This window comes from Lepus europaeus, chromosome 6, assembly GCF_033115175.1.
Source record: "Lepus europaeus isolate LE1 chromosome 6, mLepTim1.pri, whole genome shotgun sequence".
Lineage (NCBI taxonomy): Eukaryota > Metazoa > Chordata > Mammalia > Lagomorpha > Leporidae > Lepus > Lepus europaeus.
Genome location: NC_084832.1, coordinates 98,074,244 through 98,218,422, shown reverse-complemented (window position 1 = coordinate 98,218,422; position 144,179 = coordinate 98,074,244). Strand labels below are relative to the sequence as shown.

Here is a 144,179-nt window from a genome sequence, read left to right as displayed (position 1 = left end):
TTCGTCCTCTGATCCTAACCAGCCTCAGCCTTCTGTCTCCCAAGGGTACCTGACTGTCTGTTTCCATTGTTGTGCTCACAAGCTGTCATTCCTCCCTTCTCCACAGGGAGGCAGTGGAACACTTTCTGGAGGCCCTGAACATGCAGAGGAAAAGCCGAGGCCCTCGAGGTGAAGGGGGTGCCATGTCCGAGAACATCTGGAGCACCCTGCGTTTGGCGTTGTCCATGTTGGGCCAGAGTGACGCCTACGGGGCGGCTGATGCCCGGGACCTGCCTGCCCTCCTAGCTATGTTTGGCCTGCCCCAGTGACAGTGGGATGGGCTGCCCTGTGAGTGTCTGTTGGAGGGGTCCCCACTCGGGATGTGACTCCCTCCCCCCAAATGGGCCTGCCGAGGGGGTGGGCTGATGATCACTGGTGGGACAGCCTCTCAGGAGCTGCCTCAGAGCAGGGGTGCAGAGTCCACGTGCAGTTCCTGCGTAATCGTGGGAAAAGGAACTGTGTTGTCTCTGAGTCCCTTGGTGATTCAAGGACTGCGCGTTCAGCCCCAGGTCTCTCTCTGCTCACCGTGCCCTCTCCTGGTGCTGCTTTTTGGGTAGGACCCGATGGCTGTCACCAGCCGCCGTGTCTGTGGGGTCCACCACATTTGTCGTGTCTGTCTTTTCCCCCGCTTTGTTGGAAGTTGGTAACAGTCCAGCCTGCCTGGGCAGTTGTATGTGGGCAGTTCTTCATCGTGCATCTCTGACGTTGACTCCAGGATGGGATGTTAGCAGCTGGCGGAGGAGAGTGGAGTTGTGTTAGGGGCGCACAGGGTTCTCTCATTCTTGGACCTCATGGCTGTGAGCTAGATCGCCCGATAGGATGCTGATGCAGTAATGCTAGGGGAGTTCTCGTGGGGCCCTCTGGAGCTGCTGGGTCAGTTGCTACAGAGAGCGTTTGGGTGTGGGATAGGAGGAAGGCTCATTTTTGGGACGAGCCTATAGGGGACTGATGGGATCAGATCAGGGACTCCGTCCTGGAGCCTTTGGTGGGAGGACAGCGAGTGGGACGAGGAGCGTGGTGACTGCAGCAGTCCCGCTTAGGAGGAACTGTCAGTAGGAGTCAGGCCAACTCTTCTAGAAAGTGGGTTCAGAAATTGTAATCTTGCCAAATTCCTAGCAGAGAGGGGGTTCAGTATTACCATAAGCCTTTGCTATACTTCTTGAAATATTTCCAGGGAGAGAGGGTTGACAAGCCCCCTCCCCTCATGTTACCTCCACAAGGTGAAGATGGAGGGAAGCCGAGGTAGCCTGGATTCTTGTCACCCGGCCCTGCGTGGGGAGACGCATGACCGCTGGCAGTGACTGCGAAGCCTCCTGCTGCCTTGTCTTCAGTAGCTAATGATCAGATATTTTTTTTTAAACTACCATGGGCCCCAGGTTTCATCTGAAATTTATTTTTCTTTGTATGAATATGTGTAAATGATTTAAAAATAAAACTGTAAAATATTTGTATGAAGAATAAATGGAACTAATGTGGATATGAATTCTGCTGCTGAGGTTGGTGGTGGGAGGTGGGTTGGTCTTCATCTTTCCAGTTCTCATTGGCATGTTGATTACCCATCCATCTACCCAGCAATTATGGAGCACCTAACGTGTGCGGGTGCGACGGGTAAGACGGACAAGGACACTGTGCTCCTGGAGCCTCGGGCTTGGCAGGAGACACAGATGTTTGCGGATGGTGAAGTTTTACACTTGAGTTCCCCCTGCGAAGGAGACTCCACAGAGCTGTCTAATCATTGGGTTGTTTTCTCTTACGAATTAGGAATTACGTGGCTTGGTTTTGATAGTTTGTTTCCAGTGTTCAGGCTTCTAAAGGTTTCACTGGGCTTTGCCTGTCTTGTCAGGAATTATATAAAAAGCCTTCGCGACATGGACATCTATTCCAAGGAAAACATTTAAACTGCAAGCAAATATTTATGTGTTTATCAATATGAATATTTTGGAGATAGATGTCCATGGCCACATCAGAATAGGAAAAAAAGAAAACTCAGAGAACTGGGTCAGCAAATTATCCAGAGAGTGGATAAAATAGCTACTGATGTTTAGGGGACACTTCCCAGTGACGGTAGATGCTAACTTCAATGAGGGGAAAAGGTTGGCAAACTGCTTGCAAACCAAGTGTTGAAAAGGCAGTAGGAGTATTCCTGGATAGTAAGCGTGTGACAGTTAGGTGTGAATTTCCTCTGTCCTAATTCTGGGTAATTTCCGAGTTTTCGTAGCGCACGTGCAGTGGTTTTGTGGCGGCCGTGATCCCAGGGCAGCGGGGTCCCGGGCTCCGCAGAGTGTTGGAGCATGGCCGCAGGCCTGGGAGTGAGGCAGCAGGCACAGGGCGCGGGCTCCACGCCACACATACAAGGGGCGAAGTCTGGCTGAGTAAGTGGCTTATGAGGGGCCGGCGTGGTGGGTAAATCTGCCTGCAGTGCCAGCGTCCCAGATGGGCGCCGGTTCAAGCTGCTCCACTTCTGATCCAAGTCCATGCTAATGGCCTGGGAAGAGCATCACATTGGAAGAGACTAAGTCCTTAGGCCCCTGTACCCACATGGGAGACCTGAATGAAGCTCCTGGCTCCTGGCCCAGCCCAGCTCCAATGTTGGGACCATTTGGGGGAGTGAACCAGTAGATGGAAGCTGTCTCACTCTGTAACTTTCAAGTAAATAAATAAATCTTAAAAAAAAAAAAAACAAAAAGGGGCGGAGCGTGTTAACATGTTGGCCTGAAGCGCTGGCATCCCATATGGGCGCAGTTCAAGGGCTGCTGCACTTCGATCCAGCTCTCTGCTATGGCCTGGGAAAGCAGTAGAAGATGGCCCAAGTCCTTGGGCCCCTGCACCCACGTGGGAGACCCAGAGGAAGCTCTTAGCTCCTGGCTTCGCGTTGCGGCCAGTTGGGTAATGAACCATCGGATGGAAGACTCCTCCCTGCTTCCCTCCCTCCCTCCCTCCCTCCCTCCCTCTCTCTCTCTCTCTCTCTCTCTCTCTCTCGCCCGCCCGCCCTCCCTCCCTCCCTCCTTCCCTCCCTCTGCCTTTCCTCTCCTGTGTAACTCTGACTTTCAAATAAATAAATAAATAAATCTTTAAAAAAAAATGCTTAAGAACCGAATTTATACCTGGTTTAAGGCACAGCTCTGGGTTTATATGCTTCACCTGCTCTTGGTAGCATGAAAGTGCCCAGGAAGTTGCTTTTTTTGCACAAGCAGTGCCTGGTACATATTTGGAACCCAACTCAGATTCAGCCAATGTTTATTTTTTATTCTTAGAGTTTTATTTTTTAAAGATTTACTTACTTGAGAAGTAGAGTTACAGAGAGATCTTCATAAATGGTTCACTCCCCAAATGGTCACAATGGTTGGAGCTGGGCTGATTTGAAGCCAGGAGTTTCTTCCTGGTCTCCCATGCAGGTGCAGGGGTCCAAGGACTTGGGCCATCTAATCCTTTCCAGGTCATAGCAGGGAGCTAGATCGGAAGAGGAGCAGCCAGGACTAGAACCAGTGCCCATTTGGGATGCCAGCACTGGAGGCAGAGGCTTAGCCCACTAGGCCACAGTGCCAGCTCCTCAGCCAATGTTTATGAAGCCCCAGCTGTTTCCCAAGCATTTCCAGACACCAGGGGTGCACGTCACAAGGCAAGCAGAGTGCCCTGCTCTCTTGGCTTACCTGCTAGTTGGGGAAGAGAATGCATAAGCCAGAAGTGTTCTGTTACGAATGCTATGAAGAAATGGAAAGAAATGGAAGGCTGTGTGTGCTGGAGAGGAAGGAAGGGGCTGGGCCTTTTTCAGGAGGTGACCTGCATGACTGGAGCTGGCCACGAGGAGTTGTGCAGGAGAGCTGTCCATGTGCCTGGGGAGCAAGTGCAGAGGCTCTGAGCTGAGATCCTAAGAGCCCTGTGTGCCCCAAGAGAAGAGGCCACAGTGGGGACAGGGCAAGAGAAGCAACAGGCCTGAGCCCTCCCCTCCCAGCCTCGCTCTTGCGGAAGTGGGCTGCGCTCGCTGCCTCCCGTCAAGGCCATTCCGTTCACGTTTCATGGTATTGTCACTGAGGCTGCCTAGCCGAGGTCTCTGATGACACCACTTGCCGCCAAAGCCAACAGACACATTCATTCCTGATCTTGACCTAACGAGATTTGAACTTGGGGCAGCTTTGCCGCACGGGGTTGGGCAGGTTGTGTGTGTGTGATGGGGGGAGGGGTTGCTGCTACCATAGTCTAGGGGAGTGATGCTGTGCAGTGCACGGCCTGTGTGACTACCCTGGCCCTGCAGGGATGGCCACTGTCTTAAACCTTTGCTCCAACCGGGGATGTTGGCGTCACAGGTGCCAGCGTAACTCGCTGTGCCACAGCGCTGGCCCTGACATGTTCGTTCTGAAGGTTCTGCTTGGTCCTTTGTGTGTCTCCCATTTAAAAAAAGATTTATTTATTTGAAAGGCAGAATTACAGAGATTGAGGGAGAAAGAACGAGATCTTCATCTGCTGGTTTGCTCTCCAAATGGCTGCAATGGCTGAGGCTGAGTTGGGCTGAAGCTAGAAGACCGGGACTCTTTCTGGGTCTCTCTCATTGGAGCAGGGGCCCAAGCACTTGCGCCCTCTCCTGCCCCTTTCCCAGGCCCGTTAGCCGGGAGCTGGATTGGAAGTGAAGCAGCCGGGACTTGAACCTTTGCTCCAACCGGGGATGTTGGCGACACAGGTGCCAGCTTAACTTGCTGTGCCACAGCGCCGGCCCTGATGTGTTCGCTCTGAAGGTTCTGCTTGGTCCTTTGTGTGTCTCGATGTGGATGCTCCTTGGACTGTTCTCATCGCTCCTTTCCTTGCCCCGCGGGGTCCTTCTGCAGCTTCGTCCTTGCCCGTGGCCATGACTCCCTTTTGCGTGCTGCTGACACTGCAGGCCCTGGATCCCTGGCCCACTTACTATATTCTGCCCTCTCCATGTGCTTGTTCCCCTGGGTGCCGAGCAAAATCACAGTAGCAATTTCCTTCCAAAAACCCAGTCCTCATTTGTGTACTGTTGGAGATACAAGGAAACAGCCAGGGGGTCTGGATTCCTGTCCTGGTTCTTTTTTTTTCCCAAAAGTTTATTTATTTGAAAGTCAGTTATGCAGAGAGAGAGAGAGAGATAGACAGACAGGTCTTCCATCCGCTGGTTCACTCCCCAGTTGGCCCCAACGGCTGGAGCTGCACCACTCAGGAGCCAGGAGCCACCCCCGGGTCTCTCCCACGTGGGTGCAGGGGCCCAGTGACTTAGGCCATCCTCCCAGCAGCCGGAGGACAGCCAGCAGGACCTCCCGGGGAGTGCCACGCTCTCCTGGAGGAGGAGAACCACGTGTGGCACCTGGTGCCGGCGGAGGAGGTGGACGAGGGCAAGCGCGGCAGCGTGAAGAGGGAGCGCACCAAGGCCATCACCGGGATCTACCTGATGCGGCTGCCATCCGTGAAGGGCACGCTGCAGCAGTTCGTGGACAACTTCTTCCAGAGCGTGCTGGCGCCCCGGCATGCGGTACCCACTGTGGTCAAGTGCTTCTTCGACTTCCTGGACGAGCAGGCGGAGAAGCACATCAAGGACGAGGACCATCCACATCTGGAAGACCAACAGCTTGCCACTCCGCTTTTGGGTGAACATCCTCAAGAACTCGCACTTCATCTTTGATGTGCACGTCCACGAGGTGGTGGACGCCTCGCTGTCGGTCATCGCGCGGACCTTCATGGACGCCTGCACACGCACAGAGCACAAGCTGAGCCGCGACTCCCAGCAGCAAGCTGCTCTACACCGAGGAAATCACCTACAAGAAGATGGTGGATTACTGCAAGGGGATCCGGCAGATGGTGCAGGTCAGCGACCAGGACGTGAACACACACCAGGCGGAGATCTGCCGGTCCTGCACGGACTCGCTGAACACCCTTGTGGCGCTGCACCAGCTCTACCAGTACACGCACACGTACTACGATGAGATCATCAGCGCCTTGGAGGAGGGCGCCGCGGGCTCTCCCTACCGTAGACCTAGCATCTGCCCGAGCAATACGGCGCCGGAGCCTGTACCAGCCCCCCACCCACGGAGCCAGCACGGGGTCTCCGTGTGAAGCCTGAGTGATTCGCAAACGTGCCTTACGCCGTGTCGGGCCCCTGGGGCAGTTGGGCCTCCGCCTCCCCTCGCACCAGCAGCCGCCTCTGATACCCGGAGCCTGGCCTCTAGGTGGGATCTGAGTCCCTGCAGCCCTGTGATGAGCGCCCAGACGTGTCTGCCCACTGTCCACGGACAGGAGGAGACACGGAGGACAAGCGGTAGGATGCCTTCCTGACCTCACCCTGCCTCCCCAGGGGGCACTCATGTTTGCTGGGCCCCACCTCCAAGGTCACGCTGGACGTCAGACGTCAGGGCCAGGCAGCCAGGAGGAGCCCAGCCGACCTGTCAGGCTGCCCTGGAGGCCCCACCTGCACCTGGGGTGTGGGAGTAGCTCCACTAGGACCACCCACCCACCCCTTTTTTGTAAATCTTGTTCATTGTAAATCAAATAGAGCTGTCTTTTTATAAAAAAAAAATTATTTGAAGGAGTTACACAGAGAGGAGAGGCAGAGAAAGAGAGAGGTCTTCCGTCTGCTGGTTCACTCCCCAATTGGCCCCAATGGCTGGAGTTGCGCTGATCAGGATCCAGGAGCCTGCCCCGGGTCTCCCACATGGGTGCAGGGTCCCAGTGACTTAGGCCATCCTCCACTGCTTTCCCAGGCCACAGCAGAGATCTGGATTGGAAGTGGAGCAGCCGGGAGTCTAACTGGCGACATACGGGATGTCGGCACTGCAGGCGGCGGCTTTACCCACTAAGCCACAGCATAGAAGAACCTGTCCTGCTTCTTAAAGCACCCAGTCCTGCAGGGTGCGCCTCTCCCGCTGGCTCACACAGTTCCTCTGCTCAGTCTTTGGTGGTATTTTGTTTAGGGGTGCATCATCTCTTGGGTTACTCTGACAGTGTGGTTTATTTCTCATCTGATCTCCGCCCCCCCCTTGCTGAAGCCTGTGTTTTAGACCTGGCTTGCTGCCATGTGCCTCCCTCCGGCTTCTCACAGCGGTGTGTGACCTACACGACCGGAAGGCTGGTCGGTGAACTGAATGCATACTGGAGATGAGGGGTGAAGCATCAAAATGCCAAAGGAGCTGGGCTATGTGTGCAGATATATTTACGTAAAAGACCTTTTATGCTCTGTGGCACAGTAGGTTAAGTCTCTGCCTTATGGCACCAGCATCCCATAGGGACACTGGTTCAAGTCCTGGCTACTCCATTTCCAATCCAGCTCCCTGCTAATGTGCCTTGGAAAGCATCAGAAGATGGCCCAAGTGCTTGGGCCTCTGCACCAGTGTGGGAGACTCGAAAGAAGCTTCTTTCTTCTGGCTTTGGATCGGCTCAGCTCTGGCCGTTGCAGTCATTTGGGGAGTTGAACCAGTGGATGGAAGACCTCGCTCCCTGTCTCTCCCTCTCTCAGTAACCCTGTCAAATAAATACATAAGTCTTAAATAAATAAATCTTAAATACAGAAATCCTTCAAAAAAAGATTATTTATTTGACAGGCAGAGTTTACAGCAGAGAGAGGGAGAGACAGATCCTCCATCTGCTGGTTCACTCCCCAAATGGTCACAATGGCTGGAGCTGGGTCAGTCAGGAGCCAGGAGCTTCTTCCGTCTCCCATGTGGGTGCAGAGGCTCAAGCACTTGGGCTGTCTGCTGCTGCTTTCCCGGGCCATTAGCAGGGAGCTGGATGGAAACTGGAGCAGCCGGGACTCCAACTGGTGCTCATATGGGATGCTGCAGGTAATGGCTTTACCCATTATGCCATGGCGCTGACCCCCAAGATAATGTTTTGAACTCTGATCTAGTTAGCGAAAATGAACTGCAATTCTTGGTCCCTGTGCCTTCCTCTCCCAAGGCAAAGGTACAGGACAAGGAAGAGCCTGGTGGAGGAGGGCACACTCAAAGACACGCTTCCTTCAGGGCAAAGCCAAGGAATGAGCCAGAAACCTGTTGATCCAGCCTTAGCCTGGCAGGGAGTCCTGGCAGCTGTGCAGGTGCCGTGCAGGGGAGCTGCGGAACTGCAGGCTTAGTGAAGGGACCTGAAAGCTGGCGTCCGTGGAGAGCGGGATGAGGCTCCACAAGACACTGGTGCTTGCACTGGTCCAAAGTGCAGGCAACCGAAGTGAAAACAGGTGGGACTGCAGCAAACTTGCAGCTCTGTACAGTAAAGGAAGCAAATCAGTACGGTGAGGAGACGTCCAACACAATGAGACAAAGTATTTGAAAGCCACTTATTTTACAAAGGATAAATATTGAGAATATGTTAGGAACTCAAAAAACTGAACAACAACAACAACAAAAACAAAACAGACAAGCAATCCAGTTAAAAAAGATGGGTAAAAGACAATTGTCAAAGAATTACAAATGGTCAACAAATATATGAAAAAGTAATATCACTGTCAGGGAAATGAAAATAAAAACTGTAATTGATATAACCTCACCGCTGTTAGTGACTGTCACAAAACATAGTAACAGATCCACTTACACACTGCTGGTGGGAATGTGAGTTAGTGCCATCTCTGTGGAAAACTGTGGAGAAATAATTCTTTAAAAACTAGAAATAGATTTGACGTATGATCCAGCAACCTCACTACTGGGTATAAACCCAAAAGTCTTGGACACACTGTGTGGAGGAGCTACCTGCACCTCCATGCTCACAGCAGCCAAGCTATGTAACCAACCAAGGTGTCCATCTGATGAATGGGTAGAGAAAAGGTGGGATAGAAATAGACACGATGGAATATTATTCCGTCATAGAAGAGTGAAATTCCGTCACGTGCAGGGAAACGGATGGACCACAGGGCATCACGTGAAGTCAGGCACGGAAAGGCAGTGTGTGTCCTCCCTCGTGTGGAGGCTGAAAAAGCAAAATCTCAAAATGAACACAGTGGTAATTAGTAAGGGCTGGGAGTTTGAATAAAAATATAGGGGAAGTTAGGTGTAGTTTATAGATTATCACAAATATACAAGATGCCAGTAGTGGGAAGCTGGCTGTGGGGTAGAGAGAGCTTTGAACAACTCATGGTTTTTGTTTTGTAGATTTAAAACTTGTGAAATAAGTTACACACAGCAGCACGGTGGGGTAGATGGGGCTGATCGTGACTGCTCTGAAGAGGCCACAGACTTGTGGACATGCTGCCTCTGGTGCCCGGGGCACTGTACGTGTGTTCATTTACACAGGCTGGGAAGGCGGACTCGGCTGTGGCCCTTGGCCAGTTGATAGGAGAATGGGGTGGTGGTGTGTGTGGCTTGTGGTGCCGTGGGTTCCTGGAATTCTGGTTTGAGTCCTGCCACCTCTACTTCTGATCCGGTTTTCTGATAATGTACCCTGGCATCCCGGAAGGCAGCAAATGAGGCAGCGTGGGTCCCTGCCATCCACGCGGAAGACCCGGCTGGAGTTCCTGGCAACTGGCTTCAGCCTGGCCCAGGCCTGGCTGTTGAGGGCACCGAGGGTGTGCACCAGTGGGTGGATGTGCCTGCTCCGTCTCGCTCCCTGCCTACCTCCCTCTCTTTCTCTCTCATGCTCTGCCCTTCAAGTAGATAAAAACAAACACTAAAAGAAGCAAACTGCAGTGCACGCACGCGCACACACACACACACAAGCATTCTCAAGGAATCCTGGGACACAGGACACTCCAGAATGAATAAACATGCTTCCCTAATAAAAATGCAGTAAGTAAACAGAAAAAGGGGATGATCACTACTGGGAGCCAAATTAATGATCTGAAAAAAAATCAAGCAAAAGCTATAGAAATGTAAAACAAAATAACAGTGAGGGAAAAATACAAGTCTAGTACGCCTCTCACACAAAGCATTCCCACAGAGCACACAAGCAAGGCAATGAAATGGAAACCGGAAAACGCTCCTGAACTCAAGGCTTCACGGCAAAGCTTTGCCAAGTCCCCAACGAGCCCAGTTAGAAACAGTGACCCTGGCACCGGTCGGAGTGGCGGATTCTGGAACAGCAGGGGCTGATGGAGGCACTTCACCACCACGGCAAGGTGGGCGTCGTGCCTGTGGGTGGCAAGGCTGGGGCGGGGGGACCTTGACCGTGAGAAACTTCCGTGGTGGTCGATAGACCGTGGCATCCCTGAGAGTGGGAAAGGCTGATGGCAGGCGCTCCACCGTGACGCCATAGCCCCACTCCAGGTCCCGGGCCACCATCCGATGCAGGGGAGGCTAGGTGTCTCTGAAAGGAACACTGTGGTGACGACACAAGCATATTCAACACACGCTCTCCAAATGTTCCAGAGCAGCCCTGTACTAAGGACCAGGGAGGAGCCGGGTCTTTTTTGGGGGGGAAGACTTATTTATTTACTTGAAAGTCAGAGTTACAAAGAGAGAAGGAGAGGCAGAGAGAGAGAGAGAGGTCTTCCATCCGCTGGTTCACTCCCCAATTAGCCGCAATAGCTGGAGCTGCGCTGATCCAAAGCCAGGAGCCAGGAGCTTCCTCTGGGTCTCCCAAGCGCGTGCAGGGGCCCAAGCACTTGGGCCATCCTCTACTGCTTTCCCAGGCCATAGCAGAGAGCTGGATCGGAAGTGGAGCAGCTGGGACTCGAACCGGTGCCCATATGGGATGCTGGCAATGCAGGCGGCGGCTTTATCCGCTACACCACAGCACTGGCCCTGTGGTTGCTTCTTGAAACACTTCGCCTTCTCTGAAGAATTCAACCAATTATTATTACTAAAGGTGCCACCCCCTGTCAGCTTCCCTACTCCCTATCGGTTATAAATTATAACAAAGCCCTTTTTTAAAAAATATGTATTTGTTTATTTGAAAATCAGAGTTACACAGAGAGAGAAGGAAAGGCAGAGAGTGAGAGAGGTCTTCCATCCACTGGTTCACTCTCCAAATGGCCGCAATGGTTGGAGCTGTGCCTATCTGAAGCCAGGAGCTCCTTCCGGGTCTCCCAAGCAGGTGCAGGGGCCCAAGGAGTTGGCCCATTTTCTACTGCCTTCCCAGGCCATAGCAGAGAGCTGGATCGGAAGAGGAGCAGCCAAGACTAGAACCAGAGCCCATATGGGATGCCGGCGCCGCAGGTGGTGGCTTTACCTGTTACGCCACAGTGCCGGCCCCAGCAAAGCCCTTTTTATTCATGGTTGAAAATTATTTATTATGTAACATCTGATACATGTCAGGAAGACATTTAATTTACTATGTAACTTAGAAGGCATGGTAATGAGATTAGTTCCTCTCACGGGTAGAATATTATCCATAACACTGAAACTGTGTGCTTCCTCTTGGATTTGTCTCCCCTTTTTTCCCTAGAAGTCACCACAATCCTGCTTTTCATAAAACACTGTTGATCACATGTGTATGCCTCCCTAAACGGTAGTGTCTTCAATTTTGAGTCATCTAAAACTGGTGTCATTCTGTTTTCTGGAGTTTGCTTCTATATATTTAATATTATATATATTTTTAAAGATTTATTTATTTTTTTGAAAGGCAGAGTTACAGAGAGGCAGAGGCAGAGGCAGCAAGAGGTCTTCCATCCACTGGTTCACTCCCCAAATGCAACAGCCGGAGCTGCACTGATCTGAAGCCAGGAGCCAGGAGCTTCTTCCGGGTCTCCCACATGGGTGCAGGCACCCAAGGACTTGGGCCATCTTCTACTGCTTTCCCAGGCCATAGCAGAGAGCTGGATTGGAAGTGGAGCAGCAGGGACTCAAACCAGCACCCATCTGGGATGCCAGCACTGCAGGCAGCGGTTTTACTTGCTATGCCACAGTGCTGGTCCCTTAACGTTATATTTCTTTTTCTTTTTCTTTCTTTTTTTTTTTTTGGACAGGCAGAATGGATAGAGAGAGAGAGAGAGACAGAGAGAAAGGTCTTCCTTTTTGCCGTTGGTTCACCCTCTAATGGCCGCTGCGGCCGGCGCATCGCGCTGATCCGAAGCCAGGAGCCAGGTGCTTCTCCTGGTCTCCCACGCGGGTGCAGGGCCCAAGGACTTGGGCCATCCTCCACTGCCTTCCCGGGCCATAGCAGAGAGCTGGCCTGGAAGAGGGGCAACCAGGATAGAATCCAGCGCCCCAACCGGGACTAGAACCCGGTGTGCCGGCGCCGCAAGGCAGAGGATTAACCTGTTAAGCCACAGTGCTGGCCCTTAATATTATATTTCAAAGACTGTTATCTTGATGTACAGTTGCTGCTCATAAATAAACCACACCTTGTCCATTTTTCTGTTGATTGCCACTTAAGTTGTTTCCACTATTGGTTATAATTAACATATCATTGCTATGAATATTCTTGTAGGGGTCTCCTGGGACACATATGCAAGAGATTTTTGTGTATATACCAAGGGTAGAATTGTTTCGGATGTTTGATTTGCAAGGTTTGTTGAACCATTTCCAAAGTGAGTGCCACAATTTCCATTTTCACAATGTCTCTGTGCCTCTCAAATAAATAAACAGAAATTTAAAAAAGTGTATCATGTTGGGGCCAGAGCCATGGCGCAGTAGGTTAATCCTCTGTCTGCGGTGCTGGCATCCCATGTGGGTGCAGGTTCTAGTCCCAGTTGCTCCTCTTCCCGTCCAGCTCTCTGCTATGGCCTGCGGAAGTAGTAGAAGATGACACACACGCTTGGGCCTCTGTACCCACGTGGGAGACCCAGAAGAAGCTCCAGGCTCCTGGCTTTGGATCGGTCTAGCTCTGGCTGTTGCGACCATTTCGGGAGTGAACCAACAGAAGGAAGACCTTTCTCTCTGTCTGTCCCTCTCACTGTCTGTAACTCTACCTCTCAAATAAATAAATAAAAAAAATCTTTTAAAAAAAGGCTTTAAAAATTGTGTCATGTTGCAAAAACTTTGAAACCTATGCATAGTTTTTTCATAATATATATTCTCTATGAAGTTTTTGAAGACCTTCTGTATGCAATGGTTTAAGGAATTTTTTGTGCTAAAATAATGCCATTCTTTTATTTAAAAAAGATTTATTTATTTATTTGAAAGGGAGAGAGAGGGAGAAGGAATTTTTCATTGACTAGTTCATTCCCCAAATGGCCACAATGATAGGCTGGGCCAGGATGAAGCCAGGAGGCTGGGTCTCCTCCTGGGTCTCCCAGGAGGGTGGCAGAGGCCCAGGTAGTGGGCCTCGTCCGCGCTGTCCCAGGCGCATGAGCAGGGAGCCGGATCGGAAGCAGAGCAGCGGTGCTAGAACTGGTGTTCCAAAGTGGGATGGCAGTGTTGGGGGAGGAAGTTCAGCTCACTGCACCGTAATGCTGGTCCCCAGAGTCATCTTCTAATTTCATTTTTCATGAACTTCTTGCAGCACCCTAGTATTCTTCCCTGGTTTGTTCACTTTGAGTTACAATGTTTTAGGCTCTCAAGTAGGAAGAACAAACCCTCCCTTGTTCAAACCACAGAGGGAATATTCAAGTTTGGACATCCTACACATAGCACAGCGGCCTCGTTTGTCAAAGGAAGTTGCCGAATCAGGGGAAAACAAAGCCCACTCACAATCTCAGGGTGAAACACGCAAACAGCTTGTCCTAGGTTTCCAGAAAGCTACGCGTTCATTCTACTCACTCAGGCAACAAGTCCTTTTATCTCCAGAAAGGGCTGCCCCCTCGGGTTGTCTCTTTCTCCAAGCTCTTACCCCGTAGATGATGAGCGTTCTGGAGACCCCTTTCCCTGATTCTTGCAGAATGATTTAATCTAAAATGTCCCAAAGAAAGGAACTCTTGGTCTCAAGTTTAGTTACTGTATCCTAACTTAAATCAATTTTCAAATAAAGAAACACTCATTCCAAAAGCAAAGAGCTTAATTCACATGTTAAAAGTTTGGCCACATAGGCTTCATCAATTAAAAAAATTCTTATAAGTCTTCTACTAACAACATCTGGCAGCTGCTACGAGGTGGCAAAAATGACCACTGCCACTACTATTACGTAATTGTAGTCGCAGCTCTCTTATTTTTTGATGATTCTCCAAATGAAGACTCCTAAATTGCTTGGAAGCAAGCAGTCTCCAACACTCACGCGGACGCGCACGACTAGAGCTCCCTCTTCTGGACCTATTTGGAATTTCATCACCCACCTTCTAATCCTTAATTCCATCGCTGAGCTCAAGACTATTTTAAATTTTATTTTAAAGTTTTTTATTTATATATTTAAAAGGCAAGTGACAGTAAGAAAGAAAGGAAGGAGAAATATACATGTATATATGTGTAAACATACATACATGTATATACATACTCATACATACATACACACATCACCCTGATCTCCAACATGGGTGGCAGGAATTCACATAGTTGGGCCATTACCTGCTGCCTCCCAGGTGCATTTTGAGGAAGCTGGATGAGAAGTGGAGGAAGGTGGCCGGCTTCACTTCTTCTTCTTTTTTTAAATTTTATTTATTTGAAAGGCAGAGTTACAGAGAGAGGTAGAGACAGAGAGAGAGGCCTTCCATCTGCTGGTTCACTCTCCAGATGGCCGCAACAGGGAGAGCTGCACTGATCCGAAGGCAGGAGCCAGGAGCTTACTCTGGGTCTCCAACATGGGTGCAGCGGCCCAAGGACTGGGGCCATCTTCTACTGCTTTCCCAGGCTATAACAGAGAGCTGGATTGGAAGAGGAGCAGCTGGGGCTAGATCCGGCACCCATATGGGATGCTGGCACTTCAGGCCAGGGCGTTAACCCACTGTGCCACAGCGCCAGCCCCGGCTGCTCCACTTCTGATCCAGCTCTCTACTATGGCCTAGGAAAGCAGTGGAAGATGGCCCAAGTCCTTGGGCCCCTGCACCTGCTTGGGAGACCCAATAGAAGCTTCTGGCTTGGCTCAGCTCTAGCTGTGGCGGCCATCTGGGGAGTGAACCAGCAGATGGAAGACCTCTCTCTGCCTCTACCTCTCTGTAACTATGCCTTTCAAAAAAAATAAATAAATCTTTAAAAACAGTGGAGGAAGGACTTGATCGCAGGTGCTCTGAAATGGGATGTGGACATGCCAAGCTGTGGCTTAATCTGATGGGCCACAATGCCCGCCTCAGCTGGGTCTCCCACATGCGTGGTGGGAACCCAGGGACTTGGGCCACCACCGGTGTCTTCCCGGGATGTGAATTAGCAGGAAACTGAAACAGAGAGGAGCCGGGATTCAAACCCAGACACTCTGATTCGGGATGTGGGGGAGGGAAGGACATTCCGATTGATGTCTTAACTACTAAACACCCGCCCGCAGCGCATAATTTTTTAGATTAAGTGAGATAAGCAACCTTAATGTCTTGGAATAAATGATCCACCAGTAGAAGAAACACGCAGAAACTCCCGTAAGAGGAAGAAAGCAGCTGTAGTACTGTGGACCAACAGCAGGTGGCGCCAAATGACCTTAGTAGGAACCAACAGATTGGCTGTTCTCTGCCTTGTCACCTTCTGCTCTCTTCCCCAACCATCCAAGAGGGGGCAGGGTTTTGGATTTGGAGTGGTGTTTAGTCCTGTAGACGCAGGAGTCAAATTGCCCATTTTACGAATGCCATAATTGCTGACTGGGTGATCCTACATGAATTACTTAACTTGATGTTCCTCTTTGTAGACTAGAAATATTAACAAGTCTATCTTCTAGGATTGTTAAACTTAGACAAAATCCCAATATCACAAGGACTAATTCCTGGTACGTTACAAGTTTTCCAAGTGTTGGCTATTACTTTCTTTCTTTTTCTTTTTTGACAGGTAGAGTTATAGACAGCAAGAGAGAGACAGAGAGAAAGGTCTTCCTTCCGTTGGTTCGCCCCCCAAATGGCCACTATGGCTGGAGCTACGCCGATCTGAAGCCAGGAGCCAGGTACTTCTTCCTGGTCTCCCATGCGGGTGCAGGGGCCCAAGCACTTGGGCCATTCTCCACTGCCCTCCTGGGCCACAACAGAGAGCTGGACTGGAAGAGGAGCAGCCAGGACTAGAACCCAGTGCCCATATGGGATGCCAGCGCCACAGGTGGAGGATTAACCAAGTGAGCCACAGCGCCGGCCCTGGCTATTACTTTCTGAAACACATTTCCGCCTCTATGTTTTAACATCTCCAATGTCATCTAATCCTGTTACATTTTTTTAAAAAGATATATTTATTTTATTTTTTTGAGATTTTAAAAATGATATATTTATTTATTTGAAAGGCAGAGTTACAGAGAGGGGGAGAGAGACAGAGAGATCTTCCATCCACTGGTTCACTCCCCAATGGCAGCAATGGCTGGGGCTGGGCAAGGCTGAAGCCAGGAACTAGGAGCTTCTTCCAGGTCTCCCATGTGGGTGCAGGGGCCCAAGCACCTGGGCCATCCTCTGCTGCTTTTCCAGGTGCATTAGCAGGGAGCTGGATTGGATGTGAAGCAGCTGGGACTTGAACCAGTGCCCATAGAGGATGCTGGCATCACAGCCCGAGGCTTAACCTGCTATGCTACAATGCCGGCCCCGATCCTGTTACATTTCCACCCTCTTCTAGTCCACATCCAGGCTCCGTGGGAAGCTGCCTATGACCATTTGACTGGAAAAACAATTTCAGCTTTTATTTAAATATGGTAAGTCCAACCGAAGGGGGATGAACACAGCAGTGTCACGGAATCCCTTGGGGGCAATCCTTAAGGGCAGTGGGGAATAAACACCTTTGTAATGGCCAGAGTTCTGAACAGTGCATTTGAGTTGCCCACTTTGCCTAGCAGGAGATACGGCCGGGGGTTACGGGTCTATACTGATTCGTGAGTAGTGAGTGGGTAACGGTTTGGGTGCTCAGCGACTCAGCAATAACCAGGTGCAGGCATTGACAAGGAATCAGAAAAGAGGCACGTGCACGCACCTTTTGTCCAGGGCGTAGGTGTGGAGATAGCTGTGTCCTACGTGGACACTTAGCACATGTCCCCCACGGTAGAGGTGGCGCTCGAAAACCAGCTCGATAGGACGACCTCCTCTGTGAGCCCCAGTCAGCTGCTCCCCGGGGTGCTTCACTGCTGCTCCGTGGTTTGTGGGCCGCTGGCCGCTCCCTCGTCAGGGCTGGTGTGGATACAGTGTCGGTAAGTACAGTTGCGGAGCCCACAGCTTCATGCTCAATGTTACAGGCTGATTATGTGAGATCGCTTTTGATGTGATTATCTTTCCCCCGGAATCGGTACTTAGTCTAGATATAGATTTGTCATCCTTGCATGCAATACTTCTGTTGGCACTGTCATTCTTGGATTTATTGAATTCTTTTTTTTTGTTTTGAAAGATTTTATTTATTTACTTGAGAGAGAGAGAGAGAGAGAGAGAGAGAGAGAGAGAGAGAGAGAGAGAGAGAGTTAAGGACAACGAGAGGAGAGACAGAGAGAAAGGTCTTTGATCTTCTGCTTCAAATGGCCGTATGGCTGGAGCTGTGCCTATCCGAAGCCAGGAGCCAGGAACTTCCTCCGGGTCTCCCATGCGGGGGCAGGGGCCCAACCATTTGGGCCATCTCCCACTTCTTTCCCAGGCCACAGCAGAGAGCTGGATCAGAAGAGGAGCAGCCGGGACTCGAACCGGTGCCCATATGAGTTGCCAGCACTGCAGGTGGAGAATTAACCTACTGAGCCACAGTGCCAGCCATTTATTCAATTCTTATTCACCACGATGGTGTCCCACGCAAAGCTGGGTCTGCACCAGAAACTTACAGTGTGGCAAAAAGAAATCAGGCAGTGTGCACACACGGATTGTATACATCAATCTTACCATGTATCATTTTATCACATGAAAGTAGCCAGCCTGGTGGAATTGTGAAATGGTTTACTGTAAACCCAATTACAGCTTCAGCTGAATGAAGGCCTGTGAGGAGTCAGGGCTGTGTCTGAGGGTATCTGAACAAGTTCACAGAAAAATTGATATAAAAGATGTTTATCATGGTGTGAAAACTTTTGAAATTCATGCATATGAGGATTCTTCCAAAAATTCATGGTAAATGTGGAAAAATAATGGGTAGATTTCAAAAGCTTTTGGGAACCAAAATAAATCTTTTATATCAAACTTCAGAAAAAGGTTTGCGGGGATGGCGCCGTGGCTCACTTGGTTAATCCTCCACCTGCAACGCCGGCATCCCATATGGGCACTGGGTTCTAGTCCCGGTTGCTCCTCTTCCAGTCCAGCTCTCTGCTGTGGCCCGGGAAGGCAGTGGAGGATGGCCCAAGTGCTTGGGCCCCTGCACCCACATGGGAGACCAGGAGGAAGCACCAGGCTCCTGGCTTCGGACTGGCGCAGCACCGGCCGTAGCGGCCATTTGGGGAGTGAACCAACGGAAGGAAGACCTTTCTCTCTGTCTCTCTCTTGCTGTCTATAACTCTATCTGTCAAATAAATTAAAAAAAAAAAAGAAAGTAAAAGGTTTGCTTATTGTAAAGCAGAGTGACTGAGATACAGGGGAGAGAGACGGATCTGCCACCTGCTGTCTCTCTCCCCAGATGCCACAGAAGCCATGGGTAGGCCAGGCTGGAACCAGGAACATCATCAGGTTCCCCTTCCACATTCTCACCAATCTTGTGATTTTGCCTTTTTGTTACTAACCGTTCTAACAGGAGTGAGGTGATGTCTCATTGTGCTTTTAATCTGCATTTCCCTGGTCATTAGAGGTGTTGAAGGTTTTTTCATATTCTGTGTCTTCTTTTGAGAAATGTCTATTCAAACACTCTGTCTCTGCCTTTAAAATAAAATGCAAAAAAAAAAAAACCAGATAAATTTATTTTGGTGATGAAGCTGGTGCTGTGGTGCAGTGGGTTAAACAGTGCTGGCATCCCATATGGGCGCCAGTTCGAGTCTCGGCTGCTCCTCTTCCGGTCCAGCTCCCTGCTATAGCCTTAGAAAGCAGTGGAAGAGGTCTCAAGTCCTTGGGCCCCTGCACCTGTGTGGGAGACTGGGAAGAAGCTCCTGGCTCCTGGCTTCAGATCAACTCAGCTTTAGCTGCAGCCATTTGAGGAGTGAACCAGCAGATGGAAGACCTCTCTCTCTCTCTCTCCCCCTCTCTCTAACTCTCTCTCTCAAAGAAGTAAATAAAAAAATCTTTAAAAAGTTTTATTTTGGTGAAAACAATTAGCTGTGCATAATTTTTTATAAGTATTTTTCATGAACTTTTTGGAGATTCCTTGTATATACAGATTTTAAAATTATTTTTGCACCAAAATTAACTTATTTTTAAACTCTATTTACCTCAAACAGTTTGAAGTATGCAAATATGTGTACAACATACATTGTGTCCAGTATGAGACCCTCCAAAACAGCTCATAAAAGGCAGGCTGGATGCAATAGCAAGAGGATTTTATTACCAGCTGGCTGCGGCTCTTACCAGCACATATGACACAGCGCAGTGCAGGGGCGAGAAGCCCTGTCCCTCCCCTCCCAGCATTTTTATACACTCGAGTAAACACGTACATACGTCACTACACACATAGGCGAGTTCCTTATTCCTTATATGGCAGTTACCTAAATTTGTGCATTTTATTGATGCATTTGAGCAATTTAGGGGCTAGGTGTCACACAGGAAGGTGGAAGAATCTGAATTCCAGGAGTAGTTTCACTCCTGTACCTTTAGGCCTGTCTTTTCTGGCTTAAAATAAGGCCTGTCATGGAGGAATGGTGGTTCTCACAACAGGTCCTAAAAGCTCCTAGGACCAAAATTTAGCTTGACTTTAATATGTTGCCCCATATTTCATATCACTTAATCTTAACATACTACACATTGTTAAGTCTTAATTCCAAATGTACTTAATCTAAGCAAATTTAGGGTTTGAATTAATTACTTATAACTGAACTCCACACATAGGCATATAAAATATGTATGTACATATACTGTAAATTAAGATAAAATATCTAAGTTCTAATGTATAATGTTTGGAGACTTTTTAAGAATTTTAAAATTGACCAATTTAAAAAATGTTTATTTATTTTCATCAGTTAGAAAGTTAGAGAGAGACAGAGAGAGATGGTGAGAGAGAGAGAGAGGGAGAGAGAGAGATCTGCTGGTTCACTCCCTAAATGCCCCATATTTGCAAGGCATTGGTATGGACTATAGAAATAGAAAATGGCAAAGAGGAAAGACCTATTCTTTGGTCCTTCGAGTTTATAATCTAGGAAACACTAAGCAAATAGCAGCGAGATGGGGAGAAATACACAGGGCTGTGCACGTAACTGCAGACAGGAGTGCATTTCTGAATCCTAGCGGCCAGGGGCAGCCTGCAGGAGTGATACAAAAAGAGCAATTGGAGCATCTCAGACACGGTGGGACGTAGGGTGCCTCACACGTGAGTATCTCAGACGCGGTGGGTGTAGGGTCCTCACACGCGAGCGTCTCAGACCTGGTGGGGCGCAGGGTGCCTCACACGTGAGTATCAGACACGGTGGGGTGTAGGGCGCCTCACACATGAGTGGATGAGTTCTCAAAGAAGAAAAATCCCAGAAGCCTAGAAGGAGAGTAAGAGACGATAAGCGATGACTGGTGAGTCAGGAGCGCTGGAGCACTGGGGGTTTTACTGCGAAGGGAGGACAGTGAGGAGTGAAAGGAGAAACTGTTCTAAGTTAGGAGACTTTGCGGACAGAAAGTCTGCTTTTTTCTTTTATCTTATGGAGATATTCACTAAGGAGATGAACTTGGTAGTATAATTTTAAAAAAAGATTTATTTATTTACTTAAAAGAGCTAGAGTGAGAGAGAGATGGGGGAGGGAGGGAGGGAGAGAGAGAGAGAATGAATGAATGAAAGAGAAAGAAAGAGAGAGAGAGAGAAAGAGAGAAAGAGAGAGAGAGAGAGAGAGAGAAAGAAGAAAGAAAGAAAGAAAGAAAGAAAGAAAGAAAGAAAGAAAGAAAGAAAGAAAGAAAGAAAGAATCTTCCATCCACTGGTTCGCTCCCCAAATGGCCACAACAGACAGAGCTGAGCCAGGCTGAAGCCAGGAGCCAGGAGCTTCCTCCGGGTCTCCCCTGTGGGTTCAGGGCCCAAGCACTTGGGCCATATTCTGCTGCTTTCCCAGGCCATTAGCAGGGAGCCGGGTGGGAAGTGGGGTAGCCGGGACTGGCTGGGAAGGACCCTGTGCAGTGCAGCTGGGTACTGTCATGTGCACTGTCATGATGCCGGTCTGGAAGATGCAGGGAGGGCCCGCATGTGGCCTCCTCCCAGGAGTAATCTGTGCGCACAGAATTTACCTGAGCGGGCCGCCGTGCAGGAGGTGCTGGAGGAACGAGCAGACAGGAAGGGCCTCAGAGCAGCCGGCTGCGCAGGTCCGAGGGCGCTGTTCGCTCACAGATAGGTTTTGGAAGCAAAGTTATAACACACGCACCCGTTAAAGACAAAATGATGCCTGGGAGTCGTGGACAGCTACTCCGAGAGCCGCGCGGAGAGGCGTGGCCTGATTCTCACCAGCCGCGGTCCGGAGAGCAACTTTGAATTCGCTGTGGCCATGGTGGAGGAGCTGAGCGGCCAGCAGGTGGCGGGTCAGGTGAAGGCTCTGCTTGTGCTTAAAGATGGGAGCAGAGGAGTTTGACTTGAGTGAGGGAGGGAGGCCGGTCACCTCCCATCCTCAGGTGCTCACTCTGAACACAAGCTGCCTGGGCTGTGCTGAGAAGCAGCCACCTGCGGGTTGTGTCTACATTCCTTCTCTTTTCTTTCTTTCTTTCTTTCTTTCTTTCTTTCTTTCTTTCTTTCTTTCTTTCTTTCTTTCTTTCTTTCTTTCTAAGATTTATTTATATCGCTTCTCGGCCTTGTGGCTAGGATCAAGTGTAAAGATTTATTTATTTTATTTGAAAGTCAGAGCTACACAGAGAGAGGAGAGGCAGAGAGAGAAAGAGAGGTCTTCCATCCACTGGTTCACTCCCCAGATGCACAGCCCTGAGCTGTGCTGATCCGAAGCCAGGAGCCAGGAGCTTCTTCTGAGTCTCCCACGTGGGTGCAGGGGCCCAAGGACTTGGACCATCCTCCACTGCTTTCCCAGTCCACAGCAGAGAGCTGGATCGGAAGTGGAGCAGCTGGGACTTGAACTGGCGCCCATATGGGATGCTGGCAACTGCAGGCGGAAGCTTTACCTGCTACGCCACAGCGCCGGCCCCTTCTGTACATTTCTGAACTTTGCACAGAAACAGGATGCTTCTGACTGGTGGTGATTTAATCATGTAGTTAGGGAACCTTCACCTTTATCACCTTCATAGCCTCTCATTGTACCAGCTGGGTTCAAAGACCCCAGAAGGGGCCCTAGGACTGAATTCACAAGCACTTGTGGTTTTGAAAACTTTGCAAGAGTCAGCTATTTAAAAATGTTTATTTACTTATTTTCGTTTCCATGAAAGTCAAAATGACACATACACACACACACACCCACTCACACACACACACACAGAGAGAGAGAGTACAAGCTAGCTCCCATCTGCTGGCTCATTCCCCAAATGCCTGCAAGGGCCAGGGCTGGGCAGGCTGAGTTTAGCCAGGAGCCCAGGACCCCTCCTGGTCTTCTGTATGGGCTGGGGGGCCTGAGCACTTGAGCAATCCTCTGCTAACTCTCAGCATGCATTTGCTGGAAGCTGATGGGAAGTGGAGGTGCCACAAGCCAGTACTTTTTTTTTTTTTTTTTAAGATTTATTTATTTATTTGAAAGCCAGAGTTACAGAGAGGCAGAGGCAGAGGCAGAGAGAGAGATATCTTCTATCTATTGGGTTCTCTTCCCAAATGGCCACAACTGCTGGAGCTGGTCCGATCCGAAGCCAGGAGCCAGGAGCTTCTTCTGGGTCTCCCACGTGGGTACAGGGGCCCAAGGACTTGGGCCATCTTCTGCTTTTCCAGCATCCCATGTGGGCACTGGCTCAAGTCCTGGCTGTGATTCTTCCAATCCAGCTCTCTGCTATGGACTGGAAAAGCAGTTGAAGATGGCCCAGGTCCTTAGGCCCCTGCACCTGCATGGGAGACCAGGAAGAAGCTCCTGGCTTTGGCCTGACCCAGCCCTAGTCATTGTGACCATCTGGGGAGTGAGCCAGCAGATGGAAGACCTCTCTCTCTGTCCCTCTGGCTCTGCCTCTCTGTAACTCTGCCTTTCAAAGACATAAATAAATCTTTAAAAACAAAGAAAAAGAAAAAAGAAGGGAACTACTGAGGAAAAAATTTTCCTAATATAGAAGATTCCATCTTCTTTTTAAGTTTTGTTTCTCTTTATATCATTCAGAACAGGATAGGAACAAGTTAACCCATCCAGCTCCGTAGCTCTCACACACGCAGCTTATTTATCACGATACTATCCTGCTGTGGGCTGTGGGATCCAGGGGGCTGAGTCTCCACCACCTTGTAGATGTCCCACCTTGTAGATGTAGGGCAGGAGGAAAGGGAGCAGAGGAGAATCATGCTTGCATTCCTCTGCCTCCACCTGCAAGTAACACAGGAGACAGCCACGTGCGTTTCATTGGTCAGAACAAGTGTTTGAAGAAAAGGAAAATAAATATTTGATGAGAGTTACCATCAATGCCACATCCTCCAATGCACTCGTGCAGAAACTGAATGTGGTCTGAACCACATCCAGTTTACGTCTTCGCCTTTTACTGGAAGGGTCTCTAACTCCTCTCCTCTGCTGAGTCCATGCCAAGGGCGATCACTGAGATGCTGTGTCTCCTTTGCCCCTACCTCACATGACCCTGTAATCATTAACAACAGGGTGATGTTCATCCTTTGCTCATGCATTCATTTCTTTACCCAATGTTTATTAAGCTCTTACCATGTGCTATGGCTTTACTTGGCCCTGTAGACAATTCTAGCTCTCAAGAAACTCTTCCTTTGGAGACAGTGAATGGGTTGGTGCAGGGAGGGGTCGGGAGGGACCATCCAGAGGTGACATCTCTGTGCATTTACAAACCTGGGGAGATTGGGGAATTTATTTTTCTAGAGTGTACCTAGCACTCAGATATGCATAAATGCAGCGTTCTCACCTTGCTCACTAAGAATGAGCATTTGTGGGGCTGGCGTCGTGGCTTAGTGAGCTAAGCCGTGGTCTGTGATGCGGGGATCCCATATGGGCTCTGGTTTGTGTCCCGGGTGCTCCATTTCTGATCCAGATCCCTGCTAATGTGCCTGGGAAAGCAGTGGAGGATGGCCCAAATGCCAAGTGGGAGACCTGGGTGGAGCTCCTGGCTTCTGGATTCAGACAGGCCCAGCCCTGGCTGTTGTGGCCCTTTGAGGGAGTGAACCAGCAGATCTCTCTCTCTCTCTCTCTCTCTCTCTCTCTCTGTAACTTTGCCTTTCAGATAACTAAATAAATCTTTTTTTTTTTAAATAAGAAGCATTTGTATGGTTAGAAGTTTACACCATGGTCAGCTGTCAGATTCTCTTATTGAGCATGTCTTTTCCAAGTTATCTCAAGTTCAGCATGATAAAGATGGAATTGAAGTTTGTTTGGTGCAAAAATTCTGAAACTCATGCATGGATTTTCTTTTTTCTTTTTTTAAAGTAGGTTGTTTTTCTGTTTTTTCTTTTTAATTTTTTTAATTGACAGAGTTACAGATAGTGAGAGAGAGAGACAGAAAGGTCTTCCTTCCGATGGTTCACTCCCCAAATGGCTGCCACGGCCAGTGCTGCGCCAATCTGAAGCCAGGAGCCAGGTGCTTCTCCTGGTCTCCCATGAGGGTGCAGGGGCCCAAGCACTTAGGCCATCCTCCGCTGCCCTCCCGGGCCACAGCAGAGAGCTGGCCTGGAAGAGGAGCAGCTGGGACTAGAACCCAGCACCCATATGGGATGCCGGCACCGAAGGTGAAGGATTAACCAAGTGAGCCACGGTGCTGGCCCCTCTTTTTTTTTTTTTAAGATTGATTTTATTTATTTGAAAGACAGAGTCACAGAGAGAGGTAAAGACAGAGAGAGAGGTCTTCTACCCGCTGCTTCACTCCCCAGATAGGCGCAATGGCCAGAGCTGCGCCAAAGCCAGGAGCCAGGAGCTTCTTTCAGGTCTCACACGTGGGTGCAGGGGCCCAAGGACGTGGTCCATCTTCTACTGCTTTCCCAGGCCATAGCAGAGAGCTGGATTGGAAGAGGAGCAGCTGGGACCAGAACTGGCACCCATAGGGGATACTGGCACTTCAGGCCAGAGCTTTAGCCCACTGTGCCACAGCACTGGCCCCATGTGTGGCTTTTTCATGGTACACATTTCCATGAACTTTTTGAAGGCCCTTTTTGTTTAACTAATTCTAGGTTCAGTCTCCTAATGGGGGGAGAGTTTCCTCTTTGTCCTCTCAAAGATGGTGCCTGCAGCTAGTTTTTTTTTTTAAGATTTTATTTATTTATCTGAAAGGCAGAGTTACAGAGAGGCAGAGAGAGAGAGAGGGCAGGGGGAGAGGTCCTCCATCTGCTGGTTCACTCCCCAGATGGCCACAAAGGCCAGAGCTGTGCCCATCCGAAGCCAGGAGCCAGGAGCTCCTTCCGGGTCTCCCACACAGGTGTAGGGACTTAAGCGCTTGGGCCATCTTCCACTGCTTTCCTAGGCCAGAGCAGAGAGCTGGATTGGAAGTGGAGCAGCCGGGACATGAACCGGTGCCCATGTGGAATGCTGGTGCCACAGGCGGAGGCTTAGCCTAATATACCACAGCTCTGGCCCCGATATTAATCCATTACTGAGGAAGCTAACTCTGCAGAGGTTCTTGGGCAGATACTTCACCTGGGGCCTTGCATGAAGAGCGTGCTTTGTGCCCAAGCTGGGGGATGGAGCAGAAATGACCTCTCTCTCTGTGCTGTGCTGCGTGCGCCCCTGAGGCTGTCACATTGCCTCGCTTTTTCAGACTTCCTGTAGCCTACTCTGATATTTGCACATCTGGTGGATTAGTTGTTTGTGTCACTTGTACTAAGTGGCTTTCATGGTAAAAGGATTGTTCCTGCACCTGTGTGTGCGGATGTCAGTTTGATAGGCTACGTTGGCTCTGCTTCCGGTTGGATGCTGTGATATGTTTTACTGTATCTTTTTCCACAGTAACAGTGGGGCCATGGGATGCTCCTCTAAGCCCTTGTTGGGGTGTGGTGGTCTTGATAGCAACCTGTGGGGGAAGAGTTTGGAGTTGTGGGCACCAGCCCTCCGTTCACTGTAGCTGGGATTGTGAAGCACTGGCCTGGAGTCCTGGACGGGTCAGACAAATGACTGCATTTGCAGGGACACGGTCAGGGTCATGGTAGCACTGGCTCAAAGTAGGGCATGGATGTGCGAATCCCTGGAGAGCCATCTCCAGGCTTTTATGTAGTGTTTTGGAACCCACCTACCTTTTTGTCCTCCTAGTAGAGAATCACCATTTCATTGTTATGCTGCCTGGAGTTGGAGGAGGAATAGAGCAAGCAGTGTTGCGACTGTCTATACTACAATGTTAATTCACACTCGGAGCCCACATCCTGCCAAGACCAGTGCAGCATGGGGTGGGGCCGCAGTCTGTTTTGCTGTGGGCTGTCTGCTGCTGAGGTCAACTTGCAGCCCGAGGCTGCTGCAACAAACCGTAGGTGATGCTGTCTGTGGCTTAAGTCCAGCTGCCTGGCTCTTCACCTGGGAGATGGGCAGGTTTAGAGGGCCCATCCACACACAGTGGCCTGGAGATAGGCACCATTGTTACCTGACCAGTGATGATTTTACCTGATCCAAGCTCACTTTAGTGCCTACTCTCTGTGGTGGAGTCTCGCTCCTCGCTGTCTGCCCACAGCTGGGGGAAGGCTGGTGAAGGCGGAATCTCATGCTGCCACTCAGCTGTTGCATCCAGGTTTTCCTGTTACAGGAGCCTACTTTGACTTCTGCCAGCCTATGAAACACTCATCTGCCCTGCCAGAGTACAGGTCTCCAGATGGTGCTGGGGGCAGGTCTAGAGGCCCTCTCTTTGAGTAGTGGCCTGGGGATGGGGTCTCTGGTCTTTCTGGTGCTGTGTCTAACCACAGGGAAACTTGCCCTGAGCTCCTAGCCAAAGCCCTGAGCTCACTTTCCTGCCCTATACCCCTGAAATTGCATTCTTACTCCTTTCGGTCTGCCTGAAGCTGGGGGAGAGGTGCTAGAAGCTGGGTGGTGGCTATGTAGGCTGACACTAAGCTGGGTTACATCTGAGTCTCACAGTCCCTAGGCCCTGCACAATCATAGCATGCATCTCATGTCTCTGCAATGCTGGCGTTGATTTAAGATGAAACAAAGCCATCCTATCAGGTGCAGGTCCTTGCCTGACACTGGGGCAGATCTAGAGGTTGCCTCTGTGCCTGGAGATGGAGACCTTCATGGTCTTCATCTAGTTCAGGGTCTTGTTATGGTAGGCCCGGTACTGAGTATCAATCAAGGCGAAGTCTCAAGGTCATTTTCCCTCTCTACTCTGGAGGCTTGCTCTGATGTCTGGAGCTTAGGGGAGGGATGGTGACTGTATTTCCTTGGCCACCTGGCTAAGGAGGTTCCACAGCTTCAGTTCTTAAGTTTTAGCCTTGAGCCAGAGGCCATGGAGCCCTGTCCTACTGTAGCATTCACTGTAAGTAGACTGGTACTGATTTTCAAGTCTAAGATTCAACTTTATTCCCTCTCCCACTCTAAGCGGGAGGCATCTCTCCCCGTGCTGTGCTACATGGAGTGCTTTCTTTCTGGCCTTATTTAATGCACATTTCCTTCTTATTCTAAAACTAGGTACTGTGGCCTCTCAGCCATCTTCCTTGACTCTGAAGGTGACTTAGTGCATAAGTGGTTGTTCAGCTCTACCATTTGGGGCAAGTCAGATTGAGCATGACCCAAATTGTACATCTCCTCCCTCTCTTATTCCCACTCTTATATTTAACAGAGATCACTTTTCAGTTAAATTTAAACATCTAAGAATAATTGTATGTTAATTACAGAGTTCAACCAATAGTATCAAGTAGGACAAAAAAAAAAAAAAACTAAAAGGGATACAGGGGATTCCAATTCAATCCCATCAAGGTGGCATGGACCAATGCCATCTCACTAGTCCAAGTGATCAATTTCAGTTCACAATTGATCATAATGATAGGACTAAGAGTCAAAGGGATCACATAAACAAGACCAGTGTCTGCTAATACTAACTGATAGAATTAAAAAGGGAGAGAACGATCCAACTTGGGAAGCGAGATACACAGCAGACTCATAGAATGGCAGATGTCCTAAACAGCACTCTGGCCTCAGAATCAGCCCTTAAGGCATTCAGATCTGGCTGAAAAGCCCATGAGAGCATTTTAGGAATGGAAAGCCAAGACACTCTGGCAAAAAAAAACAAAAAACAAAACAAAAACCAAATGAAATATCTCTGTGAGTGAGATCCCGGTGGAAAGAACGGGCCATCAAAGAAGGAGGTACTTTTCTCTGAAGGGAGGAGAGAACTTCCACTTTGACTATGACCTTGTCTAAATAAGATCAGAGTCTGCAAACTCAAAAGGCTTCCATAGCCTTGGCAACTCATGACGAGAACCTAGGGAGATTACTGATGCCATAAACAAGAGTGTCAATTTGTTAAGTCAACAACAGGAGTCACTGTGCACTTACTCATCATGTAGGATCTCTGTCCTTAATGTGTTGTTCAGTGTGAATTAATGCTGTAACTAGTACTCAAACAGTATTTTACACTTTGTGTTTCTGTGTGGGTGCAAACTGATGAAATCTTTACTTAATATATACTAAACTGATCTTCTGTATATAAAGAGAATTGAAAATGAATCTTGATGTGAATGGAAGGGGAGAGGGAGTGGGAGATGGGAGGGTCACGGGTGGGAGGCAAGTTAAGGGGGGGGGAAGCCATTGTAAGTACAGCCATAAGCTGTACTTTGGAAATTTATATTTATTAAATAAAAGTTAAAAAAGGTGTTGTTCAAATTGACATTTCGGGTGGTGATGCTGGGGCATCTTACTCAGCTGCCATCCTTCCCTACTCTTGTGTCTTACATTTATCCAGCCTCATCATCTTGCTTTTATTTATGGGAGGAGGTTTAAGCTATTTAATTTTGGGTGGGTGTTTGGCAGAGTGGTTATGATGCTGCTTGGAATGGCTGCATTCCATGTTGGAGTACTTGAGTCCTGGCTCTGCTTCTGATTCCACCTTCCTGCTAATGCAGACCTTGGGGGAAGCAGGTGAGGCCTCAAGTGTCTGAGTCCCCACCATCCACGTGGGAGACCCAGCTGACTTTGTTCTGGCCCAGCACCAGCTGTTAAGGGCATTTTGGGAGTGAACCAGCAGGTGCAAGATCTCTTTCTGTCCCTATCTATTTCTTTCAAGTAAAAATTTTAAAAACTCTTTAAATTTAATGCAATTGTCAGTATGGTTGACTAACTTGCTATTTATCCTATGTTTTCTTTGTTTCTATTTTCATCATTAATTTTTTAATGTTATATTTTATTAACTCTATTGGTTTATTAACTATATCTCTTTCTATAGTTTACCATATGGCTAATAATATTTAAGGGCATCCATACATTCAAATGATATTGTATCACTTAACATGAAATGTAAGACCTTATAACAGTATACTTCCATTTCTTGTCACTGGTTCTATTGGTGTCATGCATTTTATTTATAAATATAAGACTTATAGGATAATAGTAATATAATCATCTAATTAGCTTATGTGCCTCTTACTGAAACACACTACAGTACTTTAAACATCTTTACTTGGTGTATTATTTTAGAATCAATACAAAAGATCTATAATGTTAAAGTTTGAGTATATTGTGGGACTCCTTGAATAAGTGAAGAAGTGTACATTTGTTCAACCTTACTGAATATTTTAATTGTTTTTGTATTTTAAAACTACTTGAATAATTTCTTGATTCAAACTTGGTATGATTAGAAACTAAATCTGATGGTGTTCAAAGAATTTCAGGTCCTTCACAGTTTGACAAAGGTAAGTAAGTTTCTGAGAAGGTATAAATCCAGCCTCTGTTTTTTACTAAATGGTTTACATAAAAATAAGTATTTTATATATTACAATATATGACTGTTATTTTTATTTCAATGATTCTTTTAACAATGATAAAAAGCTTTAAAACATTAATTCCCAAATTATTCAGCTATAATAGTCTCTGTAGCTTTAGAGCAATCCAAATTTTCATCTGAAGGTTTTCTGTAACATTTTTGTTTAGTGCAGGTCAGGTGGCCTCATATTCCATCATCTCCAATGTATATAGAAACATTACTTTCATTCAATATTGAAGAGCACTTACACATGTGACTGACTTTTAGGTGCCCCTCTCCCCACTTCTGTACTTTCAATGTTATTCCATTGTCATATGACTAGCATTACCTCTGCTAAGAAGTCAGCAGTAATTCTTGTCTTTGCTTTCCACTATGTAATGTGTTATTTTTTTTCTCTATTTTTAAGATATATTTTTTGTTGGGGCCGGCTTTGTGGCATTACAGGTTAAACTTCCACCTGCAATGCCAGCATTCCATGTGGGTGCTGATTTGAATCCCAACTGCTCCATTTCTGATCCAGCTCCCTGCAAATGTGCTTGTGAAGGCAGTGGATGATGACCCAAGGCCTTGGGTCCTTCATCCATGTAGGAAACCTGTATGAAGCTCCTGGCTTTGGTCTGGCCCAGTCTCAGCTGTTGTAGCCATTTGGAGAATGAACCAGCAGATAGAGGATCTCTCTGCCTCTCCCTCTCTCTCTGTAACTGCCCATCAAATAAACAAAAAATAAATTAAAAAAATATTTTGTGGTTAATTTTCAGTAATTACATTATTAAGTGCCCTGCAGTGATTTTATTTATATTCATCTTATTTGGTGCTTATTTAATATCTTGCATCTGTGAGCTTATGGCTTTCATTAAATTTGGAAAATTTTATCCACTACTTCAAAATATTTTATCCTTCTTTTATTCTGAAACTCCAAATAAGCATCATAGTTAATGTGGTTTTGTATTATTTCACATGTCACTTAGTTTCTATTTATGTTTTTCTTCCTTTTTTCCTCTCTGTGCTTAAATTTAAATAGCCTCTGTTGCTATGCGTTTACCTCATATTTCTCTGATTATGCAGTGTTTAATCTCTTGTTAAACTATTCCAGATAATTATGCTTATATTTTCTTTCTTTTTTTCTCTCTTTCAATTTAGTCTATGTTTCTATGTGATCACATCACAATTCTTTAATTATATACACTGTCTAATATCTTGTTAAATTAATTCAGATAATTTTTCATTCTAGATATTGCATTTTTTTAATTTTAGAACTTCTATTTCATTTTCTCTTCTAAAGTGTTTCCTTGAAATCTTTGAGCACACTTATATTTGTATTTTAAAGACCTTGTCTGATAATTCAACCCTATCTGTAATTTCTGGATCTGTTCCTGATGATTGCTCTCTTTCTCTTAATGATCACATTTTTTCCTTTATGGAATGTCCAATAATTTTCTGGTTGCATGCTGAACATTTTTGAATCATTATATCGTTGCTGTATTTGTATTTTTTCAGAGTTTTGAAGTTTTGCTTGGCAGACGCTGCACTGCTTCATAGCATCCTCATCCTTTCAAAGCTTGCAAGCCCGTTAGGCTGAACCAGAATTACATTACTGTTACTGTTATGTTTGCATCGCTGTCACAATCCCAACTAAGCACTGCCCCTGTTGAGCTGCAAGACTTTGAGAGATCTTCCTGTGCTTTCTTTTTTTAATATGAAAAATAATATATTTAACAGAAAACATGACAAAATTTATTAAAGTACAGATTCTGTTGGAAATATTGATTTTCAAAGAAACAGCTTTGAACCCACTGCCCTAATTTAGATTTTCTTCAGGTAATTAAAATCAGAATGTTGATTTTACTGTTGAAAGATACATTAATTCTTGGAACTCAGAATGAGGTTTGACAATCTAATGTCTACACAAATGGCTGAATATATAAAGTACCAAATATGAATACTAGTGTAGCAAGGAAACTAAATTGGCAGAAACATTTATTCAACCAGTGGTAATAATTACAACCACCATTTCATATTTTTTACACACAAAGAATGAGAAAATATTGTAAGACTTTACAGCACATAACTGATTTCAATCCTAACTCCGTACTATTATACTTCTTTCTTCTTCAGTATTAGTGGACCCACATCATCTCCTGTCAATTCATTGTGTTTATTATGTGAGCCATCACAGGCAGGAAACGTCTTAGGATGCCAACATCTACAGATCTTCAATGTTGATTTCATTTACCACTTTCGGATTCTCCTTTTGTATTTTAAGGTTAATCAAGCTATCCTTCTGTTGTTTTTTCTTCAGGAAAAATGGTCGAACTGCAAGGTAGCCAAGCAGTGCGAGTACACCAAGGAATGGCAGCAACTGGAGCCATTCTGAAACTGTGAGCTGCGTGAACCCGGTAATGCTTTCTGGGACTGGGGGCCACTTCAGATCCGTGGGGAGCTGCACCTTCACGATGCGGGCCACGCTCTCCAGCACCACCCTGGCGTGTGGCTTCCGCTCCTCTCTCTGTGTTTTCACCCCATCTTTCCCCTCTGGCCATGAACACAGTCTCTTTATGCCCAGTATTGTGAAACTGAGAGAGATTCCAGCTGCTGCTTTAATTTTTTTTCCTTGAAGTCTGACTTCATGAATGTCTAGCCTAGGAGTCAGAAAATACCTTATGTGGAAATTCCACGCAGAAATTAGGGCCATCTTTGCTGTTCTCCTTGAGCTCCTGGTCCTTCAACTTTAGCATCCTTCCTTTCTCTGTGCATCAGCTATTGCTGTAACCTCAGGCTGCTAGTTTCTTCTCCATCTCTTTTCAAATTAGCAATGATCTCAAAGGAAAAAGAGAAGTAAACATAGGATGCTCTTGTCCCCAGCACCTGGACTCGAGTCCCGACTGCGTTAGTAGTACTTTGATGCTTTCAAACAGCTATTTCAAACAGTTGTTTTCAGTGGGAGGATTGGATTAATGCAAGATACTACATAATTAATAGAAATAGCAGTGACAAGGCTTAAAAATTGTGAATTTGGAATTATTTTACCTCTTACTATTTTTTCATAATACCACCTTGTATTAATTTTCCCTGGTTTCTGCAATAAATAACCATGAATTTTGTGTCTTAAAGCAGCCTCCTTGTTCTAAAATCAAGGCATTGAAAAAGCACCACTGCCCATAGAGACTGTTTATGTCCTCTCCAGCTTCTGGTGGTTGAGACATTCCTGGGCTTTGGGCTACATCTCTCCAATTTTTGAGGCCAGCATCTTCAAATCTCTGTCTGTCTTTGCATTGCTTGTTCTTTCTTTAGTTTTATTTTTTTAAATTTATATATTTATTTGAAAGTCAGAGAGAGAGAGAGAGAGAGAGAGAGAGAGAGAGAGAGAGAGAATCTTCCATCTGCTGATTCACTCCCCAAATGGCCACAATGGCCAAGGCTGGGCCAGCCTGAAGCTAGGAACCAGGAACTTCCTCTGGCTCTTGAAGGTGGGAACAGGGGCTCAAGCACTTGGACCATCCTTAATGCTTTCCCATGCAGATCAACAGGGAGCTGGATTGGAAGCAGAGCAGCAGGGGTTTGAACGATGCCCATGTGGTATGCCGGCACTGCAGACGGCGGCTTTACTCACTATGGCACAGTGCCAGCCCTTTTGCATTGGTTTTTCATCTGTGTGTTTCAAATCTCTCTGTGCCTTTCTTTTATAAGGACACATTTGATGGCGAGTGAGACCCACTGTGGATAATGCCCCATCTCATAATTCTTTTTTTTTTTAAGATTTACTTATTTATTTGAAAGGCAGAGTTACAGAGAGGCAGAGGCGGAGGCAGGGAGAGAGAGAGAGAGAGAGAGAGAGAGAGAAAGAGTCTTCCATCCGCTGGTTCAACCCCCAGATCACCACAACAGCTGGAGCTGCACTGATCTGAAGTCAGGAGCCAAGAGCTTCTTCTGGGTCTCCCATTTGGGTTCAGGGGCCCAAGGACTTGGCCATCTTCTGTTGCTTTCCCAGGTCATAGCAGAGAACTGGATCAGAAGTGCCAGCACCCAGAGAGATGCTGGCACCTTAGGTGGCGGCTGTACCTGCTACGCCACAGTGCCAGCCCCTCCATCTCATAATTCTTGACTCAGGAACATCTGAAAGCATTGCTAGGACTAGGATATAATACTTTAGGGAAGACCAGCATTCAGATTACTACAGTCTGTTTTCTAGCTCCCAAAGATTTCTATTTATCTCACATGCAAAATATATTCATCCAAATATAGTATCCCCCCAAATTTCAACCCAGTATAGCATCAACTCTAAGTCCAAAGTCTCATATAAACACTGTCAGCACAACATCCCACATATCATCATCTAAATAGCGTGTCAGGTACACTTGACACTTTTGGCGTGAGTCGTCTTAGATCAAAATTCTCCACTGTGGGCCTCTGAAACCAGGGAACAAGTTACCTCTTCCCCATATACAATGATGGGACAGACATTTATTTCAAACAGAAATAAATGAAAGGAAGAAAGAGATTGCCCGTCCAAAGCAATATCAAAACCCAGCAGGATAAATTTTATTTCAAGGCCTGAGAACAATGCTCTGTGGTTTGAGGTTTCAACCTTCTAACACCCTGACTCTAGCCTCTTCCAGAGTGATGTTTTCCATTCCCTCTTTTAATAGTAATGCAACTCTTCCCTGTTGCATTATGAAAACTATGCCATGAGGAGAAGCTGTGAGTCATGTCGGTTACATCCCCGGGGCAGGGCCCAAACACTTGAAGCATCACCTGCTGCCTCTCAGTGAGGCATTCACAGGAAGCTGGATTGGAAGCAGAGTGGTACGGTGAACTGTAATCCAGTATGGGGTGCAGGTGCTTCAAGCAGTGGCTTAACCTGCTGTGCCACAACAGCTGTCCCTATACATTTTTTGATTGACATATAATAAATAATAGTACATCTTTATGGGCTGTAATGTGATAATTCAAGACACTGATTAAATCATATAAGTAATATTCCCGTCTTATCATTTACTTTATTTGGAACCTTTAAGCTCCTCTCTCCTCTCTTCTAGTTCTTCACAAAATATATGAAGACATTTCAAAAAGTTTGTGAAAAATCAAATTAAGTGATCAGCTTGTTTTGTTGCAAAGTTTTAAAATTAATGCATAGTTTTTTTATAGTACACATTTTCTATGAACTTTTTGAAGACCCCTCCTATAATGTATTATTGAGAACTATAGCCACCTCACTAGGATGTGAACACTAGAACATATTTCTTCTATGTAACCATATTTGAGCCAAGTTATTTTCAAAATTTTTCTTGAACCTTATTTATTGTCACTTTATTTCACTTTATTTGAAAAGTACACACACACACATACAGAGAGAGAGAGAGAGAGAGAGAGAGAGAGAGAGAGGGAAATCTTCTTGCACTTCCTATTCCATCCAGGCTCCGGCTTGTTTGATAGTACTTTCCCCGAGACACACTCAGGGTATGAGAGACACACTGCACTTTACCAATTCTTTTTTAAGATTTATTTATTTATTTGAAAATCAGTGTTACACAGAGAGAGGAGAGGCAGAGAGAGAGAAAGAGAGAGAGAGAGAGGTCTTCCATCTGCTGGTTCACTCCCCAATTGGCCACATCGGTCGGAGCTGTACCGATCCGAAGGAGCCAGGAGCTTCTTCCAGGTCTCCCACGTGGATGCAGGGGCCCAAGGACCTGGGCCATCTTCTACTGCTTTCCCAGGTGCATTAGCAGAGAGCTGGAATGGAAGTGGAGCAGCCGGGACTTATACAGGATGCTGGCCCTGCAGGTGGCGGCCTTACCCACTAAGCCACAGTGCCAACCCTACCAATTCTTTTTAAAAAAGATTTATTTTATTCATTTGAAAGGCACAGTGACAGAGAGAGAAGGAGAGACACACAGATATATCTTCCACCCACTGTTTCACTCCCTAAAAGGCCACAAAGACCAGGGTTGGGACTGAGCTGGGGTAGGGCCGAGTAAGGAGCCCAGAACTCCACCCAGGTCTCCCACTGGGGTGGTAGGGGTCCAAGGACCAGCACATTAGAAGGAATACTGGATCAGAAGTGGAGGAACCAAGACTCGAATCCGTTCTTTGGAACACTTCACAGGCAACAACAAAATGCATGTTCTTAATTGTGTGTGGATCACGCTCTGGGAAAGGCCGCTACGATCTTCAGCCACAATAGGGTCAAAGTTGAACTCCACCACAGAAGGACATTTGGAAAGCTCACAAATACTTGAAAATGAAACAGTGTGCTTCCAAATAACAACCAGAGTCAAGAAGAACTCACAAGGGAAGTTAGAAAACACTTTCAGAGGGATGAAAATGAAAACGCACTATACTGAAACTTACGGAACACAGCAAAGTAGTGTAAATGAGCCTGAGTGAATAGAAACAGAAAATCCCTCTGGAATTTTTTTTTTTAAATCAGTCGGTCCTATAACTTGTAGCTTGTAGAACTTGTTTACCCCTGAGAAGGAAACTATGATTGACGAAGGCAAAGGTAGAGCAGTGATGTGCCATGTGTGTTTACATACAGTTTGCATCCTGAGGTTACTTTTATTTCTATGAACAAATTGAGGACTGCTGTGCTTGTGGAGTTGACAAAATGATCAGAACTGCTTCTCTAACTATGGCCTGGGCCCTCTGAATCCTGGTGTTCAGTGATCTTGTGTGATGGTCTTCCCTTGATGGTGGGCTGAACATAAATGTATTGCTTCTAAAACACAAATGTTGCAGAATTATTGGGTTATTAATTCCAACTCTGGGCTACAAAAAGACTACACTTTTCTCTTGGTGCCTCCCCCCACCCCTCAGATGTGATATGAGGATACCTGAGCAGTGCAGGAAAGACCCGTAGGAAGAAATCAACCTTGCCAAAACCAAGTTGAATGAGCTCAGAAGTGGATTCTCTGATTCCAGTGGGAGCTTCATTTGGAGTAAGAAATATTGTTAGGTGGTAGCAGATTTTTGTTGCTGATATTCCATTAAAGTTTGGACCAAATTAGAAGAACTTCAAACATTACCCTTCCACCTGACCAACCCCATTCCCTTTGAACCCTATTTCTATGTTTTAGTTGAGTGGGACATTTTGGAATGTTCAGTTATATATTTCTGAGTTTAGCTTCCTGAGAGTAAGCACTTAGTTCATGGCCACATTTCACTGTGTGACTTTATTTAAGAAAAGTGGGAGAGTAGGCCGGCACCGCGGCTCACTAGGCTAATCCTCTGCCTTGCGGTGCCGGCACACCGGGTTCTAGTCCCGGTCAGGGCACCGATCCTGTCCCGGTTGCACCTCTTCCAGGCCAGCTCTCTGCTGTGGCCAGGGAGTGCAGTGGAGGATGACCCAAGTGCTTGGGCCCTGCACCCCATGGGAGACCAGGGGAAGCACCTGGCTCCTGCCATCGGATCAGCGTGGTGTGCCAGCCACAGCACGCCAGCTGCGGTGGCCATTGGAGGGTGAACCAACGGCAAAAGGAAGACCTTTCTCTCTGTCTCTCTCTCACTGTCCACTCTGCCTGTCAAAAATAAAGTAAAAAAAAAAAAAAAAGAAAAGTGGGAGAGTTGTCTGTGGGAGGTGATAAACACTGCTCTTTCAACTGAGATTCTACCCCCTAGAAAGGGAGAAGTCTGAAGACTGAATTCCCCAAGGTCACTGGCAGTGGATGAATCTAGATTGCTAAGAGAACAGCCCAGATCCACAAAGCTCAGAGCATTTATTATGAATAATTTCCTTTCATCACAGGTACATGGGAAAACTTTGCATTAACGAAGAATATAGGATTCTCTTTTTTTTTTGGGGGGGAGGGTACATGATAATGTAGGAACTTTGTGTAGACGTGGCCGTTCCAAAAATGGCACTATGTAGTGCTAAACTCAACATCATCATATCCAGGACTTCTTGCCGCAGGACCAATGAGGATCCCATCTTCCATGCTGGAGCTGGCAGCTTCCCTAGCAGGCTGGAGAGAGACGCCTGCAACGGTAAGGAGAATCATAGCTTCATCTGTGACTTCATCTGTGACAACAGGACAGTAAGGAGTCTTCTGGGGGAAGGAAAGAACAGTCCAGAGCAGCTACAAAATATTCATGGGGACCCAGAGCTTGTCTGAAAGGCCACACAGAACTACCGCCAACTGATTCTGCTCTGTGCAAGGCCTTTTTTTTTTTTTTTTTAAGAATTATTTTATGTATTTGAAAGACAGAGTTACAGAGAGAGGTAGAGCCAGAGAGAGAAAGGTCTTTCATTCTGCTGGTTAACTCCCCAAATGACCACAAAGGCCAGAGCAGAGCTGATCCGAAGCCAGGAGCCAGGAGTGTCTTCCGGGTATTCCAGGCGGATGCAGGGGCCCAAGGACTTGGGCCATCTTTTACTGGTTTGGATTGGAAGAGGAGCAACCGGGACTTGAACTGGTACCCACAGGGGATGCCGGCACTGCAGTCTGGGGCTTTAGTCCCCTGTGCCACAGTGCTGGCCCCTGAAAAGCTTTGTCTTAATCTTGACAATTGGAAAGGAGATGGATCAATAATGGCCAGGAGTGGGGAAAAGACCTGAACACTGATTTCTTAAGGGTGGAGGCAGGGCAAGAACTCTTTATATTCTTCAGGACCTCGATAATAGATCAAGCTTGACCTCAAAATTTTCATGAGAACAACACAGGATTTTGTTGTACAGCAGCTCAAGCAAACCCTGTAGTCTCCTACTCCCCATGGACCACAACACTTAAGTATAAGCAGATTGAAACAATGACAGAAAATTCTCCTTCTAATCATGAGATTTATGTGAGGGTACTTCAAAAACCTCATGGAAAATGAACTCTAAAAAAGGTTATTTTAGGGGCAAATTTTTTTTGAAATTAATGCAGTTTTTCATCATGCATATTTTTCATGAACTCTTTCAAGACCGTGCATGCATGTAAGTGCAAAGATTTTACACAAAATGAACTAATCTTTCAATTTAATTTTCCATGAAATTTTTGGAGTATGTTTAAATGATTCTCTAATTAAGGTCACTGCATTTTCTGCATTAGCAGTGGGCAATGTGAGCTTCAAATATTTAGTTACTTGGTTCCCTCCATAGAAATTTTTATAACTCACTGAGTTAACTCACCCTGGTAGTAAAAAACTTTCCAGATTACCTCATACACTATGAAAGAGCCCTTAATTTATTGTTAGAACATGTGTCTCAGCTCGGGGTGTGAGAAATGGGAATGAAGCTACAGAATAGAGATGTATTCAATGAACGGTGGACATGGACACAGAGAATGCATATGTTTTTCTCCTTTCAGAAGAAATCAAGCAGTAACAGGGAGGAATGATCTCACACGGTACACAAGGCTACCTAGAGTCTGATAGTAAAATAAGAAAAACCTGATAAAACTCATCTTTCCCACGACAAGGAAGCAAGGGCACTTGAAGACAAAACCGTCCAACTGTGCACTTACCTGTCTGGGAATACCTGGCTTCATCCCCCTCCTCTGGGCAAAAATACTGCTCACTCATCTCAGGGGAAGAAGGAGTTTCAGGAACAGGTAACTCTTCCACATCATCATAGCCATGTCCTGGAGCATCAACATGCTGTCCCAAAGGTTCTGGAAACAGACAAGGACTTGGGTGGAATAGGAAAATATGGCTTGGACTAGGTGATGTCCTAAGTCCCTTTGAATGCAGAGATCCTAACAGCTGATACATCTAGGCACCCCATTCCAAGGCTGAGAACATTGATATTAACATTCTTAGAAACTCTTTAAATCCTCTAAACATTTCAATCTATTCAGGTCAATAACATTTTTCTAAAATGGCCTCTTATACCATAAAGCATCAACAAAACTACTGTGCTATGTGCATTTCAGGTACTACTTTTAGGCATATGGTACAGAATGCAAAATGCGATACATGCACATCAGTGACTGAATGAGAGAAAATCTGAACTCAGGCTCCTGGAGCTGCCGGGAGGGAAGACTGAGTTTCTACTGCCCCCATACAGGTGACCCTATTAGTCCCAATCATAGGAGGCCTGGGTTTTAATCCCCTTTAGAGCCCATCTGTGGAAATCTCCACAGAGCCTTTCTGGAATGCTTTATCCCAAGAACTTCACCGTGTGGGGAAGAACCAGAGTGAACATTGTCTTCTTGTAGGTCCCTTGTGAAGAAGAGCTCCTGGTGGTTGCTAAGTAGAGACACCATGCACTCTGTATTCGTGGGATTAATCAATGTCAACTATTTTTGGTCTCCTTATTCACATAAACCACAGCATCCAAATATCACTTTATCTCAGGGTCACAACCAAATTTTCCAATGTTTTCTCTCACCATGAAATTTTTCAAGTAACCAGTTTCTAATGTTGTTTAAAAACATGGCCTTTGAGGCCAACGCCGTGGCACAGTAGGTTAATCCTCTGCCTGAGGCTTCGGCATCCCATATGGGCGCCGGTTCTAGTCCCGGCTGTTCCTCTTCCAATCCAGCTCTCTGCTGTGACCTGGGAAAGCGATAGAGGATGTCCCAAGTGCTTGGGCCCCTGCACCCGCATGGGAGACTAGGAAGAAGCACCTGGCTCCTGACTTCAGATTGGCGCAGCTCCGGCCATTGTGGCCATCTGGGGAGTGAACCAATGGAAGGAAGACCTTTCTGTCTGTCTCTCCCTCTCACTGTCTGTAACTCTACCTCTCAAATAAATAAATAAATAAATATTTTAAAAAAAAACATGGCCTTTGAATTTACAATAATACACTTGGTGTATGTCTGTGGCTGAGTAGAAGCAGTGTGGATAAAGGGAGAACTGAGCCTGATCTTTCCTTTTCTGAGGTCCACAGAGTGGACAGAGAGGAAAGAATTATTGAGAATTGCAGAGAACAGAAGCTTCCCATCTCCTTCACCCCTACCATCCATGGGAAGACCTGTCTCTACTACGTGGGGCAGATTTGGATCTCCATTCCCCTCACTGTCTCCTGTGTAACATGGCAGCTACTGAGTCACTGAAGCATCACACACGTTTCTTAGTAGGAAGAAAAACACCACAGGAAACCACAAAACCTTTTTGCACAGTGGAGGCCTGATGTCAAGGTTCAGAAAAAAAATTTGAGGCTTCAGACTTGCAGAGAGAGAGGGCCTGGAGGTCTTGCCTTATGAGGAAGTTGACCATGTGAGGCTGGGTAATGCTCAGACTCACAGCCAGGGCATGGACCAAGGAGGGCATGGTACACACCTGTACTGTACAATAGGTCCTCTTCCATCGGCTTTATGATCTCATCTATCTCTTGGTACAGGGCCTCTTCAAGAGCATTTTCAAAAGTGGGTAAGCCTGGGAAAACAACATGATTTCAGAAATTTCTCTTGGAGCTATTTCCTTTACCAACAGACAGCCTTCTGTGTTCCTCAGTAGAAAGCTCTCTGGGCTTAAACAGCACTCTGGCCTCAGAATCAGCCCTTAAGGCATTCGGATCTGGCTGAAAAGCCCATGAGAGTTTGCAGGCATGAAAAGCCAAGACACTCTGGCAAAAAATGACCTAAATAAAAGATCTCTGTGAGATCCCAGTGGAAAGAACGGGCCATCAAAGAAGGAGGTATCTTTCTCTGAAGGGAGGAGAGAACTTCCACTTTGATTATGGCCTTGTCTAAATAAGGTCGGAGTTTGTGAACTCAAGAGGCTTCCATAGCCTTGACAGCTCATGACAAGAGCTTCGGGTGATTACTGACGTCATAAATAAGAGTGTCAATTGTTAAATCAACAACAGGAGTCACCGCACTTACTCCCCATGTAGGATCTCTGTCCTTAATGTGTTGCACTATGTGAATTAACAGTAAAACTACTACTCAAACAGAACTTTATACTTTGTGTGTCTGTGTGGGTGCAATCTGTTGAAATCTTTACTTAGTATCTACTAAGTTGATCTTCTGTATATAAAGATAATTAAAAATGAATCTTAATGAATAATGAGATGGGAGAGGGAGTTGGAGAAGGGATGGTTATGGGGGAAAATAGCTATAATCCAAAAGCTGTACTTTCAAAATTTATATTTATTAAATAAAAGTTTTCTTAAAAAAACCTCTCTGGGCTGCCAGGGTCCCTTTCTTTAGCCTTGTGCCCTAACAGGGGCAGAATTAGGTGTGTTGACCCTTCCTTGATTCCACTGACTTTGCTAACATAAGAAGCCATAATATTTGAGTGTTTCCACATTCAATCCAGGACCAAGGATTCAAGTCTCTTAAATATTAAAGTCTATAGTGGAGAAGGAAGTTTTTCCAGATAATGAGAATGAAGACTAAAACATGTGAACTTTTGAAATGATCACAACCAGCCCAATACTCTCCCAAACAACTGCAGGTTTTTCTGCATCCCTAAGCCCCACCTTGGTGCTCTGCTTTCCATCTGTGCAGCTGAGTGCCGAGGACAATAAGTACCAGGAAGAGAAGGGCCCCCAGGACGATGCAGAGGATCCCAGGAAAGGAGAAGATGCCAGGGACAGAAGCTCTGCGTGCCCTGGTGCCTGAGGAAGGAAATGGCCATGAGTCTTCAGGTAGGGTCACTAGCCCAGGAGATCCCCATTACCCTGATAATCCCCCAAGTCCTCTGGACCATGAAGCAGTTCAGATGCAACGGATCTGCCTGAATCCCAAGATGTGGCCAACCAAGATCCTGCCTGAGCTCTGTCAAATGTTTTCAGTCTGGTTCCATGGATGCCGGTGAAACAACTTAATAAAGCCTCATGACTATTTACAATGCCTGACCATCATGCCCACTGTCATTCTGCCAGAAATATGTGGACCCCATAGTTCAGGTCCCTGAAAATTTGAGTACCTCCTTTGTCACATGGCTCAGAGAAGAAGCAGCACTTACTTCTGGGGATGGGAGGAACTGTTGTTGTCCTTTCACCTGGAGAAAAGAGAAGGAAACTGGGATTCCTGTACTGGGTTGGTGGCCAGAAGTGATCGGATCATATCTACCGACACTGCACATAGTTGTCCAGACACTAGGACATCAGACCACAGCCTCTCCAGAGCCAGAGCAGGGCATCAGGTCAGCCAATAAGTGCACTTGGATACAAACTCATACCACCTTCAACGCTAGCCCATTCTCCTGGTCCTGCAACTCACCTGCACACCTCACGCCAGCATCTTCCTCATGCTTGCAGTTGCTCTGTCCCCAGGGAGATGCAGCACAGTCCCACAGGGAGGACTCCCTGCCCCCGCACTGCACCTCGTCCAGCCAGATTCTTCCATTGCCCGGGCCAAATGCAGCCCCGCTCAGAGCGTCCAGGGCAGAGCCGCAGCCCAGCTGCTGACACACCACCTCAGCCTCTGCCAGGCTCCAGGAGTCGTCACACACGGTGCCCCAGGAGCCTGCGTGCCAAACCTCTACTCGACCGGAGCACGTGCTGTCTCCGCCCCTGAGTCGCAGCTTCTCTTTGTCTGAAAAGGCAGTGGTATCTCATGTTACCCGTCCTGGTCAGAGGGAAGGAGCCCTGGGGAGCCATCAGGAGAAGTGGGAGGGGCCGAGGTACCTGTACAGGGGGCAGCAGCCGGACAGCTCTTGGGCCTCATTCCTGCAAAAACAGATGAGGAGGGAGCAATGGGTCAGAGGCAGCTGCGGGAAGTTCTTTCCCCAAGATGAGGCTATCTGGGGCCCTTGGCTCAGTGCACAAGACCAGTGGAAACAACAAAATTAGTCTAACAGGAGGAGTCATGGAGACATATAACCTCAGTGTGTCACATCCCTTATCACCCACTGGAATTGGTTGATCTGAGCACCTGCTTTCACTCTACATTCCCACAACAGACACAGACACAGACACAGACACAGACAGACACAGACACAGACACAGACAGAGACACAGACAGACACAGACACAGACACAGACAGACACAGACAGACACAGACAGACACACAGACAGACACAGACACAGACACAGACACACAGACACAGACAGACACAGACACAGACACAGACAGACACAGACAGACACAGACACAGACACAGACACACAGACACAGACAGACACAGACACAGACACAGACACAGACACAGACACAGACAGACATGCACAAATAGATGTGCACTGACAAACACAGATGAGCACTCCACTGAGGGAAGGGTCTCACTTGTTCCCCTTCTCAGGCAGTGCCTGGCCCACTGTGTGCACTATTAAATCTGTATTAGGAACCCCTTATGCATACTATAATAGGGGCTTGATAAATATTCATTGACTGAAGGGATAAATGGGCAAAATCTGCTGAAAAGAAATTCCTGTAAATGTTTGCTATTCAGTAAGATAATGAAGAAAATATAAATTAATGTCAGTGATTTTTGATAATAAATATTGGGTACTAAAATGTGATTAGTTCATAATCACTGAAGTGATTCTTTCTTTCTTTCTTTCTTCTTCTTCTTCTTCTTCTTCTTCTTCTTCTTCTTCTTCTTCTTCTTCTTCTTCTCCTTCTTCTTCAGTGTGTTTCTTTATTTGAAAGGCAGGGCGTCAAAGGGAGGGAGAGACACAAAGAAAGACAGAAAGTGGCTTACTGGCTCACTCCTCAAATGGCTGAAACAGTCAGAGCTGGCCCAGGCTGAAGCCAAGAACTCTATCCTGGTCTCCCATGTGGGTGCTGCTGCTTTCCCAGATGCATTAGCAGGGTACTGGATTGGAAGTGGAGCAGCCAGGACACAAACCAGTGCCCATAAGAGATTCCCGTGTGGTAGATGGTGGTTTAACCTGCTATGCCTCGATGCTGGCCTTAATCACAGAAATAATTTTCACTCAATATTTTAATTAATGCTAATGGAAGATTATAAACCACACTGATAGAACAGAAAGATTTCTACTCTGCAAAAGAAACAATTAGTAGGATTCAGGGAAAGATGGTTATGTAGACAAATATGTAGCTGGTAAGATAGAAATGTCTGCCTGAGACACAAATAAACACACTGAGGAAAAAATCCATTGTAACACAGAGAAGTAAAAAACGTACATAAAACAACTGAAACAAAACAAACACACAATTACTCCTGTAGAATAAACTGATCAGTATGCTGAGCTACACGTACAGGTATATTTATTATATATAATACTGTTTGCACAGAGGGGGAAATTGAAAACAATTGGGAAATAGGAAAACGGTCATATAAATTGTAGCACTAATCTCTTATGAATGGAATGTTTTATAATTGTTTGAAAATGACTTAGACTTATTTGCAGGAATACCAATGTTACATTAAGTGAGAAAAGCCAATTTAATAATGATGTGTATGATACAATCACAATGTTATAAAAACAAATGAAAAGACAATATCAAGATAAAATTTTTTATGTGTATATGAGCTTGGACATGTTTCTGCAAAAATGGAGGATTTGGAGACAGTACCTGTGCTTGCTTCTGCAGCACATACACTGAAATTGGAAATGATTCCTGCTAGACCATTAATTTTATTTACATCAGGGGAATATGAATGGACAAGAAGTTGTGTGATGTGATTAATTTCTTATGTTATATATATGTATCATACTTACTTACAATGGGTAAATCATTTTTTATAATGCAAGTGAAATGGTAAGGAAATGTTTTCTTTCTAAGCCTAAAACAGCTAGTGGAGGGACACAATCCCTATTGCTAACTGTGCTACAGCTCCACAAGAGCAAGTGTGGCCAGTTCAGGGAAGGGACACAGAAAGGCAGGGGTGTCAGCAAAGGTGGGCTGGGCAGCCCTTTGTGCCTCCAGTGTTCCGACTAGACAGGTAGCACTGTTCACTCTCTGGGGAACCACAGAAGAGATGACTTCTTTACATTACTTATACATGAGTGATCCAAACCTGCCTCAACATAATCACCATCATCAGAACCCTGCCCTGTGGACAGCTCACGGAGTTCCTGCCCTCTTCCACAATAAAGTCCTTCAGCCTCTGAGACCAACAAACAAGCTATAACTTCCCTGGCACTTTTGCCAATTAGATTAATTATGGACTCCCTTTGACATGGTTTCTAACTTTTTTGCACTTAGACACAAGCCCCTAGACCATAAAGTATGCCGCTGTCATTTTACAAATCAGCACATTCAGTAATAAACTTGATAATTAAAATAAATATATTTCTGGTATTGAATATAATACTCCAGTACCTACTTTTCACTCTTGGACTTTCTCAGTTTCTCAGCAGGATTGTGTACATTTTTAAAACCCATTCCTTATTCTTTGATACTTTTATTTCTAGAATCCACTCCCCCCATATTCCACCCTCAAAAATGTGCTCATAAACACATTTAATGATTGAAATTTTTTTTCTTTCTTTTTTTTTGACAGGTAGAGTGGACAGTGAGAGAGAGACAGAGAGAAAGGTCTTTCTTTTCCATTGGTTCACCCCCCAATGGCCTCTGCAGCCGGTGCACCGCGCTGATCTGAAGCCAGGAGCCAGGTGCTTCTCCTGGTCTCCCATGCAGGTGCAGGGCCCAAGCACTTGGGCCATCCTCCACTGCACTCCCGGGTCACGGCAGAGAGCTGGACTGGAAGAGGAGCAACCAGGACAGAATCCGGCACCCTGACCAGGACTAGAACCCGGGGTGCTGGCACTGCAGGCGGAAGATTAGCCTAGTGAGCCGTGGCGCCGGCCATAATGACTGAAATTTAGCAAGTACTTTTCAGTTCTTATTTAATTGATGGCCTTGAGAGATTTCAGTACACACAACCATCCCATTTTCATTTAATATTCCCAGAATATCCAGCAGAAAGCAGAGCTAGTACAAAGAGCCCGAGGAGAGACATCCTTAGTCCCCTGGAGAACAGACAATTCTGTAAAGAATACTGTTGTTCTCTTGAATGCACAGCAAGAGAGTCAGTGCGCATAGTGGTCCTGGTCAACAGGGTAAGAATTCCCAGTTTTATCTTAAATTCAATAAGAATCCATTAAGGTTTTATAATCTTCTCTATGGTTGACAGAGAAAGAATATATTATATAAGAGAAAGAGTGGAACTCGGTTACCACTAGGGATGGTTGGAGTAACCCGGTTCCTGGACTAAGATGATAGGGAGGTGGGAGCAGTAGTGGGATTAGGGGTATATTTGATGAAAAAGGAATTATATTGGAAGTGGGGAGAGAGGAAAGTGGAGAAACAAGATGAACATCTACATAATGATCTTAAGCAACTAGGTCATGCTAATGACATTAGCTGAAATAGGGAACATAGCAGTGGGGAAAAGTTAGGACCAAGAAAAAGAAGAAATTACACATTCTGCTTGGGAAAGCTGAAATTGAGTGAGTGGAGAGGCCAAGTAGCAATTGAATAAGAGTTTGAGGTTAAGAGCAGAGATAAGCTGTGGAGGTGCATCTTTGGGAGTTGTTAGTGCATAGATCTCATTTTAAGCCATGAGCTGTAGCCCTAAGAAACAGTAAAGAGTCTGATTTGAGACCTTAGAGGATCTAAAATCTAGACACTCAGCTGAAGAGTTGCAATCTCATTAGAAATAATGATAATTTAATCAATGAGGTAGAGTGACCATCAGGAGGCAAAAAATTCTACAATTCTGAGAAGGAAAGAGAAGTCATCTCACTGAATGCTACTGAGACATCAAAAATAGTAAAATGAAGACAGGAAAGTTTCTTATTTTCTTACCACTTCTGAGAAGTGATGGGATTTAAAATCTAATTGAAATGAGTTCAGGTAAGCAGGAGATGTAAAACATACAAATGTGACAATTGACAATACTTTGGAAGATTCTGGATTTGGAGGGGAAGCAGCAGTAGTTACAGATGGAAGTTAGGTTGAGGAAGATTTGTTCATGTGTTTTTGAAGGCATCAGACACTCAATCTCATAGGTGTATTGAGGAGAATGAACCAGGAGATAGGGAGAAGTTGGTAGTGAAGAGGAAGAGGCCATTACTGAAGTGGTGAAGTCTTTGACACAGTGAATGGGATTAGGACCTGAAGCTTTAGAAGAACTGAAACAAAGATAAGGACTAAGTCATTGATCCTGGGGCCCAAGTGGAGAGCATGTCCATGGATGAAAGTTGATACGTTTGAACAAAGGATGATGAGGAGTGCCCTGGATGACTGTTTCAACTTTCCACTGAAATTGGAGGCAAATGTTGAGAGGCTAGTGGGATAATATCAGCGAGGGTAGAACAGAGAATGTTAAGCATCATCTTAGAAGTAGGGAAAGTGCAAATGGTGGAAAGGCACAGTTGAATTTGGGGACAGCGTGGAGTGGCCTTTAGGGATTTTTGGCAATAAATTCAAGAAGACAGCAGCAAAATAACCGCATGTTGTTTTCCAGCCCTTTTCACTAGACCATTTCAGGCCAAGGGGTAGTGAGGTAGTTGACTTTAACCATCCTTGTGTTTGCAGGTGAGACTAACAAAGAAGTGTCAAGGGAGTTGAGTTTATTGAAAGGGGAATGATTATAATGTTCAATCACTTTAATCTGGTTAAAAGATGTGTGATCATGAAGAGAGTGGAGAGCTTTGAAAAACTGAAAGAGAAAAAGATTGGACATCCCTAGGAGGATGAGACATTATTGGAAAAGGAGTACTAAAGGTTCAGAGCCATAGGATAAGAGGCAATGGCCACAGAATGTAATAATAAAATCTAGATCTCAATGTGGATAGCCATTGATGGTCAGTAGTATATACATAAGCAGAGATGCGATGATGCTTAGTAAGGTGTTTAGAAATGAGGAAGTTGGGGCCGGCACTGTGGCATAGGACACTGAATGCCGGCATCCCATATGGACACTGGTTAGAATCCCTGCTGCTCCACTTTTGATTCAGCTCCCTGCTAATGGCCTCAGAAAACAGTGGAAGATGGCCCAAGTGCTTGGGCCCCTGCACCCATGTGGGAGACCCGGAAGAAGCTCCTGACGCCTGGCTTTGGATTGGCCCATCTCCAGCTATTGTGGCCATCTGGGGAGTGAATCATCAGATGGAAGAACTCTCTGTCTCTCCCTCTCTCTGTAACTCTGCTTCTGAAATAAATAAACGAATATTAAATAAAAGAGAAATGAGTAACTCAATGAACTGGGAAGCCAAGGCTGCTGATGTAACTACTAATGGTTTGAAGAGCAAGTCAAAGTCCTGGTGATGGTGATGCTGCAGTCTTTAGCAGCTGAGAGGCACTGACCAGAAGAACTGATAATAGAGGGTGTAATCACCTCACGGCACGAGTTTCAAAGTAGGAGAATGTTGAGAAGAAAGGCATTGGAGGACTGTTGACAATGACAACCGACAGCAAACGAGTACAACCATTCCAAGAGAAAAAGATGCTGAAAGAGAAACACGTGGTCACAAATTGATAGGTAAACTGGTGGTTTTGATCACACTGTGGGCACAAGCAAATTTGTTGATGATGGGCTCCAAATTCTAGCAGGTCCTAGGGAAGCGTTTTGCAGCAGAGGGTTGAAGGGGCCATGTTGGTACAGAGCAGTAACAGGATAAAGGCTCAGAAGACTGGGATTCTGAGAAGAGAAAAATCCAATCGGAATCCTATGGGGACACCGGGACACAAATCTCACAGTGGTGCCCCATGATGTGGCAGAAAAGAGAAGCCAGTGTCTTTTCCAGGATTTTTTTCTTGGTGGAGGTGGCGCTCCATGGTGAGCATGCATTGCTCACCCACACTCTCTTTCTGCCCTGGCTCTGATATTTACACTGACAGAAGCCATCTCTCCACTCTTCCTTTAATGAATGCCCACTCTTTTCTTTTGCCTGAGTACACACTTTCACAGCACCTTCTCCACGATGTTGAAATTTCTTCTTAATGAGAGTTTTTGCACTGGGGTATAAGCTGCAGCAAGGCAGCGACCTTGAACTGTTCACTCTCCTCTGTCAGGAACATAAAGTGATACCTGCAAGGCTCTCAATTACTTTGTGCCAACAGACTGACTTCACAAGTAGTCTGCCTGGTGTTGACGAATTTCGGAAAAGACCATGACCCTAAACCACAGAGAAATCCAGACTGGACCCCTCAAGTGGTACCTTACTCACATGTAGGCACTGAGCACACGACACGACTAAGTCTAACTGCAGTTTCTTCATCTGAATAAAGGATCATCATAGCACCCATTAATAGCTTGTTGGAGGATTAAACATCAGTATATGTGAATTATAACCGACAAAATGACAGCAGGAGAAATGACTTATGTGACTGAAGACTGACCTCTCTCCTTCCCGACTAAGGAAATGCAGATTAATACAACGTAACCAGGACTGCATTAGCAATTCCTTGGAATGCCTATCAGAGTATCAGCTCATGCTTCTATATGCTTCATTCAATCTCCCTCGTATTTTTTTTCCATATAAATTGCTGGCAGTATTGGCTTTAAAAAATGAGTTTTTAAAAAATTTGCCTTTGAAACACGATTGGAACACACATATTAAATAATCATTCAACATTCATTTTGTAGATTTATCACTGCTCATCTCTTGATATGAAAATATAAAATTTCCCTGACAGCAGAGTGCAGGGGTGGGACAGACGCAGAGAATTAGACAGTGAGTCACCTGCACATGTGATGTAAGCTTCCTCCTTCGGTGAGCACGACCTCCGTTTCCAAGGGTCGGAAGGACACTGCCAGAGAGAGGTGTCAGTTCTCCGACACTGGATTCCATCCACCCACTGGGGTCTAGACCCTTCCCGGACAGCAACCGAGTAGTCCAGAGTGCCGCTGTCCCCGCAACCCAGCTGTCTGCAGATCACAGACAAGGTCACGGCTTCCATGGGGCTGCGGCAGACACTGCCCCACGTGTGGTTGTAGAGAACCTCCAGCCACCCAGCACACTCCTGTTCCTCGCTCACCAGCCTGAGGGCCAGGAACTCTAAAATTGAAAAGAGAGAAACAGGGCCCAGTGAGCACCCACTCTCGACCCATCGGGGGTGTGCCTTTGTCAAAGCTTGTCAACACTCATGGCCGACTCCTCTGCATGTCAATGATGAAGTTTTTCTCCTTTTGTCGGATTTTGCCTGTCTTCCTACTTCCAGCACAGCAACACAGTGGGATATAAACAGACTTGAGTACTCTGCGGGTTGGAAAACCCGGATCCTCTCTCCTCCTGACTAAACTTTGGAAAGTCGACATGAAACGGAGTGTGGAGAGAAATGCGGTGGACACAATCCTGGTGCCAGGTATCCAGCTGCTTCCTAATCCTATGAACCTGTAACTTTGCAACTTCTAACTTCGCAACTTATATTGCAAAGGAATTTTTCAGGCATAACTAAGGATTCCAGGATGATGCGATTATCTTGGTCCAACCAACTCGATTTAATATGAAGCTAATATACCAGGTCTCAAGATTTGGCTACCCCAGGTAACTGAGGCACCTGCTTCCAAATGGTAAAGTCTAGACAATGGCTGTCAGGAGACATCGCTGGGCACGAAGGGCCAGACAGCTCCTGATCCCCGCCCCTGACGATGGCCGCAGCTCCTTCGCTCTGCGCCTTTCCACGACTCCCCCTCCCACACCCCTCCTGCCTCCGCGCCAGACCTGAGCAGACGACCCCCGCGTCCTCCTTGTGCCTGCAGTTGTGCCGCCCCCAGCCCCCGGAAGGGCACTTCCACACGTGGGACTCATTTCCGGTGCAGTTGACGTCGTCCAGCCAGATGAGCCCCGATCCCTCCCCGAAGTGAGCAGAGGCGGTGACGCGGACGGCCACTCCGCAGCCCAGCTGCCTGCACACCACGTGGGCATCGCTCAGGTCCCAGTCGTCGTCGCAGACGGTGCCCCAGGCGCCCTGGTGCAGGATCTCCACCCTGCCGGCACAGCGACTGCCGCCGCCCACCAGGCGGAGCTGTGAGCTCTCTGCAGAGAGAGAGTGGTGTCAGTGGGGCCTTTATTCGGGGGTGGGGGAAGGTTTTCCTGTCCTGTGGACTGCCTCACCTGAGCGGGTGGCGGCCGTAGAGCCCACTGGATCAGACAAGGCGTCCGGGCGACGGGACAGCTGGGTCTGGTTTCCTGCAGAATAGGAAGTTGAATTACACCAAGCAGTGAGCTGGCAGTGGGATCTCTGATGCAGGCTGTATCGCGGACGTAATGATTTCTCATCTTCAAAGCTAATTTTCTGCATGGAGATTTCTGCTTCGGACAATGTGAGACTTCTCTGTTTGAAGCAAGGCCAATCACCAAGAACGACTTTGAGAATTTATCAATCTTGTTCAAGAGCTTTGTGCAACTTCCAAGGCTGTGATTCTTTTTGTAGCTGAGCTCTTGGAAGTTAAGGACTGAGGTGAATCACCTTCGTCCCCTGGAGGGACTTGCCCGTGAAGGTAACAGCTCAGACTCTGAGATGCTCAGCGGAAGTTCTGTGAGACTCTGGGCTGGGGCAAGATGATGTCAGGATAGCTGCCCTGGATCTTCTTGCCCAACTATATGAATGATGAGAAAATGACTAGAATTTTTCAGAATAAAGAAAACCCGAAGAAAAAAAAGATTATCAAAACTCCATGGGTAAAAGTGCCCAAATGATTATAAAAATGACATGAAATAGGATTTGACAGAATGAGTAGCTACTAAATTTTAATGAGTTACTGTGGCAGAAAAGGTGTTCAGGCTGTCCCAGTAATTATTTGGACTATAAATTCATTCAGTTTATTCTAGCCTTAATTAATTTAAAATATTCACATAGTACTCAAATCCTTGGGAAAAATGTGAGGAGGATATAGCAAAATACTAACAATAAGGAATTTGAATAAAGGTTACTTGGGAATTCCTGTTGTTTAAAGTTTTGGGGCCAGTGCTGTGGCTTAGTAGGCTAAACTTCCACCTGCAGCAATAGGCTTCCTAAAAGTGTCCCAGCTGTTCCTCTTCCAATCCACCTTTAGCTATGGCCTAGGAAGGCAGTGGGAGGAGATAGCTCAAGTGCTTGAGTCACTGCATCTGAGTGGGAGATCTGCAAGAAGCTCCAGGATCCTGGCTTCAGATTGGCCCAACTCTGGTAATTGAGGCCATTTGGGGAGTGAACTAGAGGATGGAAGACCTTTCTCTCTCTCTCTGCCTCTGTCTCTCTCTCTCTCTGTAATACTACCTCTCAAATAAATAAATGGAATCTTTAAAAAGAAAAAGAACATTTTCTGTAATTCTCAAATTATGAAATACCTACCTCCAAAAAAGATGAAAGGAAATTAGAGAAAATTCACTCTCAGGACAGTTTCACTGAAAGAAATACTAATTACATCAAGACCACAAAATACATAAGAGAAAACCTAGTCAAAGATGTGTAAAACTTCTCAGATACACTAAAGATCTAAATTAATAGATAGATCACTTAAATGAATTGTATTGTCAGTCAATTACCCCCAAATTAGTATATGGATTAAATCCCATCTCAATCAAGATATGATACTATTATGTAATTTTTGGTTAAAAAATAGCAAACTTGTTCTAAAGTTTATATGGAAATACCAAGAATGACCAACACACTTGGTAAGAAAAGCAACAAAGCAGAGCAGGTCCTTTACAGTAACTCCTTTAAGGTAAAATTACACAGGTTTACCATAGTCTCAGGCACCCATAGAGTCTCTTTATGACAAAGGCAGCACTCCTCTGGGGAGGAGACTTTCCAGAAAGGATTCTGAATCAATTTAATATCTATATCATAATAGGAAACTATGCCCCATCTCACATCTTACACTCCCAGAGGGTTATATAATTATATGCAAAAGAATAGCAATTAAAATTGCTTGAGAGATCTTGGAGAATATTTTTATGAGCTTGAAGAAGGCAAAGTCCTTTTTTTCTATTTGACAGGTAGAGTTGTAGACAGTGAAAGAGAGAGACAGGGTCTTCCCTCCGTTGGTTCACCCCCCAAATGGCCGCTATGGCTGGCATGCTGCGCTGATCTGAAGCCAGGAGCCAGGTGCTTCTTCCTGGTCTCCCATGCGGGTGCAGGGGCCAAGCACTTGGGCCATCCTCCACTGCCCTCCTGGGCCACAGCAGAGAGCTAGACTGGAAGAGGAGCAACCGGGACTGGAAACCAGCACCCATATGGGATGCCAGCGCTTCAGGCGGAGGATTAACCAAATGAGCCACAGCGCTGGCCCTGCAAAGTTCTTTTAAAAAGGATATAAGAACACTACCTATATAGGATAAAGTTGGTGAGTTGTGGTTGATTAAAAATTCCATTTTATTGAAACTCATTCCATAAATCATACAATTGTATATCTGCTGAACTTTTAAAATAAAAGATTAAGAGCTCAACTCATCAAGGAACACCATTCCATTAATGGAGTGAAAAGAGGGCTAAAGGTTAAAGACACAAGACAAATTCATACTTATTGGACAGAAATCATTGCCATGGTAATTTGTAGTATCATTATTAGTTTTAGTGTCATTATCTGTCGAGATCAGATCAGTACCATCTGTTGAGTGGAGCAACACATGCTGTGTGATCATTCAATGGACTATTCTACAAGAATAAAGAAAGAATGAGGTCTTGCTATAAATAAAACATGAATGAATCCCAACATTAATGTTTAGTCAAAGACAAAAAAGAGAACATACTATGTGATTTTTATATAAAGGTCAATATTTGACAAGATTTTGGGCATAGTGATTGACAGGAGGAGTAGGTGACTTTTGGGTCCTGCTCATGACCACTTTGTTGATCTGAACTGCGGTATTTGACAGAGCTGTACACTCATATCTTAGACATTACTCTCTATGGATAGCAATTAAATAATGATATTTATGAAAAACTATTCACCTTAACACTTGTTAACCTGATTGGAAAGATGAATGAACAATTCACTGCAGAATGTCTCCTTTTTGAATTCAGTTTTCCACACTCTGCCCTTGGAAACATCTCACTCAAGGTGTGTCCTGAATGACACTAGCCCTCACCTCTCTCTTACCTGAGCAGATCACAGAGGCTGTGTTTCCGTGGGCGCAGTCAGGAATGCCCAGGGCAGTCACAGGGCAATTCCACAAGAAGGACTCAGCCCCTGAGCAATGGAAGTGGTCTTTCAAGATCTGATCGCCTCTCTCCACAAAGTACGCTCCTTTTGGTGTTGAAATGGCGACTCCACAGCCAAGCTGATGACAAACAACATTGGCATTGGCCATACTCCAGTGGGAGGCACACAGCGCTGTCCAGTCTCCAGAGACATTCACCTCCACTTGTCCCTCACAGTGAGAGGTGCCATTTTTCAGGAGCCGAACATCAGTGTACCCTGGTAGGAGAAGAAAAGAGTTCAGCAACATCTTGTTGTTTTTCTTCTCCCAACAGAGTGTGCAGGGAGGTGAAAGTCCTTCCCCAAGTCTCACCTGAACAGACAACTTGCACAGCTCTGTTACGACAATGGCCTCCAGGACAGGATACTCTGGGACAGAACCAGAGTCCAGGCTCATCCCCCTCACACTGGAACTCTTCAGCCCAGACCTGACTTTCGGTGTCTCTGAAGGCCACGTCCCCCAGGACAGATGCAGCCTTGCCACACCCCAGCTCCACACAGATGACCTGGGCAGTGGGGAATGTTATGTTTCCACTAGAAACCGGAGTCCAATGTCCTTCAGAATTCACTTCCACTTGCCCAGAGCAGGGCCCACCTCCTCCAATCAGATGCACAAATCCTAAGGAAGAAAAAAAAATAAATTCAGTGAGTGTTCACAATCCTGGCTGACAATTTGGAAACAGCATGTCACAGGCAATGGTGTGAAAGCTTTTGTTTTCCAAGGGATGGAGTATGGGGAGATGATTCAATAGCTGGTGTCAAAATCCAACTTGAATAACCAAGTTTCTGAAGACAAATTCAGAAAGAATTTACAGAGTCAGTCAGAATGGCTAGATCCTAGAAAACTATATATACATTCTTTTTTAAAAGGCAACTTATATATGTAATGTTTTCATAAGTATATATTCTCTTTTGTATTACAAGAGTATCAGGGCCGGGTCTATGGCTCAACAAGTTAAAGCCCTGGCCTGAAGTGCCAGCATTCAATATGGGTGCCATTCCTAGTCCTGGCTACTCTACTTCTGATCCAGCTCTCTGCTATGGCCTGGAAAAGCAGTAGAAGATGGCCCAAGTCTTTGGGCCCCTGCACCCGTGTAGGAGACGCTGAAGAAGCTCCTGGCTCCTGCCTTCGGATCGGCGCAGCTCCAGCTGTTGCGGCCATCTGGGGAGTGAACCAGAGGATGGAAGACTTCTCTCTGAGTCTCTACCTCTCTCTGTAACTCTGTCTTTCAAATAAATAAAATAAATCTTTAAAAAAAGGATATCAATGATCTATGTCCATTTATAAGTTCTATACCTATCCACTGAATGTGAACTCAATGAAGGCAAATTTATACTTATCTTTGCTATTTTATACCCAGATGCCATGTAAGTTAACACTTGTTAATGAATGGAAAAAATCAATATCAAAATCTCACAATTTATATTTACTTCCTATTTAGATATAGGAAAAAAGATGGGGGTAGAAACCAAGTTATAATGATCAAAATAATCAAGGTTCTTTACATCATACTTCCCATTACAGAAGATAGAATAAAAATTTAGGAGCTAAATCAGAAGTGATTGAGGTTCAAGCACGTTGATCAACTTTTTTTTGAAGCCTTATGTTGTTATCATTAAGTAGAACTTGAAGACACTATGAGAAAACAAGTGAAAATGATAAAGAAGTTATTTTAAATGTAGGTTCAGAGATTTGGAGATGCAGCTGAAAAATAGATATGGATTCGTTTTTCTCCAATAAATAGGAATTGCCTTTCTCAAAGGGACAGCACATTCCATAAATCTTTGTTTTCAAAGGAAGCCTTCAAGATGTGGAAGAACAGCAAGAGCCTTAATCTATTATCTTAAAACAGTTACTTCAGACATTTTAACTAGACACTCTTATATCTCTCTTTCTCTAATGCATCAACATGTAGTCTGTATTCTTAAAGTGTTTCTACAAGGTCATGTCAATTTATATTATAATTAGATGGAATGGTAATGCCCCTTACCTGGGGAGCTAGAACACATAGTTCTTTGATACAAAAATTCTAAACTGAAAAAGCTGATCTTTCAAGGCTTTAAGAGTATGAGATCTGTAGTGGTATTGTAATAATCAGCCACTGAATCATTGGCCAGGATTCTGTACAGTAATGATCAGCCTCCCCACCCCCAGCCAGAACAGAAAACTGGGGTGGCTGTGGGCTCTGTGGGTGAACACAGCCATCTTTCATGCCTTATGTACTCCAGTGTCCACTCCATTCCATATCCACATGACAGGTTAGAACTGGCACCATCATTGAGGGCCACCATCATTGAGGGCCAGATCCTCTGGCTTAATTAGGTTACCAAATTTGCTCTCATCTAAGTGTTTTCTTTCATTTTTTAAATTGTGAGCAGTACATTTCTAGCTTCCAAGAAGACTAGTAGTGTGGAATAGCACTATCTGTTTTCTCTGTTGGAGAGAATCTACTGGAATATCTAGTTACAGTTCTCTCTAGTTGAACTGTTATAATAGTATTGAAGACTTAAATACCTATATCCAACAAAATATAGAACATATAAAGGAACTTTTGCATACTTTCTATGGATGAAAATGGGAAGAATTTCTGAGAAAGAAATAGATCAGGCAATGCAGTTCTTAAATTCACAGATCAATGCTGCCTAATTTTTCTACAGTCTGAGAAGGCAGAGATGAGCAACACTGACATAGTGAATGTTCTTGGGACATTGGCTGAGTGTCAGACAGTGTGTTGGACAGAAATCCTGGTGTGGCCTGAGCAGTAGCATTGCTGTCACTTCAGGAACTCTTCCACTGATCTTGAAAACTATTGAGCATTTTATATGTTCTAGGTACTGCATTATGAAATAGACTTGGAATAGATTTTTTTTAAATACATAATTTAGAAATGTCCCAGCTCGACACAGAGGCAATCTCTATTCTTCCTGTGGATGGAAGAGTCTGTTGCATGCAATGAAGCATAAACAGCACAAAGTCTGGGAGTGATTCTGGCTCAGGTGACATTGTTCTACAAACCAAGACCACCTGATTCCACAAGATGAGCTTTATCATGATCTACCTAGGTCTTCAGTGAATAAGGTTATCTTGATATTGTAGTTTTTTTTTGTTTTAAAAATATTTTTAGTATAATGTCTAGTGTTTTGCTTGCTTTCTGTTGCTATTAAAAAACCTGAAGTTGCAGAATGTACAAAGAAGAGAGGTTTATTTAGCTTAGAGTTACAGAGGCTCAATAGCATATGTACTGTTTTAGCAAGAGCATCTCTGGCTGCATCACAGGATGATGGAGAAACAGAAAGGAAATATATGCAGAAGGGAGCAAGTGCATGGGATGGCCTTGCTTTATAACAGCTTACTCTTGTGAGAACTAATTCACGCAGAGAAATTAGCATTAATCTCTTCCATGTTGGTGTTCTCATGACCTAATTACCCCTCACTAGACCCCACCGCTTAAAGGATCTACTGTCTCTCAATGTCATCACACTGGAGACCAAATTTCTAGCACGTGAAGCTTTGGGACACTTAAACCATAGCACAGTTGTTTATAGGAATCAAGAGACAAAATATTTTTCCTATATCTTCTCCATTCCCAAGTGGCAGAAGTAAATAATGTTGACACTGGGGCTGGTGTTGTGGCATATAGGGTAAAGCCACAGCCTGCAACGCCAACATCCCATATGGGCACAGATTAGAGTACAGGCTCCTCTACTTTTTCTTCTTCTTCTTTTTTTTAATATTTTATTTGAGAGTTAGAGTAACAGACAGTGAGAGGGAGAGACAGAGAGAAAGGTCTTCCTTCCATTGGTTCACTCTCCAAATGGCTGCAATGGCTGGAGCTGTGCCAATCCAAAGCCAGGAGCCAGGCGCTTCTTCCCGGTCTCCCACGTGGGTGCAGAGGCCCAGGACTTGGGCCATCTTCTACTACTTTTCCAGGCCATAGCAGAGAGCTGGATTGGAAGAAGGGTAGCCGGGACTAAAACCGGTGCCTATATGGGATGCCGGTGCCGCAGGTGGAGGATTAACCTACTGCACAATGACACCAGTCCCCGGCTCCTCCCTTTCTGACCCTGCTTCCTGTTAATGGCTTGGGAAAAGCAGCAGAAGATGGCCCAAGTAATTGGGCCCCTGCATCCAACATGGGAGACCTGAATGAAGCTCCTGTTTTCCGGCTTTGGCCTGACCCAACCTCGGCCATCTGGGGAGTGAACCAGCATATAGAAGATCTCTTTCTCTCTGACTCTCTGTATAACTCAGACTTTCAAATAAGTAAATAAATAAATCTTTTTAAAAAGTCAGCCCTTTACTATTTGTTACGATGCCTGTGTTTGCTTATGCAAGAATATGAAAGGACTGCAAAAAGTTCATGGAAACATGCAATGAAGACATAATGCACATTTTACACGAACCTTTTGAAGCCTGCTAATATATTCATGAATAGTTCCATTTTATACTTATTCTTTCTGCACTATTTACAATCACAGATTATAGAAGTCCTGATGTTTGAAAAGTATGCTTGCTTTATCTAGGACTGTACTATATGATCACAAAATTATCTATTCTTTGATCAAGGTAGCCCTTCTTTCCTTCTAGAATCCTGGAGAATGGAATATATATCATAGTTTGAGGTTAATCTGAAAGCCCTAATTTGGTCATGCTGTACCTGGATTGGCCATTTATGGTGGTGTGCTGAAACAATTGGCATATGTCCTCTCTGGATATAAGCAGCGTTTTAACAGATGTTGCTTCCCTGAGTTTTAAGACATAATGCAACTGAAGTTGCAGTGGGTTAATCTGCCCCTTGGGAAGCCCACATCCATACAAGAGTGCCTGGGATTGAGTCTCACTTCTGCTTGACATCCAGATTCCTGTGGATGAGCTCCCTGGGAGGCAACAGATAATGGTTCAAGTATCTGGGTCGCTTATTCTCATGTTGGAGACTCAGATTGAGTTCTGGGCTTCTTCTGCCTGGTCCAGTTCTGGCTGTTGTGGGCAACTGGGGAGTGAACTAGCAGATGGAATAGCTCCCTCTGTCAATTTCTTTGCTTTTCAAATAAATAAATAAATAAATAAACAAACAAAACTTAAAAGAGGCTGTTTTAGAGACTACTTTTTATAAAAGCTTATGGAAAATGGAATAAAAATAAATATGTTGGTGCCAAAAATTCGGAAAACTGTCCATATAAGAGATCTTCAAAAAGTTCATAGAAAATGCATATTATGTAAAAACTCTACGTGGATTCCTGTTTTTTCACCCAAATAAACATATTTTACTTCCAATTTCCACAAACTTCTTGAAGTACCCTCGTATTATGAAAACTCACTATCTGAGAGGCTTTTGTTGAGATACAAAATGTTAAATGTAGTATATAATGTTGGGTATGTTAGCAAGGATTCTTTTTTGTTTTAAGAAGATTTTTATTTATCTATTTGAAAATCAGAGTTACAACAAGAGCTGGAGAGAGAGAGAGAGAGAGAGAGAGAGAGAGAGAGAGAGAGAGATTTTTTTCCCACTGGTTCACTCCCCACAATGGCCCCAATGACCAGGGCTGGTCAGGCTAGAGCCAGAGGCCAGGAACCTCATCTGGGTTTCCCACATGGGTGGAGGGGCCCAAGCACCCTGACCATCCTCTGCTGCCTTCTCAGGCACACCATCATGGAGCCAGATCAGAAGTGGAGCAGCTGGGACCCGAACCTGTGCCCATACGGGATGCTGGTGCTGCAGACCATGGCTCAACTTGTTATACTGCAGTGTCAGGCCCAACAAGGACTCTTATTTACAAATGACAGAAATGTAACTCAAATAGATTTGATTCACAAGGCTTGTGCAGCTTCAGGAAAGGATGAACTTCCAAAGGGAAAACCTAAGGAATGGGAACCAAATGCTTCTGGAATTTTCCCTGCACATTTTTTTTAATGTCTACTCCTTTCTGTTTGCCTTTGATCTTTAAAAAGGCTCTTTCCATGCCGCTGAGACTACAGATGTGGGAATGTTGCTTTCATTCACAAGAAGAGAACTAATTTTGGGCAAGGATTCCTATTGGCCCCATCTGCTTAGGGGCTTACCACAGTGACCAGTGAGAGTGGATTAGTATGAATGTGCACATTATCTAGACACAGTGCACATCATGAGAGGTGACTCCCCAAATGAAGATATGCTTACAAGAAAATTGCATGGATCTACTCAATCTATGAAAACAAATTTAACAGGAACTATATGGAATCTATATAAATGCAACTGTAATATTTCTTTAAAGATTTTGAAAGATCTTACTTTTATAATGGAGAGATTAATTTTTTCAGTTTTATTTGGCAGATGTTAAATTTTTCAGTTTTATTTAATAAAATACAGACCAGCATCCAAATTATTATTAATTTTATTTCATTTTCCATGGAATTTAAAATCATACCAGGAAAAATAAATGTGTAAAATTGTCTCTCACTGAAGATTGATGTGAGGAGATATATATGAGATATTAAATATATTAAAAAAGGATTATGTTCTTATGTAGTAATGGACTGAGGATGGAATGGAGCTGAATGTAAATGTAGACAAAAGACACATAGGAATTTAGTATTAAAAAAAGAATGCTTTAAATCATTAGGACAAATAGATGTTTATGTTTATGGTGTTGGAGAGCTTAGGGATGGATTTAAAAATAATAAATTAGTTCCACCCCCAGTCTGGTGTCCATCATGCCACCAGTGGTGGTCCTGACTGTGGAGGATGGTTGGTTGTTAAATGACACTGCTTCTCCCCGCCTCACTTGCCCCTGGAGACAGAGGCACAGCCCCTGTGATGAGACAGGGTGGGGACATGGGTAGTGAATGCAGATCCACCTGGGAGGGTACAGTGGACATTCCTGTGCCAGATGGATGGAAGGCAGCAGGCTCAGCTGATTGTGGAAGATTCCCACGGAAGCAGCACTTCACTGACAGACCTCAGCCTGGTCCAGCAGTGGAGGGAGCTCCTGTTTCTCACCAGGGCTCATCTTTGTCAGAGAGTGAGGTATCTCAGGACTCATCTGACAATGTGGCTCCTCACAGAAGATCCCAGGCTCTCAGTGTGTGACTCTCATCTGACAGATGTTTGAAAGACCTGTTTCTTGAAGATACACCCTGAGGTTTCTGCTGTCACTTCCATGTCAGCCTGGCAGTCGAGAGATAAGCAGACACATCAGGTGCAGACCACACTGGCTACTTCACTGCCACAAGCTGTGCTGATGGCATCTCCTGTGACAAAGACAGATGACCTCACGTTGAAAAGAGAAATATGGTGGGTGAAAAACAGAGGGATCGCTTCAGAATGTTGCAGAAAGAAGAAAGAGGCCGGTGCCGCAGCTCAATAGGCTAATCCTCTGCCTGTGGCGCCAGCACACTGGGTTCTAGTCCTGGTCGGGGCACCAGATTCTGTCCCGGTTGCTCCTCTTCCAGTCCAGCTCTCTGCTGTGGCCCGGGAAGGCAGTGGAGGATGGCCCAAGTGCTTGGGCCCTGCACCCCACAGGAGACCAGGAGAAGCACCTGGCTCCTGGCTTTGATCAGCGTGGTGCACCAGCTGCTGCGGCCATTGCGGGGGAGAACCAATGGCAAAAGGAAGACCTTTCTTTCTGTCTCTCTCTCTCTCACCGTCCACTCTGCCTGTCAAAAAAATAAAAATAAATAAAAAAAGAGGGCGGAGCCAAGATGGCGGAAGAATGAGGGCACGCACCAACAGTTCGGGAAAAGATAGTTTAACAAAAGTGGAGTTACTGTACCCTCAGGAAGAGACTCAGAGAAAAACTGCAGAGGAAACTCTTCCGGATCTAGTGGATGTGACACAGAAGACCTACGGGAGAGCAAGGTGGCCCACTGCCACGCCGAGCTGCACCGAGCCACACGGAGCTGCACCGAGCTGCACCGCAGGAGCCACGGGAGCCGCGAGAGTGGGGAAAACAGCGAGCCCAGCCACAGAAGCCCAGCCACAGAATTTGAGCCCCAGCACTGGAAGGAAAGGTAACCTGAGACATTGGCCGGGAAGGTTAGAGCGTGGTCTGAACTCACACATCGGGGAAACTGCACCAGGCTGACTGGAGGAGAGAAAAAAAAAAAAGCGAATAAATAAGGGGAACCAGCAGGGACACTAGCCTCTCTCTGCACTCACCTTACAAGACAAAGAGCAGGCACCATTTTACATATGTAAAACAAACTCCTTAGCCTAGGCAACCCGGTGAGCTGTGTGGAATTTCTTCCCAACTGAGTCTAAAAAAAAAAAAAAAAAAAGAGAGAGCAAGAGAGCAAGCCAGAGAACAATCTGGGTGAGTTACCCTGGGCCTTAACCCTGAAGAACCAAACAGAGCTCTTTGGCCATACCTCCAAGATGCCAAACAAATGTAGAAACCAAGGTAACAAGAGCAAGGAAGACACTATGATGCCCCCAAATGAAAAAGACACCCCAATTCAAGATTATGAAGATGATGAGATAGAAGAAATGCAAGAAGCAGATCTCAAAAAATTGGTAGGATCATTAAGAAGCTCTCAAAAACAAATTCTTGAACTATAGAAATCCTTAATGGACAAGATAGAAAATCTCTCTCGTGAAAATGAAATATTAAGGAGGAATCAAAATGAAATGAAACAACTAGTAGAACAAGAAACAGTGATAGTGACGAGAAATCATAATGAAATGAAGAATTCAATAGATCAAATGACAAACACATTAGAGAGCCTTAAAAACAGAATGGGTGAAGCAGAAGAGAGAATATCGGACTTAGAAGACAGAGAACAGGAAAGGAAACAGGCAAACCAAAGAAAAGAAGAAGAAATTAGAAATCTAAAAAATATTGTCGAGAATCTACAGGATACTATTAAAAAACCCAACATTCGGGTTCTAGGAGTTCCTGAAGGCATGGAAAGGGAGAAAGGATTAGAAGGCATTTTCAGTGAGATATTAGCAGAAAATTTCCCAGGTTTGGAGAAGGAAAGAGGCATCTTAGTACAGGAAGCTCATAGAACCCCTAATAAACATGACCAAAAGAGATCCTCACCACGACACATTGTAATTAAACTCACTACAGTGAAACATAAAGAAAAGATCTTAAAATGTGCAAGAGAGAAACGTCAGAGCACTCTCAGAGGATCCCCAATTAGACTTACAGCAGACTTTCATCAGAAACCCTACAAGCTAGGAGAGAATGGCGAGACATAGCCCAGGTACTAAGAGAGAAAAACTGCCAGCCCAGGATATTATATCCTGCAAAGCTCTCATTTGTGAATGAAGGTGAAAGAAAGACCTTTCACAGCAAACAGAAATTGAAAGAATTCATCGCCACTCGTCCAGCCCTGCAAAAGATGCTTAAAGATGTGTTACACGCAGAAACACAGAAACACGGTCACCAATATGAAAGAAAGTAAAGGAAGGAAACCTCACAGCAAAAGATTACAGGAAACCCAAAAATGATAGGGCAAAGTTACTACTTATCGATAGTCACATTAAACGTTAAAGGCCTGAACAATCCAGTTAAAAGACACCGATTGGCTGATTGGGTTAAGGAACAAAACCCATCTATTTGCTGCTTACAAGAAACACATCTTTCTAACAAAGATGCACACAGACTGAAAGTGAAAGGCTGGAAAAATATATACCATGCCAACAGAAATGAAAAAAGAGTGGGCGTAGCCATAAATTTTACCACAAAAACTATTAGGAGAGACAAAGAGGGGCACTATATAATGATTAAGGGATCCATTCAACAGGAAGATATAACGATTATCAATGTATATGCACCTAATTACAGGGCACCGGTTTATTTAAAAGACTTGTTAAGGGACTTAAAGGGAGACTTAGACCCCAATACAATAGTACTGGGGGACTTCAATACTCCACTCTCAGAGATAGACAGATCAACAGGACAGAAGACCAACAAGGAGACAGTAGGTTTAAACGACACTATAGCTCAAATGGACCTAACAGATATCTACAGAACTTTTTATCCTACACAGAAAGCATTTACATTCTTCTCAGCATTACATGGAACCTTCCTTAGGATTGACCACATACTAGGCTATAAAGCAAGTCTCAGCAAATTCAAAAGAATTAGAATCATACCATGCAGCTTCTCAGACCACAAAGGAATGAAGTTGGAAATTAGCAACTCGGGAATCCCTAGAGCATGTGCAAACACATGGAGACTGAATAACATGCTCCTGAATGAATAATGGGTCATAGAAGAAATTAAAAGAGAAATCAAAAATTTTCTGGAAGTAAATGAGGATAACAGCACATCATACCAAAAACTATAGGATACAACAAAAGCAGTGTTAAGAGGAAAGTTTATATCAATAGGTGCCTACATCAAGAAATTGGAAAGGCACCAAATAGATGAGTTTTCAGTTCATCTCAAGGATCTAGAAAATCAGCAGCAAACCAGACCCAAAGCTAGTAGGAGATGAGAAATAATTAAAATCAGAGAAGAAATCAACAGGATTGAATCCAAAAAACATTACAAAAAATCAGCCAAACGAGGAGCTGGTTTTTTGAAAAAAAAAATAACAAAATTGACACCCCATTGGCCCAACTAACTAAAAAAAGAAAAGACTCAAATCAATAAAATCAGAGATGAAAAAGGAAACATAACAACAGAAACCACAGAAATAAAAAGAATCATCAGAAATTACTACAAGGACTTTTATGCCAGCAAACAGGGAAATCTATCAGAAATGGATAGATTCCTGGACACATACAACCTACCTAAATTGAACCAGGAAGACATAGAAAACCTAAACAGACCCATAACTGACACAGAAATTGAAACAGTAATAAAGGCCCTCCCAACAAAGAAAAGCCCAGGACCAGATGGATTCACTGCTGAATTCTACCAGACATTTAAAGAAGAATTAACTCCAATTCTCCTCAAACTATTCAGAGCAATCGAAAAAGAGGGAATCTTCCCAAATTCTTTCTATGAAGCCAGCATCACCTTAATTCTTAAGCCGGAAAAAGATGCAGCATTGAAAGAGAATTACAGACCAATATCCCTGATGAACATAGATGCAAAAATCCTCAATAAAATTCTGGCCAATAGAATGCAACATCACATCAGAAAGATCATCCACCCAGACCAAGTGAGATTTATCCCTGGTATGCAGGGATGGTTCAATGTTCGCAAAACAATCAACGTAATACACTACATTAACAGACTGCAGAAGAAAAACCATATGATTCTCTCAATAGACGCAGAGAAAGCATTTGATAAAATACAACACCCTTTCATGATGAAAACCCTAAGCAAACTGGGTATAGAAGGAACATTCCTGAATACAATCAAAGCAATTTACAAAAAACCTACGGCCAGTATTGTATTGAATGGGGAAAAGTTGGAAGCATTTCCACTGAGATCTGGTACTAGACAGGGATGCCCACTCTCACCACTGCTTTTCAATGTAGTTCTGGAACTTTTAGCCAGAGCTATTAGGCAAGAAAAAGAAATTAAAGGGATACAAATCGGGAAGGAAGAACTCAAACTATCCCTTTTTGCAGACGATATGATTCTTTATTAGGGGATCCAAAGAACTCTACTAAGAGACTATTGGAACTCATAGAAGAGTTTGGCAAAGTAGCAGGATATAAAATCAATGCACAAAAATCAACAGCCTTTGTATACACAGACAATGCCGCGGCTGAGGGAGAACTTCTCAGTTTAATCCCATTTTCAATAGCTACAAAAACAATCAAATACCTTGTAATAAACTTAACCAAGGACATTAAAGATCTCTATGATGAAAATTACAAAACCTTAGAGAAAGAAATAGAAGAGAATACAAAAAAATGGAGAAATCTTCCATGCTCATGGATTGGAAGAATCAATATCATCAAAATGTCTATTCTCCCAAAAGCAATTTATACATTCAATGCAATACCAATCAAGATACCAAAGACATTCTTCTCAGATCTGGAAAAAATGATGCTGAAATTCATATGGAGACACAGGAGACCTCGACTAGCTAAAGCAATCTTGTACAACAAAAACAAAGCAGGAGGCATCACAATACCAGATTTCAGGACATACTACAGGGCAGTAGTTTTCAAAACAGCATGGTACTGGTACAGAAACAGATGGAAAGACCAATGGAACAGAATAGAAACACCAGAAATCAACCCAAACATCTACAGCCAACTTATATTTGATCAAAGATCCAAAACCAATTCCTGGAGTAAGGACAGTCTATTTAATAAATGGTGCTGGGAAAACTGGATTTCCACCTGCAGAAGCTTGAAGCAAGACCCCTACCTTTCACCTTACACAAAAATTCACTCAACATGGATTAAAAACTTAAATCTACCACCCGACACCATCAAATTATTAGAGAGCATTGGAGAAACCCTGCAAGGTATAGGCACAGGAAAAGACTTGGAAAATACCACAGGAGCACAGGCAGTCAAAGCCAAAATTAACTATTGGGATTGCATCAAACTGAGAAGTTTCTGTACTGCAAAAGAAACAGTCAGGAAAGTGAAGAGGCAACCGACAGAATGGGAAAAAATATTTGCAAACTATGCAACAGATAAAGGGTTGATAACCAGAATCTACAAAGAAATTAAGAAACTCAACAACATCAAAACAAACAACCCACTTAAGAGATGGGCCAAAGACCTCAACATACATCTTTCCAAAGAGGAAATCCAAATGGCCAACAGACACATGAAAAAATGTTCAAGATCACTAGCAATCAGGGAAATGCAAATCAAAACCACAGTGAGGTTTCACCTCACCCCGGTCAGAATGGCTCACATTCAGAAATCTACCAACAATAGATGCTGGAGAGGATGTGGGGAAAAAGGGACACTAACCCACTGTTGGTGGGAATGCAAACTGGTTAAGCCACTATGGAAGTTAGTCTGGAGATTCCTCAGAAACCTGAATATAACCCTTCCATTCATCTCAGCCATCCCACTCCTTGGAATTTACCCAAAGGAAATTAAATTGGCAAACAAAAAAGCCATCTGCACATTAATGTTTATTGCAGCTCAATTCACAATAGCTAAGACCTGGAACCAACCCAAATGCCCATCAACAGTAGACTGGATAAAGAAATTATGGGACATGTACTCTATAGAATACTATACAGCAGTCAAAAACAATGAAACCCAGTCATTTGCAACAAGATGGAGGAATCTGGAAAACATCATGCTGAGTGAATTAAGCCAGTCCCAAAGAGACAAATATAATTTGTTTTCCCTGATTGGTGACAACTAACTGAGCGCCAAAGGGAAACCTGTTGAAATGAAATGGACACTATGAGAAACAGTGACTTGATCAGCTCTTGTGCTGACTGTTGATGTACAATGTAATACTTTATCCATTTTAGTATTTTTTTGTGAACTCTGTAATTAACACACAATTATTCCTAGGTGTCTAAATCTTAACTGAAAAGTGATCCTGGTTAAATATAAGAATGAGAAAAAGAGAGGGAGGAGATGTACAACTGGGGACATGCTCTATCGGACTTGCCCCAAATGATGGAGTTAGAAACGTGCCAGGGGATTCCAAAAAAATCCCATCAAGGTGGCATGTGCCAATGCCATCTCACTAGTCCAGGTGATCAATTTCAGTTCACAATTGATCACACTGATGGATTTAAGAGTCAAAGGGATCACACAAAGAAGACTAATGTCTGCTAATACTAACTGATAAAACCAAAAAAGGGAGTGAACGATCCAATGTGGGAAGTGGGAGACACAGCAGACTCATGGAATGACAGATGTCCTAAATAGCACTCTGGCCTCAGAATCAGCCCTTAAGGTATTTGGATGTGGCTGAAGAGCCTATGAGAGTATTTTAGGCATGGAAAGCCAAGACACTCAGGAAAAGAAGAAGAAGAAGAAGAAGAAGAAGAAGAAGGAGGAGGAGGAGGAGGAGGAGGAGGAGGAGGAGGAGGAGGAGGAGGAGGAGGAAGACCTAAATGAAGGATCTCAGCGAGTGTGATCCCAGTGGAAAGTACGGGGCCATCAAGGTAGGAGGTACCTTTCTCTGAAGGGAGGAGAGAACTTCCACTTTGACTATGACCCAGTCGGAATAAGATCAAAGTCGGCAAACCCTAAAGGCTTCCATAGCCTTGGCAACTCATGACTAGAGCCTAGGGAGATTACTGACGCCATAAACAAGAGTGTCAAATTGTTAAACCAACATCAAGAGTCACTGTGTACTTACGTCCCATGTGGGATCTGTCCTTAATGGATTGTCCAATGTGAAGTAATGATATAGCTAGTACTGAAACAGTATTTTTACACTTTGTGGTTATGTGTGGGTTCAAACTGATGAAATCTTTACTTAGTATATACTGAAACGATCTTCTGTATATAAAGATAATTGAAAATGAAAAAAAAACTTGCTGTTAAATTGGAAATTACATAGAAAAGTAATCAATCTTTTTAAAAAAAATATCATGTGGGATCTCTGTCATTAATGTGCTGTACACTGTTATTTAATGCTATAACTAGTACTCCAACAGTAGTTTTTCACTTTGTGTTGCTATGTGAGTGCAGACTGTTGAAATCTTTATATATGCTAAACTGATTTTCTGTATATAAAGAGAATTGAAAATGAATCTTGATGTGAATGGAAGGGGAGAGCAAGTGGGAAAGGGGAGGGTTGTGGGTGGGGGGGAAGTTATGGGTGAGGGAAGTCTTTGTAATCCATAAGCTGTACTTTGGAAATTTATATTCATTAAATAAAATAAATAAATAAATAAATAAATAAATAAAAATAAATTAAAAAAATAAAAAAAGAAAGAAGAAAGAACAAGTGAAGTGCCTGGAAAATCGAGTTGTGGTCCTGGAAAATAAAAATAAAACTCTAGTTTAAGACTTAAAAACATTAAGAGATCCTTATTACTGTAAAAGTGTTTGATTCTTAGGAAAGAAAATATTTTTGTGGACTTGCCATATGGATTTCTTTTTGGTGAACTTTTATAAATTAAAAAGTCAAAAAGTGAAGCTTTTTATTTAGGTGCCTGCAACCCAAATACCTTAGGCAAGAGATCTGTTGACAGAGGACTAAGTGCAAAATGCCCTCAAGGGAGCTATGGCACACCTGGAGACTATAGAAGACACACTCAAGAAGGAAGAAGTAAACATTTTCTTTTTTTTTTTAACTTTTATTTAATGCATATAAATTTCCAAAGTACAGCTTATGGATTACAATGGCTTCCCCCTCCATAACTTCCCTCCCACCCGCAATCCTCCCCTTTCCTGCTCCCTAAACATTTTCTAAAGAACAATAGTTATCAGCCCAAAAATATAAAATAAGATGAAATGTAGTCAATTTATTTTTTAAAAAAATGTTTTTACTTCTGTTTCCTGAAATTTTCCTTTCCCAGCTGTGTGTGGGCATGTGCATTTTATTTCTGCCAATAAATTTTTGATTACAAATGTAAAAGAAAGCATTAACATATTACTAAAAGATAAATTATGTGTTACGATTATGTATGCTGGTTCTATTGTCTTTTAAGTGGATTTTTTTTTACCTTTTATTTAATGAATATAAATTTCCAAAGTACAGCTTATGGATTACAATGGCTTCCCCCCCATAACTTCACTCCCACCCACAACCCTCCCCTTTCCCACTTGCTCTCCCCTTCCATTCACATCAAGATTCATTTTCAATTCTCTTTATATACAGAAAATCAGTTTAGCATATATAAAGATTTCAACAGTTTGCCCTCACTTAACAACACAAAGTGAAAAACTACTGTTGGAGTACTAGTTATAGCATTAAATAACAGTGTACAGCACATTAATGACAGAGATCCCACATGATATTTTTTTTAAAAAGATTGATTACTTTTCTATGTAATTTCCAATTTAACAGCAAGTTTTTTTTTCATTTTCAATTATCTTTATATACAGAAGATCGTTTCAGTATATACTAAGTAAAGATTTCATCAGTTTGAACCCACACATAACCACAAAGTGTAAAAATACTGTTTCAGTACTAGCTATATCATTACTTCACATTGGACAATCCATTAAGGACAGATCCCACATGGGACGTAAGTACACAGTGACTCTTGATGTTGGTTTAACAATTTGACACTCTTGTTTATGGCGTCAGTAATCTCCCTAGGCTCTAGTCATGAGTTGCCAAGGCTATGGAAGCCTTTAGGGTTTGCCGACTTTGATCTTATTCCGACTGGGTCATAGTCAAAGTGGAAGTTCTCTCCTCCCTTCAGAGAAAGGTACCTCCTACCTTGATGGCCCCGTACTTTCCTCTGGGATCACACTCGCTGAGATCCTTCATTTAGGTCTTCTTCTTCTTCTTCTTCTTTTTTTTTTTTTTCAGAGTGTCTTGGCTTTCCATGTCTAAAATACTCTCATAGGCTCTTCAGACAGATCTGAATGCCTTAAAGGCTGATTCTGAGGCCAGAGTGTTTAAGTGGATTTTTAAAAGAAATTTTTTGGGCTTGGGAAGGTTTTTGAGATGGTTAACCCTTTTGAGGTTTTATTCTGAAAGGTGTCTGAGATACATAAACACAGTGTGCTGATTCCATAACTTTTTTTTTTTATCAGAATGGAAAGAGAAGTTGTTTAATAATTTAATATTTTAAAATCATTTCTTGCTTGCTTTGGTAATTTCCTACAAATATATGACTTTTTGATTTTATATTCTGTGTGCAATTTAATATCCATTACTTATTCTGTTGTGCTCCTAATAGATTGGAATGCTTACAATCCCTTAAAATATTAAAAAAACAGTTTTCCAAGATGATTTTATAGTCAATTTAATGTAAGGCTCATCAGATCATAAAACATTACAGTTACTAAGATAAATTTATATTAGAGACTATATTATAATGTAGTGAATGGTAACTTTATAAAATGACTGCCAATATATTATTATAGCTAATCTCTATATAAATTTAAAAAATAGTTTTTAATGATTATTTTAAATGTTTATACAGCTTGTTTAATGAAAAAAATTGCCTCTCGAAGTATCATTTTAATGTTATGGCAAGTAAAGTTTTCATATTGGCTAGTATTTGAATTGTAAGTTTTGTAAGCAGTTTATCTAAAGTTGAAAATGTTCTGAGTCCATGCACCAGTGCTCAAGTGCTTTCCAATTTGCATACACCAGGGTCTACATTAACAGGAACCTGGAGTTAGGAATCAGGCCAGGTACATGTCAAAGTGAGTTGAAATGCACACAGAGAAAAGAATTTTGAAAAACCTGGGTCTCCCATGCGGATGGCAGGGATCCAAGTACTTGAGCTATCTTCTGTTGCCTCCCAAGGTGTGCATTAGCAAGAATCTGGATTGGAAGTGGAGTTAGGCATGTGGTGACTTAATTAACGGCTGTGCCAAATGCCCACCCCATCAAGTGCTAGGTCCTTGTTTTACGTGTGAAGACAGAATCTGGGGAGAGCAAGTGATGCCAGAACTGTGAGACAATAATGTATTCTTTTACCCACCCCCCCTAAAAATGATTTTCTAAATCACAGGTCAATGAAAGGATTTCTGTTACATCACGCAAATGAGTGACTTTAATCAATATAGAAAAGTAGGGCCACGTTAGATGACTGCTGAAAATTTTAGGTTAGTAAGAAAGTCATAAAATTTGTCTTCCTTACAATCAACTCTGACATTTTGCTCAGGCAAGAGAGAAAGTAAGCACGATCAGGTTGCTTTTCATCATCTTTCATCTATTTCACACCTTTATTTCTTCCCCTATAACCAAGATTTTCTCTATCCTGCCAGAAGCTGTGACTCACATGTATCCATCCAACTAGCTCTCAGCGTCCTGACCATGTACCTCACCTCTGTATCTGTCTGGTTCCTCATCCATCACTCCAGGCTTCCATTGTGCTGTTTGCAACAGAGCATTTTGCTGCCCGAGGTTCTGGAAATGTCTCCATTAGATGTGCTATTTGGCCACTCAGAGATCCACAAAGACCAAGGTATCTTCCTTGAGGACCAAACTTGCACTCTACCCTTGGGCTTCCCACTCACCTTTGAAAACCAAGAGATGGTCTGCACGAAATTCCCATCGAGGTACAGTGAGGGGTAAGGAGAGAGATCCCTGGAGGGCCAGAAGCAGGCAAAAGTAGCCTCTGATTGGGAAATGATGAAAAAGGGATGGCAGGAGGCTTCAAAGGCGGCACACCTGAGCTTTCAGCTTTGTAGACGGAGACAGATATTTCAAGGCGATATTGAGAGTCAACTTCTGGGTTGTTTTAATCAAACCACAGACATCTATTCAGAGTTTGCCATGCTCCAGGAATTTTGGTAGGAGCTGAGGAATAAATCACAAGAAACAGGGTTCTTGTTTTTCTGGGACCTTGCTTATAGTGGAGAGATAAACAAATAGACAGTTTTAAGCCATTTGAAAAGTATATGAGACCAAAGTAGCATAAAGAGAAATGCTCTCTTCAAAGGCTTTTGAAGGGCTATACAAATTAATCCCAACTAGGGAAAAATGAAAGTTGAGGTCAGATATATAAATATCCTTCTACACTATATCCTTAGATATACATACACTATATCCTTAGACAGTTTCTTAATAAAATTCTATCACTAGGATGCTCTCTTCACCATTCTGACCTCTAAATACTTCACCTTGAGCCAGTTTTATAGTTTTTCTTAAAAAAGATTTTATTTATTTGAAAGGCAGAGTTACAGCAAGGGAGAGGGAGAGAAAGAGGGAGAGAAAGTCTTTCATCGGCTGGTTCACTTCCCAAATGGCTGCAGTGATTGGAACTGGGCCATTCAAAAGCCAGGAGCCAGGGCCATCATACAGGTCTCCCACGTGGGTGCAGGGGACGAAGCACTTGAGTCATCTTCCACTGCTTTCCCAGGTGCACTAGCAGGGAGCTGGATTGGAAGTGGAGCAGCTGGGATTTGAACCAATGCCCCTATGGGATGCCAGTGCTACAGATGGCAGCTTAACTTGCTATGCCATAGCAGTGGCCCTCCAGTTATTTTTTAAAAGATTTATTTATTTATTTAAAAAGCAGAGTTACAGAGAGACCGAGGCAGAGGGAGATAGAGGTCGAGAGAGAGGATTTCCATCTGCTGGTTCACTCACCAGATGGCTGCAATGGCCGGAGCTGAGCCAATCAAAAGCTAGGAGCCAGAAGCTTCTTCTGAGTCTCCCATACAGGTGCAGGGACCCAGGGACTTGGGCCACCTTCTAATGCTTTCCCAGGCTATAGCAGAGAGCTGGATCAGAAGAAGAGCAGCTGGGACTTGAACCAGCACCCATATGGGATGCCAGCACTGCAGGCGGCAGCTTTACCTGCTACGCCACAGCGCCAACCCCTCCAGTCTTACAATTTATTGTTCTCCTTTCCTACAGCTAGCCGTACAGAATTTACATAAATGGACACATGGCATTGTTCACACCACACCTGGATTTTTAGTGGATCCTCTCAATCTTACAAATACCTTCTCTATGCACTTCTCTTGTATCACTGATGCCATCAGGTATAAACTGTATGAGTGTAATATCTTACCATGATACATACACATTAATATTTTGTTGTATTCAGCAGTAACCTGTCAGCAGGTAGCTAAGTGTCCTTCTAAAAATTGAGTTTATGTAGATACAGCTTTGAAAGGAAAATGTACAGAAAATATTTTCTAGGAATGATAGAAGGAAAACCCAAGACTGTGAGCATTTTATACACAATTCTCTGATCCTTTCAGCCAAAGAGCTATGGGTACATATATCTGAATCTGCAAACAAGACTTGTAATTTTGTAGAAATTCACCTATATTCCCTCACTATATATAGAAACAATTCAACCAGGGAAATTAGTGTGTCTTTCTTGGTTCTTCCTCTGACAGGTGCACTGTCATAAGAGGAGTGTGTGTGGTGATTTGCAGATGTTTCACTCCTACAAAAAGTAAATAAAACCCCCAAAATTATGAAGCTTGCTTTAGATTAGGGTTTTACCAGAACATCCTATCTTGTCAGGTAAGAACACCAGGGAAGGATAGAAAAACAGTTGAGAATTATGAATGAAGTCGATAATCCATAGATACTTTGAGCACTCAGAGTCTATAGGTAGACCTTTCAGTATTCTCCATGTCATCCATCGTCTATTCCCCTGGAGATGAGACACCAACTTGCCTGGAAACTTCCTTTCTCCCAGCTAGTGGACAATGCATTGACCGTACCTGAGCAGATGACTCCTGCATCACTCCCGTGAGTGCAGTAGTGCTTCCCCCAGCCTAGGGAAGGGCACTTCCACACATGAGACTCATTTCCTATGCAATTGAGTTCATCCAGCCAGATAGGCCCTGTTCCCCTTCCAAAGTGAGCAGCATACATGGCTTCCAGGGGTACTCCACAACCCAGCTGTCCGCACACCACTTGGGCATCCTCCCAGTCCCAGTAGTCATCACAGACGGTGCCCCAGGTTCCCTGGTGAAGGATCTCCACTCTTCCGGAACAGCGACTATTCCCTTCCACCAGGCGGAGCTGTGGGCTTTCTGAGGAGAAAGAATTATGTCAGTGGTTGCATTTAAACAGAGAATGAAAGGATTTTCTGATCCCTTAAACCAAGCAGTGGGTGGCACTCTACTTTCATGCTGCAGCACCTGCTGGATCAGACATGGAGTCATTGTACCAGGGCAACAGTTGGGTCTGCTTTCCAGCAGAAGTAACAGTGGCAAGAGGATTAGTAAGGTGACAAGAAAGTTGTGAAATTAAACTGAAAATAATGTAGTGAGTATTCTCAAATAGAAGCAATTACATAGGTTCTATCAGAATTAACCTGCTGATTTGTAGAATTCTGCTTAAATTGAGAAAAGTATACTGGAAATGTCAGAATCCCTACCCTGTGCACTTGACCATATCTTTTACTGAAAGAATTCTAAGAATCATTGTAATGAGTCAGCAGCCATTGGTTTTTCTTATATAAATATGACACGCTTCCATGTCATTGACCTGGGAATCAGAAGAATTAGAGTACAGGAGATGAAGCTCATCAGAAGCCTCAGGTGGTAGCCATGAATCCAGGACCGACCAGAATTGTTTTTCTTGGGATAGTCATTCAGAGATGAAGAAAAATCTTCGGAAATTTCTCAGACCAAAAAATAAAAAAAAAAAAATGAAGAAGAAATTAGAAAAATTAAAAACAGTGTTGGAGATTTATGGGATACTATCAAATGACCCAACATGTGGGTCTTAGGAATTCCTGAAAGTGTTAAAAAAAAAAGAATGGATTAGAAGGTATATTTAGTGAAATAATTAAGAAAACTTCCCAATTTGGAGAAAGAAAGGTACGTTCAAGAACAGGAAGCACATAGAACTCCAAAAAGACATGAACAGAAAAGATCATTACCATGACTCATTGTAGTCAAACTGTCAACAGTAAAATATAAAGAAAATTTCTCAAATGTGCATGAGAAAAACACCAGATTACTTTCAGAGGATTTCCAGTTAGACTCACAGCTGACTTCTCTTCAGAAACTCTATAGGCTAGGAGAGAAATAGGAGAGACATAATTGAAGTCTTTGTTTTATTTATTTATTTATTTTTGACAGGCAGAGTTAGACAGTAAGATAGAGAGAGAGAGACAGAGAGAAAGGTCTTCCTTCCGTTGGTTCACCCTCCAAGTGACCGCTATGGCTGGAGTTGCGCTGATCTGAAGCCAGGAGCCAGGTGCTTCTTCCTGGTCTTCCATGCGGGTGCAGGGGACCAAGCGCTTGGGCCATCCTCCACTGCCTTCCCAGGCCACAGCAGAGAGCTGGACTGGAAGAGGAGCAACTGGGACTAGAACCTGGCGCCCATAAGGGATGCTGGTGCTGCAGGCGGAGGATTAACCAAGTGAGCCACGGCGCCGGCCCTGACATCATTGAACTCTTAAGAGAAAAAAACTGTCAACCCAGAATACTGTTCCCTGCAAAGCTCTCATTTATGAATGTAGGTGAAGTAAAGACCCTCCATAACAAACAGAAATTGAAAGAATTTGTCACCACTCATCCACCCTTACAAAAGATGCTTAAGGATGTGCTACACACAGATACACAGAAAGATAGTCACAAATATGAAAGAATGTGAAGGCAGAAAATTTCCACTAGAAGATGGTGGCATTGGTAGGGAGATTACAGCCAGTGGAGGATAGTTAAAAAAGTGGAGAGAGTGCAATCTCAGTGAAAAGTTTGGGAGAAAATGACAGAGGAAACTGCAAATTGAGGGGGCATTGTGGACCTACATGGAGGATGTGGATACTCACAGCTCGGGACCCCCAGGAACTGATAGCCTCAGCACCAGCTTCAGAGGGAGGTGAGACCTGACTGCAGCAGCACCAGCCACTGTTATAAAGCTGCAGGAAGAGCCTGGTGTTGGCCTGGCTTAGAGCTCTGTGAGGGCCAACCTAGAGGGAAAAGAAGGGGGCATGTTTCTCTCTCCCTGACCACCCTGTACCAGTGTTATGTAACTAGTCAAGAGAGCATTGGTGCCATTTTGGACATATGTAACAATTGTGCCAGCTCGTGTGCACGCACCCAAGAACCAGCAGAGAGAAGATGCCTGAGTCAGTCTGGGAGAATTGATAGGGGCTGGGTGCTTGTGACTGTGGGAGCCTCGTGTGCTGGGACTGTGAAAACACTGTGGCTGTGTGGGAGGGTGCAGGGTGTGGCTGGGACTTTGGGCAGTCACTGTGGGCAGCACCACACACTCAAGGCTCCCTGATTCCCTGGTGAGGGTCATTGCTGCAGGATCTGTGTTCACACTGAAGACTGCATGGATCCTTTATGTGGTTCTTGTGGAAGCACAGATGAAAATTGTACCCACTGGGGCTAGTGCCCAGGCATTGATCTCCTTTGAGGAGAGAAGGTGAGCATGAGAATATGCCACCAGAGCAAAACAAATTTCCCCTCTGATAAACAAAAACAAAAACAAGATTTACCATGCCTAACTTGGGTGTCACAATAGACACTCCCTTCACCCTGAGGCACTGAGCAAAGCTCCCTGACCACAACCGGCACATGCTTCTGGGTATTCACTGAAAGAGCAGACACTCTACTAAGCCACAGAGGCATAGTCCAAAGATAAAAGATATCACAGGAAAAAAAACCACCAACAAGTATTACTACAAATGTCTAATCAGAAATGCAGTGATTCAAGAAATGAGAATAAGGAAGACAACATGATGCCCCCAAAAGAACACAATACTTCAATACTAGAATGTGAAAATGAAGAGATTGACAAAATTCCAGAAACAGAATTAAAAAAAAATTGATTGTAGGATTACTTAGAAGTAATCAGAAGCAAATTTATGAACTAAAGAAATCCATGCATTACATGAATGAAATTGTTTTTCCTACAAATTGAGATTTTAAAAAGAAATCTAAGTGAAATATTGGAAATTAAGAATTCAATGGAACAAATAAAAAATACCATGGAAAACCTTAAGAACAGACTCAATGAGGCAGAAGAGAATATCTGAATTAGAAGACAAATCTCTGGAAATTTTACAGTCAGACTAAAAAAAAAAAAAAGAAAGAAAGAAGAAATTAGAAAACTAAAAAAGAATGTCAGAGATTTATGGAATATTATCAAATGACCCAACATATGGGTCTTTGGAGTTCTTGAAAGTGTGGAAAGAGAGAAAGGGTTAGAAGGCCTTTTTAATGAAATAATTAGAGAAAACATCCTTAATTTGGAGAAAGAAAGGGATGTCCAAGTACAGGATGCCTACAAGACATGACCAGAAAATATTTTCACCACAACACATTGTGGTCGAATTCTCCACATAAAACATAAAGATAAGATTCTAAAATGTGCATGAGAGAAATGCTAGATTACTTTTGGAGGACTTCTAATTAGACTCACAGTGGACTTCTATCAGAAATCCTACACTCTAGGAGAGAATGGCAAGATATATTCCAAGCCTTAAGAGAAAAAAACTGTCAACCCAGAATACTGTACCATGCAAAGCTATCATTTATGAATGAAGGTGTCATAAAAACCTTCTATAACAAAAAGAAATTGAAAGAATTTTCACCACTCATCTACCCTTACAAAAGATGCTTAAGGATGTGCTACACACAGAAACACAGAAATATGGTCATCACTTTGAAAGAATGTGAAGGCAGAAAATCTCACAGTAAAAGGAAATCCAATGGAAATTCAAAGTAAAAATAGGAATATTTATGGAAAAATGGGCAGGGCCAAGCTGTTACTTATCATCCCCTCGAATGTAAATGGCCCCAAATCTCAAGTTAAAAGTCACAGACTGGCAGAATGGATTAAAAAATGAAACCCATCTATTTGCTGCCTACAAGAAACACATCTCACCAACAAAGATACACACAGACTGAAAGTGAAAGGATGGAAAAAGATATTCCATGTTAACAGAAACCAAAAAAGAGCTGGTATAGCCATCTTAATATCAGACAAAATAGACTTTAACAGAGACAAAGAAGGGCACAAGGTAATGATTAAGGGATCAATTCAACAGGGAGATGTGACTATTGAAAACATAAATACACCTAATTACAGTCACCTGGCTATTTAAAAGAAATGTTAATGGATCTGAAGGGAGACATAGAATCCAATACAATAGAAATGAGGGACTTCAATACTCCACTTTCAGCAATGGACAGTTCAACCAGGCAGAAAATACTCAAGGAAACAAGAGTTAACTATCACTATAGACCAAATGGACCTAATGGATATCTACAGAACTTCTCATCCTACAGATGCAGAATACACATTTTTCTCACCAGTGCATGGAACTTTCTCTAGGACAAATCACATGCTAGGCCATAAAGCAAGTCTTAGCAAATTCAGAAAAATCAAAATTATACCATGCATTTTCTCTGACCACAATGGAATAAAGTTGGAAATCAGCAACTCAAGAATCTCTAGAACGTATGTAAACACATGGAGGCTGAACAACATGCTCCTGAATGAACAGTGAAGAAATCAAAAGAGAAATACAAAAATTTATGGAAACAAATGAAGATGACAACACAACATATCAAAACTTATGGGATAGAGCAAAAACAGTGTTAAGAGGGAAGTTTACAGAAATATATCTCAAGGACCTAGAAAAACAACAAGAAACCAGACCCAAATCTAGTAGAATAGAGTAGCTAACATAAGAGAAGAAATAGACAAAATTGAAGCAAAATAATGGAAAAGATTAGTGAAATGAAAAGCTAGTATCCAACTCCATTGCTTGTTTTCTTAGATGCTTCTTTAATTAATGACAAAACTTGTTCCCAAAGACTTACTTTCTCTTAATGTATTAAGTGAAGGATAATCTTATGTCTTATAAACTACAGTTATGTCTAAGTGATCACAAAAGATGAATCACTCTTGGGTACTTATTTAAAGTTAATTAAATCTCTCTCAAAAAAAGAAGTGAAATTGGAGAGGCGGCAAGATGGCGGAATAGGCAGGAAGCACACTTAGTCCGGGGGGAGAGAAAGTTTAATATAAGTGGAGATACTGCAGGCTCAAGGAAGAGTAGGGGATGAAACAGCAGAGGAAACTCTTCCGGAACTAGTGATTCACAGTGGACCTGCGTGGAGAGCGTGGGAGCCCAAGTTCGGGACACCAGCGGCAGACTCAACGCACCAGCGCTGGAACGCGAGGTGAGCCGAACCTCCATAGCCCGAGATACCAGCGGGCAAGCGGAAAGAGGAGACTAGAGGGAACGAGGCTTGAAACTCCGTGGGGAAAAGTTCACCAGGCTAACTATAAGAGAGAGAAAATAAAAAATAAAAAAAGTGACTGATACGGACACAAGTTTCTCTCTCTCCGCTCACCTCTCACAGGCGAGCAAGACAGAGCAGGCGCCATTTTGGACATACGTCATAAGCAGGGCGACCTCAGGTCTGCACCAGCCCTGAGCCTAGCAGAAAAACCTGACTCTGTGGGGAGGGGTGAAATAACAGGAGATTAGCATCTAACTTGGCAACCCAGTGGGAGACTGCAGGAGAATTGGAGCCCACACTGAGGGCAGCAGAGATTCCCTGTGTGGTCCTTGGGAAAGAGCTTCCGATCTCTGGCTCCTGTGGGTATATCATTTGCCTGCTAACTACCTCCAATTACGTTCAGCTGTGCGGAATTACTTCCCTTTTAAATCAAAAAAAGAAAGAGAGAATTACCACACCTAACCTGGGAGTGTCATCCTTGACACACCCTCAACCCTGAGGAACCAAACACAGCTCTCAGTCCACACTCATCTCAAGCCTCTAAGGCTCCACTGAAAGCAGATAGTCCACTTAATATAGAGCCATAGTGTAACAAGAAAAAACACCACAGTGAAGAAACCAAATATCTCCAACATGCCAAACAACAAACGCAAAAACCAAGCTAACAAGAACAAGGAAGAAACTATGACGCCCCCAAATGAAAAAGACACCCCAATTCAAGATTATGAAGATGATGAGATCGAAGAAATGCAAGAAGCGGATCTCAAAAAATTGATAAGAACATTAAGAAGTTCTCAAAAACAAATTCTTGAACTACAGAAATCCTTCATGGACAAGATAGAAAATCTCTCTCGTGAAAGTGAAATATTAAGGAGGAATCAAAATGAAATGAAACAACTAGTGGAACAAGAAACTCTGATAGTGACTAGAAATCATAATGAAATGAAGAGTTCAATAGATCAAATGACAAACACATTAGAGAGCCTTAAAAACAGAATGGGCGAAGCAGAAGAGAGAATATCAGACTTAGAAGACAGAGAACAGGAAAGGAAACAGGCAAACCAAAGAAAAGAAGAAGAAATTAGAAATCTAAAAAATATTGTCAGGAATTTACAGGATACTATTAAAAAACCCAACATTCGGGTTCTAGGAGTTCCTGAAGGCATGGAGAGGGAGAAAGGATTAGAAGGCATTTTCAGTGAGATACTAGCAGAAAATTTCCCAGGTTTGGAGAAGGACAGAGGCATCTTAGTACAGGAAGCTTATAGAACCCCTAATAAACATGACCAAAAGAGATCCTCACCACGACATGTTGTAATCAAACTCACCACAGTGAAACATAAAGAAAAGATCCTAAAAGGTGCAAGAGAGAAACGTCGGATCACTCTTAGAGGATCTCCAATTAGACTCACAGCAGACTTCTCATCAGAAACCCTACAAGCTAGAAGGGAATGGCGAGACATAGCCCAGGTACTAAGAGAGAAAAACTGCCAGCCCAGAATACTATATCCTGCAAAGCTCTCATTTGTGAATGAAGGTGAAATTAAGACTTTTCACAGCAAACAGAAACTGAAAGAATTTGTTGCCACTCATCCTGCCCTGCAAAAGATGCTTAAAGATGTCTTACACACAGAAACACAGAAACATGGTCACCAATATGAAAGAAGGTAAAGGAAGGAAACCTCACAGCAAAAGATCACAGGAAGCTCAATTTCTCTTTGACATAGAATTAAACTCTGATGCTCTGTTAAAGCAATGTGTTAAAGTAATCTATTATGTTCTCTTGATGTCTGTTAAATTCTAATTGTTCAAAAACAGCTGAATTTTTATTAAGAGCTATGGGTTATTTAAATATGTGCTTTTTTCAAAAATTTGAATATCTGCTGCTCATAAAACTAAAGCGTTGTTGGTTCTGTGTTTAGCTGTCCTCCTATAGGTTCCTATGGACTTTTTCCAGCCACTTTTATTGTATTCAGTACTTTGGGATGGCTCTGTAAACAGATGAAGCCAATAATGTATTAACAGTACCAACTGAGAGAAAGTATGGTTAACTGAGGTTACTAAAAAGAAAAAGCAATTCAAATCAATTGGCAATCTACAAAAAGAGTTAAAGATTTTAAAAGCTATTATTAAAATTGATATATTGGTCTATTATGCTATATTATATGTGTGTACATATTGTATGTCCACATGGGGAAATTTTATTAAGAGTTTTATTTTAAATGGCTTATAGATAAGATTGTCCATAAATTTAAGCTGCTAAAATCAATCAAAGATACATTTTAATTTGTGGGACCTGAATCTGTGTATCATATGTTTTAGACTTGTTGGTAGAAAGAAACTAAAAACATTTTAGATGGTTGTGCTTAAGTTTACTGGCTAAACAAACTACACCATGTTAGATATTTAAGAGGTGTTTTCAAATACATGATTCTTAAAATTTATAGAAGGCATTGGACCTTCTGGTAAATGTTTTCTTAAGTTGTTATCTAATGGTTGAAACGGTTTGCTAAGTATTCATGTGATATTGCTATTGTCAGCAAGCGATCTAGGACTTGCTCCCTCATTTCTCTATTCTAAGCCCAACTTGTTCTTTCATTTCTCTATTCTCTTCAAGGTAGGAAACTAATTCTATTATGAAGGAATCTGTAGGATGCACAATTTAATCTTTAGACCTTATAAAAGAGATGGCTAACATTTTTCTGCAATAGCATAGCCAAAATAAGAACTCAAATAATAATCTCATAGCTAGATTCTCTTCGCCATCAGCGAAGTATACAGTAAGTAGAAAAAACCTCCCTTTCAGACCAAAGGGAAAGAAAGTTTTAAAGTGAGAATATAATTTTCCTCATGGGCATTGTCTACCTTAGAAAAACTACTACAGAACATGCCTGTGACTATAGACTTGTAGTTCAGGCCACCGAAGATTAGAGATGGGAAACGGGCACTCCCTTGACTTGCATCCTCTGGTCTGCTTTAACACAAACCAGGAGGAAAAGAAAGCTCGGCATCAGAAGCAATGGGTGGCAGGCCTATTAATGGCTGATCTGTACAGTGATCTGCCCTCAAGGAGACCCAACAGGCCAGTCCACTGCAGTGGCTTTCAATGTGGTAAGCCTGGGCTTCAGCAGAAGTCAGCTTGTGAAGAGCCCTGGCAGCTCTGCCAAGAGTTGGATCACTGGAAATGGACCTGCCCTGGAGTCGAAGGATGCCCAGGTCAGAGCCACAGATCTTATTGGCTCTAAGCTGAAAAGCCCTTCACTCAGCCCAACTTCCAAAGTGACCACTGCAGCTGAGGGTATGGTCAAGTAGGGTCAGCAACATTGCAGGCAGAACTGTAAATTTCTTGTTAGAGATGCCACCTGCCTTTACCTGGCCAGCACTCCTCCCAGGCCAGCCAAGTAATGAAAGTCAACAGAGTGCCTTCCCCTAGGAGGTTCACACCTCCCTTAGGATATACCCCATGTGAAGAGATAGATAGGTCTGGGCCTCTGAATTTACAAGGCCTAAAGCCCACCAGATTATTATCAAGCCCCTTCTATCAGGTTCTATTTGCCTCTCAATCAGAAAACTTAATTGTAGCTTAGACAGCACCTTTCTTAGCTCCTCTAATCTGTCCTTTGTTCTAGGCCCTGTCCTTTGTGTCTAGGCTCTGTCCTTTGTTCTAGGCCCTGTCTAGTGCACTTGGGCCTCATTCCTTTGTAATCATAACCTCTACTCTACCACCAATGGCTCTACTCCCAACCTGTGTGTACTGATGGTCCTCTTCCCCACTTAATGCTGTATAATTGTTCAAACCTGGTAAATGCCACTCTTAGGATCATTGGTTACTATCCTCACTCTGTCTTTTATGACCTTGTCTAAATATGATCAGAGTCAGTGAACTTGGAAGGCTTCCATAGCCTTGGCAACTCATGACGACAGCCTAGGATGGTTACTGGCGCCATAAACTAGAGTGTCAATTTGTTGGGTCAACAACAGGAGCCACTGTGCACTTGCTCCTCATGTGGGATCTCTGTCCTTAATGTGCTGTACATTTTGATTTAATGCTATAACTAGTACTCAAACAGTATGTTTCACTTTGTGTTTCTATGTGGGTGCAAACTGTTGAAATCTTTATACTAAATTGATCTTCTGTATATAAAGAGAATTGAAAATGAATCTTGATGCAAATGGAAGGGGAGAGGGAGCGGGAGGGGGGAGGGTTGTGGGTGGGAGGGAAGTTATTGGGGGGGGGAAGCCATTGTAATCCATAAGCTGTACACTGGAAATTTATATTCATTAAATAAAAGTTAAAAAAAAAAAAAAAAGAAGTGAAATTAACTTCGAGATGCAATGATTTTGAATAGCCCCTGTCTTGACTGTTGAAAAAGTTTCATTATTCTTCTTTTACTTTTTTTCTTTTATCATACAAATTGATGAACCCTTTACTTACTATCAACTTAATTTTCTGTGCATAAAGTTAATTGAAAATAGATCTTAGTATAAAATAAGACTGGAACTAGCAGAGGGAGGAAGAAGAGGAGTGGGAGGGTGGGCATGGTGGGAAAAATCAATATATTCCTAAAACTGTACTTAAGAAATGCATGAGGGGCTGGCACTGTGGCACAGCGGGTTAGGGTCCTGGCCTGAAGTGCCAGCATCCCATATGTGGACACTGGTTCAAGTCCCAGCTGCTCCACTTCCAATCCAGCTCTCTGCTATGGCCTGGGAAAGCAATGGAAGATGACCCAAGTCTTTGGGCCCCTGAACCCACGTGGGAGACCTGGAAGAAGCTCCTGGCTCCCTGCTTCAAATCGGCTCAACTCCAGCCATTGCAGCCATTTGGGGAATGAACCAGCAGGTGGAAGACCTCTCTCTGTAACTCTGTCTTTCAAGTAAATAAAAATAATCTTAAAAAAAGAGAAATGCATGAAGTTTGTATTCATTTAATAAAAGATAAAAAAAGCTTCTAAATATCTTTAAAAAGAGAAATGGGCAAAAAGTGCTCTGGATCACTAGCCATTATAGAAATGTAAATCAAAATCACAATGAGGTGTGTGAATGTTGTATTATTTTGTACCGAGGTAGCCATAAATATTGTCTTCACTGAATTATACCATCTTTCTGACAACATACCCTTCTTCCTCACTTTATGATCAATGTCAGATCATAAATGATCAAATTTATGATCGAATAAATTCCTATTTTTAAGGAACAATAATATGTATGTGTCTATTTAATATCTACATATGAAGTGAACATAGCAAATTGTTAAAAATTATTAAGTCTTAAAATAAAAATTCTCTGAAAAAGAAGTAAAATAGAAACATACTGTAGAAACAAAAAAGCACCAGAATAAGAATGAATCAAAATTCAAATAGGTAAATTGAAAGAAATAATAAAGAATTTATTGAGATCAGTGCAATAGAAGACAAACAATATGGAGAGCAATGAAAGAGAAAGCTGGCTTTCAGGACGGTCAGTGAAACAGACAAACATCCAACCAGACCAAGTTAAAGGAGAGAAGACACTGATTGTCAGTATCACTTATGAGGAAGGGCATCACTCCATTTTATACAAATATTAAAAAGATGACAAGTGGATGCCGTAATCAACTTTTTATCTACCTCTCAGGTAGCTTACACGAAGTAGATAAATTCTAGGAAAGATATAATTGAATGAAATTTTGACAATATGTTGTAAAAAAGTCACTATTACCATATATTTATAAAAAATTGAATTTATAATGAAATCACTCCTGCAAAGAATCTCCAGTTCAGATGCCCTTTATGGGGAATTATTTAACATATTTAAGGAAGAAATGATATCAATTCTAGGTACTTGTTTCCAGAAAATAGGAAATGGAAGCACTTTATAATTATTTCAAGAAGCCAATATTACCCTAATGTCAAAATCAATGCATTACCAAAAAAAAAAAAAAACCAACTAAAAGCAATATTTTTCATGGACAGAAACAGAAAAATCCTTAACAAAGCAAAGTAAGTTATGTTCAGTAATAAATGAATAAAACAATGCTTTAGGACCAAATGTGGTTGATCTCATTAAAGCAATGCTGATTATTATTTTTTAAAAGTATCTATGAATGTAATTCACCATGTTAGTAGAAGAAAAGAGAAAAGCATATGATTCTGTTAATGGAGGCAGAAAATGCTTTAGACAAACTACAATATTCCCTTGTATTAAAAATTCTCAGGGAACTGTGAATAGAAAGAAATCTCCTTAAAATATGCACTTAAGAATTCTATTCAGCATTGTATAGAGGTGCTAGGTTAGGTAATAAAAGAAGTGAAAGGTACATATTTTATAAAATAAGAAGTAAAACTATGTTTCTTTTCAGACAATATTAATGTGTATGTGAAAATGAATCAAGGAATTCATGAAAGGCTGCTGGCATTAACAAAGCTGTAAGATACAAGGTCAATGTAACAATAAAGTTATGTCATATTCTGCCAACCAACCATTGAATATTATAATAAAATTTAAAAAGAGCTCTGCTGGAACTCTTGCATTACCTTATTTCAAGATTTATTAGGAATCTACATCATTCAAGAGAGTCTGGCATTGGTCTAAGGTCAGACATATAGATCACTGGAACAGAGTAGGAAGCCATATCCCAAATAAATATGTAGTATTGAACAATAAGTACATGATGAGATACTTAAATCTATCAGTAATTAGAGGAAAGCATTTAAATACACAATGAGATAAATGTATGCACTATAATTGTTAAAATGATAAATACCAAGTGTTGGGGAGGATTTGCAGCAATTGAAACTTTCATTTATTGCTAGAAGGGATGTAAAATGGTACTGTAACTGAAAAAACTCTAATTGTATCTTAAAATATGAAATATATACTGAAAATATGACTTAAAGCTTCAATAATATTCCAAAGCAATGCAAATAGATATGGATCAGAAAGACATATATGAATATGCTAAGTGGATTTATTCATAATAACAGAAATGAAGCAAATGAAATTTCTTAATTAAGTGGATTAGGGCTGGCGTTGTGGCATAGCAGGTAAAGTTTCTAAGACACTGGCATCCCCTATGGGCTCCAGTTCCTGTCCAGCTGCCTCACTTCCTATCCAGCTCCATGCTCATGGCCTGGGAAAAGCAGCTGAAGATGGCCAAGGTGTTTGGGCCCTTGCTACCCCCATGGGAGACCCAGAAGAAATTCCTGGCTTCACCCCGACCGAGTGCTGGCTGTCGCAGGCATATGCGGAGTGAACCAGCAGATGAAGATTTCTCTCTTTCTGTCTCTCTTTCTCTCTGTAATCCTGACTTTCAAATAAATAAATGAGTTTAAAAACCTATTATTTTATTTTATTTTTTTTTAAGGGGAAGGGTTTATTGGGGAACACCCTACAGACCGGAGTGAAGGGGCGGTGAAGGAAAAAGAGAGAGAAAGAGAGTATAAGAGAAAAACAGAGAGGAGAGGAGCTAGTGAGAAGAGAAGAGAGCAGAGAGCAGGAGAAGCGATCCAAGAGAGAAGAACCGAGAGCCAAGAGAGCGCAGGAGAGAAGGATCTAAAAACCCATTTAAAATATAGATTCAGGCAATCTGATTTCAAAGACTAAACTCATTATTATGCTAGGCTATCTCATTAAAAACCTTTTCATGACTATTGTTTTATTAAGATAAATCAATATTATTTTATTAAGATAAATTTTATTAAGAAAAATGTTTTATTAAGATAAAAATTATAAACTTTGAATATGAAAGAAGAAATTGACAGAATTCTAAGAGAACTGGAACATTTATATATTTACTTACTTATTTGTTAGCATTTATCCAATTTACAAAATTAATAAGGTTATGAAAAGCATGATTTATGTCAACAAATGTGTGTGTACTCATACACAAATGAAGACACCTCTGTTCTAGTATTATATAAATGTTAAAGATATTGATATTTAATTTTAGATTTAACAATAATTTTATTTCTAGAATACTCCTTCCTGGAGTAGATTAGTTGTGCTCCTAAAGCAGCCTTTATTTTCTTAATTACTGTGTTTATCATAGTTTGTACTTGCTACTTGTTAATTGTTCAACTCTCCCATTAGCCTATAAATGTTACTGTGGGTTGTGTTCACCACTGTGACAAAAGTGTCTATTAAAGTACAATGGAGGATTATTATGGCTAGCAATGCAGTGTACTAGGTACTCTTAAGTACAACCAAAGAACAAACCATGAGACCAGACTGGACTTCTCAAATATAATATTGGCAAGCAGGAGAACATGGGTCACTCTGGTAAAAATTCTGATGGGCGTATTTTTTTAAGATTTATTTTATTTATTTGAAAGGAAGAGTTGCAGAGAGAGAGAGAAAGAGAGAGAGAGAGAGAGAAGAGAGAGAAAGAGAGGTCTTCCATATGCTGGTTCACTCCCCAAATGGCCGCAATGGCTAGGGCTGGGCCAGGCTGAAGCCAGGAGCCAGGAGATTCTTCTGGGTCTCCCACATGAGTACAGGGACCCAAGCACTTGGGCCATCCTCCACTGCTTTCCCAGGCACATTAGCAGGGAGCTGGATCAGAAGTGGAGCAACCAGGACTAGAACTGGTGCCCATATGGGTTGCCAGTGTCACAGTGGTGGCCTAACCCATTAAGCCTCAAATGCCAGCCCTGTTGGGAATATTTTTAAGGATATTATGCTGGACATGTACTGTGGAGCAGTGTTTGTTCAGTGCTATAGAAAGGATCAGATGTGATCTGGGGGCTTTGGTGGTCCCCGGAGCTACTGGCAATGACAGGCCCAAGTCTCTTCTTAAAGAAAGCAGCCCTGACTTCGGTCTTGATGAACACCAAATATGTAGCACAGGAGGTGGCAAGACAGCATCTCAAAGAGGATTTCTTCAGTTTATGTAAAATGGCAATTTTGTCCATTTCATCACCTCTTATCCCTCTTCCTTCCTCCCAAATATTGTATCTTCCTATGACATATCAAACTTGAGGATGAGGGCAACTTCAAAAAGCTCATGGAAAATGGAATTAAAAAAAATTGATCAGACTCCATGCATGATTTTTTCACAATATGCATTTTCCATGAACTCTTTGAGGTGCTCTTGTCTGTATTTCTGCCATTGTCTACCAATCCTTCTCCAGAATCTGCTCCATGAAGATAAGGCATTTTCTTTACACTTTGTTCACTGTTGTGTCATGGGTACCTACAAGTTTTCTCAACAGATAACACTTAGAAAACATGTGATGAGTGGAAGAATTAATGAATGAGGCAATAAAAAAAAACAGTAGTTCCATGTCCCCCAAAATTCAGATAATAGATTTGTCATGTAAAGAATATTTAGCCATATTTGAAGTATTTAAAACATAAACAGATAAAGAAGGGGCTGGCGCTGTGGCTTAGCAGGTAAAGCTGCCGCCTGCAGTGCCGGCATCCCATATGGGCGCCAGTTCATGTCCCGGCTGCACTACTTCCGACCCAACTCTCTGCTGTGGCCTGGGAAAGCAGTAGGAGATGGCTCAAGTCCTTGGGCACCTGCACCAGTGTGGGAGACCCGTAAGAAGCTCCTGACTCCTGGCTTTGGATTGGCGCAGCTCCGGTCATTGTGGCCAACGGGGGAATGAACCAGTGGAGACCTCTCTCTCTCTCTTTCTCTTTCTCTCTTTGCCTCTCCTTCTCTCTCTGTGTAACTCTGACTTTCAAATAAATAAATAAATAAATCTTAAAAAAAACAAAAAATCATAAAGAATAAAATGAAAATGTTCAAGCTATATGACATTGTTAAAAAGGGCCAGACACATCCAAAAAAGAAACAAATGGAATGTATAATTAAGAAGAGTATAAGTATTAAAATAAAACTCAGTGGACAATTAAAAATTAGAGCACTTCATAAAAGAGTAAATAAACTAGAAGATAAACTAAAATTTTACTCTGAATGCAGAAAAAAGTGTAAGGAAACTGAACAACTGAAAGGAAAACTAAGAAATGTGGAAGATAAATTTAGAAGATATGACACGCATAATTGAGAGATGACGCAGAGAGAAAGAGGGAGGATAGAGTCTATATTTGAAAGGATAATGAAAATTTCTAAGTAATGTAAAGAACTTAATAAAAAATCAAAATATATAATGCTATTATAATGATCAATAAACATAAAGAATATCAGATTAGATATTTTCAAAATATTGTAAAAAATTCTTGATAAGAGAAACATCCAAAATATTAGAGCAGAGAAACCCTACAAATAATGGAATCAAGATGTAAATAGGGGGGGCCAGCGCTGTGGTGCAGTGGGTTAATGCTCTGGTGTGAAGCACTGGCATCCCATATGGCGCCGGTTCAAGTCCTGGCTGCTCCACTTCCAATCCGGCTCTCTGCTATGGCCTGGGAAAGCAGTAGAAGATGGCACAGATCCTTGGGTTCCTGCACCCGCTTGGGAGACCCAGAAGAAGTTCTTGACTTCTGGCTTCAGATTGGCGCAGCTCCAACTGTTGCAGCCAATTGGAGAGTGAACCAGCAGATGGAAGACACTTCTCTCTCTCTCTCTCTCTCTCTCTCTCTCTCTCTCTGCCTCTCCTCTCTCTCTGTAACTCTGACTTTCCAATAAATAAATAAATAAATAAATCTTTAAAAAAAGATATAAATATCAAAAAGAAATAAGCTCAAACTGGATATTTATATCCATAGAGGACAGAATGGACTTCAATATTTAAAGCATTGTTAAGAACTAGAAAGTAAACTAATATTGAAAATATTTAAATTCCCTAGGAAAATATAACAATTTTAAACCCATAAGTACTTAATAAAGAACCTCAAATTGTGTAGCTTAATGACTGGTGAACACAAGATTACATCTATGTCAATGAGTAAGTCAAATAGATTAAAATAACACAAATAAAATGAAAACAGAAACAGAAACGAGATGTTAACTGTGCTGTCAGCATACCACTAGGTTCATAATACAGATAGTCAAGAGGTTTACATCTCTACCAAGAATGCATGAATCATTTACAAAGTTTGACTAGGTGATCATCTATAGAACATGACTGAGAGTATGAAAGAATCAATGTCATCCTGAGCACATTATCTGATCACAATGAAATTATGCTAAATATAAATTAAGAAGATTTTTTTCTTCTAAATTTTTAATTTGTTTTTTTAACTTAAACTTTTTATTAATATAAAGTGAACAGATTTTATATATTTTATACATACAGTTCTAGGAAGATAACCACACTTCCCTGTAAGCAGTCTCAGGTAATCTGTGAAAATGGTTTGCTATTCACTAGACCCAGAGGATCTCACAAAATCATGCAAATCAAGAGGTTCAAATCTTCTTGTTCACTTTAAGAACACCCAACGAACTGCTCAGGCCATCAAGGGCATGCATATCCAAAAATCCACCAAATATCTGAAAGAAGCAATGTGTGTTGTTCTGTGATTACAGTGGTGGATTTGGCAGGTGTTCCCAGAGTTCCCACAGTCACAATGAGATGATCCTCTCTGAAAAGGAACAAATTGTTCCTAAACCAGGAGAGATGGCAAAGAAGAAGAGAAAACTAAAGAAATGAAAATTTATGGGGCAGGAATAAATTCAGCATAAAAGTAATGCAAATTAAAGCAAAAAAATCAGACAATTTGGAAATTAAAAAAAGAAAACTCATGTACAAATTATTTGATGATCAAAGAAATCACAAAAAAGATTAAAAATAAAAGTGAGGGGTCGGCGCTGTAGTCTAGCCTGTAAAGCCACCGCTTGCAGTGCTGGCATCCCTTATGGGCGCCGGTTTGAGACCTACCTAGTGGCTCCACTTCCAATCCAGTTCTCTGCTATGGTCTGGGAAAGCAGCAGAAGATGGCTCAAGTCCTTGGACCCTTGCACCCACGTGGGAGACCTGGAAAAAGCTCCTGGCTCCTGGCTTCGAATCGGTGCAGCTCCAGCAGTTGCGGCCAATTGGGGAGTGAACCATTGGATGGAAGACCTCTCTCTCTCTCTCTCTCTGCCTCTCCTCCTCTCTGTGTGTAACTCTTTCAAGTAAAATAAATAAATCTTTTTTAAAAAGTGAAATTTCTATTTTTAAACATATGAAATGAGCTAACATGGTGCTTAGAAATTTAGAGCTATTGGCTGGCACCGTGGCTCAATAAGCTAATCCTCCGCCTTGCGGCGCCGGCACACCGGGTTCTAGTCCCGGTCGGGGCGCTGGATTCTGTCCCGGTTGCCCCTCTTCCAGGCCAGCTTTCTGCTACGGCCAGGGAGTGCAGTGGAGGATGGCCCAAGTGCTTGGGCCCTGCACCTGCATGGGAGACCAGGAGAAGCACCTGGCTCCTGGCTTCAGATCAGCACAGTGCGCCAGCCGCGGCGGCCATTGGAGGGTGAACCAAAGGCAAAAGGAAGACCTTTCTCTTTGTCTCTCTCTCTCACTGTAAACTCTGCCTGTCAAAAAAGAAAAAAAAAAAAAAGAAAAAAAAAAGAAATTTAGAGCTATGAATAATTCGTACTATGAAAAGTAAAAATTAACTCAGTAAGAATTTCTTTTTTTTTTTTTTTTTTAAAGATTTTTTTTTTTTGACAGGCAGAGTGGATAGTGAGAGAGAGACAGAGAGAAAGGTCTTCCTTTTGCCGTTGGTTCACCCTCCAATGGCCGCCGCGGTAGCGCGCTGCGGCCGGCGCACCGCGCTGATCCGATGGCAGGAGCCAGGTGCTTCTCCTGGTCTCCCATGGGGTGCAGGGCCCAAGGACTTAGGCCATCCTCCACTGCACTCCCTGGCCACAGCAGAGAGCTGGCCTGGAAGAGGGGCAACCGGGATAGGATCGGTGCCCCGACCGGGACTAGAACCCGGTGTGCCGGCGCCGCAAGGCGGAGGATTAGCCTAGTGAGCCGCGGCGCCGGCCAAGAATTTCTTTTTTTAAACATTCATTTATTTATTTGAAAGGCAGAGTTACAGAGACAGAGAGATCTTCCATTTGCTGGTTTACTCCCCAAATGGCTGCAATGGCTGAAGCTGGGCTGACCTGAAGCTAGGAGCCAGAAGCTTCTTCTGAGTCTTCCACATGGGTACAGGGGCCCAAGCACTTGGGCCACCTTCCACTGCTTTCCCAGACCATTAGCAACGAGCTGGATTGGAAGTGGAGCAACTGGGACACAAACCAGCACCCATATGGGATGCCAGTATTGCAAGCAGAGGCTTAATCTGTTACACTAATCCCCAAGAATTCCTTTAAATGGCATAAGAATATGAATAACTCCATTGAAAGCAGAGGGGGAGAATTATAAAGAGAAGAAAATGTCTGATAAAGGAAAAATATAAATAGAACACATTACAAAGTTCAATGGCGGTTCTTTGAAAATATCAATAAAAAAATAATGTCAGATCCTGAATATATTTTACTGATAAGGATGATAGGATTTTTCCAGTAGATTTGATGACAGATGTGAGAGCCTGTGCTTTGGGTGTAGTGAGTATTTTTTGTGAGGTGGGAGGGGAGGGGAGCAGATGTTTAGTTTTGGTTGTGTTAATTTGAGGTGTGTATTGCTACAAGTAGAGCAGTCAAGTAGACAAAGGATACACAAGTTTGGACTTGTAGAGAGAAATCTGGGCTACAGGTAAAAATTTGTGAGTTTATAGCATATAATTGATATTTAAAATCATGAAATTAAATGTGGTCACCAAAGATGTGGTGGGGATAATGAAGGGAGGAAAATCTATTAGCTGGTGTGGGAGAAGAGGTTGACTTCACAAACAATGAGAAGGAGCAGCTGAAGAGTTCACACACAAACCTGGGGGTATTGAGTACCAGATGAGGGAGTGATTGGCTGTATTAGATGCTACTGGTATATCAAACAAAACGTATACAGACAACGGTGAGTGAGAATTGATCCTTGACTTTAGCACTACTGGGATCATTGATGGCCTTTACAGTAGATGGGAGAGACAGAAAAATCTGCTGAGATTCCATTTAAGAGAGAGTAGACGGAAGGAAGTTGTGGACAGTGATTAGAGACTGCTCTTGTGGGTTTTCTGCCAATGAGAGCAAAGAAAAGGAGCAGAAGCTGCTGAGAAAGCGCAGTTGAAAGTTTATTGTGGGGTTGGCACTGTGGCGTAGAAGGTTAATCCTCCTCCTGCAGTGTCCACACCTCATATGGACACCAGTTCAAGTCCCGGCTGCTCCACTTCCAATCCAGCTCCCCACTAATGCACCTGGGAAAGCCATGGAAGATGGCTCAAGTACTTGAGTCCCTGCATTCACATGGGAGACCCAGAAGAATCTCCTGGCTCCTGGCTTCAGCCTGGCTGAGCTCTGGCCGTTGCAGCCATTTGTGAACCAGCGGATGGAAGATCTCTCCCTGTCACCTTCTCTCTGTATCTCTGCCTTTCAAATAAATAAACAAATAAATAAATCTTTTTAAAAAAGTTTTTGTTTTCATTTGTGTTATGTAGGAAGAGATAACAATGTATGTATGTTTTTTGAACATATGTGTGTTGATAAATATTCAGTAGAAAATAAAATACCAATGTTATAAAAATGTGGAATATGAGAGATGGAGAAAATTGCCTGAAGTATACTATTCAGTGGACATAGTGGAATGAGATTCAGTGAAAAATGGATAGGATGGCTGATATGTAATAGTGGTGAATTTCTGTGAAGTTCTTTTCTAATTTTTCATATTTTTAAAAATTAATTAATTAATTAATTTTGTGTATATGAGCACAATTGACATTTTGAGATGTGATTATTATTTACAGCCCTTGTCTATACTCTTGAGGAATAGTGGTTTTTCTACTTGCTACTTGTTGAATTCTTTACTTAGTGGAAAGTTAAGCTTGTGATTATAAAATAAACTGGAAGTTTGCTATTGTAAAAATTAAAAGAAAAATTAAGAAAGGATGGAGAAGGGAAGTTGGCAGCATGGATGTGCAGGGGGGTAGGGCAGGAAGTGTCACTATGCTCTTAAATCTACATATATGAGATACATGAATTTTGTTCACTTTATATAAATAAAAATAATAAAAGATTTATTTATTTTGAAAGAGTTACAGTGAGAGAGAGGGACACACCCCCCACACACACACAATCTTTCATCTACTGGTTCACTCTTCAGATGACTGCAATGGCTAGGACTGAGCCAGGCTGAAGCCAGGAGCCAGGAGCTTCATTCAGGTCTCCCATGTGGGTGATAGGGGCCTACACACTTGGGCCACCTTCCACTGCTTTTCCCAGGCAATGAGCAGGGAGTTGGATAGGAAGTGGAGTAGCCAGGATGCAAACTGGTTCCCTTATAAGATGCTGGTGTCTCAGGTGGTGGCTTTACCTGCTATACCACAACACTGGACCCAGTCTTGCATCTTTTAACCAAGTTGTGAAGGGGTTGAATGTATTTTCTCACAGTATCATAGGATTGTAGTATCCCTATGTTAAGTCTCAGTATTTTTACTTTGTAATGAAGTAAAGCCATCACATATCTAAAATGTGTTTTTAATCCTCTTTTACACCATAATACCAAGGATGCAACTTCACAAATAGATGACAAAAATTGTGTGCTTTCTTATGTAAATATGCTTTAATATAATCCCACAAAAAATTCTGAGGGAAAATTATGCCTGCTTGAGGGAAGTATGACTTCTTAGCCTATTGAGAAATTTGTTACTGCTCTTATAGCTGGAGAGGTCAAAATAGAACCAGAGAACCAATTTTATATATTCTGTTTTGAGAGTTCACTTCTATCACTATGAGCTAGCAAAGCCTGACAAAGGACAGTCATTGTTGGTAGATGGCCAAGATCCAGGATCCTTTTTTTTTTTTTTTTTTTTTTTTGACAGGCAGAGTGGATAGTGAGAGAGAGACAGAGAGAAAGGTCTTCCTTTTGCCGTTGGTTCACCCTCCAATGGCCGCCACGGTAGGCGCGCTGCGGCCGGCGCACCGCGCTGTTCCGATGGCAGGAGCCAGGTGCTTCTCCTGGTCTCCCATGGGGTGCAGGGCCCAAGGACTTGGGCCATCCTCCACTGCACTCCCTGGCCACAGCAGAGAGCTGGCCTGGAAGAGGGGCAACAGGGACAGGATCGGTGCCCCGACCGAGACTAGAACCTGGTGTGCTGGCGCCTCTAGGCGGAGGATTAGCCTAGTGAGCCGCGGTGCCAGCTATGATCCAGGATCTTGAATGCCGAAAACACCTTCTAAGGGAGTGAGGAGGGGACTTCTTGCTCCTGTTGGGGGAGTAGAATTTCCCAGAGAAGAGGGACAGAAACTTCTGCCTGGGGTTTTTGACATGGATGATAGACATAGGAGAAATTTGGGTTAAAGAAGAGACGGAAGAAGAGCATTGTTGCATCATCCAGGACCAAGTCCCACACCTAGGAGAGTTGGCTCTCCAACTATGTGGCTAGATTACTCTTAGATCAGAAGCTCAAATACTGATAGTTTGGACTTCCCTGAGCCAGGAACCCAATGGAGTCATATTTAATGTAGTGTCTGAGAGATCCGTAAGGGAGATAATTCATCATAAAGACATTCAGAAGCATAGTGCCTTCCTAAATAGCAGATTCCTTAGGATGTCACAGAACAAGCTCAAGTAGTCCTTGGCATAGGAAAAAATTGACCGAGAGGCACATCCTGAAATCTCTAAGGCTGGATCCCTTTCAATGCATTTTATAGAAATCCATCCATGAACACCTTACAACTGGCATCAGTTTTCTTTTCTGTATAACAGGGTAGATGTAAATGTGCTTTAATATGATCCTACAATAGGGTTACAGGACCACCAACCCAGAAGGTAGGAAGGGAGACAGCACAGAAAGGAAAAAATATTCTGACAAGAGCCCAGGACTGGGGAAATACTACATTAAAGCAGAATAATGCTTGGGCTGTGGGTTTGTGGGGGAACAAAAAGAAACTCAAAGCCAGGCTCAGACTGCAGGTGCAGGGTTATCTAGGGTGTGATTGTAGTTCATGTTGGGAGAGCTTTCTTTTTTCTTTTTTTAAAATTTATTTGACAAGTAGAGTTATAGACATTGAGAGATAGAGAGACAGAGAGAAAGGTCTTCCTTCCCTTGGTTCACTCTCCAAATGGCTGCTACGGCTGGCGCTGCGCCGATCTGACGCCAGGATCCAGGTGCTTCTCCTGGTCTCCCATGTGGGTGCAGGGCCCAAGCACTTGGGCTGTTCTCCACTGCCCTCCCAGGCCACAGCAGAGAGCTGGACTGGAAGAGGAGCAACCGGGACTAGAACCCGGCACCCATATGGGATGCTGTTGCCACAGACAGAGGATTAAGCAAGTGAGCCATGCCGCTGGCCCCAGGAGAGCTTTCTTAATAGGCAGTAAGATGTTCATATCTGGTCTCATCATAAACATAGATACATATAATCATCATCATTGCCACTTCCACTATCAAATTCAACATTTCTTAGAGAGTGTGAGTTCTGTGAACCCCTAAGCAAAAAACTGACTTCCACAGGGCAAATTTCTGATCACACATTTAGTGTTCACTACTCTTTAACCCCACTAGACATATTTCTCTCTGTGTAACACACAAACACATGCATACAGTAGTCCACCAGCTGAAAGAGCAGAAATACCAAAATGCTGTTGACAGACATAGTATGGAGTACAGGAAGAACAGAGGAGAGACCCAGCCTCAGCTGTCACTCAGCCATAAACCATTATAGAAAAACTGGGAAGTGACCAGGTATTTTCTGAGCTCTCAGGTGTTTTTAGGGAGGGCTAAAACATAGATTCTGGTCAATCTGAGAACAGACTTTATATTTCTGCAACATCTCACTGCTGAACCCGATAAAACAGAGACTGTACTGGAGAAAAATCAACTTTCACTGTCAGTAAGGTTCAGATTTGTTTAAAAACCATACGATTGAAAGAGAGGCCTTGACTTCACCTCCCTGGGACCATTCCCCAGAGTCTTGGACCTAATCTCGTAACCGGGCTGGTGTCAACAAGTGAGACTGCTTACCTTGATCATCTGCCAAGATGCCTAGAAGGAGAAAAGCAAGTCCCTGGAGGAAATACAGTCCATTCATGCTCATTCGGATCCTCATTCTTCAAGGCACAGCCTTAGCTTCCTGAAATGGTACAAGGAGCCCTCCTACACTTAATGGGGGCTTCTACAGCAGGAAGAGGGTTATATAGCCTCATCCTCTGACCTCGCCATCTTCCATGAGCCAATAGAAACACTGATTAACATCTTCCCTGCCATCAGAGGCGATATATGGAGAAACTTTCTGAAGTTCAAGCCAATTAGATGCTGAATCTTAAATAACTCCTTATATAGGAAAGGAGAAAAAAAAACCAAAACGTGTTATTCTTCTCTCCTCTCCACTGCCTGCCCTGTCTTAATGGCTGGTTCAGCTCAGCTAGCAATGTCAATCAGATGCACTGTTTTTTTGGGGTCAGTTCCAGTACCCCATAGTCCCAAGAAAAGTTGATATTTGTGACACAAATGGCCCATATATTGTAGCTGCAAAGATTCAAAAAAGACCTAACAGTATGGAAAAAAAGGTGAGTAGGAAATCAAGACTGGAAAGTTGAAAAATTCTCAGCTGAGTGAGAAATGGTGAGACTAGGTATGAAGAGGATGTGATTATTAGGCTCATAGGGTGAGCTTCCCTCTCCTTTCATTTCGAGGTGATGGGTGAAGCTTTAGGAAGGTCCTGGGCTCTCTTGGTGACAAGTCTGAAGTAATGAAGTCTGTCTTTTGTTTCCTTCCTTCACATCTTAGGGGAAGTTTTGTCCCAGAGGGTGTTGGTACAGATACTTCATCCAAGAATAACTCACGCTCCCCTGGGACATGGTGGGGCCACACATTACAAGGTAGTCACAGAGTAGTTTCCATTATATAGTGAAGCAGCAGGCTGTGAACAGCAGGCTAGTCTCTTTTATAATTGTTTTTGAATTTTTTTTCTTTTTTTTTGACAGGCAGAGTGGACAGTGAGAGAGAGAGAGACAGAGAGAAAGGTCTTCCTTTTGCCGTTGGTTCACCCTCCAATGGCCGCCGTGGCCAGCACATTGCTGTCGGCGCACCGCGCTGATCCAAAGCCAGGAGCCAGGTGCTTCTCCTGGTCTCCCGTGGGGTGCAGGGCCCAAGGACTTGGGCCATCCTCCACTGCCTTCCCGGGCCACAGCAGAGAGCTGGCTTGGAAGAGGGGCAACTGGGACAGAATCCGGTGCCCCGACCGGGACTAGAACCTGGTGTGCCGGCGCCGCTAGGCGGAGGATTAGCCTGTTGAGCTGTGGCGCCAGCCTGTTTTTGCATTTAAAATTTTTTTTTCTTTAATTTTAACTTTCACACATAAAAGAAAACTACAGAATTTTTATCTTTCTGTATCTGGTTCATTTCAGTCAACACAATGTCCTCTAGTTCCAACCACCTTGATGCAAATGATGGAATTTCCTTCTTTTTTATAGCTCAATAATATTGAATATATGAATATATAATATACGAATATATCAATATTCAATAATAATATTGAATATAATATTGAATATGAGAATATATATGCCACATTTTCTTTATCCATTTATCTGATGATAGATACCTTGATTGATTCTATATTTTGGTAATTGTGAAGAGTGGTGCTATAAACACAGTGGTGCAGGTATCTATTTGATACAAGATGTTCATGTCTTTTGTGTATATACCCAGTAGTGGGATTGCTAGATCATATGGCCAGTCTATTTCTAGTTTTTAAATAAATCTCCATATTGTTTTCCACAGTGGTTGCACTAATTTATACCCCAGCAACAGTGTCTAAGAACTCTTCTTCCTTCTCGTCCTTGCCAGCATTTGTGGCTGTATGTCTTTTGGTTATATGCAGCACATTTTCTTTAGCCATTCATTAATTGACAGACATTTAGATTGCTTCCATTTCTTGGCTATTGTGAATGTTGCTGCAGTAAACATGGAAGTACAGATATCTCTTTAACTGAGTGATTTCATTTCCCTTGGATATATACCCAGTAGTGTGATCACTGGATCATATGATAGTTATATTTTTAAATTTTTGAGAAACCTCTATACTGTTTCCCACAGTGTTGTACTAACTTATGTTCCCACCAACAGTGTGCAAGGGCCCTTTTGTCCACATCCTTGCCAACTCTTGTTATCTTTTGTATTTCACTAATGATTAATGATGCTGAATATCTTTTTCAGGTACCTATTGGTCCTTTATGTCATTATAAAAAGATTTACTTATTTATATGAAAGATAGAGTTATACACACACACACACACACACACAGAGAGAGAGAGAGAGAGAGAGAGAGAGAGAGAGAGAAGAGAGAGAGAGAGAGATCTTATATCTGCTGGTTTACTCCCCAAATGACTGCAACTGCCAGGACTGGACTGGAGCTGGGCCAGGAAAAAAGCCGGTAGCTAGGAGCTTCATCAGGTCTCCCCAGTGGGTGTCAGGATCCCAGGTAATTGGGCCATTTTTCAATGTTTTCCCACGTGCATTAGCATAGAGCTGGATTGTAAGTGGAGCATCTGGGACTCAAACCGGTGCTCAAATGGGATGCCAGTGCTGCAGGCAGTAGTTTAGCTTATTGTGCCACAATGCTGGGCTCCATTTATGTCTTCTTTTAAGAAATATCTAGGTGTGGTTAGATCTACTGCTTGTTTTTAGATTGGCTTTTTTTTTTGCTATGGAGTTTTAACTTGCTTTAAATTAATTTTGTAGTAAAAAGCATTATTTATCAATACAAAACTTTGTTTGAAGTTAAACTTCCCCCTCAGGTTTATGCCATTCATTTTTTTTGCTTCTGTTTTTTAAAATTTTTATTTAAGTTATACATGTTTCCTATATTCCATATATACAGATTTAGGAACACAGTGACACTTCTCCCCTACCCTCCCTCCTGCCCATGCTCCAACCCTTCCTCCCCCTCCCTCTTGCATTCCCCCTCTTAGTTTTTACAAAGATCTATTTTCAGTACACTTAATATAGTAGTTAACCCTACTCTAAGTAAAAGAATTCAACAAATAGTATGAAGAGAAAGAAAAAAAAAAGTCACTGTTTCTCTATGGAGAGACGAAGGTTATAAACAACCATCTAATCTCAAAATGTCTGTTGCACTCCAATATGTTACATTTCAGGTACTCTGAATCCGAAGTGGAGCAGCCGGGACTCGAACCAGCGCTCATGTGGGATCCCAGCAGCACAGGCGGTGGCTTTACCCATTATGCCACAGCACTGGCCCCTTTATATGCATTTTAAAATTCAGTTCAATGTGTTTTAAAATTCAATTAAATATATTTTAAACTTTTCCTTGGAACTTCTTTGATTTATGGATTATTTCAAAGTGTGTTGTTTTATAGGGGAATCAAAAGAATTTATCAAAAGAAATTATTGTAACTCAAGGGAGCTTGGCAAAGTTGCAGGATATAACATCAACACACAAAAATCAATAGCGTTTGTATACACAAACAATGTCATTGCTGAGAAAGAACTTGTAAGATCAGTCCCATTCACAAATTCTACAAGAATATTTAAAAATCTCAGGTTTAATTAACCAAGGACTTTCACTCTATAGTGAAAATTACAAAACACTTAGGAAAGAAATAGAAGACACAAAATAAATGGAATGATCTTCCACTTTTTTTTTAGAAAACTTTTATTTAATAAATATAAATTTCATAGGTACAGCTTTTGGAATATAGCAGTTCTTCCTCCCATATCCACCCTCCCATCCCCACTCCCATCTCATCTCCTCCTCCCTCTCTCATCCTATTCTTCACTAAGATTCATTTTTAATTATCTGTATATACAGAAGATCAACTCTATACTAAGTAAAGATTTCAACAATTTGCACCCATACAGACACACAAAGTATAAAGTACTGTTTGAAGACAAGTTTTATCATCAATTCTCATAGTACAACTCATTGAGGACAGAGGTCCTATATGTGGAGCAAGTGCACAGTGACTCCTATTGTTGATTTAACAATTGACACTCTTATTTATGACGTCAGTGATCACCTAAGGCTCTTGTCATGAACTGCTAAGGGTATGGAACCCTTTTGAGTTCACAAACTCTGACCTTATTTAGACAGGGCCATAATCAAAGTGGAAGTTCTCTCCTTCCTTCAGAGAAAGGTGCCTCCTTCTTTGATGGTCCCTTTTTTCCACTGTGCTCTCACTCACAGACTTCCATGAATTGGATGAATTAATATATATCAAAATGTAACTTACAGATTCATTTTATGCCAATCAAAATACCAAAGGTGTTCTTCTCAGACCTCGAAAAGTTGATCCTAAAATTCGTATGGAATCATGAGAGATCCAAATAGCTAAAGAAACCCTAAACAATAAAAATAAAGCTGGAAGCATCACAATCCCATATTTCAAGACATATTACAGGGCAGCTATGATCAAGATATCCTGGTAATGGCACAAGAATAGATATGTAGGCCGTTGGAACAGAGAAGAGACCCCAGAAATTCATTCACACATCTATAACCAACTAATTTTTGACAAATGAGCTACAATCACCCCCGGGGGAAAGGACAGTCTGGTGAACAAGTGGTGTTGGGAAAATTGGATGTCTGCATGCAGCGGTATGAAACAAGACTTGCTACCTGGTATCCTATTCAAAAATCAACTCACCGAGGATCAGGGAGCTAAATCTAAAACCTAAAACCATGAAATCACTAGAGGGAAACAGAGGAAAAACTGGAAGGCTTTGGGATAGGCAAAGACTTCTTGAATAAGACCCCAGAACTGCAGGCAATAAAGGTAAAAATGACAAATGGGATTATTTCAAGCTATGAGGCTTCTGCACTATAAAGGAAACACTCAAGAAGGTGAAGAGGCAACTGACAGAATGGGAGAAAATATTTGCAAATTATACATCTGATAAAGGATTAATAACCATGATATATAAAGAATTCAAGAAACTCAACAACAATGAAAAAAACAATTTGAGATTTGATGATTGTTTACAGCCTTGCCTCTACTGTTGAGGAACAGCATTTTTTCCTTCTTAATATCTGTTAAATTCTTTACTTAGTGTAGGGTTAATCTCATGAGTATAAGATAAACTGAAAGTAGATCATTGTAAAAATTAAAGAATAAGAAAGAAAAGAGGAGAGAGGGTGGGAGTTTGGGTAGGAGGGAGGGTAGGGTGGAAATTATCACTATGCTCCTAAATCTGTATATATGAACTACATAACATTTGTTCACCTTAAAAAATAAAAAATTAAAAAAATTATATACAAAAAAAGAAATGGGCTAAGGATATGAACAGGCATTTTTCTTTTTTTAAAAGATTTATTTATTTGAAAGAAAGAGTTACAGAGAGAGAGAGAGAGAGAGAGAGAGAGAGAGGTCTTCCATCCGATGGTTCACTCCCCAATTGGCCGCAAGAGCTGGAGTTGCACCTGATCTGAAGCCAGGAGCCAGGAGCTTCTTCCAGGTCTCCCACGCAGGTGCAAGGGTCCAAGGACTTGGGCCATCTTCCACTGCTTTCCCAGGCCATAGCAGAGAGCTGCATTAGAAGTGGAGCAGCTGGGTCTTGAACAGGCGCCCATATGGGATGCTGGGGCTTCAGGCCAGGGCGTTAATCCACTGCACCACAACTCTGGCCCTTGAACAGGCATTTTTCAAAGGATGAAATACAAAAAGCCAACAGTCACATGAAAAGATGCTCAGGATCACTAGCCATTAGGGAAATGCAAATAAAAACCACAGTGAGGTTTCACCTCTTCCCAATTAAAATGGCTATCATCCAAAAAATGAAAAAAGTAATGAATGTTGGTGAGCATGTGGGGAAAAAGGTACCCACATACACTGTTGATGGGAGTGTAAACTAGTACAACCATCATGAAAGACAATATGGAGATTCTTCAGAAAGCTGAAAACTGATGTACCATATTATCCTGCCCTCCTGCTCCTGGGAGTATACTTAAGCTTGTGATTGTGAAGTAAATTGAAGCTATGTCATTGTGAAAATTAAAAGAAAAAAAAAAGAAAAGAAGGAGGAGGGTGGGAGTTAGTGAATGTGGGAGACTAGGGTAAAAAGTATCATTATGCTGTTAATACTATTATCTATGAAATACATGAATTTTGTTCCCTTTATTTAAATTCAAAAAATAGAAATAGCAAAGTGTGCTGTTTAACTTTCAAGTAGTTGAAAAATTTTCTGTTATATGTCTTTAAATGGTTAATAGCTTGATTCCATGTGGTCAGAGAGCATATTCTGTATGATTTTAACCTTTGTAGTCATTGAGGGTATTCTGTATGATTTTAACCTTTGTAGTCATTGAGGTTTTTGACTCAGTGTACGGTTACTTTTGGTTACTATTTCATGTGCTCTTGAAATGAATCTGTGTTCTGATGTTTAATAGTGTTCTACAGATCTCTATGAATCCTGTTGGTTGGCGGTATTTTTCTGTTTTTCTACAAGTATATGCTTGGTGATGTTCTGTTTAGTGTTTCTGTCAGTTGCTCTAAGATGACTATTTAAGTTCCCCATCCTGTACCTTTATCATTATGGGGTTTTCTACTTATCTTTTCAGTCCTGTGAATTTTTGTCTCATGTGTTTTATTTAGTACATATGCATTTATGAATAATGTGTCTTCTGTGGTTTAACCCTTTTGTCATTATGAAATGTCTGTGATTTTTTTCCTTTGCTTCTGCTTTCTTTTACTTGATATTTTCTTGATATATCTTTCTCCAATATTTTATTTTCAGCTTACTTGTGGCATATTTGAAGTGACTTTTATAGATAGCATATATAATTAGGTCATTTGAAAAAATGTGTTTCACCAAAATCTTTTTTAAAAAATTTATTTATTTATTTGAGAGGCAGAGCTACAGACAGAGGGAGAGACAGAGAGAGAGAAAGAGAGAGAGAGAGAGAGGTCTTCCATTTGCTGGTTCACTTCCCAAATGGCTGCAAGCCGAGAACTTCTTCCTGGTCTCCCACATGGGTGCAGAGGCCCAAGCACTTGGGTTATCTTCCATTGCCCTCCCAGGCCACCAGCTAAGAGCTGGATTGGAAGTGGAGCAGCCAGAACTAGAGTCAGCACCCATATGGGATGTTAGCACCCCAGGTGGAGGCTTAACCTACTGCACCACAGCACTGGCCTCGATCTCAGTCTTTTAATTGATATATTTAGGCCATTTACAGTTAAGTTGTTGTTGATATATTAGTGCTTGCATATCTGATTTTATTTTTTGTTTTCTGCTTATTTCCTGTTCTTCATTCTTTTGTTTTTCTTTTTATAGCCTTTCTGTGGGTTATTTGGATATTTTAAAGAAATCTGTCCAATTCATCTTTTGATGATTTTGAATCTATCTCTTAGAATAGATATATGTATTACAGCCAATAAAAATCTGAAGTTAAGCTGTATAACTTTTACAGAGAACTGGTGTTGACATCTTACCACTTTCACTGAAATATAGGAACTTTACCTCTTTAGAGTTATTGACCCTCCTTTCTTTCTTATTAGAGTGGTTGTAAACAGTACCTCTACTATACTGATAAATAATACTTTTTTTTTTGTTTCAGATGTCACACAGAATTTTAAAAGTTCAGGTAAGGAGGAACAGGGATAGAGAGATGATGGATAATGGGTGTCAAAATACAATTAGAGGCCGGTGCTGCAGCTCAATAGGCTAATCCTCTGCCTGCGGCGCTGGCACACTGGGTTCTAGTCCCAGTCGGAGTGCCGGATTCTGTCCCAGTTGCCCCTCTTCCAGGTCAGCTTTTTGCTGTGGTCCGGGAGTGCAGTGGAGGATGGCCCAAGTGCTTGGGCCCTGCACCTGCATGGGAGACCAGGAGAAGCACCTGGCTCCTGGCTTCGGATCAGCGCGGGCCACAGCGCGCCAGCTGCAGTGGCCATTGGAGGGTGAACCAATAGTAAAGGAAGACCTTTATCTCTGTCTCTCTCTCTCTCTCACTGTCCACTCTGCCTGTCAAAAAAAATACAATTAGAGGATGGGAAGTAGTTTTACTGATGTATAGCACAGTAGGGTGACTATGGCGTGCAGCAATCATACATTTCAAAATAATTAAGGGGAGATGACTTTGAAGGTCACAGTTACAGATAGAGGGAGAGACAGAGAGAAATCTTTTATCTGCTAATTCACTCCCCAAATGGCTGCAATGGCCAGGGCTGGACCGCGTCAAAGCCAGGAGCCTGGAACTCCATCTGGGTCTCCCAGATGGGTGCAAGGGCCCAAGGACATGGACATCTTTCCCACCAGCTTTCCCACCTGGTTTGGCAGTATAGCAGCAGGGACATGAACTGGCACCACAAGGGTTGCTGGTGTTGCAGGGGTTGGCTTGACCCACTGTGCCACACCATTGGCCCCTAAAGGTTTCTTACAAATAGAAGTGATAATCTTTGAGGAGTTGAACATGATACATATTTGTATGCATTTATTGACTATAATACTATTTTCCACAAATACATGTATTTTAAAAAATCAAAAGGAGAAGGATACTCTATTATATTCACCAATGAATTTACCTATTTCATATATCTTTATTGCTGACATCCCAAGATTCCTATATCTTATTTCCTTTTGTTTGAATAACTTTATTTAGCTGCTTTTTTAGGGCATGGCTGCTAATGACAAATTATCTTATTTTCCTTAGATGAGAATGTCCTTAATTCATTTTCATTCCAGAAGGATATTTTCCCTGAGTTTAGATTTCTTATTTAATGGGTCTACTCTTTTAGCACTTGGAAAATGTCTCTATGATTTCCAAGAGAAATCAATTGTCCCTCAAATTATTGTTCCTTTATAGATAATGTGCCGATTTTCTCTAAGTCATTTATATACTTTGTCTTTCATTTCCCGAAATTTGATTATGGTGTCTTGTGTGAGTTTATTTGTGTTGATCACATTCCAGGTTCATTCAGCTTATTGCTAAACTTGGGAAAATGTCAGCCATTATTTCTTGGAATCTTTTTTAGTCCCACATTCTTCTTCCTTTCTTTTTGTAAGTACAATTACATAAGAGGCAAACCTTTTGCAATTTTCCCACATGTCTCAGAGGGTTTACCTGTTTATTTATGGTGCTTTTTCTCGGTTTTTCAGCTTGAATACTTTCTATTGATGACTCTTTAACTTCGCCCTTCCTTTGCTCTGCAACTTTTGTCTTGTATTGAACTCCTCCAGTCAGGTTTCCACTTTCGTTATTGTGTGTGTGTGTGTGTGTGTTTTTTTGACAGGCAGAGTGGACAGTGAGAGAGAGAGAGACAGAGAGAAAGGTCTTCCTTTGCCGTTGGTTCACCCTCCAATGGCCGCCATGGCCAGCGTGCTGCGGCCGGCGCACCGCGCTGATCTGAAGCCAGGAGCCAGGTGCTTCTCCTGGTCTCCCATGGGATGCAGGGCCCAAGCACTTGGGCCATCCTCCACTGCCTTCCCGGGCCACAGCAGAGAGCTGGCCTGGAAGAGGGGCAACCGGGACAGAATCCGGCGCCCCGACTGAGACTAGAACCTGGTGTGCCGGCGCCGCAAGGCGGAGGATTAGCCTGTTGAGCCGCAGCGCTGGCCTGTTATTGTGTTTTGGAAGTCTCCCTTCAGCATCCCCTCCCCTTGGTACTCAGAGTGGCGATAAGTGGTCTTTGAGAATTTCCTCCTTCAAGGTCATACCCTTTCCCCAAGACAGCTTATTAACCATACCTAATCAAAGTAAGAGTGTAAAGGCTCAGTAATGTTGCATTTAGAATTAAAACTCTGAAGTGCCATCTCAGCTCCCAGCTCAGCTCCCAGGGGCATCAGTTAAGCACACGATGGTGAGGTGATGACACTGGACCCCTTTCACCATGGAAAGGGCAGTGATTCATCTGTACCATGGTCAGCACTTACTTTAGGTATGGATTTTCCTTTCTTGCCTGCAGCTCCACTTCCAATCCAGCCGCTGGGGCTGGAACTGGTGGCCATGTGTGATGCTGCTGCTGCTGCAGGCCGGAGCTTTAGCTAGCTGTGCCACAGCACCGGCCCCCAGTTACCTTCTTAGAGGAACAATGGATCATCAGTTAGAGGAGAAGTGCCGCACAGTGGGTGCAGGTAAGAATATATTCTGTGTGCAGATAATCTATTTGAGTATCTCTTGACACTCCTCCTTTGCCCCATTTTGATAAAAGTACAAATGCAGCATCTACAGTCTGAGAGGTGAACGGTGGTCAGGGTTTCAGACCCTTTATTATTAGTGGCTGGATCGTCCTACCAGGTAAGCCACCTGAACCGGCAGAGGTGCTCACAGAAGGAGGGGACAATTTCCAATGTGGTACAAGAGAGAGATGAGGAGTAGTTGTGGACTTGAGATCCAACTGCAGTGGTAGGATCTGTAGCTTGTTCTATGAACTCTCCTCACACCAGTCTCCCCCAGAGAGAGGCTTTCAAGAATCCAACAAGAATAAGCTCTCATAACTTAATGTATGTTGCCTCCCTCATGTACAAAGCAAGCGAATCAGACATGAAACGTGACTGTGGTGGAAGCTGTAGTGTCTCCCTTCTTCTTCTTCTTCTTCTTCTTCTTCTTCTTCTTCTTCTTCTTCTTCTTCTTCTTCTTCTTCTTTGACAGGTAGAGTGGACAGTGAGAGAGAGAGACAGAGAGAAAGGTCTTTACCGTTGGTTCACCCTCCAATGGCCACTGCGGCTGGCACGCTGAGGCCAGCGCACTGCGCTGATCCAAAGCCAGGAGCCAGGTGCTTTCTCCTAGTCTCCCACGGTGTGCAGGGCCCAAGCACTTGGGCCATCCTCCACTGCACTCCCGGGCCACAGCAGAGAGCTGGCCTGGAAGAGAGGCAACCGGGATAGAATCCGGTGCCCCGACTGGGACTAGAACCCGGTGTGCCGGTGCCACAGGTGGAGGATTAGCCTATTGAGTCACAGCGCTGGCCAGTGTCTCCCTTCTTAACTAAAGCACCTGTTTCCCAGCTGCTGTGGACGTGGGTGGGTGGTTGTTCCCTGAGACAGTACTTTTTCAATGATTCTTTGGTATATGAGTGTTGAGCGCCCAGCCTTCCCTCTTCTCCCTCTGGCCCAACTGTGAAGGGCAACTCCAGCTCTGGAGCACCCTGTGGGATCGGCTGAGCCTTTGTTGTGGCTATGTTACAGTCCAGGTATCGCATGTCCATTCTTCCTCTTCACCCCCTGTAAGAGTATTCCTCAGTAAACCTCATGCTCTCAAACTTCCTATCTCAAAGCGCAAGTTTTACAGCACTTACTTTGTAACAGTTGTTTTTGTCGTTATGAAACATTCAACCACATTTTTATTAAAATTGTACATCTGAAATACATGAAATCTGTTCCTCTTGTATAAACACATTTTAGAAAAGGAAAAGACAGTGACTGTTGTGCACACTGGTTCTTGGCCCAGACATAGACCACGTGTGCAGTCTTGGAGTGTTTGGCTCAGGGTTTACTAACCCTGTGCATTTCTTTAGGTCCTGAAGAGTGATGCTGATAGTCTCAAGTGTGATCACTGTAGATCATGGGTTCCCGTACAGTTCTGTTGGGAATCTTAAGGAAGCACTAATGTAGTGCAATTTGATTATACAATGCATGACTTTCCAAGATATGTTCATATAGAGTAGTGGGTATCTGTGAGTATCTGAAAGTGTGCTTAATCTTTTTATACCTTGCACCGTGGTGTGCATATCTCTGCTCTGGCCACCTGGGGAAGCTGTGCCTGGCTTGTGGAGGTGTAATGCAGGGGCAGGGATTCCTCTTTGCCGACTAGACTTGCAGTCACTGTGAGACAGACAACAGGGGTGATGTGGATGCTGGAGTGAGGAGTCCCCGTGAGTGAAGAAGCTGTAGGCAGATACTCTGTAAAGAGAATTAGTTGTGACAGCTTTGGAGAGGAGGTATGTACTGGGTTGATTAATATCTTCCCCCAAATCCATCCCCATCCAGAACTTTAGAATGTGGCCTTGCTTGGAAATAGCATCTTTGTAGACATTAAAATGAGGTCATAATGGATTAGGTGGGCCCTAATCCCATGACAGGTGTTCTTATAAGCAGAGGGGCATTTACACACTACCACAGAGAGAAGCACATTGTGTGAAGACAAGAGATGCCCCAGGAGAAAATGCCCCAGGCAGAAACCAGAGTAATGCGTCTACAAGCCAAGCATGTCATGGTTTTATGGAAGCACAAAACGGGAAGAGGCAAGGAAGTCTCCTCCCCAGGAGTCTCCAGAGGGAGCCTGACTTTGCTGGCACATTGATTTCAGACTTCTGGACTCCAGAACTGTGAGACAACACATTTCTGTTGTTTTCAGCTAAAAAAATTTGTAGTAATTTCCTCTAGAAATGGTAGGAATATAAACTTGTTCTTTCAAAAAAGGCTCATGGAAATGAGTATAAATATTTTTCCCACAGCTGGGTGAGGCTACAGCCTGAATTGCTGGGTTTCTCTGAGCATTTTTGCTGGAAGAGAACCTGGAACCTCCCAGAAATGTAGGGTCAAGGATTCAGGGTGAATGTCCTGGTGATGGTTGGTCAAGTGCAGGTTCTTGTTTTGGTGTATGAACTATATAGAACATTTGTCTCACATTCAAGTAGGTGCTGGGTTCCCTTCTGTCCCACATGACAGGGTGGACAATATAAGATACTCTCTGGGCAACACACTTCAGACAGGAATGAACAGGGGGCACTTGGCCCTTAAAAAAAGGATCGGGAGTCTCTCCTCAGGAAAAATGTCCTTTCTCTGGGTTGATTTTAGGACAGACCATTTGGCAAAAATAGGTTACTTGGCCTGCACTGTGCTCTGAGCTCTCCTTGGAACATGCACTTAAGCTAGTGCCTCTGAATCTACAAATCTGTGTCAGTTGTGAAGCTTCCAGATATGAATTAGCATTCTCATATTTAACAGTCTCAGGGTCTCTGATAGGGTGGGGTTGAGATGCCCTAAGGGCAAAGTCAAGCCCGTCCCTCAGAGGCCCTCACAATCTCCCATTGTTCCTGAAGCTGTGACTTCATTATGCTTAGCACCCAGGAGGTAACAGTAGTGGCAGCATTCTCCTGTGTCCTTCTTATACTCAAGATATGTTTTTTCCAGCGATCCACTCAAATCCTGCCCCTGGGATCCTCTTTGTGACGAGTGTCCTTGGTTTCATCCTTGGACCTTGCATCTTTCTCTTTTTCCTTTTCCTTCTGATTCATCGCTGCAGAAAGGAAAAGCATCAAGGTAGGCGCAAGAAAGTAGCCGGAGCCTGGGATGAGGACAGCTAGTGGACAATGAATGACAAAGAGCCCTTCGGGATGTGAGATATGGAATCTGCATCCTGTCCATGCTACATTTGCTGGAAAATGACACCTGTATTTCTCTGGACTCTATGCCCCAGGGACTTTGAGTCAGAAATGCCAAGGAAAAATGGTATCATGGATGCAGCAGTATGTTCAATGCTAGGGATGGGGACACAGAACCAGAAATTAGATTAAGACTGTGACAGGAATTTTGAGTGTTCCCATAAAATATAAAGCAGGTAGGGACTCTGATGATCTGAGAATATCTCCACCCTCAGGGGTGGGTCTACTAAAAATATTTCAGGATGTTGGCCGGCGCTACGGCTTACTAGGCTAATCCTCCACCTTGTGGCGCTGGCACACCGGGTTCTAGTCCTGGTCGGGGCACCGGATTCTGTCCCGGTTGCCCCTCTTCCAGGCCAGCTCTCTGCTGTGGCCAGGGAGTGCAGTGGAGGATGGCCCAAGTGCTTGGGTCCTGCACCCCATGGGAGACCAGGATAAGCCCCTGGCTCCTGCCATCGGATCAGCGCAGTGCGCCGGCCGCAGCGCGCCAACCGTGGCGGCCATTGGAGGGTGAACCAATGGCAAAGGAAGACCTTTTTCTCTGTCTCTCTCTCTCACTGTCCACTCTGCCTGTCAAAAAAAAATATTTCAGGATGTTTCTCACACAGAACCTTTACCTCAATTTTGGTACATGTCTTATCTGTGTGAGGCTGCATGTGAGGACATTCATGCTGGCATGAGACAGCTGGAGGCAGGTGGGTATCCCTTGCCCCCCACTGTATATTCTTCTAGCCATAAACCTTCATCTGAGGTGCTTCACAGTGTGTGTGTGTGCACAACCTCTGCCCACTATGTTCAGGAATTCCCCTTTCAGAACCATAGCTTCTACATTCTCTGAAGCTATCAACAGGTTCTTTTGATCCTCTACCAACCACCGAACCTCCTCCCTGGAAAGAAAACATCTCAAGGCCAAGTTTCTGCTTTGAACACTTAACTAGTTTTTACATGTGTGCGCCTGTCTTTTCATGTCTGACCTTGGAAATGTTTCTGGCCAGTTAATTCTGTAGCCAAACTGCCACTGTGCCCAGTGAAGTGTGAAGACAAAGTTCGTTTTCAAGATGTTCTGGTCCATGGGAACAACCCTAGTCAGTGGGTAAATCTGCTCTTCGGAATGGGGCATGAGAGTGGAAGGCCTTGTTTGAAAGAGCCATTGCGTGGACCAGAGCTTTGGGCAGTTGTAACCTCAGTCCTCTGGGGGGGTTTTCTTATTTCTGGGGGATCATTTTTTTTAAAGGAACAGAAGACCATTTATCTAGCTGATTTAAACACCATTTAAAAAAGCATTTTATTTCATTTAAAAATTTTTGATTAACATAATTGTGCATTTTTATGAGGTACACATATACACAATGTAAACCAATCAAACAAGGCACCCAGTCTTTTAATTTTCTTTATGTTTGAAACCTATCAGCTCCTTTATCCCAGCTCTGTGCAGTACTTGCATTCCCATGCTCACTACAGCACTATATTCACAATAGCCAAGATAATGTAGCCAGCCCAGTTTCATTCATCAGTGGATGAATGAGTAAACTACTTTTTTTCTGACACCTTTCTTGACCCCAGAAAGGACTCTGGATTCTGTGTCCATGATCTGCACCACTAATAGTTTCAGATATGTGTTCATATATATATATCATGTGACTGTACTTCCCAAATGAAGACAATTGGCTTGACAAAATTGTTGTAATACTTTAGAATTGAAGGCAACTGAGGAATATAATTTCACTGAGAGATACTGGGTTTGGTGAACAATTTGATGTTTTGTAGCAAAAATGCTACCAAATTTTGAAGGTAGTACTTCTATCGATCTAGAATGCCTTTAATTTTAGACCTTGGGATTATGGGTTTTTGAAGGGATCACAGGGATTGTATAGGCAAATACTGATGCATCAATAAAGTAGAAAGTAGGTAATATGAAACTTTCTCAAGGTCACGCAAGAAGTCACTGTTAGATCAAGAATGATCCTATCCTGGTTTCTAGGGACAGTTCTACCACATAATGCTTTCCACCAGAGAAACTTCTTTGCCATTAGATAGATAATAAAAGCCCCATAGCCTAGAATACATTGTAAAAGTGAAGGATGGTCTGGGCCTGAAATTCTTCCTGAGCTTTATGTATGTGGAACAGAGGAGATGGCCATTCCCAGGGCCATTTTCACAGGAATACGGTATCTGAGGTACTTCAGTATGCTTATGCTTGATTTGTGCTTTCCTGTCACAGCCTGGAAATTAAGAGCTTTTGGACAAGAGCCTCTGCATTTTAATTTTTCACTGAATCTCACAAATTGTGGTGTCTAGAGGGAACTTCCACTTAGAGAGGTAATAGGGATATTCATTCCCCAGCTGCTTTATTCTTATTTTCAGGGGTGATGAGTTTGGGTTTTTAGCTGACACTCCTTATAGCAAAGACAAAATTTGAGAAGTCTCATATTTCTTAATTTCATGCAGATTACATTCCCATGTAGTTTCTGTTGTTTCTAGGTCTGTTTATTGAGACTGGAGATTGGACTTTGTGAGAAGCATCATCCAATAGCTATTTCCATTCATCATTTTTTGGATAATGTGACCCTATGTTTCTAATCACATGGATTATGAAAACATTTTTAGGATTAATTTGGTGTGTGGAACCAAAGTGGAAAAGCAGAATGGCAAAACACTGAAAATATTAGGTTGAATTTTGATACTCTATGGTTATTAATATGTCAAGATTATTCTGACTAGTATGGTTTCTTTTTTTAAAAGATTTTATTTATTTGAAAGTCAGAGTTACACAGAGAGGAGAGGCAGAGAGAGAGAGAGAGAGGTCTTCCATCCAACGGTTCACTCCCCAACTGGCTGCAATGGCCGGAACTGCACTGGTCTGAAGCCAGGAGCCAGGAACTTCTGGGTCTCCCATGTGGGTGCAGGGCCCAAGCACTTGGGCCATCTTCTACTGCTTTCCCAGGTCATAACAGAGAGCTGGATCAGAAGAGGAGCAGCCGGGACTAGAAACGGCACCCATATGGGATGCCAGCACTTCAGGCCAGGGCATTAACCAGCTGCGCCACAGCGCCAGCCCCGACAAGTATGTTTTCACAGTAGATTTGAAGTAGGTGGACAGAATTACCCCATAGTTGTTTAAACTCACAGCAGGACTGGTAATGTAATTTTCTGGACTCAGTGCAAAATGAAAATGTGGGATCCCTTGTTTAAAAATTATGACTTTTAAGATAGTGACAGCAGAATATTAAACTAAGCACAATGCCCTTCTGAGTAAGTGACCTTATGCAATTGCATGTATTTCATGTCCATGAAGCTGGCCTTGAGTCACAGAATCTTGAACCAGCGCCCACATGGGATGCTGGCCTCACAAGTGGAGGTTTAACCTGCTACACCATGACACTGGCCAGAGTCACAGAAACTCATGACCATATGCCACCACAGCCTTTGTAAATATGGTATGTTCTCTTGGAAGGATAAAAGCCACAGATGGTAAAGCGGTTATATCCATTTGAAGACTTTCAGAAAAAGTGGGATTATCCTTGAGGGCATTTAGGAAGTTTAGATCTGGTCCCTTAGTATCCTCATGGAATAGATGATAATGGAGTTATACCAGCGTGTCACCAATTTTCCATGATTAAGCTATGGGAAAAATGGAATAGTCACAATTCCTTTCTTTAGGTATTGTCATAAATTAAAAAAATATTTTAGAAGGAGGGAGGAAAGGGTGTGTGTGTGTGTGTGTGTGTATGGGGGGGGAGAGATATATATATTGATTCCTCATTTGCTGATTCATTCCCCAAGTGCCCATGATAGCCAGGGTTAGGCTGGACTGAAGCTGGAAGTGGCAAGAACCCAATCACTTGAGCAATCATTTTTGCTCCTTCCCCTGCCTTCAGGGTCTGTGTCTGCAAGAAGTTGAATCAAGTGCAACAGGTGGCTGCTGAACTTAGACTCTATAATTTGTTACATGGGCATCTTTTTTAATTTAAAATTTTATTTACATAAATGTAATACATTTCATATATCTCATACATACAGTTTTAAGAACGTAATGACACTTCCCACCCCATTCTCCCTCTTCCCCTCACTCCTACTCTTTCTTCTACTTCCTTCCTTATTTTTCTTTTATGTTTTTGTGATAATATACTTTTTTTCTTTGAGAACAACTTTTATCATTAATCGAAGAAGCACCTAAGGAAACAAGCAATGGAGTTGGGCACTTAGGCCTATCTAAAACTTATGAGACATAAGAATATGTCCACTTAATACACTAAAATGAAGTAAATCTTTCAGAACAAGTTTTACTATTAACTCTCATAATACAACTTTTGAGGCCAGAGGTCCTGCATGGGAAGTTAGTGCACAGTGACTCCTGTAGTTAACTAACACTCTTTTTTTTTTTTTGACAGGTAGAGTGGATAGTGAGGGAGAGAGACAGAGAGAAAGGTCTTCCTTTTTGCCATTGGTTCACCCTCCAATGGCCACTGTGGCCTGCGCATCGCGCTGATCCGAAGCCAGGAGCCAGGTGGTTCTCCTGGTCTCCCATGCGGGTGCAGGGCCCAAGGACTTGGGCCATCCTCCACTGCCTTCCCGGGCCATAGCAGAGAGCTGGCCTGGGAGAGGGGCAACCGGGACAGAAACCGGCACCCCGACCGGGACTAGAACCCGGTGTGCTGGTGCCGCTAGGCGGAGGATTAGCCTATTAAGCCATGGCGCTGGCCGTTAACTAACACTCTTATATATGACATCAGTGATCACCTGAGGCTCTTGACCTGAGCTGCCTAGGCTATGGAAGCCTTTTGAATTCACAAAATCCTTCAATATTTAGCCAAGGCCATAAGCTAAGTTCTCTCCTCCCTTCAGAGAAAAGTACATCCTTCTTTGATGACTACTTCCTTCCATTGGGGTCTCATCCACAGAGTTCCTCACGTAGGACATTTTGCCATGGTATCTTGGCTCTTCATGCCTGAAATGCTCTTGTGGGCTTTTCAGCCAGACCAGAATGCCTGAAGGACTGATTCTGCGGTTAGAGTGCTATTTTAAATGACTGTCTTTTTTTTTTAAAGATATATTTATTTATTGTAAGTTAGAGTTACACAGAGAGAGGAGAGGCAGAGAGAGAGAGAGAGAGAGAAAGAGAGAGAGAGAGAGAGGTCTTCCATTCACTGGTTCACTCCCCAATTGGCTGTAATGGCTAGAGCTGTGCTGATCTAAAGCCAGGAGCCAGGAGCTTCCTCTGGGTCTCCCACATGGGTACAGAGGCCCAAGGACTTGCGCCATCTTCTACTGCTTTCTCAGGCCATAGCAGAGAGCTGGATTGGAAGTGGAGCATCTGGGTCTCAAACCGGTGCCCATATGGGATGCCGGCACTGCAGGCAGCGGTTTTACCCACTGTTCCACAGTGCCAGCCCCTAAATGACTGTCTTTCTATGAGTCTGCTGTGTGGACTGCTTCCCATGTTGGAGCCTTCACACCTTTTTAATTCTATCAACTAGTATTACTAAGCACTTAATACTATTTGTTACATGGGCATCTTAACTGGTGTTCTATCCATTAAGCCAAATGCCTCCTCTCCGGATGTGCTTTTACATTGTGCAGAAATCATTTTAATCCGAGTCTTTGGTAAGCTGTGTTTTCACCTTGCCCATGATTCTGATGCATTTCTTAGGGATCTGTTTTTGTCTCTGTTTTGTCATAACCATAATAAGGCTCTGAATTTTCTATTTCTGGTTGTTTTTCATATTCATCAGAGAAAGCCTTGGCAGAGGAGGGACTGCTGCATGAAGAACTTGGAAATGAAAATGTTATTACAAACACTGAATTTTTCATCGAGGAATCAATATGCCAGTATTGAAATTTTGGTTACATTTTGATCCAGACTAGAGGTTTAGAAATGATCAATCTTGTCCAGACAGGATAATTCTGACTTGTGTTCCATTTTTATACAAGTTGTCCGATAATAAATGCTTTGGTCCTTCCAGACCAGTTCTGCTTGATTAAGAAATCTTTTTGATCATTCAGAAACTTTTTTTTAACTGCTTTTATAGTATTCATGACCTACCTACTTTAACCCCAAAATATATTCTCTTCTGGGTAAAATCCTAGCTGAACGACTGGTGGGGATGCTGAACCCAGCATCACTTCCAGTGGGGTTTCTACCTCAGGAGACCCCTCAACAGAAGAGCATATTCCAGATGTGCTGTAAGAAATATCTGTCCTGATCCAGGGCTACCACTTCAATTACTGGAGTAGCCTCACAGTGGATAATGCTCCCTTCACTACTGTGTACACCACACCAGTCTGGGTCACTATGTGTCAATTCCTGTGCAAGCAAGAGTCTCTGATTCACCATGGCAGGCATAATTTATAGCTGAAAAATAGATCATATTACAGCTTTTAAGTGAAACCAAAGCAGTCTTGTCCACCAAACTGATACCACAAGAGTTACATCTCCAAGACAAAGTAGATTAAAGCTAACCTTCAAAAGAGCATAGAGACAACTGATCTACCAGATGTGCGAATCTCAACATAGGATCACAATATTAAAAAATGAAGTAACTTGGTGTCTCCAGAGGAACACAATGACTTTCTTGTAACAGATTCCAAAGAACAGAGATGGAAAAACATTTGACAGAGAATTCAAAAGAATGGTTAAGATTCTCAAAGAGATACAAGTAAATATAGACAGTTAAGCAAAATCAGAAAAAAAGCATGATATGAGAAACTCAACAAACAGCTGGAGATCCTGAAAAGGAACAAAATAGAAAATCTTGGAATTGAAAAACTCAATAAACAAAATAAAAAAATAAGCAGGGAAAAAAAGGTCAGGAAAGTGAAGAGGCAACCAACAGAATAGGAAAAAATATTTGCAAACTATGCAACTGATAAAGGATTAATAACCAGAATCTACAAAGAGATCAAGAAACTCCACAACAACAAAACAAACAACCCACTTAAGAGATGGGCCAAGGACCTCAATAGACATTTTTCAAAAGAGGAAATCCAATGGCCAACAGACACATGAAAAAATGTTCTGGATCACTAGCCATCAGGGACATGCAAATCAAAACCACAATGAGGTCTCACCTCACCCCGGTGAGAATGGCTCACATTCAGAAGTCTACCAACAACAGATGCTGGTGAGGATGTGGGGGAAAAGGGACACTCAACAACTGTTGGTAGGAATGCAAACTGGTAAAGCCACTGTGGAAGTCAGTTTGGAGATTTCTCAGAAATCTGAATATAGCCCTACAATACAACCCAGCCATCCCACTCCTTGAAATTTACCCAAAGGAAATTAAATTGGCAAATAAAAGATCTGTCTGCACCTCAATGTTTATTGAAGTTCAATTCACAATAGCTAAGACCTGGAATCAACCTAAATGCCCATCAACAGTAGACTGGATAAAGAAATTATGGCATATGTACTCTATAGAATACTATACAGCAGTAAAAAACAATGAAATCCAGTCATTTGCAACAAAATGGAGGAATCTGGAAAACATCATGCTGAGTAAAATGAGCCAGTCCCAAAGGAATAAATATCATATGTCCTCCCTGACTGGTGACAACTAACTGAGCCCCTAAAAGGAAACCTGTTGAAGTGAAATGGACAGTATGAGAAACAGTGACTTGATCAGCCCTTGCCCTAACTGTTGATGAACAATTTAATACTTTACCTCTTTTAGTATTTTTTTATGCTTAATACCATTGGTTGAACTCTTTAATTAACACATTATCATTCTTTAACTGAAAAGTAATCCCTGTTAAATATAAGAGTGGAAATAAGAGAGGGAGGAGATGTACAGTTCGGCACATGCTTAATTGGACTTACCTCTAATGGCAGAGTTAGAAACGTGCCAGGGGATTCCAATTCAATCCCATCAAGGTGGCATGTAGCAATGCCATCTCACTAGTCAAAGTGATCATTTTCAGTTCATAATTGATCATAATGATAGAATTAAGAGCCAAAGGGATCACAAAAACAAGACTAATGTCTGCTAATACTGATAGAATTAAAAAGGAGAGAACAATCCAACATGGGAAGCGGGATATACAGCAGACTCATAGAATGGCAGATGTCCTAAACAGCACTCTGGCCTCAGAATCAGCCCTTAAGACATTTGATTCTGGCTAAAATGCCCATGAGAGTATTTCAGGCATGGAAAGCCAAGACACTATGGTTAAAAAAAATGACCTAAATGAAAGATCTCCGCGAGTGAGATCCCAGTGGAAAGAACAGGTCATCAAAGAAAGAGGTACCTTTCTCTGAAAGGAGAAGGGAGGAGAGAACTTCCACTTTGACTATAGCCTTGTCTAAATAAGATCTGATTTGGGGAACTCAAGAGGCTTCCATAGCCTTGGCAACTCATGACAAGAGCTTCAGGTGATTACTGACGCCATAAATAAGAGTATCAATTGTTAAATCAACAACAGTGCACTTACTCCCCATGTAGGATCTCTGTCCTTAATGTGCTGTACTATGTGAATTAATGGTATAACTAGTACCCAAACAGTATTTTTCCCTTGTGTTTCTGTGTGGGTGCAAACTGTTGAAATCTTTACTTAATATATACTAAATTGATCTTCTATATATAAAGAGAATTGAAAATGAATCTTGATATGAATGGGATGAGAGAGGGAGTGGGCGATGGGATGATTGCGGGTGGGAGGGAGGTTATGGAGGGAATAAGCTGCTATAATCCAAAAGTTGTACTTTGAAAATTTATATTTATTAAATAAAAGTTAAAAAAATACAGGCAGGGGCAGGCATTTGGTTCTGCAGTTAAGATGCCAGTATCCCATTTTGGAATGCATGGTTCATATCCCCAGCTACTCTGCTTCTTTTTTTTTTTTTGACAGGCAGAGTGGATAGTGTGAGAGAGAGACAGAGAGAAAGGTCTTCCTTTTGCCGTTGGTTCACCCTCCAATGGCTGCCGCGGCCGGCGCACCACACTGATCTGAAGGCAGGAGCCAAGTATTTATCCTGGTCTCCCATGGGGTGCAGGGCCCAAGGACTTGGGCCATCCTCCACTGCACTCCCGGGTCATAGCAGAGAGCTGGCCTGGAAGAGGGGCAACCGGGACAGAATCTGGCACTCCGACTGGGACCTGAACCCAGTGTGCCGGTGCCACAAGGCAGAGGATTAGCCTATTGAGCCACGGCACTGGCCTGCTACTTTGCTTCTGATTCAGCTTCCTAATAACACATCCTGGGAGCAGTACATGATGGCTTAAATGCTAGAGTCCCTGCCATTCACTTTAGCGATTTGAATAGAATTCTAGACTCCTGGATTCAGCTTGGCTTAGTTCTGGATATTACATACATTTGGGGAGAGAACCAGAAGACAGAAGAGGTCTCTATGTCTATTTCTCTGTCTCAATGCTTTTAAATAAAATGAAAATAAAAAATTAAAAAGTACAGGTGAAAATCTTAACAATAGACTTGATCAAGTAGAAGAAGGAACTTGAGGACAGCTCTTCATAAAGCAAATAAATAAATGAATGAAGATAGGTTTTGAGATCTTTGGGATACTAAAAGATGAACAAGGATCTGCATTTTGGGAATCTCTAAGAAAGAACAACAATGGGCCTAGAAAGTCTACCCAATGAAATAATAGCTGAACAATTTCCCAATAGGGAGAAATAATGGAATCCATGTGTAGAAGGGACACAGGGTCCCAAATAAACTTAGAAAAGATCTTCAGGGCTGGTGTTGTGATACAGTGGGCTAATCACCTGCTTGCAATGCTGGCATTCCATATAGGATTGCAGGTTTGACTCCGAACTGCTCTGCTTCTGATCCAGCTTCATGCTAACATTTCTGGGAAGGCAGCAGAATATGGCCAAAGTACTTGGACCCCTGTCATCCATATGGGAAAAAAAGGGTGGAGTTCGTGGTTCCTGGTTTCAGTTTGGCCCTGATCTGCTTGTTGTGTCCATTTGGGGAGTAATCCAGTAGATGGAAGATTTCCCTCTCTCTGTCTCTTCCTTGTTTGCTCTAACTCTGCCTTTAAAATAAATAAAAAGTGAAATAAAAGATGAAAGATCTTCACTATGACATGCTATAGTAAAAAATACAACACAAAGAGAATTTTTAAATCTGCAAGAGTAAAGCACTAACTCATTTTAAGGGAAAATTTCATTAGAATAACAGCAGATTTTCTCAATAGAAATTTACATACCAGGAGAGAATAGAAAGATACATTTCAAGTTCTGAAAGACAATAAATGCCAACCCAGAGTACTTTACCTAGCAAAGCTATCTTTAATAAATGTAGAATAAAGATATTTCAAGATAAGCAGATATTGAAGGAATTTGTCACCACCAAATTTTGACATTTACACAATAAACCGACCGTTAGCCAGGCCATCTGGATTCAAAACATCTATCGTGTTTCCCCTAAGCAGTGCACAGATGGCTGATGGCTCATGCTGCGCTGTGAGCGACCTGGAAACTCGGGAACGCCGCGATGAGTTTTTTGAGGAGGTTTTCATGGAGATGGAGGAGAAGTAGGAGGAGGCTGAGGAAGTGAACGCCGGCGACACCCTGGGAGAGCACCTGGCGGTGCAGAAAAGGCTGGGACCGACTCCAACGACCGCTGGTGTAACGGCAGCCGTTGCACGCGAGCGCCCCCTGCGACCGACGGCAGAGAGGCCTGGCAGCAGTGCAGCCGCCGCATGCCTGGGAGGGGGCTTCTGCTACTGCGTGGGAACCGCGGCCGGAGTTCTAGGGGTGCTGTGGCCTGAAGCAGACGCCCAGGTCCAGGCCCAGGCACGTTACTCTCTGCCTAGGGGCGGGGGTCTGGGCAGCGGCCGTGGTAGCGGCGGGGGTCTGGGCAGCGGCCGTGGCGGAGGTGGTGGGCGACAGGAGGCGGTCCCGAGATCTGGAGAGACGGGGGCGATTCCGAGCTGTGCCGTTTTACTGAATGTCTGTTAGGAAGTGTTGCGGCGGGTTGACCAAACCAGTTCGTATTGGGATATATTTTTTTAAACAATAACAACAGCAGCAAACCCCACAAAGATGGGTTTCTGGATAAAATTTGTGGTATTACAGTAAACAGAAAAAAAATGAAAAAAGTTTCTTGAAACTAATAAAAATGGAATCCCTACATGCTGAAACTTGTGGTATACAGCAAAAGCAATACTAAGAAGGAAGTTAATAGTGTTAAGAGCCTAGATAAAAAGAAGAAAAATATTTCAAATAAACAACATAACTTATTTTAAGAACCTAGAAGAATCTTAAGAACCAAGAAAAAAAAAAAAAAGAACAGAGCAAGGTCAAAGTTAGTGGAGGGAAGAAATATAAAGATAACAGAAATAAATGAAATTGAACATAAGAAAGCAACACAAAGAATAGGTGGATTGAAGAGTTGGTTCTTGGAAGAGATAAATAAAATTAATAAACCATTAATAAGACTAAGGAAAAAGAAGACTCAAATAAATATAATTAGAGATGAAAATAAGATATCACACCCATTCCACAGAAATACAAAGAATCATTGAACACTCTTATGAACAACCATATGCCAACAAATTGAAAACCCCAAAAATAGACAATTTTCTGGACACATATAACATACAAAAATTGAACCACAAGGCATGAAAAACATGAACAAAGCAATAACAAGTACTGATATTGAATTAGTAACAAAGTCTCCCAACAAACAAGAGCCCAGGTCAGATGGCTTCATTGCTGAAGTCTATCAAATGTTTAGGAAAGAATCAACACAATTAGTCTCAAATTATTCCAAAAAATGGAAAAGAAGGGAATCCTTCTCAACTCATTCTATGAGGCTAGCCTTATCTTGATTCAGAAATCAAAGACAAAAAATGAAAATGATAGACCAATTTGCCGATGAACATAGATGCAGAAATCCTCAACATAATAGTAACAAATTGAATCCAACATATCATAAAGAAAACCCATGTCACAGTGAAGTGGGATTTATTCCAGAGATGCAAGGATGGTTCAGTATTTGCAAATTACTAAATGTAATACATTACATCAACAGAATGAAGCATGATAATCTTTTGATCATCTTCAATGACACAGGAAAATCTTTCAATAAATTCAGCACCCATTCATATTGAAACCTTGAACAAATTAGATATAAAAGAAACATACTTCAGTGTAATAAAGACTATATGTAACAAACCCACAGCCAACATCATACAGAATGGAGAAAAATCTGAAAATCTAAGATCTGGAACCAGACAAGGAGATTCACTCTTACTGCTCTTATTCAGTATAACACTGAAAATTTTAGCTGGAGAAATTGGATAAGAGAATTAAATAAAAAGCACATAAGTAAAGAGAAGTCAAATTATTCCTATTTGCAGGTGACATGATTTTCTGTATAGAGAAATTTAAAAACACTACCAAGGGACTGTTAGAATGAATAAATGAATTCATTAAAATCAACACACAAAAATTAATAGCACTTTAAAATTTTTTTTTAATTTGAAGGGCAAATTGAAAAAATAAAGGAAAGGGAGAGAGAAAGAGATATATCTGTTGGTTTACTCTCCAAACAGCTGCAGTGATAGGGAATTTGACACAGCAGTGAAGATGCCACTTGGGACTCCCATATCCCATGTCAGAGTGCCTAGACTCAAGTTCCCATTCTGCTTCTCACCCAGCTTCCTGCTAAATGCACACCCTGGGAGGCAGCAGATAAAGATTCAAATAGGTGGGTTCCCGCCACACATGTAGGAGACCCAGATCATGTCCTCAGCACTTGGCTTCTTCAAATGGCCCAGCCTCAGCCAGCTGTTGGGGGCATTTGGGGAGTAAGCCAGCAGAAAGATGATCTCTCTCTCTCTCTCTCTCTCTCTACACACACACACACACACAAATTTATCCATCCCTTTCCCCCACTTTGCCAAATAATTGAAATAATAAATAAATAAAATAAAAAACAAGATAATAAATAATAAATAAATAAAAATGTTGTGTTTTTTTAAAAGATTATTTTTTCTAGTTTGGTACAATATCAGAGCATTTAATGGGAATTGCATTGAATTTGCAAGCTGTGTTGAGTACTACAACTTTTTTAATGATTTATTTATTTATTTCAAAGAGTTACAGAGAGAGAGAGAGAAGGAGAGAGAGAGAACGAGTGAGCAAGCGAGCGAGCTTCCATCTGCTGGTTCACTCCCCAGATGGCTGCAATAACCAGAGCTGAGCCAAGCTGAAGTCAGGAGCCAGGAGCTTCATCAGGATCTCTCAAGGGGTGATTGGGACCCAAACACTTGGGCCACTCTCCACTGTTTTTCCCAAGCCATTAGCAGGGGGTCTGAACTGGAAGTGGAGTGGTCAAAACAAAAATCAGGGAGGAGCCAAGATGGCGGAAGAGTGAGGGCGTGCAGTTTGGGAAAAGATAGTTTAACAAAAGTGGAGTTACTGTACCCCCAGGAAGAGACTCAGAAAAAAAACTGCAGAGGAAACTCTTCCGGATCTAGTGGATGTGACACAGAAGACCTACGGGGAGAGCAAGGTCGCCCACTGCTGCGCCTAGCCGCGCTGTGGGAGCGGAGCCACGAGAGCAGAGCCGCGAGAGCGGGGAACCGAGGGAGCCCAGCCACAGAAGCCCAGCCACAGAATTTGAGCCCCAGCGTTGGAAGGAAAGGTAACCCGAGACATTGGCGGAGAAGGTAAGAACGTGGTCTGAGATCCCACTGGGGAAAGTGCACCAGGCTGATAGGAGGAGAGAAAAAAAAGCCAATAAATAGGGGGAACCGGCAGGGTCACTAGCCTCTCTCTCCACTCACCTTACAAAGGTGAGCAAGACAAAGAGCAGACACCATTTTACATATGTAAAACAAACTCCATAACCTAGGCAACCCTGTGAGCTGTGTGGAATTTCTTCCCAACTGAGTCAAAAAAATAAAAAGAGAGAGAGAGAGAGAGAGAGAGAGAGAGAGCAAGCGAGCCAGAGAACAATATGGGTGAGTCACCTTTGGCACACCCTTAACCCTGAAGAACCAAACAGAGCTCTCTGGCCACACCCATCATAGCCTCTAAGGATCCATCAAAAGGAGACAGTCCACATAATCTAGAGTCATAGTATAACAAGAAAAACCACCACAGCGAAGGAAACGAAAACACCTTCAAGATGCCAAACAAACGTAGAAACCAAGGTAACAAGAGCAAGAAAGACACTATGATGCCCCCAAACGAAAAAGACACCCCAATTCAAGATTATGAAGATGATGAGATAGAAGAAATGCAAGAAGCAGATCTCAAAAAATTGATAAGAACATTAAGAAGTTCTCAAAAACAAATCTTGAACTACAGAAATCCTTAATGGACAAGATAGAAAATCTCTCTCATGAAAATGAAATATTAAGGAGGAATCAAAATGAAATGAAACAACTAGTAGAACAAGAAACAGTGACAGTGACAAGAAACCATAATGAAATGAAGAATTCAATAGATCAAATGACAAACACATTAGAGAGCCTTAAAAACAGAATGGGGGAATCAGAAGAGAGACTATCGGAATTAGAAGACAGAGAACAGGAAAGGAAACAGGCAAACCAAAGAAAAAAAGAGGAAATTAGAAATCTAAAAAATATTGTAGGGAATCTACAGAATACTATTAAAAAACTTAACATTCGGGTTCTAGGAGCTCCTGAAGGCATGGAGAGGGAGAAAGGATTAGAAGGCATTTTCAGTGAGATACTAGCAGAAAATTTCCCAGGTTTGGAGAAGAACAGAGACATCTTAGTACAGGAAGCTCATAGAACCCCTAATAAACATGACCAAAAGAGATCCTCACCACGACACATTGTAATCAAACTCACCACAGTGAAACATAAAGAAAAGATCCTAAAAGGTGCAAGAGAGAAATGTCAGACCACTATCAGAGGATCCCCAATTAGACTCACAGCTGACTTCTCATCAGAAACCCTACAAGCGAGGAGGGAATGGCGAGATATAGCCCAGGTACTAAGAGAGAAAAACTGCCAGCCCAGAAAATTATATCCTACAAAGCTCTCATTTGTGAATGAAGGTGAAAGAAAGACCTTTCACAGCAAACAGAAATTGAAAGAATTCGTCGCCACTCATCCAGCCCTGCAAAAGATGCTTAAAGATGTGTTACACGCAGAAACACGGTCACCAATATGAAAGAAGGCAAAGGAAGGAAACCTCACAGCAAAAGATCACAGGAAACCTAAAAATGGTAGGGCAAAGTTACTACTTATCGATAGTCACATTAAATGTTAAAGGCCTGAACAATTCAGTTAAAAGACACCGATTGGCTGATTGGGTTAAGGAAAAAAACCCATCTATTTGCTGCTTACAAGAAACACATCTTTCTAACAAAGATACACACACACTGAATGTGAAAGGCTGGAAAAAGATATACCATGCCAACAGAAATGAAAAAAAGAGCGGGTGTAGCCATCTTAATATCAGATAACATAAATTTTACCACAAAAACTATTAGGAGAGACAAAGAGGGGTACTATATAATGATTAAGGGATCCATTCAACAGGAAGATATAATGATTATCAATGTATATGCACCTAATTACAGGGCACCGGTTTATTTAAAAGACTTGTTAAGGGAATTAAAGGGAGATTTAGAACCCAATACAATAGTACTGGGGTACTTCAATACTCCACTCTCAGAGACAGACAGATCATCAGGACAGAAGATCAACAAGGAGACAGTAGATTTAAACGACACTATAGCTCAAATGGACCTAACAGATATCTACAGAACTTTTTATCCTACACAGAAAGCATTTACATTCTTCTCAGCAGAATATGGAACCTTCTCTAGGATTGACCACATAATAGGCCATAAAGCAAGTCTCAGCAAATTCAAAAGAATTAGAATCATACTATGCAGCTTCTCAGACCACAAAGGAATGAAATTGGAAATTAGCAACTCGGGAATCCCTAGAACACGTGCAAACACATGGAGACTGATTAACAAGCTCATGAATGAACAATGGGTCATAGAAGAAATTAAAAGAGAAATCAAAAATTTTCTGGAAGTAAATGAGGATATCAGCACATCATACGAAAACCTATGGGATACAGCAAAAGCAGTGTTAAGAGGAAAGTTTATATCAATAGGTGCCTACATCAAGAAATTGGAAAGGCACCAAATAGATGAGCTTTCAAGTCATCTCAAGGATCTAGAAAATCAGTAGGAAATTAGAACCAAAGCTAGTAGGAGAAGAGAAATAATTAAAATCAGAGAAGAAATCAACAGGATGAATAAAAAAACTTACAAAAAATAAGCCAAACGAGGAGCTGTTTTTTTAAAAAAATAAACAAAATTGACACCCCATTGGCCCAAATAACTAAAAAAAAGAAGAGAAAAAGACCCAAATCAATACAATCAGAGATGAAAAAGGAAACGTAGCAATAGACACCACAGAAATAAAAAGAATCATCAGAAATTACTACAAGGACTTGAATGCCAACAAACAGGGAAATCTATCAGAAATGGATGTATTCCTGGACACATACAACCTACCTAAATTGAACCTTGAAGACATAGAAAACCTAAACAGACCCATAACTGAGACAGAAACTGAAACAGTAATAAAGGGCTTCCCAACAAAGAAAAGCCCAGGACCAGATGGATTCACGGCTGAATTCTACCAGACATTTAAAGAAGAATTAACTCCAATTTTCCTAAAACTATTCAGAGCAATCGAAAAAGAGGGAATCCTCCCAAATTCTTTCTATGAAGCCAGCATCACCTTAATTCCTAAGCCAGAAAGAGATGCAGCATTGAAAGAGAATTGCAGACCAATATCCTTGATGAACATAGATGCAAAAATACTCAATAAAATTCTGGCCAATAGAATGCAACAACACATCAGAAAGATCATCCACCCAGACCAAGTGGGATTTATGCCTGGTATGCAGGGATGGTTCAGCGTTCGCAAAACAATCAATGTGATACACCACATTAACAGACTGCAGAAGAAAAACCATATGATTCTCTCAATAGAGGCAGAGAAAGCATTTGATAAAATTCTACACCCTTTCATGATGAAAACCCTAAGCAAACTGGGTATGGAAGGAACATTCCTCAATACAATCAAAGCAATTTATGAAAAACCCACGGCTGGTATCGTATTGAATGAGGAAAAGTTGGAAGCATTTCCACTGAGATCTGGTACCAGACAGGGATGCCCACTCTCACCACTGCTCTTCAATATAGTTCTGGAAGTTTTAGCCAGAGCTATTAGGCAAGAAAAAGAAATTAAAGGGATACAAATTGGGAAGGGAGAACTCAAACTATCCCTCTTTGCAGACGATATGATTCTTTATTTAGGGGACCCAAAGAGCTCTACTAAGAGACTATTGGAACTCATAGAAGAGTTTGGCAAAGTAGCAGGATATAAAAATCAATGCACAAAAATCAACAGTCTTTGTATACACAGGGAATGCCATTGCAGAGAATGAACTGCTAAGATTAATCCCATTCACAATAGCTACCAAACAATCAAATACCTTGGAATAAACTTAACTAAGGACATTAAAGATCTCTACGATGAAAATTACAAAACCTTAGAGAAAGAAATAGAAGAGGATATCAAAAAATGGAGAAATCTTCCATGCTCATGGATTGGAAGAATCAACATAATCAAAATGTCCATTCTCCCTAAAGCAATTTATACATTCAATGCAATACCAATCAAAATACCAAAGGCATCCTTCTCAGATCTGGAAAAATGATGCTGAAATTCATATGGAGACACAGGAGACCTCAAATAGCCACAGCAATCTTGTACAACAAAAACAAAGCTGGAGGCATCACAATACCAGATTTTAGGACATACTACAGGACAGTTGTAATCAAAACAGCATGGTACTGGTACAAAAACAGATGGAAAGACCAATGGAACAGAATAGAAATACCAGAAATCAACCCAAACATCTACAGCCAACTCATATTTGTTCAAGGATTCAAAACCAATCCCTGGAGTAAGGACAGCCTATTCAATAAATGGTGCTGGGAAAATTGGATTTCCATGTGCAGAATCAGGAAGCAAGACCCATACCTTTCACCTTACACAAAAATTCACTCAACGTGGATTAAAGACTTAAATCTATGACCCGAAACCATCAAATTATTAGAGAGCATTGGAGAAACCCTGCAAGATATAGGTACAGGCAAAGACTTCTTGGAAAAGACCCCAGGAGCACAGGCAGTCAAAGCCAAAATTAACTACTGGGATTGCATCAAATTGAGAAGTTTCTGTACTTCAAAAGAAACAGTCAGGAAAGTGAAGAGGCAACCGACAGAATGGGAAAAAATATTTGCAAACTATGCAACAGATAAAGGGTTGATAACCAGAATCTACAAAGAAATCAAGAAACTCCACAACATCAAAACAAACAACCCACTTAAGAGATGGGCCAAAGACCTCAACAGACATCTTTCCAAAGAGGAAATCCAAATGGCCAACAGACACATGAAAAAATGTTCAAGATCACTAGCAATCAGAGAAATGCAAATCAAAAACACAATGAGGTTTCACCTCACCCCAGTGAGAATAGCTCACATTCAGAAATCTACCAACAATAGATGCTGGAGAGGATGTGGGGAAAAAAGGACACTAACCCACTGTTGGTGGGAATGCAAACTGGTTAAGCCACTATGGAAGTCAGTTTGGAGATTCCTCAGACACCTGAACATAACCCTACCATACAACGCAGCCATCCCACTCCTTGGAATTTACCCAAAGGAAATTAAATTGGCAAACAAAAAAGCCATCTACATGTTAATGTTTATTGCAGCTCAATTCACAATAGCTAAGACCTGGAACCAACCCAAATGCCCATCAACAGTAGACTGGATAAAGAAATTATGGGACATGTACTCTATAGAATACTATACAGCAGTAAGAAACAGTGAAACCCGGTCATTTGCAACAAGATGGAGGAATCTGGAAAACATCATGCTGAGTGAAATGAGCCAGTCCCAAAGGGACAAATATCATATGTTCTCCCTGATTGGCGACAACTAACTGAGCACCAAAGGGAAACCTGTGGAAGTGAAATGGACACTATGAGAAACAGTAACTTGATCACCTCTTGTGCTGACTGTTGTTGTACAATGTAATACTTTATCCATTTTAGTATTTTTTTGTTCTAGTACTAGTGGTTGAACTCTGTAACTAACACACAATTATTCTTAGGTGTTTAAATTTTAACTGAAAAGTGATCCCTGTTAAAAATAAGAGTGGGAGTAAGAGAGGGAGGAGATGTACAATTTGGGACATGCTCAATCGGACTTGCCCCAAATGATGGAGTTAGAAATGTGCCAGGGGATTCCAATACAATCACATCAAGGTGGCATGTACCAATGCCATCTCACTAGTCCAAGTGATCAATTTCAGTTCACAATTGATCACACTGATAGGTCTAAGAGTCAAAGGGATCACACAAACAAGACAAGTGTCTGCTAATACTAACTGATAAAACCAAAAAAGGGAGTGAACGATCCAGTGTGGGAAGTGGGAGACACAGCAGACTCATAGAATGGCAGATGTCCTAAATAGCACTCTGGCCTCAGAATCAGCCCTTAGCCATTTGGATCTGGCTGAAGAGCCTATGAGAGTATTTTAGGCATGGAAAGCCAAGACACTCTGAAAAAAAAAGAAGAAGACCTAAATGAAAGATCTCAGCGAGTGTGATCCCAGTGGAAAGAACGGGGCCATCAAGGTAGGAGGTACCTTTCTCTGAAGGGAGGAGAGAACTTGCACTTTGACTATGACCCTGTCGGAATAAGATCGAAGTCAGCGAACCCTAAAGGCTTCCATAGCCTTGGCAACTCATGACTAGAGCCTAGGGAGATTACTGATGCCATACAAGAGTGTTAAATTGTTAAATCAACATCAAGAGTCACTGCCTACTTACTTCCCATGTGGGATATGTCCTCAATGGGTTGTCCAATGTGAAGTAATGATATAGCTAGTACTGAAACAGTATTTTTACACTTTGTGTTTCTGTGTGGGTGCAAACTGATGAAATCTTTACTTAGTATATACTGAAGCGATGTTCTGTATATAAAGATAATTGAAAATGAAAAAAAAACTTGGGGTTAAATTGTAAATTACGTAGAAAAGTAATCAGTTTTTTTTAAAAAAATATCATGTGGGATCTCTGTCATTAATGTGCTATACACTGTTATTTAATGCTATAACTAGTACTTCAATAGTATTTTTTCACTTTGTGTTGCTATGTGAGGGCATACTGTTGAAATCTTTACTTTATATATACTAAACTGATTTTCTGTATATAAAGAGAATTGAAAATGAATGTTGATGTGAATGGAAGGGGAGAGCGAGCGGGAAAAGGGAGGGTTGCGGGTGGGAGGGAAGTTATGGGGGGGGGGAGCCATTGTAACCCATAAGCTGTACTTTGGAAATTTATATTCATTAAATAAAAGATAAAAAAAAAACAAAAATCAGCACCCATAATGGATGTTGGCATCTCAGATGGTGGCTTTACCTGCTATGCCACAATGCTAGCCCCAGTATAAGCATTTTTTTTGACAGGCAGAGTTAGACTGTGAGAGAGAAAGAGACAGGGAGAAAGGTTTTCCTTCTGTTGGTTCACCCCCTATATTGCCGCTATGGCCGGCGCACTACACTGATCCGAAGCCAGGAGTCAGGTACCTCCTCCTGGTTTCCAATGCTGGTGCAGGGTCCCAAGCTCTTGGACCATCCTCCACTGCCTCTTGGACCACAGCAGAGAGTTGGACTGGAAGAGGAGGAACAGGGACAGAATCCGGCACCCCAACCAGGACTAGAATCCGGGGTACTGGCGCCACAGGCAGAGGATTAGTCTATTGAGCCGCGGTGCCAGCCAAGTACAAGCATTTTAATATTAATTCTTCCAAGTGTTGAACATGGGCGGTCTTTCCATAATTTGTTTTTGTTATTCAGTTTCTTTAAATTTTCATTGTAGGGGTCTTTCACATCTTTTGTTAAACTTAATGCAAAGTGTCTTTTATGGATGTTGTGAGTGGAATTGTTCTTATCATTTTTCTCAGCAAGTTGTTATTGGTATATAAAAATGTTATTAAGTGGCTGGCATTGTGGCACAGTGGGCTAAGCCACCACTTGCTATGCCAGCATCCTATATTGGAGCATCAATTTTTCCAGGCCTCTCACATGGGTGCAGTGGCCCAAGGACTTAGGCCATCTTCTACTGCCTTCCCTGGCCATTATAAAGAGCTGGATGGGAAGTAGAGCAGCTGGTACTCAAACCGGCACCAATGTGGGATGCCAGCACTGCAGGTGGCAGCTTTATCCGCTAATGCCACAGTGCAGGTCCCAACTTGTTACTCTTTAAAAAACTTTACTCCCAAAATCTTGTTTCTTGGGACCAATGTTGTTTTATAGCTGCTTAAGTCACTGCCTGGGATAGTGACATCCTGTATCAGAGTGTAAATTGACCTAATCCTAACGTCCCTTGCTATTCTCCCTCATCCTCTTCACCCAAGGTAATTGGTCTTTGAATTTTTTTTTTATTTTCACCCTTTCTTAGTACATAGCACTCCCTTTATTGGCTTTTTCTAATTTCTTTCTCTTGGAATCTTTGAAAGGCCTCCCATAATTCCTCCTGAAATTGACCTTCTTTCCCCAGATAAAGAGAAATAACAAGAGAATAAGCCAGTAAAATATCCTTCCTCCAATAGAAGCAAAGTAGAATTTTGCCCACTTTGGATTATATGCATTTATAGACAGAGGAAAATTTTATACTTCCATCAGTCACTGCCTGGGCAGCCCTTGGTTTTCTGATTCTCATATTTGAGGTATCTTTTGCATAAGCTGACCCCATTATGCAGGATTTGTACATTCTGCCTAGTACTTTGTGTTTTGCTGCAATAGTATTGCCTCAGTTTCCATATTGGAACATGGCAGAGTTTTAACATATAAGCAAATTAGTTTGGTTTGTGGGTACTAACAGGAACCTCATCCTTACATCAGCCTTGGTGTAAGGAATTATAATAATTGGGTACTGACTGACCTTGTATAATGTAATACACATAGAATGTTAACGTTTTACTATAACCCACAACCCACCCCCCTTTCCTGAAATAAAAAGCAGCTGTTATTTCTTTTGATATAGCAAGAATTTCCTTCCTGTTATTTACCACTACGGTTATAGAGGTTATAAAGGCAAATCAGTCCAATGATGAAGAGAAAACATCTTATACCTTTAGTTATATCTGACAACTTATTAACAGTAATGTAAGAAGCCTTGCTGGATCTCCACTTGCAAGAAAATTGTGGCATGATTTACATATCAGATTGCTCTGAAAGACCTACAATATCTCCAGAATTTTCTAAGCTAGCAGCTTCATTGTTAATTAATCATTGAGATAAAGGAGCATTTAATTTTAGAAATTTGAATTCAACACCTTAATTGATAACATTTCATTTAGTTTGGCTCACAAAGGATAGCTACTTGTATTATGTTTTCAAAATTCTTCTTAAATAGGATAATTGGTTTTATATGGCATGGTTTCCTCTCCTGACAAAATGGTTAACTAACAGGAGATTCCAATTCCCAAAATCAATCCTGTAGAAATAGTAGTGATACATAAGAATAAATTTTTTAAAAATTGACAATATTAAAGTGAGTCCATTCCTTGTGTACATGGAAGCCTAGACTGAACTGCTCTGTGGAGGGTAGTGGGCCAGGTGGAGGGTGGTGGTTGGGTTCAACCTGGGTAGTAGACTTTAAAGGGAGAAAATGAAAATGTACACAGGAGGAAAGTTTTAGTCTTGTGTTTCTTCCAATTCATTTGATTGCTTGTCCTACAGTCATAGAAATCTGTGTAAGCAACCTAAGCAACTGGCTGTGTTCTTGACTAACATCAGGAAAGTACAAAAGTTACTAAGCTGAGAAGTTAAAGAAAACAAACACAAAAAGCGGGATGAATGTGATTGAAAAACAAAGTAGGAAGTTGGAATATGAATTTACCAAGAAGGTAATAGATAAGAATAAAGTTATAAAATATCATTTAACAGCCAGGGCTGGGCTAGGCAGAAGCCAGGAGCTTCTTCTGGATTTTCCACATGGGTGTAGAGGCCCAAGCATTTGAACTATTCTCTGCTGCTTTCTCAGGCACACTAGCAGGGAGCTGCCTCTGAAGCAGAGCAGCTGGGACTAGAATCCTGATGCCCGTGCTACAGGCGATGGCTTAACCCACGGCGCCACAATCCCCCTTACCCCCAAAATGTAGATTTCTAAAGATGGCAAAAAGAAAATGACCTTGGTTATCATGACTACCATGGCCATGTTAGATATTGGAACATCTAAGTATCAGTGTGTGGCTGTGAGAACAAAAGATTTAAGGGAATGTCTGGTTTTGAAAAGGTTTCTGTGTATCAAGGTAGCTGAAAAAGCTTTACTGCAAAATGAAGTCAACATTTAGGCATATAACTATCTAAAAATATTGACAGATAACAGAAAGCTCTTCCAAATTTGGTTATCCTGATCCATAGTTGATTTTTAAAAATTAATACAAAAAGAGTATAATAGTTTTGTGAGTTTAATGCAAATTAGATTCCAGTCTTCACTTCCCAAATACTTGACTTACAATTTTTGGCTCCTTCACATATTTGCCTGTCTATTTTCAGTTTCAAAATTTCTTTTTCTTTCAATTTTTGTTAATATAAAGAACGGGGGTGGGGAGAACCAAGATGCTGGAGTAGGAAGGAAACTTACTGCTCTAGTCCAGGAGAAGATAGTTTAAAAAAAGTGGAGAGATTGCAGTCTCAGGGAAAAATTAGGGAGAAAACAGCAGAGGAAACTCTATGTGAATTAGAGGGAAATGGTTGACTTATGTGGAGGGTGTGGATGCCCACAATTCACGACTCCAGCAGCCAAGAGCCTACCCACCAGTGTTGGAAAGTGAGGTGAGACTAGACATCCGCAGTCCAATCTACTGATGCTAAAGCAGCAGGAGGAGCCTGTAGGGAAACCAGCTTGGAGCCCTGTGGGGGATAGTGTACCTGCCAAACTAGAAAAAAAAGGAAGGACATGTTTCTTTCTCCCCGATCACTTTACAATGGCATCTTGTAACAAGCCAATAGAGTGGGTGCCATTTTGGATGTACATAACAGCTGTGCCAGCTCATGTCTGCACCCAGCAACCAGCTGAGTGGCGATTCCTGCCTCTGGTGGGGAGAACTAATGGGAACTGGGGGTTTCTGTGCCAGGACTGCAAGAAAAAACTGAGGCTGTGTGAGAGAACTCACAGTGTGGCTGGGACTTTGGGCAGTCACTGTAGGAGACTCCACATGCTCAGGGCTTCCTGGATAGCTGGTGAGGGACATTGCTGGGGAATCTGAACTTAAACTAAGAACTGCACAGATCCTTTGTGTGGTCCTTGGTGCACAGCGGATGAATATTGTATCCATAGGGGCTAGTGCTCAGGCACTGGTCTCCTTTGAAAGGAGGAGCTCAGCTGAGCAGAATAAACGTCCCTTATGATTAAAAAAATAAAAAGAAGAGATTCACCACACCAAACCTGGGTGTATCACCTTAGACACACCCTTCATCTGGGAGAACTGAACAGAGCTCCCTGGCCACACCCATTACAAGCCTTTAGATATTAACTGAAAGCAGACACTCCATTTATCTATAGAGACATAGTACAAAGATAAAAGCCGCCACAGCAAAAAACAAACAAACAAAAAAAAAAAACAAAAAACAAAACAAAACAAAACAAAAAAAAAACAAAAAAAAACCCACAAAAACAAAAAATCACACACACAGAAAAAAACAAAACAAAACAACAAGGAAACCAACGAGTATCTCCACAAATTCTGAACAACAAACACACCAATTCAAAAAACAAGAATAAGGAAGACAACATGATGGCCCCAAAAGAACACAACACTTCAATACTAGATTGTGAAGATGCTGAGATGAAATAAATGCAAGAAATGGAATTCAAAAACTGATCATAAGATTACGTAGAAGTAATCAGAAGCAAATACATGACCCGCTGAAATCCATAGAGGACATGAAAGAAAATTTCTCCCAAGAAATTGAGATCTTAAAGGGAAATTAAAATGGAAGAAAAACTCAATAGAACAAATAAAAATGCAGTGGAAAGCCTTAGCAACAGAATTGGTGAAGCAGAAGAAAGAATATTGGACTTGGAAGACAAAGCACAGGAAATTACACAGTCAAACCAAAAACAAGAATAAGAAATTAAAAAACTGAAAAACACTGTTGGGAATCTACAGGATACTATCAAATGACCCAACATATTCATTCTAGGAGATCCTGAAGGCATGGAAAAAGAGAAAGGATTAGAAAAGGCCTTTTTAGTGAAATAGTAACAGAAAACTTCCCTAATTTGGAGAAAGAAAGGGACATTCAAGTACAGGAAGCACAGAGAACTCCTCCTAGACATGACCAGAAAAGATCTTTGCCATGACACATTGTAATGAAACTAACCACAGTAAAACATAAAGAAAAGATTGTAAAATGTGCACAAGAGAAATGGCAGATTACTTTCAGAAGATCTCAGATTCACAGCGGATTTCTCATCAGAAATGCTCCAGGTTAGGAGAGAATGGTGAGATATATTCCAAGTCTTAAGAGAAAAAAAATGTCAACCCAGAATACTATACCCTGCAAAGCTCTCATTTATGAATGAAGGTGAAATAAAGACCTTCCAAAACAAACAGAAATTGAAAGAATTTGTTACTACCAGTCCAACCCTACAAAAGATGCCTAAGGATGTACTACACACAGAAACACAGAAGCATTGTATCACTATGAAAGAAGGTAAAGCAAAAAAATCTTTCAGTAAAAGTTCAAAGGAAATTCAAAGTAAAAATAGGAATATTTTTGGAAAAATGGCAGGGCAAAGTTGTTCCTTATTAATAGTCACCTTGAATGTAAACAGCTTCTAAGGTTATAAGAAAGACTGGCTGAATGGATTAAAAAACAAAACTCACCTATTTGCTGCCTACAAGAAACACATCTCACCAACAAAGATACACACAGACTGAAAGTGAAAGGATGGAAAAAGATACTCCATGCCAACAGAAACCAAAAAAGAGCTGGTATAGCTATCCTAATATCAGGAAAAATAGACTTTAACACAAAAAATACTAAAAGAGACAAAGAAGGGCACTATGTAATGATTAAAGGATCAATTCAACAGGAAGATGTAGCTATTATAAACACATATGCGCCTAGTTACAGGGCCTCTGGCTATAAAAGAAATGTTAAGGAATTAAAAGGGAAACATAGACTGCAATACAATAGTAATGGAGAACTTCAATACCCCACTTTCAGCAATGTACAGATCAACCGGACAGAAAAACAGCAAGGAAACCACAAAGTTAATTAACACTAGAGACCAAACGGAGCTAACAGATATCTACAGAGCTTTTCATCCTACAGCCACCAAATACACATTCTTCTCACCAGTTTATGGAACTTTCTCTAGGATTGATTGACCACATGCAAAGCCATAAAGCAAGTCTCAGCAAATATTAAAAAAAAAATCAAGTCATACCATGCATCTTCTCTGACCAGAATGCAATGAAGCTGGAAATAAGCAACTCAGGAATCTCTAGAAATATGCAAACACATGGAGACTTTACAACATTCTCCTGAATGAACAGTGAATCATAGAAAAAAATCAAAAGAGAAATAAAAAAATTTCTGGAAAAAAATGAAGATGACAACGCAGCATATCAAAACTTATGGGATACAGCAAAAGCAGTGTTAAGAGGAAAGTTCACACCAATTGGTGCCTACATCAAGAAATTGGAAAGATACTAGATAAATGAGCTGTCAATGCATCTCAATGGTCTAGAAAAATAACAGCAAACCTAGGATAAAAGAAATAATTAAAATTAGAGAAGAAATCAACAAAATTGAAACCAAAAATATGATACAAAAGACCAGCAAAATGAAGAGCTGGCTTTTTGAAAAATAAATAAATAAATAAATAAACAAAACTGACACACCATTGGTCCAACTACTGATAAAAAGGATAGAGAAGAACCAAATCCATAAAATTAGAGCTGAAGAAGTAAATGTAACAACAGACACCACAGAAATAAAAAGAATCATCAGAAATTACTACAAAGAGCTGTAGCTCAACAAACTTGGAACCTAAGAAATGGATAGATTCCTGGACACATACAACCTACTGAAATTGAACCATGAAGACATAGAAAACCTAAACAGACCCATAACCAAGACAGAAATTGAATCAGTAATAAGGTCCTTCCAACAAAGAAAGGCCCAGGACAGCATGGCTTCACTACCAGACATTTAAAGAAGAACTAACTCTAATTCTTCTCAAATTATTTAAAGAAATTGAAAGAGAAGGAATCCTCTCAAATTCTTTCTATGAAGCCAGCATTACCTTAATTCCTAAACTTGAAAAAGATGCAACAGAGAAAGAGAATTACAGACCAATTTCCCTGATGAACATAGATGCAAAAATTCTCAAGAAAACATTTGCCATCCTTGCTGGAATGGTTCAACATTTGCAAATCAATCAATGTGATACATCACATAAAACTGCAGAACAAAAGCCATATGATTATGTCAATAGATGCAGAGAAAGCATTTGATAAAATATGACAGCCTTTCATGACTGAAACTCTAAGCAAATTGTTTCTTACATTCCTCAACAGAATGAAGGCAATTTATGACAAACCCATGGTCAGCGTCATATTGAATGGGGAAAAATTGAAAGCATTCCCAGTGAGATCTGGTGCTAGACAGGGATGCCCACTCTCACCATTGTTATTCAATAGAGTCCTAGAAATTTTAGCCAGAGCCATTAGACAAGTAAAACAAATCAAAGGATACAAATGAGGAAGGAGGTAGTCAAACTATTTCTACTTACAGATGACATGATTCTATATATAGGGGATCCAAAAGACTCCATTAAGAGACTATTGAAACTCATAGAAGAGTTTGGTAAAGTAGCAGGATATAAAGTTAATACACAAAAATTAATAGCCTTTCTATACACAGACAATGCCAAGCTGATATTGAGCTTCTAAGATCAATCCCATCTCACTAGTCAAAGTGATGAGTTTCAGTTCATAATTGATCATAATGATAGGATTAAGAGTCAAAGGGATCACATAAACAAGACTAGTGTCTGCTAATACTAACTGATAGAGTTAAAAAGGAGAGAACAATCCAACATGGGAAGCAGGATACACAGCAGACTCAGAATGGCAGATGTCCTCAACAGCACTCTGGCCTCAGAATTAGCCCTTAAGGCATTTGGATCTGGCTGAAGAGCCCATGAGAGTATTTTAGGCATGGAAGACCAAGACACACTGGCAAAAAAATGACCTAAATGAAAGATCTCTGTGAGTGAGATCCCAGTGGAAAGAATGGGCCATCAAAGAAGGAGGTACCTTTCTCTGAAGGGAGGAGAGAACTTCCACTTTGACTATAGCCTTGTCTAAATAAGATTGGAGTCAGTGAACTCAAAAGGCTTCCATAGCCTTGGCAACTCATGACTAGAGCCTAGGGAGATTACTGACGCCATAAACATCAATTTGTTAAGTCAACAACAGGAGTCACTGTGCACTTACTCTCCATGTAGGATCTCTGTCCTTAATGTGTTGTCCAATGTGAATTAATGCTATAACTAGTACTCAAACAGTACTTTACACTTTGTGTTTCTGTGTGGGTACAAACTGTTGAAATCTTTACTTAATATATGCTAAATTGATCTTCTGTATGTAAGATAGTTGAAAATGAATCTTGATGTGAATGGAAGAGGAGAGGGAGTGGGAGATGGGAGGGTTGCAGGTGGGAGGGATGTTATGGAGGGAAAAAGTTGCTATAATTCAAAAGTTGTACTTTGTAAATTTATATTTATTAAATAAAAGTTTAAAAAAATCAATCCCATTCACAATAGCTACAAAAATATCAAATACCTTGAAATAAATTAACCAAGATGTCAAAGATCTCCACAATTAGAGTTATAAATCATCAGTGTGATACCAATCAAAATACCAAAGACATTCTTCTCAGATCTAGAAAAAATGAAAAAAATGATGCTGAAATTCATGTGGAAACCTAGGAGATCCTAAATAACTAAAGAATCTTATACAGAAAAACAAAGCTGGAATCTTCACAAAACCAGATTTCAAGACTTACTACAGGGCAGTTATAATCAAAACAGCCTAGTACTGGTACAAAAACAGATGGATAGATGATGGAACAGGATAGAAACACCAGAAATCAAGCAAACATCTACAAGCAACTTATATTTGACCAAGGATCTAAAACCAATCCTTGGAGCAAGGACAGTCTCTTTAACAAATGGTGGTGGGAAAACTGGATTTCCACATGCAGAGTATGAAGCAAGACACTTACCTTACACCTTACACAAAAATCCACTCAACATGAATTAAAGATCTAAATCTATGAGCTGATACCATGAAATTATTAGAGTCCATTGGGAAAACCTTGCAAGACATTGGCACAGGTGAAGAGTTCTTGGAAAAGACCCTAGAGGCACAGGCAATCAAAGCCAAAATTAACAACTGGGATTACTTCAATTTGAGAAGTTTCTGTACTGCAAAAGAAACAGTCAGGAAAGTGAAGAGGCAACAGACAGAATGAGAGAAATTATTTGCTAACTATGCAACTAATAAAATACTAGTAACCAGAATACACAAGAAATTTCACAACAACAAAGCAAACAACCCAGTTAAGAGAGAGACCAAGGACTTAAACAGACATTTTTCAAAAGAGGAAACCCAAATGCCCAACAGACACATGAAAAAGTGTTCAGAATCACTAGCTGTCAAGGAAATACATATCAAAACCATAATGAAGTTTCATCTCACCCCAGTTATAATGGCTTTCATACAGAAATCAACAAACAACAAATTCAGGTGAAAATGTTGGGGGAAAGGTACCTAATGCACTATTGGTGGGAAAATAAATTGGTAAAGCCACTATGGAAGACAGTATGGAGATACCTCAAATATCTGAATATAGACATACCATATGACCCAGCCACCCCACTTCTGGGAATTTACTCAAGGGAAATGAAATCAGTAAACAAAAGAGTTATCTGTGCCTCTTTGTTTATTGCAGCTCAATTCACAATAGCTAAGACATGGAATCAACCTAAATACCCATCAACCAAATATTGGATAAAGAATTTATGGGATATGTATACTATGGAAAACTACACAATGGTAAAAAAATGAAATCTAGTCATTTGCAAAAAAAAAAAAAAGATGAACGTGGAAAGCATCATTCTTAGTGAAATAAACCAGTCCAAAGGGACAAATACCATATGTTCTCCCTGATCTGTGAGAACTAAAAGAGCACCTAAAACTAAATCTCTAGAAGTGAAATGGACACTTCCCAGATGGGATGAGTTGAGCTGCTGTTGTCTTGACTGTTGAGGAACATTTTCAGTTTTTTTCTTCATACTATTTGTTGAACTCTTTACTTAACATGGAGTTAATAATATGTGTATAAAGTCAATTGAAAATAGATCTTAGTGTAAAAAATAAGAGTGGGAATAAGAGAAGGAGGAGAAACTTTGTAAAGCTATGCAGTTCTGCATACATTCCTATGGACTTACTTTGAATGGTACAGTTTAAAAACTTGTCATGGGATTCCAAACTTCATTAAGCTTAGTGATGAAAATGCCATCTTAACCGTTAAAATGATCACATTAAGTGTTAAAGTCAATGAATAGATAGGATTAAGTGTTAAAGTGATCATTTAAATAGGATCAAGTGCCTGGATAGAATTATAAGGGGGAAAATGTTCCAACACGGGAAGCAGTCTACACAGCAGATTCATAGAATGACAATCACTTTGAGTAACACTTTGACCTCAGAATCAGCCCTTAAGTCTTCCTAGTGTGGCTGGAAAGGCTGTGAGATTCTTTCAGGCATGGAAAGCCAAGACACTGTGGCAACAAATGCTCTACATGAAAGTTCTCTGTGAATGAGATCCCAGTGCAAAAAATGGCCATTATGGAAAGGGAGAAAGGATTAGAAGGCCTTTTTAGTGAGATACTAGCAGAAAATTTCCCAGGTTTGGAGAAGGACAGACATCCTAGTACAGGAAGCTCATAGAACCCCTAATAAACATGATCAAAAGAGATCCTCACCACGACACGTCGTAATCAAACTCACCACAGTGAAACACAAAGAAAAGATCCTAAAATGTGCAAGAGAGAAAAACGCCAGATTACTCTCAGAGGATATCCAATTAGACTTACAGCTGACTTCTCATCAGAAACCCTACAAGCCAGGAGAGAATGGCGAGATATAGCCCAGGTACTAAGAGAGAAAAACTGCCAGCCCAGAATATTATATCCTGCAAAGCTCTCATTTGTGAATGAAGGTGAAATAAAGACCTTTCACAGCAAACAGAAATTGAAAGAATTTGTCGCCACTCATCCAGCCCTGCAAAAGATGCTTAAAGATGTCTTACATACAGAAACACGGTAATCAATATGCAAGAAGGTAAAGGAAGGAAACCTCACAGCAAAAGACCACAAGAATCTCAAACAAGATATTAGAAAATATCTTTGGCAAATGGCAGGGCAAAGTTACTCCTTCACAATAGTCACATTGAATGTTAATGTCTTGAACTGTCCAGTTAAAAGACACCGATTGGCTGATTGGGTTAAGGAACAAAACCCATCTTTTTGCTGCTTACAAGAAACTCATCTTTCCAACAATGATCCATACAGACTGAAAGTGAAAGGCTGGAAAAAGATATACCACGCCAACAGAAATGAAAAGAGAGCGGGTGTAGCCATCTTAATATTGGACAACATAAACTTTACCACAAAAACTGTCAGGAGAGACAAAGAGGGGCACTATTTAATGATTAAGGGATCCATTCAACAGGAAGATATAATGATTATCAATGTATATGCACCTAATCACAGGGCACCAGCTTATTTAAAAGACTTGTTAAGGGACTTAAAGGGAGACTTAGACCCCAATACAATAGTACTGTGGGACTTCAATACTCCACTCTCAGAGATAGACAGATCAACAGGACAGAAGATCAACAAGGAGACAGCAGATTTAAATGACACTATAGCCCAAATGGATCTAACAGATATCTACAGAACTTTTCATCCTACATCTAAGGACTTTACATTCTTCTCAGCAGTATATGGAACCTTCTCTAGGATTGACCGCATACTAGGCCATAAAGCAAGTCTCAGCAAATTCAAAAGAATTAGAATCATACCATGCAGCTTCTCAGACCACAAAGGAATGAAATTGGAAATTAGCAACTCGGGAATCCCCAGAGCACGTGCAAACACATGGAGATTGAACAACATGCTCCTGAATGAACAATGGGTCATAGAAGAAATTAAAAGAGAAATCAAAAATTTTCTGGAAGTAAATGAGGATAACAGCACAACATACCAAAACCTATGGGATACAACAAAAGCAGTGTTAAGAGGAAAGT

General features: G+C 42.5%; 2 protein-coding genes and 1 pseudogene across 6 annotated transcripts in view; 1 reads left to right on the top strand and 2 right to left on the bottom strand.

Annotated features, from left to right (window-relative positions):
• PEX5 (peroxisomal biogenesis factor 5) overlaps positions 1–1,501 on the top strand; it is a 21,506-nt gene extending 20,005 nt beyond the window's left edge. For 4 of the 5 annotated variants that reach the window (XM_062194670.1, XM_062194668.1, XM_062194669.1 and 1 more), the window contains one exon: positions 107–1,501. In XM_062194670.1, the coding sequence (XP_062050654.1) occupies positions 107–308 (202 nt within the window). In that variant the 3' untranslated portion in view covers positions 309–1,501. The remainder of the gene's footprint in view (positions 1–106) is intronic. The other variant, XM_062194667.1, reaches the window with a different exon arrangement.
• Positions 1,502–32,005: 30,504 nt separating this feature from the next.
• On the bottom strand, positions 32,006–32,616 carry LOC133762157 (CDGSH iron-sulfur domain-containing protein 2-like; annotated as a pseudogene).
• A 5,164-nt stretch (positions 32,617–37,780) lies between these two features.
• On the bottom strand, positions 37,781–112,796 carry CD163 (CD163 molecule). The gene is given in 17 exon segments (XM_062195201.1): positions 37,781–37,938; positions 39,365–39,511; positions 41,124–41,219; positions 42,268–42,405; positions 43,013–43,327; positions 43,420–43,461; positions 50,396–50,710; positions 51,377–51,691; positions 51,770–52,021; positions 54,739–55,056; positions 55,151–55,456; positions 74,982–75,517; positions 76,151–76,170; positions 110,050–110,240; positions 111,493–111,642; positions 112,505–112,611; positions 112,699–112,796. Coding segments are annotated over 17 exon segments (3,504 nt in total).
• Positions 112,797–144,179: the final 31,383 nt, after the last annotated feature.